At 39.0% G+C, this 144179-nt stretch overlaps 5 protein-coding genes across 6 annotated transcripts; 3 read left to right on the top strand and 2 right to left on the bottom strand.

Moving 5' to 3' along the window:
* The first annotated feature begins 37307 nt into the window (after window positions 1–37307).
* On the top strand, window positions 37308–41667 carry LOC127629171 (PR domain zinc finger protein 12-like). The gene is made up of 5 exons (XM_052106283.1): window positions 37308–37527; window positions 38614–38804; window positions 38910–39065; window positions 40965–41079; window positions 41252–41667. The coding sequence occupies exons 1-5, from the start codon at window positions 37308–37310 to the stop codon at window positions 41665–41667; spliced, it is 1098 nt and encodes a 365-aa protein (XP_051962243.1).
* A 1290-nt stretch (window positions 41668–42957) lies between these two features.
* LOC127629060 (complement C5-like) lies at window positions 42958–81813 on the top strand. Of its 2 annotated transcripts, none has more exons than XM_052106108.1 (41): window positions 42958–43227; window positions 43427–43622; window positions 43862–44015; window positions 44514–44584; window positions 44911–45005; window positions 45343–45425; window positions 45523–45613; window positions 45800–45905; window positions 48814–48949; window positions 49183–49298; window positions 50911–51096; window positions 51302–51496; window positions 53175–53381; window positions 55080–55244; window positions 56244–56370; window positions 56534–56599; window positions 56994–57179; window positions 57287–57374; window positions 57565–57647; window positions 58831–58970; window positions 60766–60987; window positions 62822–62882; window positions 62964–63053; window positions 63186–63398; window positions 63717–63801; window positions 63898–64057; window positions 73427–73525; window positions 73735–73906; window positions 74043–74248; window positions 74483–74635; window positions 74710–74772; window positions 74886–74979; window positions 75073–75112; window positions 75497–75599; window positions 75688–75762; window positions 76233–76338; window positions 76694–76777; window positions 76952–77041; window positions 77513–77596; window positions 77706–77844; window positions 81129–81813. In XM_052106108.1, exons 1-41 carry the CDS (start codon window positions 43163–43165, stop codon window positions 81271–81273), a joined length of 5040 nt encoding a protein of 1679 aa, XP_051962068.1. In that variant the 5' UTR covers window positions 42958–43162; the 3' UTR covers window positions 81274–81813. The 2 variants fall into 2 exon arrangements, with proteins under 2 accessions (XP_051962068.1, XP_051962060.1); XM_052106100.1 differs by having other exon boundaries at window positions 56531–56599.
* A 5305-nt stretch (window positions 81814–87118) lies between these two features.
* On the top strand, window positions 87119–128723 carry cntrl (centriolin). Its single transcript, XM_052106316.1, has 39 exons — window positions 87119–87253; window positions 87424–87610; window positions 87697–87890; window positions 89258–89296; window positions 89635–89754; window positions 90986–91169; window positions 92827–92936; window positions 93168–93362; window positions 98079–98232; window positions 98708–98928; window positions 99027–99203; window positions 99295–99429; window positions 101218–101363; window positions 101455–101647; window positions 101798–101956; window positions 102839–103018; window positions 103116–103223; window positions 103317–103458; window positions 106259–106401; window positions 106520–106691; window positions 107126–107424; window positions 108711–108856; window positions 108984–109146; window positions 109230–109360; window positions 110498–110638; window positions 110731–110857; window positions 110935–111099; window positions 111210–111369; window positions 115601–115719; window positions 115851–116068; window positions 120185–120342; window positions 120458–120522; window positions 120605–120793; window positions 122541–122754; window positions 123300–123454; window positions 124729–124857; window positions 125003–125206; window positions 125950–126012; window positions 126883–128723. Exons 1-39 carry the CDS (start codon window positions 87134–87136, stop codon window positions 127078–127080), a joined length of 6123 nt encoding a protein of 2040 aa, XP_051962276.1. The 5' UTR covers window positions 87119–87133; the 3' UTR covers window positions 127081–128723.
* Window positions 127695–136760, bottom strand: rab14 (RAB14, member RAS oncogene family). Its single transcript, XM_052106303.1, has 8 exons — window positions 136606–136760; window positions 135869–135929; window positions 135677–135730; window positions 131655–131832; window positions 131404–131470; window positions 130963–131050; window positions 130716–130746; window positions 127695–129555 (listed from the first exon to the last, which is right to left on the bottom strand). Exons 2-8 carry the CDS (start codon window positions 135918–135920, stop codon window positions 129378–129380), a joined length of 648 nt encoding a protein of 215 aa, XP_051962263.1. The 5' UTR covers window positions 135921–135929; window positions 136606–136760; the 3' UTR covers window positions 127695–129377.
* Window positions 136761–141441: 4681 nt separating this feature from the next.
* Window positions 141442–143580, bottom strand: LOC127624285 (uncharacterized). The gene is made up of 5 exons (XM_052099042.1): window positions 143337–143580; window positions 142923–143016; window positions 142733–142836; window positions 142227–142460; window positions 141442–141785 (listed from the first exon to the last, which is right to left on the bottom strand). Exons 1-5 carry the CDS (start codon window positions 143527–143529, stop codon window positions 141442–141444), a joined length of 969 nt encoding a protein of 322 aa, XP_051955002.1. The 5' UTR covers window positions 143530–143580.
* Window positions 143581–144179: the final 599 nt, after the last annotated feature.

Raw genomic sequence — 144179 nt, 5'->3', positions numbered from 1 at the left:
AGCTGTCACGATCCCTTGTTGTCTGCCCCGCGTTCCACGTGTCACCGTCATGAACTACAATTCCCATAATCCCCTCATCACTGCCAGCACTTTGTCATTGTCCTCACCTCTTTGTCGTTTAGTCCTCATTACCCCTGTGTACTGAAACCCTGTTTGTTCCCCAGTCATTGTCGATCGTTGAATGTGGATGTCTGGATGTAGATGTTTTGATGTGTTTGCCCAGTTTGTCTATGTTACCTTTGCCCACCGTGGATGTTTCTCCAGCCTGTGTACTCTTGGTTGTGTTTCGTGTTTTGGTTTTGTTTTTCCCATCGTGGACGTTTCCTTTGTTCCAGTATTGTTTTCAGCATTGTCAATAAAAACCCGCACTTAGATCCTCACCCCTCGTATGCCTCCTCCTGCTTTCGTAACAGCAGCGTTATACTATTTTATGCTAAGTTTGTAAGCTACTTGGTAGAAAGGCTCTGGCTTGGTGGCGTGTGCTTTATTGTAATGACTCCAGGCAGACACATTACAAAGGTTCTGCCCTTCGCACAAATGTTAATGCTGTATTAACAGTAAATGCGTTAATCAGGATTAAGACAAATTAACGTGTTAAAAAAAATTATAATTATCGCATGCATTAACACATGCTTTAACACTCTCTCTCTGTAGATATATATATATATATATATATATATATACAGTGTATATACAGTATGTTGGGGACTATATTTGTTTTCCTTAATTAGACCTCTGTATGGTTTATTCCTAAAGGAGGAACTAGAGCCTTTAAAAGGGTATCTGGTAGTTGAGAAGTTATTGTGTTGGTAATTAGGTCTGGCATAACCAAAAGTCAAATGTAGTGCATTTGATTTGTTATGTACAGTTTGTAAAAAAAATATTTTTGTCTGCTCATGTGAACTCCTATTAGCACCAAGAAAATAAATTAGCAAAACTCACTTTTTGCCTCTGACTACTGGTGCACCATAACAGTCACCTTCTGATAACTTCAACCTCACTCTTTATGTAGATTAGTCATCACCATGCAAGAGAGGGTAACACGATATTCCAATCATTCTCACATTCCACACACACACACACACACACACAGTAAGAATGCATCTCTTATCTATCTTATCACTCAAATCAGTGCAATCTGGACCTACAAGCCAGGTGTGTGACCAGTGTATGTCTTGGGTCAGCTCTGTCATTCTGTGGGGTCAGAGGAGGAGATGCATTGAGCTCATTCACTGCAGCACTAGGGTTGGATTTCGGACCGCTAGGGTTCTAGTCAGGCTTCCTCAGACACACCGAGTAGGGCAATTCACTTTCACGTGTAGGTGAAAGTGAATTCCCTCCCCCTAAAAATAGAAATAAAGAGTGATATCACAATTATTACTAAAGAGTGACCAATTGTTACTTGATGGCATTGTTAATTGTGTATTCCAGAAAGTTGTTTCTATAATATAGAAATGTGCATAGACTTTCAACATGTCACAATGATGTAGCACTAACTACCAACAGATATGAAATAGGGGAGACCGAGGCTAGTTGTCAAACGGGGAAGTTGTCACAAGGGCTATATATCAGTATTGATAAGATTTGGAGTCAGAAGTACAATTGTGCAAATGTATGTTTTCACTAGCATAGGTTTTGTTTGTTGGTTTCAAACACCTACTGTAGAATCCTTTTAATTAGGGGCCAAGCACCAAAGGAGCATAGGAACCGTATAGGCTACAGTATAAAGTTGTAGCTTCCCTGAATCCACCAGTGTCCCACAATTATATGGTCACATTTCTGCAAGAAACTTTTTTTACAATTTCGATCTATTCGAAAGACCTACTTTTTTAAACTTGTCCTAGGCCATTTGCCCAAACTCCTGAAACTTGGTATATATCATCTGTGGACAAAAATTAGTCAAAAGAATTTGAATGATTCAAATCGTTCCAGAGATATAAACAAATTTGTTTTGGGCGTGGCCTATAATGACTAATTAGCCTGTATCTTGTGTGCAATTTTCAAACTTAACAAAATTTGTACACATGGACAAGAGAACACTCCGAGGTAACATAAGTTTCATAAATGTTTTATGCTAGGGGGCGCTGTACCTTAAGAAAACCCTATTTTTGCTTAACTGTGCTCAAAGCAGGTGAAATCTCACACCAAAAATACTTCTGAACGGTTTGACCTAAAATCACAAAACTGGACTCTTTAGATACTGTGGGGTATATGATACCAATTTTCCCTATGTCTGCCATTTTGGGCATCAGCCATTTTTAATAATGTTGTAAAAATTCTGTATTTTACAAACGCATTGGCGTATCGTTTCAAAACTCGTTAAGTGTCATCGGCCATGAAGGTGTTCAACATGTTTCAGGACAGCACCACCTTGTGGTCAAAAAATATAATGAAATGTACAATACTGTGCAAAGGTTTTAGGCACTGGTGAAAAAGGTTGCATAGTAAGGTTAACTTCAATAATATTTCAAAAATATTATTCATTTATCAATTAATGCCATGCAAAGTCCAGTAAACATAAAAAAAGTTAATCAGTATTTAATGTGACCACCTTTGCCTTCAAAACAGCACCAATTCTCCTAGGTACTCATGGACATATTTTTTCTTGATTGTTGGCAGATAGGATGTTCAAGCTTCATTGAAAATTTGCCATAGATCTTCTATCTGTCTCAATTACTTCTACCTCTTAAATTAATCCCAGACTGACTCGATGTTCAGTAGAGGGGCTGTGGAGGCCATGCTATCTGTAGGGCTCCCTGTTCTTCTATTCTAATCTATTCTATTTACAAAAGTAATGTTTGGGAGTCTAAAATGTATGTTTCCTATTTTACACAGTAAAGCTGAAGATATACATAACTATCTTAAAATGTTTTTGTGAAACATCTTATATTCTGTCCTGGCAGATACGTCACTGTATTGTTAGACAGATAGCGAACATCAACAATAAGACTCAGTAGGCTTGACTCCAGGTTGAGTGTTTTCTTTACTGAAATCTTGGTTGTTTTTTTGCAAAACTGCAATACAGTATAAAATAAACACTATGTTACAGTCAAATATGTGCAACATCAACATAAATATAATAACCACAGCACATATTACAATATGATTCACTCAAAGAACATAAGTGGCTAAATAAAACACAGGCAAGTAAATAATCATAAATGAGGCTTAACAGCCTGCTAACTCTGTATATATAGCCCATCTAAATCCATGCTAGCGGTTAGCATCACGATTAGCATTAACCCAATTTTCACTGAAAATAAATTCTTTTAAACAACAGTAGAAGAATGTCTACACGTTTTAACTATATAAACAACTGAGCGACCATACTCACTGATGGATCTATTCCAAGGATAGACAAATAACGCTGGTGGTGGAGCATTCAGTCTGCATGTACCCCTGTTGATGATATCCTTACAAGCGCAATGACTCCAAATACCACCAGATGTCGCTAACATAACATTACTAACAAAGCGCTGACACTGATAGGAGTCAGAACACTCCCTGCTTGGTATAATCATGTTATACCACCATCTACTCTTTTTCCTTTGGTATCAGTAACACAACATCACTAATTGGCCTAAGCTACTCCTTAATTGTCCCTTGGCTAAAGGTCTTCACCATAACCTTGCGGATTCTGCTGTCAGAGCTGGGAATGGCCTCAACTATCAATCCGAGAGGCCACTGATTGCGTCTTGCTTGAATGTCCTTTATCAGTACAACGTCACCGTCCTGGAGATTATGCTTCTCCTTGGTCCACTTTCTCCGTGGCTGAAGAGTTGCTAAGTACTCCAGCCTCCACCTTTTCCAGAAGGAGTCTGCCAAGCTCTGGACCTGGCGCCACTGTCCCTTGCATAGGTGGTCCAATTTGAAATCCCCTGGGGGAGCATGAGTAACACTTGCCTTTTGGGTTAGTAACATGGCAGGCGAGAGTATTTCAGGTATCTCTGCATCATACGAGATTGGGACAAGTGGTCTGGAATTCATAATGGCCATAACCTCAGCCACCAAGGTTGTTAGGACTTCATGGGTAAGTCTGGTAGCTCCATCCTTTGCCAGCAGTGCATCTAGAATCCGTCTAACCACTCCTATCAATCTCTCCCAAGCTCCTCCCATGTGTGAAGAATGAGGTGCATTAAAGGTCCATGTACAGCCCTGGTCTTGCAAGTAGTTCTTGACCTCAGGGTCTCCAGTGTTAATCTGAAGCTCCCTGCATGCACCAATGAAATTGGTGCCTCTATCTGACCTGAGGTGTCTGACAGGTCCCCGTATGGACAGGAAGCACCTCAAGGTGTTGATGAAGCTTGAGGTCGACATAGACTCAATGACTTCCAAGTGGACGGCTCTCGTACTTAGGCAACTGAAAATGACAGCCCACCTTTTGCTTTCAGCAGCACCTCCTCATGTCCACTGGGTTTCAACATTCCACGGACCAAAAACATCAAGTCCTACATGGGTGAAAGGCGGGTCCATAGCCAACCTGTCAGTGGGCAGATTAGACATCTTTTGAACTTCTTACAGATGACACATTTGAATATGATGCTGGAGATGAGCCTCTTTCCTCCTACTATCCAGACTCCAGCAGCACGTAGTGCGCCCCCTGTAAAGTGGCGACCTTGGTGTGCCACTTTATCATGATAGTGCCGGACTAAGAGAGTGGTTACATGATGTCCAGCTGGAAGGATTAGTGGGTGTTTCTCTTGATCTTCCAGATCTGCTTTGTGTATCTGACCTCCCACTCTAAGCAGTTCATTCTCGTCAAGGAAAGGATCCAACTTTACAAGAGGGCCTTGGTGGTGAACCTTGATGCCCTGAGTTAGACATTTTAGCTCCTCCTGATACACATCCTCTTGCACTGCCTTGAGGATATTTGTCTTGGCTTGACAGCGCTCTGTGCTGTGTGGCTGCCAACACTGGTGCCATCCCTTACATTCATCATTCTTAATCTCACCGGAGAATGACTTTGCTACATGAATGAGACTTGCCATGCCTCTTACTAGACTCTTCCAGGTAGAGAAGTTTTCAAATCTTTGTGATCCAAGAGACTGCTCTGTGACTTTGGTTGCAAGAGAGGTGACTTCAGGCCGAATGTCTTTGTCTGTATCTGGCTGCACTAGCTCGAACGAATCTGCCTCATCCTCTTGACGTGTGTTTGACTGGCAGAGAAATTGAGGGCCAAGTAACCAACTGGATGAGGCCAGGTAAGCCGCTGGAATCGGCCTGGTTCCATGGTCTGCAGGGTTCTCATCGGTTTGCACGTACTGCCACTGTGATGGTTTGGTGGAGCTCTGAATGTGAGTTACTCGGTTAGCTACATAGGTATAGAACCTTCTTGATCTATTGTGAATGTAGCCCAGCACGACACGACTGTCTGTATAGAACCTGACTGCTTTCAACTCTACATCTATTTCAGATTGGATCAGTTCTACCAGTTCAACTGCCAAGACTGCGGCGCACAACTCCAGGCGTGGCACAGTGTGCATGGGGTAAGGACCCAGCTTTGTTTTTCCCATTACAAACCCTACATGCCATTTTCCATCAAAGTCCAAGACACGCAGATAGCCTACAGCCGCTATTGCCATAGTAGAAGCGTCTGAGAAAACACATAATTCTATTGTTTCACAACATGACATGGAGACTAGAATGTATGTTCGCTGGATGTGAATCTGTTCCAGCTCAGTTAAGGAGTCAGCCCATGCTTCCCACTGTGCCTCTTTCTGCTTTGGGAGAAGTGTGTCCCATTCATACAGCTTGGAGGAAAGGTCTCTTACAAGTGCTTTGCCTTTCACTGTAATGGGGGAAGCAAATCCAAGAGGATCATAAAGACTATTTAAAGTTGACAGAATGCCTCTCCGAGTGAATGGTTTCACATCTCTTCCCAGCTTACTCCCAGACTGCGTTGGGAGGGCAAGGGGTCTGCTCCTAAATCTAGATCCTCAAAGTCACTTGCTCGTTCTTCTGGAGGAAAAGCCTCCATGACCTTTGTACTATTTGAGGCTATTTTGTGAAGTCGTATGTTGGACTCAGCTAGTAGGGCCCTGGTTTGTTGCAACCACCTCTGACACTGAGATGAGACCATCATCAACGTAAAAGTTTCTGTAGACGAAATCCTTCACGTCCATGCCGTGTTCATTTTCTCCTCGTTCTGCAGCTTTCCTCAGCCCATACGTTGCTACAGCGGGTGACGGGCTATTGACAAACACGTGTACATTCATCCAGAAGTCAATGATCTCCTTATCAGGATCATTATCTCGGTGCCACAGAAATCGCAAGAAATTGCGAAGCTCCTCTCTGACCTTGAACCCATAGAACATTTGTTCAATATCGGCTGTGATGGCTATTTGTTCCCTCCTGAACCTTAATAGGACTCCAACTAGAGTGTTGTTGAGGTTAGGTCCGCTGAGGAGCATGTCATTCAATGATGTTCCCTTAAACACTGCGCTGGAATCAAAAACCACCCTGATTTTCCCAGGGTTCTGCGGGTGATAAACACAGAAGGTAGGTAAATACCAACATTCTTGCCCTGGTTGGAATGGAGGAGCCGGCTCTGCCTGCTGGTTGTCGAGGACTTTCTGCATGAAGTCACAGATGTGCTGTTTCATGTCAGGTCTCCTTCTGAATGAGCGTTGGAGAGTGGAGAGTCTCTGGATGGCCTGTCCTCTGTTATTTGGAAGGGGCTTACGAGGCGAATGAAAGGGTAGGGGTGCCACCCAGTGATTTTGGTCATCCATGTACACTTCGCTTTCCATTATTCTGAGAAAGTTGTTATCATCTACTGACATGGCTAGTTTCTCATCTTCGGGCGTTTTTTGAAACACACTTTCCCCAAACAATCTCGACAGGTCTCCTGAAAGATCTCCTGGGTGTAAGATGATGTTTGAAGACTAGGCTGCACTGGAACCTGTACTCTCTCCGTTATATGCATCTTGTTGGTACATGGCTCAAGGAAAGAGGAGCGTCCATTTTGAAGGACATGTGTCTTGTAGGCTTTAAATTCTTTGTTCTTGTGAGCACCACTCAAGCATAACTCTCCAACTATGACCCAGCCAAGGTCAAGGCGCTGGGCATACGGTGAGTTGTGAGGCCCGTTGTGCTGTTCACGCACCTTATGCATGCTCAAAATGACCCTACCTAGGAGGAGGAGAATAGGAGCACTGGTGTCAAGAGGAGGGATCTTATTGGCCACAGGAGTGAGATGAGGAAAATATTTAGTGCACTCAGGCCTTGGGATCTCTGATCTGTCGTCAGGTAGGTTGCTACATTCTAGCAGAGTAGGAAGTTTCACCTTGGTTTCACCATTGACTGACTCCACTATAATGTTACTTGCCTTCCGCCCTGCAGTCTCCACTATGCCGGAGCATGTTTTAAGAGTATAGGGGAATGCACTGCTGTTAATGTCTAGCAGATCGAAGAATTGTGATTTTACTAACGACCGGTTGCTTTGGTCATCTACTACTGCATACACCCTGTGAACCTTAATTGGATTGCTGGCGTGATAAACCTTGACCAAGCAGATTTTTGAGCAGGATTTGGCCTTGGTAGAGCCACCACATATTTCTGTACACTTGGACATGACTATAGGAGGTGTTCGTGGTCCTCAGCAGCATGCTGCAGCTGCTCACCAAGCGACCAAGGGGCAGTACCAGGATGCATCGCTGATATGTGTCTGTCGCTTTCACACTCATTACATTTAAGTGTCATCCTGCAATCTTTGGCCATATGCTTAGTGCTGGAACAACATCAAAAACAGATTGAATTCTCCTTCAAGTATGCTTTCCTCTCAGCAAGATGTTTTGATAGCGGGTGTGGTTTATTATGTATGGGACACTGCTTGTCCGGTTCATCCTTGGCAGCTGCATTTGCCTGTGGAGAGGTAGTAGTAGCAGTGATTGCCGTTTTTATGACTGTCACTGTAGTTCTGGGGAGGTATTTTGGTGACCTTTCGACTTTGGCTTGGCTTGGGGTAGAGGAGAGACTAAATGCGAAACTGGGATCGTTACGGGTCTTTGCCTGGGAACATACGAAGTTGACAAAAAAAAAACGAATGGTGGGAAGGGGACATGAAAATCCTCCTTGTATTTGGATCCCTGCCCTATCCAGCGGTCCCGGAGGGAGAAAGGAAGCTTCTCCACTATTGGATTAACACCCCTTGATGTGTCTCGATATGAGTCCAGGCAAGTATCTCTCAGCTTTAGTAGCTTCTAGCTCTCTTAGCAAGTCACCTAATTCCACAAGCTTGTGTATGTCTCTGTTAGAGATGACTGGGAAGGTCTCTAGTCTTCTCAGTAGGGCATTTTCAATAACTTCTGGGCTTCCATACATCTCTTCCAAGCGCTACCATATCATATCCACACCTGCTCTAGGATTGTTAACATGCACTGACCTTAACCGCTTGGCTTGTGCTGATGACTCCGGCCCAAGCCATTTTACGAAGAGGTTAAGCTCTTCCTGGTCAGATAGATTTAGCTCCCTTATGGCTGCTAGGAAAGACAATTTCCATGCCCAATAGTTTTCTGGACTGTCATCAAAGGCAAGGAGCCCAGAGCTAACCATTTCCTTTCTCACCAGCTACTGGGCTAGGTCAGCGGTCTGAGGAGTTGACGGTGAGTATGTCTTGTACTGGACCCGATTAGGTGTTGGAAAGGTAGCGGCTGGGTATTTGTTTGGGATATAAGGAGCCTTATGGGTAGGTGGAGGTGCGTAGCGCTCATCTGCAATGGGTTTGTAATTTTCTTCCTCCTTAAGTGGTCTATACACTGTATTATGTGCCCTGTTGATATTGCATGGGAGACTTAGCGTTTTGTGGTATTGGATTGGCTGCTGTGGCATATCATCATGAAGCTCCTGGTTAGCATGTTGTTCAAATGGTTGAGTTTCTATATAGTCTCTGGTGCGTTTTGTTGGATCTTCAAAGGTCAAATCCTGAAACTCACCAAGAGGGTCTATTTCCATATGTTCAGCTGCTGCTGCCTCTTCATATATTGCTGCCTCTTTTGATGCTGCTGCAGCTTCCTTCTCTTGCTGCAACACATGAAGATTGGCCTCTATGGTTACCTTTTCTTTCATGATGGCTGCCTCCTTCTCTGCGTAAGACACCTTTACTTTAGCTGCTTCTGCCTTGGCCCTTGCCCTCGTTGCAGCGGCGCTGACAGATGTCCAAGTCGAGGCTCTGGAGGACTTGAGAGAAGAGGAGACTCTAGACCTTGTCTGCATCTGAGACTGACGTGTTCGCCATCTTTGTCACTCATCTTTGCAATATCTTGAATGAGTCTGAAGGTATATGCTTCTGAGTGCTGTTCACAAAGTTATTTGTTGTCTATTCCTGCTGTGTGGGCATCATTTTACTATTCTGTCCTGGCAGATACGTCACTGTATTGTAAGACAGATAGCGAACATCAACAATAAGACTCAGTAGGCTTGACTCCAGGTTGAGTGTTTTCTTTACTGAAATCTTGGTTGTTTTCTTTTTTGTAAAACTGCAATACAGTATAAAATAAACACTATGTTACAGTCAAATATGTGCAACATCAACATAAATATAATAACCACAGCACATATTACAATATGATTCACTCAAAGAACATAAGTAAATGGCTAAATAAAACACAGGCAAGTAAATAATCATAAATGAGGCTTAACAGCCTGCTAACTCTGTATATATAGCCCAGCTAAATCCATGCCAGCGGTTAGCATCACGATTAGCATTAACCCGATTTTCACTGAAAATATAAGCTTTTAACCAACAGTAGAAGAACGTCTACACATACTCACTAATGGATCTATTCCAAGGATAGACAAATAACTCTGGTGGTGGAGCATTCAGTCTGCATGTACTAGTAGTGGGAAGTTCGGATCATTTTACTGACTCGGATCTTTGAGTCTCGTTCAGCAAAATGAACGAATCTTTTTTCGAGTCATTTCGTTCATTTCAGCAGAATATAATTAAATGTCATGTTAAATAGCCCAAAACATCAAGTAGTCTACTTACGAAAATGTTGATTCAATTTGAAATAAATAAATAAAAATAAACTATAGGGTAATGCAGCCAAAGCCAATTTATAAGAAACCGAAATGTTAATTTATTAATTGGGTCTTAAGTTTAAGCTATTGCAGTTAGTTCACCTCACCTCCTTTTTCTCCGCCTCTTGTGTCATCGGGTTCGAACTTCAAAACGTTAAAAATACTTAGTTGTCGATGTCGACTCGTCAGTGTCTGTGTGTGGGCCGTGTGGTGTGACACAGCAGCCAATGCACTCACTGACTGCATGCACATGCAGCATACCGGTCCGGATCCGGAAAGATAAATGATTAGTTCAAGTCTCGACTCTCGAGTCTTCGGGTTTGGGTTCGGCCGGGTCCGAGTCTTTCGTTCTTCCTGTCAGTCCCATAGAGACTATGCTGTCAGTACCGGAAAGAGAAATGATTAGTTCGTCTCTTCGGTTCGAGTCGTTCGTTCTTCAAGTCAGACTCACAAACCCATAGCACAGCATAGTGCTAGACCCGGCCGAACCCGAAGACTCGCGAAAGATGAACTAATCATTTATGACTTCATGTACCTTATGCGATGTTGCGCGCATGCGCGGTCAACACAAAATGAACGAATCACTCTCTGAGACAACTCGGTAGTCCCGAGTCATATTAAAGATTCGTTCAAAATGAACGAATCGTTCATGAACGACACATCACTAGCATGTACCCCTGTTGACAATCTCCTTACAAGCGCAATGACTCCAAATACCACCAGATGTCGCTAACATAACATTACTAACAAAGACTTTTGCACAGTATTGTATAAAAATGCTAATAACTTTTGATCATTTTAGTCAGTTGTTGTGAATGTTCTTGATAGATTCCTTGGGTCAAGCCTAGTTCAGTGACACCACATTTGTCATGCTCGGCCAAACTTCCTGTCGTTATTAATTTAATTGAAAATCTACTTTTATGAAACAAAATTTTGCTCAGATAATCTTCAGACCATGCTAATCAAGTTTTTGTGAGCTTGCAGCCTAACCTGAAAGTAAAAACATAAAAAAAAAAACATGTACCACAAAGTAATACCAAAAAACACTTCTTTCTTGTTGTCATTTTCACTCATTCCACTAAATTACTCAAATGAAAAAAATTACTTTTATGGCATCGCCTCTAAATAATTCACTCTTACTCACAAAAATGCCTGTTGATTCAGTCTGATAAATAGAATCATTCTGTGTCAACCAAAAGCATTGTTAGCTCAGGAAAACAGTTAATAAATGAACATCTGACTCACTGCACTGCATTTCTTTACTCTCAGTCATCTCTGACTTCAAAATAACAAATGTTCAGTTTACAATCCCCTTAATGGGCACTCCCCTTTTTTAGCATTTACCAGAAAATTACATTTTCAAATTTAAATGGTTGTTACTCTTGAATGCTTGGGACTAGAGACCTAATTTTTTATTTAGTAAAATAAAAAGAGACCATTCATTTACTGTCACGAACCCCTTTCCTCTGCCCCATCTCCGCTTCCTCGAGCACGCACACATACACTCGGCGAGCGTGCTCGCTTCCCGCTCATCAGCCTGAACATTATGACCACTTGCACTCACGCGCTTCCTATCTCCACACATTAGTTTCACCTGCACTCGTCTCATCACCTGTCATTGTTCACACCTGCACTCGCCCCTATATAACTCACTATCCTTTCGTTTGTTGGAGGTTGGTTATTGTATCTAGATTCCCGTGTTTTGCCCCTCGCTAGTCTCGCCTAGTTTTGACTCCTCTTTGATTCCCTCTTAGCTTGCCAGCCCCCTATTCCTCTTGTTCCCCTGTCTTTTGCTCCCTCTAGTCCCATCTTGTATACATCCTGTTTACCCCGGCTTTGACCCTCGCTCCCCTCGACTACTCTCCCGGATTTGCCCCCTTTACTCTCTTAGATTCCCCGGCTTTTGACCCTACAATTCCCCCTTGACCATTCTTCACTTGACTTGCCCCTTTTTGTACTGTTGCCTGCTTTTTGCAAATAAAGCAGTTTTCATCCGACATTGTGACTGTCTCATCTTGTGTGTGTGTGTGTCCGGGTTACATTTACACTGATCTTTAGCCCTATAGCTGCTATAAGTCTTAACACAGAATATATGATCCTGCCAGTTTAGATTGTAGTGTTTTTGCATAGATCCATTGAAAGAAGCAGTGAAAATGTTAGATTAGAGACAAAATTTTTTTCTCCTGAACTCATGCCAAGTTGAAAGCATACCCTGGTTTAAATTTCTGCCCGACTAGATTTTCCGGCATTTAGAATTTTCAGAAAAACGTAATCTTTTTAACTTGTCCTAGGCCATTTGTCATCATCTGGGGACACTCAGGACAAAAAAATAGATTTTTTTGCTTATAAATTTTGAACAGTATGGCCGAAAATCACGAAACGTTTCTCTTTACATTCAGTGCTACATACCGAGTCGAACAATACCCAATTTTCACATGTCGGCCATTTTGAATTTGTCATAAAATGCTGTATTATAGGAATGCATTGGCCTATTGTTTTGAAACTTTGCATGTGTCATCAGCACCATGCCCTGAAGGTGTCTGAAGAAGTTTGGGTCTGGCACACCTAGTAGCCAAAACATTTTATAATATAACTTTGTGAGATTTAACAGTGCTGGTCTATTTTCACGAGACTGGTCTCATTATTTTCTTCAGGCCTTGCCAAGCGCAACAATACCACATTTGCAATGGTTCGCCTTATGGAATATTGCCATTTTAAAATTAGATCTGAAAATACTTTAGCTAATTGCTTCTAGGCTGTTCGTCTGATCAGAATGAAACCACCACCAGTAGAATAGCTGTAAACATGTTCTTTGATATAGGGAGGAACATGGCAAAACTTCGATTTTAAGGGCAATAAACAGGCCTACGATTTTAAAAGTTGTCTCTACTTCTACGTAAATGGATGTAACTTAAACGGAATGAGATTTTTTCACCAAATTTGACACACTTATATAAGAGCTCTGAGAACACATAGAAAAAGTTGCAGGGTTTGGCCATTTGGTGGCGCTATAACGGGAAACAATGTGAAAGTGGCTGTAACTATGGGACCTTTGGTCCAATTGACTTCAAAATGTGCAGCCAGTGTCATTGTGGGAGTTGCCATCACTGACCATGAGGACAGTCACATATGTATATATGAACATGGGTGCCATTTGTCAATCATCAACTAATTTGATGTTGAGCATGCCAAACAAGGCTGTATCTTGGTTATGCTTTGGCCTCGTAGAACGAATCTTGGTGTATGTGATAGCTATAATACCCTGATGGTACCTGAGCAGTTTCAGAACAGCACCACCTATTGCTCAAGAAATTTGAAAAATAGCTCATAACTTCTTAATAGTTTGGCCTAATATCATGAATAATTGGGCCTATAATCGAATAATTTGGCCTATGTTTATGAGACTGGTCTCATCCAGTTTCTTTTTGTTATTAACAATTTTTATTGATTCCATTCAACAAATTATCATTAACATCACAGAAAATGCGGAATGAAATTATATACAATTAAACCCTTCCCCCCGAACACCACAACCCATCACAAATACTCACCCCAGTGGTCATAAATATAAAAAAAAAAAAAAAAAAAAACACACAAACAAAAAATAAACATTAAATAAACAATAAAAATCATACTTTCAAAAAACAATCAAATTGCACACACATTTAAAACTAGAGATCCCTCTCCACTGCCCCTCCCCTCAATGTAAATCTTAAATTGCAAAAGGCGAACCCTTGCATCTTTAGATGCAGACTTGAAGTTTTTTCTCATCCAGTTTCTTGAGTTATGGTTATGACAATGATGCCATATTTCCCATTGCCTGTCCTATTGCCTTTACACCATTTTGAATTTCATTTTCTATTACATTTTTCTTAACTCCTACAGCATTCATATGATCTTGACTTGAAACTTGTCATCATGCTTCTTTATTTGCTCAAGCTGCCAATGATGGGTTTGACCCTGTTATTGCTGCTTGCAGAACATGGCTGCCATTGCCCACCAGCATGGCCATTTCAGCTATTAAGTCAAGTCAAGTCATCTTTATTTGTAAGGATTTATTTGTACACACATCATTTCAATTAATATATATATATATATATATATATATATATATATATATATATATATATATATATATATATATATATATATATATATATATATATATATATATATATATATATATACTTGTATATATTTAAAAACAAATCCAAGTTTGACCTTAATACATGTTTTTCAAAATTATTTAGTGAGGGGTTTGTGTTTGGTAGTTCGGGGAACAGACACAGTCTCTATATGATATTTAGGTGATACAGTCTCTATGTGTTGTAGTTTATGTGACCTGTGTGACGTCTCAAGGCAGCTAGCAGACGTTCGGAGTAGCCAGTTTGTCTGCTTCCTGACCTGGGCCCCAGTTAGTCAGATTCAATCACTATTATGATGAGCCAAATTACTAGAGAGGAGAGTGGAACCTTCCCTGGTGGGATGGAGTCTGTCTCTCTTTAGCAGGTCAGGACTACCCTAAAAACTTTTCAAATTGTCCATAAATCCATTACTAATCTCCAGACACAAGAACATATTAGACAAGGTTAACATAGGCCAATCAGAATGATACGTGGTGGACATATTTAACTCTTTGGCTGAGAGGTTTTTTTACATTTGAAAATTAAAATGGCCACTGGTTGATGCTGTTACATTTTAAGTGCATGTTAATGGATTTTATAGTAATTCATATCTTATGATAGCTGTCCTCATTTTGAGCATATTTGCTTCAAGAACCATTGGTGTCAGTCAAATCATTCCTGAAATATTTGAGATTACATAACAAAGTCAAAATTTGAGAACTAGTCCTAGGCCATTCATCAAACCTTTACCAAATGTGGCCTACGTCATCATTACACAATGCTTGCAAAATATTATTAAAAGCTTTTTGATAGACCAAACCATTCTCCTATAATGCAACAACAAATTGTATGCCAATATGCAAAAAAGAATCTGAGGCTGTATCTTTTCAATGCTTTGGTTCATCGACATAAACCATTATATTGTGTCAATAAAACCATCACCTGACAATACCATAACAATTTGGTCGCAATACCACCTATTGGCCAAAAGTTAAATGAAATTCTATTACATTATAAGTCATTTGGTTCATGGATTTTAAACTGCTTTAAATATAGCATTCAAGCGTTGATTTTCGGCAGTCACATTTTCTGCCATTTGTCTGCTGCTTGGCCCCAGCATTGCTGCTTGCAGCTATATTTAAAAACAAATTGTGAATAATTTCCTCCAAAGTAAATTATTTTGTGTATGTCATGTGTAATTGAAGTACAGGCATATACAGTAGGCATTTCTGTGGAGAAATAAGTTTATTTAATAACTGACTTAAACTGTGTTATTGCATTACCCAAATTTGAGTCCATTCAACTTAAAATATTAAGTTGAAATAACAACATTTAAATAGCAAATCTGTGTTGTCATTCTATATAAACACCAAATTAGGTGAACTTAATTACACAAATTACTCAATCAGCTGAGTAAATTCAACATATTAGGGTTTTCAGTGTAGCTTTTTTTGTTGCCAAGACTTCAAGGTATGTGGCTGTAATGATGAGCAGGTGAAGGCAGACGAGGGGCGAGGATCTAAATGCAGTGGGTTTTCTTTTATTGAAAGATGAAAAACAACAAACAAGACAGGAACAAATTAAATATCCACAATGGGAAAAAACAAAACAAAAACACGGAAGACATCCAACGGGAAAACAGGCAAAACAAGCATCCACTAACATCAACGATCGACAAGGGAATGGAGAACAAACAGGGTTTATATACACAGGAGACATGATGATGACAAACAACAATCAGGTGAGCACAATGACACAGGGCTGGCAGTGATGAGGGCCGGGGATCATGGGAAGTGTAGTTTTAGACAAAGGCAAGTGAAACACAGGGCAGACAACAAGGGAATCGTGATAGTGGCTATGCAGAAATTGACCTGAGAATTATTCACTGGAGTGAAAAGTGTGACAACTAGCCCTAGCCTCCCCTATACAGCAGGTCTAAAAATTTTGTGACCCTATTGGAAATCTGGAAATCCTATTTCAACCCATAAATAAAAAGAAACTTTTAAAAATGTTGAAAGATTTTGGACACACTTTATATTAGGTGGCCTTAACTACTATGTATTATGTACATATGTGTTGTTGCATTGCAGTTACATTTAAAGTACTTATAAAACAAGGTAAGATTATAAATAGACATACAAATAATAGGACATATATCATAGAATGGCATATGTACATTTGCAAGTGGTAATAATATAAGTGCAAGGTGTGGTTATGTACAGTTATGGAATTAAATATGAGTGAATTTACATATGTACATGACATATTTATTGCACAGGGCAGTTTAACTGTTCATGTTGTAAAAGGCCTGAGAGTAAAAACTGTTCTTGTGTATGGTTGTCCTGGTGCTGAGTGCTCTGTAGCGCCGGCCAGAGGGCACCAGTTCAAAGAGGGAGTGGGCAGGGTGTGTGGGGTTCAGAGTGATTCTATCTGCACGTTTCCTCAATCTGGAGACGTACAGGTCTTGGAGAGTGCGCAGGGGGGTACCAAAAATCCTCTCAGCAGTCCTGACTCTCCTTTGTAATTTCCTTCTGTCTGATTTGGTGGCTGAACCAAACCAGACAGTTATAGATGTACATGGGACAGACTCAATGACAGCTGAGTAGAACTGAGTCAACAACTCCAGTGGCAGGTTGAACTTCTTCAGCTGGTGAAGGAAGTACAACTTCTGCTGAGCCTTCTTCAAAATGGAGTCTATGTGGGTGTCCCACTGCAGGTCCTGAGAGTTGGTAGAGCCCATCCAGTCTTACTACAGGTTTAGCTGATTTAAGTTTCTGCTTGTAGGTCGGGAGAAGATGAACCAGACGGTGATCAGAGAGTCCTAAATTTGTACGTGGGACAGAGTGATATGCATCCTTTACATGCATCCTTTTATTAGTAGATATTTTTAACCAGTGACTGTAATACTTCAAAAACACGGACGTAACATTCCATTGAATTTAGATAAGCTTTTTCCTTTTGTTTTCCAAGTCATGTCAAGCTAAATGTCAAGAGCCAAGTGCATTTGAAAAGGAAAGGACTGCCAAGTTAACTAGAGTAATGACTCACCTGGAAGGCTTGAATGCAAGCATTCTCTGGCTAATTATACTTTAAGACACTGATATGGACCAGTTCGTGTGCACAGGTGGAAAGCATTGTATTCAACTGTGCTGAGATGTCTCTGAATAACACTTTTTATGGCTGCATACAGTATGACTCATTAAACATTACAATATGCAACTACTCAACAATGGATGCAGGTATTTGTTGGTTTTGACAGGCAAAGTTTCAATGATGTAAAATAATCCACTTATTTATTAAATCCATTTAATTCCTGCATAGAAACCCCACTGGCCATGGCAGTTTAGACTTAAGCTTCTGTCCTGCCTCAATTGCTTTGCACACAAAAAAATAAAATGAGTAAAGCATGAAAGACCTGGCTGACTGGTGTTAAAAAGCACTCCACTGGTGTACTCATAAACCCCTGGTATGTTTGACTTAGAATTTTTTTTAATTTATTTAAATCCTCTCATAAAACATATCACACATTCTGTGCTTGGCATTCAAAGAGCAACAGGAAAAATTAAAAAGTGACAGTTGGTATTCAGAGATTTTTATTTGTCGGCCCATCCATTAAGTCTCAGCCACGCTGGAGTCCTTTCAGCATAAATGCGAAAGGACCTTGAAATGGCAAACAGTTGGAAAATGGAGAGTCTTGCTGTTGTGGGGAGCGTAGCGTGAGTTTGCCAGCCCTCTTGCAGCTCTTTTTCTCGACACTTGTCCTGTTGTGAGAAAGTGATCTTAACCATCCTAGGCGAAATGGAAAGTAAGCATTGAATGGCATACACTATTGTGCAATAAGATGGTACTGTCCAACTGTTGAGCTGAGACTGATCTTTTCATCTGTTAAGATCCACAGGCCTAGAATTATTTCCTATTGTAGGTAAATAGACTCTATGGGAGAGGGAGGGAGAATAGGAACCATGCCATAATGTGACTGATTGTTCAGTGTAGTATTCACTGGATTAACTTCAGACTGAGGACAAAAATGTTAAAATCGTGATGAGGGAATCACGTCATGTTTCAAAGGCAAGATTATACGCACTGCTGAAATCCTGCAATTCTGAAAGTCTGTAGACATTCCTGAACAGCAAGTGTCTTCATTCAAAGCCCTCACAAAGTCAAATTTACATATTTTTACAAGCCTTGTTAAAATAAATTCCAGACAAGGAGAAAACTCACATAGTCAAAATTGTAAAATGAGCAGTTTAAAGGAATATACCATTTACATTACATTTATGCATCAGTGCGCTTATTACAGGGACAATCCCCCCCAAGAGAAACCTGGAGTTAAGTGCCTTGCTCAAGGACACAATTATGGTGGCTGTGAGGATTGAACCAGCAACCTTCTGATTAACAGTTATGTTCTTTAGACCACTACACCACCACCACTCCACATTAATATATACCAGGTTAAATACAACTTACACTATATCGACAGCACACTCGAAAAATTATTATAAGTAATTATTTTTACTTAATTGAATTGTGGAAATTTTTCAGAAGTAAATTAATGTCTTTCATTCGGATTAAATCGGTTTCATTCAGCCAACATAATTTAGTTGGATTAAGTCCAATTAATGTACTATAGTAGTTTTAATTCAACTTCATTGGGTTATTTAAAACATTTATTTTGTTGGTCCAAATTTATTTATTTTATTAATAATTAGTATATGCCAGGTGAGCAACTATAAGGGCTGTGAAACTGTTACACTGTTAACTTAACAGCAACTGCTTATAGAGCTAAGCAGAACTCAAATTAAGTAATTCACTTGCACCAATCTGCACAACAGCAGTAACCCCGAAAACTACAGCATAACAGGCACTCTTTTTAAATACTATATTACTACAAATATCTTCATATTATTATCTTGCTCAAAAATGCAATAAATAACACTTAATTTTAACACTTATTCTCCCTACTGAGTCCATGTAAAGCATGCTGGAAAATAAAAAAATCCCCTGCCCAGTTTCATCAATACATTAACACCCCAAAACGTCTCGGGTTACATGTGTAACCCTTATTCCCTGAAAAAAGCGGAACGACATGCTGCGCTTTTGCTAAGCGCTACGGGGAACAACTCTAGCTGTGAACCGAGCTGAATAATGTGTGAAACACGTCAATGAACATTGACCGGAATTTATAGCCTCGGCTGATGTAATCATTAGATGCACCTGCGGCCAGGCTATAAATGGATACGTCACCAGGTGTCGTCAGATACTTCTTTTTGAAGAGCAGTCCTGGGACGTCCCAGTGCGGCAAAGAAGCGCAGCATCTCGTTCCGCTTTTTTCAGGGAACAAGGGTTACACATGTAACCCGAGACGTTCCCTTTACAAAAAGCTTCACTTTGATGCTGCACTTTTGCTAAGTGCTACGGGGAACGCAATACCCACACCGCCGCACTTGGGGCTGTCCGGACCCCTACGGTTGTGCAGTGTACTCACAAAAACACGAGAGGTCTCAGACATGAGCTTGAGATGTCGACTCAAGGGCATAAGAGCCCGGAGTAGCATAAACATCTAAACCATTCAATTTTGATGAATGTGTGCGGAGAGGACCAGCCTGCCACATCACAAACTTGTTCAGGCATGAGCTGAGATGTCGACTCTAGGGCATAAGAGCCCGGAGTAGCAAAGCATCTAACCCATAAAGTTCGATGAATGTGTGCGAAGAGAACCCTATCGCAACACAAACTTGTCATAAAAACTGATGAATGTGAGCGGAGAGGACCAGCCTGCCGCATCACAAACTTGTTCAGGCATGAGCTGAGATGTCGACTCAAGGGCATAAGAGCCCAGAGTAGCAAAGCATCTAAACCATAAAATTTGATTAATGTGTGCGGAGAGTACCAACCTGCCGCACCACAAACTTGTTCGGTGTCAACTCAAGGGCGTAAGAGCCCAGAGTGGCAAGAATATCCAAACTATAAAAGTTTAATGAATGTGCGCGGAGAGGACCAACCTGCCACACCACAAACTTGCTGCAGAGGGAGACCTCTAGCCAAGGCTTTAGAGGAGGAGAGCCCTCTGGTAGAGTGCGCCCTAAAACCTACTGGCGAAGCTTGACTGCGAACCTCGTAGGCCCGGGCAGTAAGGTCCCTCACCCAAAGTGACAACCAGGTCACGGCTTCAAAGTGAAGAACTGCTGCTCTGACTTTACGCCACTAGCAAATGCGGTGGACATAATTCTGAAGGGCACAGACTGGACAAAGTCTGAGTAGTCTTTAGCTGCTCCGGCATTACAAACAGCAGGGAGCAGAAGGCTTAGAGAATGACTGGCCAAGGGTCGAGAAAGGCACCTTGGGCAGGTAGTCAGGGTGAGGGTGCAAGGAATGCTTTTGGTCCTACCTGGGGCAACTCAAAACAGGCCGGCAAAAGAGACAGAGCCTGTAGGTAGCCAAGTCTCCTTAGAGACGTAATTGCCATATGAAAAACCATCTTGAGAGTCAGAAGTCTACCAAACGCTGACTCTAGAGGTTTTAAAAAGGGGGGTCTTACCCTATGAAGAGGTCCTAGCAAGGATGCCCACCCGCCCACCAAGGCGTGGCAAACCGAAGTGTAGGCCACATAGAACCTGGCAGTGGTGAGGCAAGTGCCCGCTGACAGTTCTTTCTACAGAGACTCCAAAACTGAAGCAAACTGGCAGTTAGCTGGTTCTGTAATATGAACTTATTAGAAGGAAATGCATGCAGGCACATTAGTGCCATGTATGCGTCACCACGATCAGCCCCCCCCCTCTCAGGGAGAAGTAGAGGAGACATTGTGCTATCAACATAGGCGAAGAGGTCCTCTTCTGCCCTGTAAAATCTACCCAGATCAGTTCCAAGTGGAGGGAGCCCTAGCACTTGAAATGGTCTCGATAACCTCAGGAGAAAGCCCTGCGAACCTCAGTTGGTACCCTACAGGGGCCAAGCATGAAAGGTTTCACAATTCGGGCCGGGGATGAATATGTCCCCTGAGCCTGAGAAAGAAGGTCCTCCCTGTTCGGAATCGACCAAGGCGAACCGTAGAGGAGAGATATTAACTCCGAGAACCATATCCTGTTCGGCCAGTGCAGCGCCATATGTAGGAGGCAAGACCCTTGCTGGTGAACATTGGCCAAGACTCCTGGGAGCAGAGAAACCGGGGAAAGAAACGCATACAGATGCGCTGTGGGTCATGTATGTGACTTAACTTCCAGACCCAAGGGGGGGCTGGGTGACTCAGGGAGAAGTAGAGGAGACATTGCGCTATTCATAGAGGCGAAGAGGTCCTCTTCTGCCCTAAGATCTCACCCAAACTTGTAGGAGAGATATTAGCTCCGAGAACCAAGCCCTGTTCGGCCAGCGAACTCAGGGCAGCTACTACCTTAGGGTGGAGTTCTTAACTCCCCCGTTGGTATTTTCTGTCTGGACTGTAAATCTGCTCCCATATACGGGCATCCAGGGATATAACTGACCTGAGTGACAGGAGCTTGCCCTGGGCCCTAAGGAGAACCCAACGTGTCAGAAATACAGCTGACAAGAACGTGGGTCTCCTTGATGATTTATGTAAGAGGCTACCGCTGTATTGTCCACCCGCACCAAGACATGGCAGCCTCAGGAGGAGGTATTTCAGAGCCAGAAATACAGCCATCAACCCGAGAAAGTGACTGTGACAACCGAGCTGACGACCCTCCTATCCCCTTAAGCTGAACGACCACTTAAGGCCGCTACCCCGCCCATCAGGGAGGCGTCTGTCGTTAGCAGCCTGCGACAACAAGACGCACCTAGAGTGGGACCCAAGGCAGAAAACCGGGGTCTGAACCACATAGAAAGGGAACGAAGCCTGAGGCGCGTAACCCTAATTAGCCTAGGGGTTTTGGCCCTTGGAAGAAATCCCCTGGCTTTTGGCCACAACAAAAACGGTCTCATGAGCAGAAGGTCCAGAGGGATCACCGTGGACGCGTTCGCCCTGAGACCTGGAAATCGCTGATACTGATAACAGTGCAACCTTGACCTAGCCTGACTTTGCTCAGGGTGATCTGAATAGACTCAATACTAGCGGGAGACAGTTGTGCCCGCATTGTGATTGAACTCCATACGATGCCCCGATTGACAGTGTTCTGAGTGGGAGAGAGGACGCTTTTCTTGGCGTTGAGCCTCAACCCCAGAGAAACAGATGAGCTAAGACGATGTCCCTGTGCTGAACTGCCAGTTCCTGGAACTGCGCTAGGATCAGCCAGTCGTCTACATAATTCAGAATGCAGATGCCCCGGAGTCGCAAGGAGCCAGCGCTACATCATGCATTGTGAATGTGCGGATAAAAAGGGCTAGGCTGGGTGAAAGAACCTGACCCTGGAAGGCTTCGCCCCTGGAAGTGAACCTCAGGAACTTTCCATGTTGTGGTAGAACTTCTAAATGAAGTATAGAAGTGCTTCATAAGATCGATGGTGACCAGCCAAACGAGTTGTAGGGCTTGAGACACGACCGTCTTGACAGGCATCATCTTGGACTTGAACACCCATGGGTAGTTCAAGCTTTAAGATCTAAGCCAGACGCCACCCCTCACCCTCCATGGGTAACGGGAAGTATTTAGTGTAATAACCTAACTCTCTCTCTGGAAGGGGAACACATACCATGGCCCCTTTAACCAGGAGATTGAGTCTTTTGTTTTTACAAAAAAGAAATCCGGTTTACGGTAGTGAGAACACGCCGTTGAAACACGGAAAAGCGGCGAGTGAATTAAATCCTGACGCCCTTATAAGACCCACAGAAAAGAATATATCCGGCAGGAGTTTCCACGCTGCCAGGATCTCTGAGATGGGTATTATATTTTAACACTTCCTGTTGAGGGTTGTCGGGTGTTCCGCGTCCTGAATAAAATGCAGGAACAGCCGAAAACACCCAATTTTGATGGAAGCCTCTGCAACCTGAAACACCAAGAGGTGGCGGGAATGGAGGGGCTTCGAGGGGGTACCGGGAGGGGTGAAGTGAAGCACGCGCCCCGTCCCGAGGGGAGCTAACCCCTAATCTAGGTGCAAGACCGTCAGGGTTTTCTCTTGGGTCTTGCTTCGGGGCTGGCGAGGGCGGCGAGACTGTCCCCAATCCCTGGGAGGAGGAGCACGACTCGCCACGCTTTGCTTTTGAGCCTCCCTTCAGTCAGGACCGAGGCGGGTCTGCGGCTTGCTCGTCAAGCGCAGAACCCACACTCAGGTCGTCCAGGGGGTCAGCCTGGTACGCCTGTAAAACAGCATAGTGTGCAGAGCAGCACCAGCCTGAACTGCTGCTTGATAAGCCCTTCCCACTAAAGTGGAGGTTGTCCTACAAGGCTTTGAGGGGAGAGAGGGCTTCTTAAGTGACGATGCCGAGCCCGGCGAGAGATAGCCCGCAAGTGTCTCTTCGACCGGCGGCATCACTGAATACCGCCGTGCCTCAGCACCCACGATAGTCGAATATAATGACGTCGAGGGTATGCGAACACGGGAAGAAAATATATACATATATATATATATATATATATATAATGTTTTTTTTTATTTTTTTTTTTAGGGGTTCTCCATGAGCGAAAAAGCTCTTCATGGAGGTTATCAAAGAAGGGAAGGGACCCATGAGGCGTTCCCTTTCTTAGACTGGAAGATAAAATATATCCCCAAATTTGGAGTATTTGGGGGGTCTCTTTTTCGCGTGGCCAGTCCAATCTGGCAACCGCACGAGTAACAACATCGAGCAATTCCTCCGTAGATTTTCTATCGTGGACGGAAAGCTCGGAGGCGGGAAGAGAATCGCAATCCGCCTCATGATCCGAAGAAGCGTCGAGATCATGTGTGAAGGACCAGCTGGGTTTGGGGAGAGAGTGAGAGAAAGGGATCAACCCGTCTCTTGCTCCTCAGCCAAATCCATACAAGAGCCCCACGAACTATTTTTTTTTCGTGAGTGCTGACTCCCGGAAGCAAGCGAGGCGAGCACGACGCACTCTGCTTGTTAAAGCAAATCGCAGTGCTCGCACCCGCCCTGCTGCAACGCGAGAGCAGCGTGCTCTAACCCCCAAACAAACAGAGCAAAAACTGATGTGTGTCGCTCTTCAGCTATAGAGCGAGAAGAGGGGAACACGCACCGTTTGCGGCTTTCAGTCATTCTCTCTTTTTCTAAACAGAAGAGAACAACGTTCACTGCACACTGCCTAAATGATTCTAACTTCTAACAGAGGAAAGAAAGTTTTGACAGGGTTTGTGAAACACACAGAAACAGAATCGCTCTGAAAAAAGAGTTTCTGACGACACCTGGTGACATATCCATTTATAGCCTGGCCGCAGATGCATCTAATGATTACATCAGCCGAGGCTATAAATTCCGGTCAATGTTCATTGACGTGTTTCACACATTATTCAGCTCGGTTCACAGCTAGAGCTGTTCCCCGTAGCGCTTAGCAAAAGCGCAGCATCAAAGTGAAGCTTTTTGTAAAGGGAACAAAAATGTATGTAGTTCCAACTCAAATGGATTAAGTTAACTTCCATATTATACATTTAAATCGACAGAACACAATGATATCAAGTTGTGACTAAATGTTCTAGAATTGTTTTGCTTTAGTAATTTTAATAAAGTAAAATTGAACATGTAGCAAAACTCATAAAAATACCAGAAATTATTTTGAATTGTTTCACATTTTGTAAAAACAAACAAATAACGGCACCTTGATATATGTGCCACTTATAATGGAAGTCTACTGGGCAACATACTGCATATTCTCCCATAGACTTCTATTATATGTGGATTTCAACTTAAACTCCACTAACATCATTGCAACACATTTTTGTTTGTTTTTTTCAGTAGGATGAGTCAAATTCATTTTGGTGGTAATTAACAGGATGTCACAGATGCTGTTGATAGAACCTATCTTGTAATTAAGGTGGAATGTTCCTGTAGTTTGATGCTTTATAATCTGATTAAATTTAATTAATTGCACCCCATGTTAAGAAACATTGAAAAGTGTGGATTTCTTTCATTGTGTGCTGATCAGTGGTCCTTTGCCAAGTCCTCCATGGGATAACTGTCATTGTTTTGCTAATGGCAGTTTAATTCATTTATAAGAATTCTATTAACATTTTCCTTCCACTATTTGGCACGCTGCATCTTTGGCACATTCAGTCGTGTATTGTTATTTTATTATGCAAAAGATTAATTTCCCACTGCTTACTCTGAAATACAGTGAGGGCTAATATATTATCAAGTCTACCTGTTAAATCAAGCTACTTTTCCACACAACATAGTCTCATGACAACTCTTAATTTGTTGGAGATGGCAAATTCATAAAATATTGTTCGACATGGCTCTTTTAGACCAACCAAACAGCAAACAGAATTTCAAGTTGATACAATGCAGGCATCAAATCTTTGCTAGCCAACAATCCAACACATTTATTTTAAGAAAGGAAATGTCTGTGAACAAATTTGGTTACTCATTTCATATTTATTTAGGCAATACAAGTGACTTATAATACGTACTGTATGTCAATAACCTGTCATACGCTTATGTTATAGACATTATGGTTATCATAATAACAACGAACGTTTCTGTACAAGCCAAAATGTCCAATTTCATATGATTTTGAAATCTTGTACTATTATTAAGACATGTCATGAGACCAGGCGGATCCATCTATGAGTGTTGAGGTATTGGAGCACCAACTTTTAAAATTTCAATGGTCTATCATGTATTCTGAACCCATTGCTGCACCAAGCTCTCAACCGAGTGTCTGGTATAGAAAATATTGACAAAGCCATTTCATTCTTTTCTCATCAAATCCTGGATCATTACACTTTCACTTAGGTACTTTGGTCCTACAGATGCTAAAATTGTTTTTGTATTAAGTTTTTTAAGAGAGATGAAAGTTACTTGCAATATTGTTCAATCATTTTCTTTGTCTTTCTCTCTACCCTTTTCTGTCTGTCATTCTGCCCTCACAGTAGGTAACCAGCTTGACTTGATGGTACAAACATAAGCGATACCTACTCAATTTACCCAATGTATTGGCAAACTGATACTGTCAGAGTCATCTCATGAATTCCTATGTCTCATCAAATTGAGCACACACACAAAGCACAGCATCTCACTGTTCAATCTATACACATGTTGCTCAAACTTTTTAGACCAAAGCAATTCAGAAACATTGCTTATAATTACTCTTGAACAGGGCCCCATGGTAGGCTACTAATACAGTGGAATTTTTTTTAATTATTCTTATAGAGCTTCAATATTTTCTCAGTTCACCTCTCATAAAGGAAGTCATTTGAAGTTTCATAATGAGCACTATACACCTGGGTGGTCACTGTGGGAGTGTGTGTGTGTGTGTGTGTGTGTGTGTGTGTGTGTGTGTGTGTGTGTGTGTGTGTGTGTGTGTGTGTGTGTGTGTGTGTGTGTGTGTGTGTGTGTGTGTCTTTGTCTCTCTCTATCTCTCTTTCTCCCACTCTCTCTGACTTTCATTCTCTTTCTCTCCACTCATGTATATATAGCTTTTAAAAGTGCCATTTGCTCTCTACATAAAGTGCTTAATGAAGGGGATAATGCATGTAAAGTAATGTGACATTAATTGTTTGAGGTTGATAATAACAGCCCTCAATCATCTGGAAGATTGCTTCAGCCTTTAAATGAAAGTCTTTTTCAAGGCGATGGACTCGAATGAGTGAATGACAGAGTCAAATTAGCTGATTTACCATTCACGTACACTCTATTGCCTGCTATTTAAAAGTCATTGACCATTTAGGGATAGGCTGTTGGTCGCAGTGAGTATGCAATGAGCAGTGGTGGCCGTGTTTGTGTTGGAGGGCAGGGATGGATGGATGGCCAGCAGCTCCAACTATGATAGTTAAGAGGAAAAAAAAGGCGAGCAATAGAAATGTCAAGTGCCTTCTGTGTGGAAGTGAATGGAACAAATAGACCTGGTTTTTAGAGGGCCTCATCCTTGCATTTACATAAGAAACAGTCCAATATGGCTGGAAGTCAGCCGGTCTGGGTGTTGTCAGCAGACCTTTTCGCCAAGGTGATTAATGTCTTTACAATACCGCACGCAGCGAGCACCGCGTTGGTCCCACCCTCATCAGACCGACATCTCTCTTGGACGTAGATACAGTGCATGACATTTGATTTTATTTATTAAAAACTTTTTCCCACACCTAGCAAGGCATTTATTAACTTCATATTCACTTTTACAATAAAACTTGATTACACTCAAGCTACTTTTTGTTCCTGTAGCAAACTGGTAAAGCATGATGATAACAATGTGAAGGTCATGGGTTAGAATCCCAGGGAACACATGATTATTTATACCTTGATTGCGCTAATAACGTTTGGATAAAAGTGTCTTTATAAATGCCTCTCGTGCATTGATAGATTTCTTGAAAAAAAAAAAATTTTGGATGTACGGGAATCTTCGAGAATCGACCGATTTTGCGGCTTAGCTGTTTGACATTCCTTGACACAGCTGTCCGCCCAGCCTTCCTTCTCTCTGGCACCCCTAACCTGCTTCATTGAGAGTCTCTTATTATGTCCTCTTGCCAAGGCCCACTCTATGAATTGAATAGTCGGTGTCTTTATTTCTCTCATTCTCTGACTGTAGACCTCATAATGGCTTCATTAATGCAGAAGTTGCATTTGGTTTACAATGGGTTAATGGCCCGAGGGTAGTCTATTGGCACTGGGAGAAGGCCAACAGGAGGAGGAGGCTTTTTTTACAGCCCTTTCAGTGTAAGTTCACCCTGGGTCAACTGTGTGTCACCCAAAAGTGAACAAACATGTTATTGATGTTCGGACATTTCTGACCGACTCTTTTTGAGCCTGGCCTGAAGAAGAGGGTGCTGTCTGGCCTTTGAGGGTCTTTTTGCAAAAAGGGGAAACTGATTCATGAATACGCACAATCTGCCTAGCCGAAAAAAGGAGTAAGGTAGGGGTACTCCTGGATTTTTCCCTTTATACCCCTGCTGAATCGGTTCTGTTTTGCTTGTTGTTCAAACGCAACCCCCGCAAATAGGTCATGACGGGGGTGGTATACACTGCTGGTGTTCCTCAAATGGTCTTTTTCCTCTACGCTGGGACCACTGTCTGTTTTTGTCTCTGATTTTCATGGATGTTAGCAGAAAATGTAGAGAGGAGTCACTGGCCCTTTATCAGGCCGTGTTGGAGCGGGAACACTCAACACTCTTTTTATATTGACCTTTGCATAACAACCAGCAGCAATTTGTAGAGTGAAGGAAAACATTGTAATGAATGGCAAGAGGATGCCCTAATGACTCTTTCAAAAAAGACCATTTCTAAATATATTTTTTGGTGTTGAGGTGGAAAGTTATTTTCCAAATTAATTTTTCGGTTTTTGCCATTTTGCTTTTGACTTTATAAAACCACTTAATAACAGCAAAATTTGCATTGGCATACAAAAAGTACATGTTGCATCCATAAGTTTATGTACCCTAGGCCGAATTACTGATGACAAGCGCCATCTCTCATCAGAGATTTTTGCATCAATTTAAGCATGAACTTATTTACCTGTAGAGCTACTAATAGTTTGATGTACAAGCAACCTCTTAGACACAGGTTCTGGTCTCATGTAAATAAGGAAGTAATTGTGTTCACAGTTTAATTTTCAGTCTAAAATTAAGGCTGTGTCTCATTTGGAAGGCTGCATGCTAGGTAGGACTGCAGTATATCGAGTGTCCTCCTTTAAACAAGCCTAATTTAAATTAGACGACCTTCGTAGGACAAACGGAAAAGGAGCGTAACATGGTTGCTATGACAGCACGCCACTCTTTAACTAGTGTGAGCACTCTGAGTGAGAAGGGAACAAAGTCCCTCTGGAAGGGATTACATGAGGTACATTTTAGGAGAGTTATAATGATGTAAAGAGAAAAGAAAATATATTTTACAGGTGTACTTTTAGTCTAATACTTTATTTTAATTATATATTAATATAATTATACATATTAAATTATCTGCACCCATCTACTGAAGTACTTCAACTTGGGAATTAACATTCCTTGAATTTGAACATCATATTTACAGGAAAATTGGTGTAATTTTTTTTAGACATTTCCATTGAAGCAAAGAATTGTGGGTTGTGAGTGCCCACGATACACCTCATGCATCCTCTGAATTCCTGTGAAAGAAGGTCGCATTCGAAGGCTGCATTCGAAGTGTCCTACTCGCTTTTCTGAATCGAGACAGCCTCGATGACGTATGCGGCTGACAAATGCGACCTCCGGAGGACGCAGCCTTCCAAACGAGACACAGCCTAAATATTTATTCCACTGTCGGCTAGATTTAGGGTTGGGGTTTGGGTTAGGGTTAGGGGTAGGGGTAGGGGTAGGCTTGTCATAAAATATTGATTATTGATTGACACGTTATTTTATCTATATAATTTTTAGGCATAGATATTAACATTTGCGATATTTAAATTAGAAGCCTAATGTACGTGCTTTCAAATTCACTATGTCGGGCTTCTGCTGAATGTCTGGTCTAATAGCGTTGGGAGACCACAAGCAGGTTACTGAAGCAGGTTGCAAGGTACAGGTGTCACAACATAGGACGGGTATTTTAGAGCTATTTTTAAAGAGGTTTCATTCCAGCAGTCAAACCACAAAAAGTCATATTGTACTTGTAACTGAAAAAACATTGTGTAGGCTCTATGAAAGATATGTATACACAATATATCATCCAGTTATACTAGAGTAAATAATATATTTGATAATGATTTGGGTCTAATTTAATAGAGAACTATGTGAGTTATGCTTTGTGCAGATTTTTGAGCAGCCTCAAGAGATGGCGAGACAGTGCTGTGTATCTACCTTCATAGAAAATATTTGTTTTGAATTCTAGAATGTGCCATGTCGTATGCCAGACACGTCCGGTGTGCGAACCCATTTAATTTATCCCGCCTCTCACGCTTTACCAAAATTTTGTTAAGAAATATGTTTGAAAAGACAAAGACTATTGTGCCCTATTAATATCTGAAAAAATCCTGATATATATCGATAATTATCTGGAAAGTCTTCAGATTATCAATGCATGAAAAAGGCATCAATCCCAAGCATAGCTAGGGAATAGAGTTAATGAAATATGAATTCCTGTTAACTCCACTACACACTTTTCACCTAAAAATACTACTCGCTTTTGGCGCCACTCTGTGGACGTTTCCCATGAAAACTGAACCTCACACACTGATTCTTGATGTTATTGATTCAACCTACGGTTGACTGTTGCTAAAACTGAGAAGGAAGATTTCAAAGTTTTTCATTGTCCAGTAAATTATGGATTATAAAATAGTCTGTTTTCTGTCTGATCATATTTGTTCCAAACCTGTTTGTCACAGGACCGACCTAATTTCAATAATAAGCCAAGTTTTTTACAAAATGTACAGGTGCTGCGTTTTGGCTTTGCATGGCAGTATTAATAAAAGATAGTTTGTGAAATCAAATTTTTTCATTAAATATATGCGTGTATGTATCCCATCAAACTCAGCTTAGTGCGTAGCTCATTGTGTAGCATGCACATCCTTCTCCCATTTCATACACTCTCTGGTATGCAATCGTGCTGAAGATGATGTCAGCCATCAAGTGTTTACCAGTAATTACACATACGATGACAACAACTTAAAATTGATGTCCTATGCGTGAGCGCTAAGTGGCCATTTGAAAAGTTTGAGACAGGAAGCCAAGCGAAAGGCCATGTTATGAGGGTGTCAGCATGGGAATTGCTGGGGCAGCTGTACATTACATGGTCTGCAGTAATAGAACACACAGCCTATTGCCAAAAGCACATTTGGCATCAGTAGCAAATGAGTAATTATTGGGTAATGAACCAGAAGGTGTCCCTTAATTGAATAGTGAAAGTAGAGAGAGTGGTGCCACACTGTAATAAAAGCAGATGGATTATTTCAGGAAATATCTTCTTAAGTGGAAGGGTAAATACTGATGAGCCTGCATTTATTTCTCTGACCTTTAGATATATAACCACTGATTAAAAATTTAGGCTCTAGTGGGAGAAGAGGTTTTTGCTTTTACTTTTTGCTTCTTTTTTTCTGACCATAATAGACCTCCCTCCATCACATTCAGTCTTAATTCTGAAATGCATTAGTCACAAAATTGACTTGTGCTGGGAGAAAAAAAAAAGTTTAGGAGAAGCTTTAAGTGGACTATTGTGTGGACTAAGAGGTTTTTTGTTTTCAGATCATTTGATGCAGCGACATTTTTCCCAGCAAAATGTCAAGATCACTCTAATGAATACAATGCCTGAGAGGCATATGCCTTTTCCTCCCTTTTGGCAAAATGATAGGTGAATTATGTAAATGCAGGCATCAGTTAAAGCCATATTTACTTTTTACAAGCATTTACCTTTTCTTTTAATGCACTTAGCTCTAAAAGCAAATTGCCTGCTGGTGCCATCTCTTATGTGCATGAATAATGTGGGTCTTGTTTTAGTGCCATCTTGTCTTCACGTTTTGGATGCGTTCGTTCTTTACTGCTGCTTATTCTACTCGCCTACTCTCACCTTGAGTTTTGTAACTGTAACAGGTTGCTGTTCAAATAGGTATGATTTTTTTTGGTGATAGGAGAAACAAGTGGACACAAAATATTACAGTGAGACACAGAATATAAAACAAGGTAAGAGTATAAATAGACATACAATAAAAGGACATATAACACAGAATGGCACATCTACATGTGCAAGTGTTAATATATGTGCAAGGTATGGGTATGTTCAGTTATTGAATTAAATATGAGCGAATTTACATATGTACATGACATATTTATAGCACTATGGGAGTCCTGAAGGCAGTTTAATTGTTCATGTGGTAAATGGCCTGAGAGTAAAAACTGTTCTTGAGTATGGTTGTCCTGGTGCTGTGTGCTCTGTAGCGCCGGCCAGAGGGCACCAGTTCAAAGAGGGAGTGGGCAGGGTGTGTGGGGTCCAGAGTGATTCTACCTACACGTTTCCTCAATCTGGAGACCTACAGGTCTTGGAGGGTGCGCAAGGGAGCACCAATAATCCTCTCAGCAGTCCTGACTCTCCTTTGTAATTTCCTTCTGTCTGATTTGGTGGCTGAACCAAACCAGACAGTTATAGATGTACACGGGACAGACTCAATGACAGCTGAGTAGAACTGAGTAAGCAGCTCCAATGGCAGGTTGAACTTTTTCAGCTGGTGAAGGAAGTACAACCTCTGCTGAACCTTCTTCATATAGAAGTACATATAGATAATTCATTCATATTTACATATTAACATGCATTATTTGAAAGGAAATTCTTCTTCATTCTTCGTAAATGCTTTAGAGGCACATCTGATCACAAATATAACATTGTGCTTGTTAGAAGGTCTAACTAACTCCAGGCTGATTAAATACTTATCTAAAGAAAAACAGATCTACTCTGGCATTTTCAACAGGTTTGTTGCTCTGACTTATGATAATGTCTGTGCCTGGTTGCTACTGGGATGCTTCTCACTACGAATTGTGTCACACTGATTTGCCAAATCCGCTTTCAGTGCACATTGTGGTCTCCACCCACCGGGAGACCAGTCTCTGTCTCCAACTGATTCTGTCAGCAGCTGTTTTCAAATTCTGGTCCTTTTCAGATCATTGCCAGCTTTATTCCCATTACCGAGAAGCTTTTAAAATCTACTCTAAAGAATCACTTGATTGACTGTTTACATTTTGTAATCTTCTTTACTTAAAAAAAGATAAAACCTGGGGAAAATACCCAGTCATGTCCCTGCACCATACCTACAACAGTTTACAGACATTTTATAGAATAAATCAATCTGTTTTGAACTCAGAGAGATTAATTAACAAATAATAACATGTTAAACCTGAAACAATGCAACTGCCACACTAATCATTATCCACTGTTAATTACTTTTTGCTTTTAGAACATGTCGATTGGCTGATCTGTAGCCTCATAGGTATGCAGTGTTGTGAACAACAAATAGAATGAAGGAAAGATTTTGGTTTTGATTGTGTCTAATTTGCTCTATGTTTACATATTAATTAGTGAAAAGTTCATTTGAAATATGCTGGTTCTATGGAGGAGAAAAATTAAGGATTTTTGTATGTATTCCTTGTTAATGGAGGAAAGCCCTCTGTGAGTGTTTACGTGTTAGTATGAATGTATGTACATATATGCTTGCAACTAAGGTAATCTTCATGTCAGGAAAACCCTGAGAGACATAATGCACAGATTTAGTTTACTTCTGCTCATCTGGCTTGTAAAAGTTTTAAATTTGTATAATATTTGTAGTTTCACTGTCTAATAGTAATAATTATAATAATAATAATAATAGAAAAGGCATTCCTGCCATCTGTCTGTCTGTCACCTGTGGGACCCTGTCATACAATGTAACTCAGCTCATCTCTCTCTCCAGCTTTTCCCTTGCATATTTAACGTTTTTGAAATATATTTCAGTTGTATCTGTAATTTAATGTAAAGATAACTTTGTTAATGCTTGGTGTTTTAGTTTTTATCAATGTAATGTTACATATTCAGCCTAATTTCCCTATATGTTTACAGTTTGCATTTGGCACATTAAGTCTGTTCACGAGAATGATGTAATTATTTTGGGCAGTGCATTTACATTTCTTTATATTAACCAAGTGATTTGCACACTGCATAGTCTACAACCAATGTCATCTCAAACTTAAAGGTGTAAATAATGTTGGCAGCGTTGCTTTCTTACTTTCTAAATGCATTAAAATGTGCATGCATTTTTTCCTTTTCAATATGTGTGCAAGCAGACAGAAAGTTGTCTATATATCTTCACCGGACCATGTAACATCTAATTGATAATTAACTTACTAATAAATTAATTGGTCATGGGTGCAAATTTAGTGACACTGAAATCATAATACTTTTAGCATGAAGTAGCTATTAAGCCATTTACGTGACCATCAGACCAGCGGCATAACATCACGGTTGTGCTCCAGCCTCAAAACAAATGCATGGGGTGTTCACAAGCATGTAATAATGTATTTGATTAAACACAAACATGATGCTCTTCGTCCAAGTGTCAATCCACATTAACGGCAGTAATTAAAGCGCGCGAGGCAGATGCTTTCATCTCTTAAATCTCTCCATGGAAATTGCGCACGTGCTCCTGCGATATCCATTGCTCAATAAGAGCTTAGGTTGCATTGAAGTCGGCTTTGTACTGTACTAACACAGACGATGAATATGCATAATACTCGCGTGATATTGGTTTCTGCTTTTGGCGACCATTTGGGCACATTCCCATAAGCATTTGTGTGATGTCGCGCCCCTCTCCGACTCGGCTTTTTAGCGTTTTCTGTTTGCTTTCGAGTCCCCCTCTGGTCTCTGTGCTCTATTCACGCCCTAGTCTCAGCTGGTCTAAGAGGGCCAAACCTGAAGAAACCTCTATTTTTGTTTTGTCTTCTCTGTCTTTCAAATAATTAGCCGTGCGCCAAAAGTGTCCCTCTTGTTTTTACGCGTGCCAGTCACCTGCCGTCTGCCTAGCTCCTTCCCATTCTCAAAGCTCGCTTTTCTCTCTCCAATTCTTTTGACTTTCTGCGGTCTGGAACCCCAATGAGATTCAGATTGGGTACATATTGAGTCCTCTATTGTCCTTCAAGGGCTGTACAACGCTAATTAAATTTTATCCAGCCATATAAAAACCATCTCTCTCCTCCACGCTCCCAATTCAGCTTTCCAACCCAACTCATCTACCCCTAAAAATCCAGTGTTCATTGAATCAAATCAATAGAAAAACATTTGCAAATCTCCATTATTCTGGGATTTTTGTCTCCTTTCTGTTCTGATAAAAGCACCGCGAAACAGCTTGCATCTTTGTGCAACCGAGACGCTCGTCCCAGACGAAGGCCATGAATGCAAAAGGCATTACGCATGGCAGCAAGTTTCTTTATCGTCCTGTTATTGAACTCACAATTCTTTCATGCCATCTTTTGCATGCGATTATTTCATTGAATATCAATTTAACGTCTGTTAATTGTCAATGCGTGTTTTAAATTAGGCTACAACGTCTGTCGCCTCTTGATATATAACTTTTACATTATAGTTTGTTACAAATCGTATACAAAGCCGTATGGTGTACGAAAGGGTACATTTTTGTTGTTCCCAGAGCAACAAGTACATAAACTAAGTATACATTTAAAGGTACACAACAGGTCCTTAGGGTATAATTATGTGCCCAAAACGAGTTATAAAAAATGTATAATAATAAAATAAAATAAAATACAATTTAATTACTTCCGTTTATCTAAAAATGTCACGAAATTAATCTATATAAACGAGTGCATCTCTAAATCTTCTAAATCAATGGAAAAGAAAGTAAAAAAAAAAGCCTTTACTTTCGTTATATCTGCCCTTTATAGCGTTTCTTGACACGATCTGATAATATTGTTTAATATTCGTTTGTATATGCTTGTAAAATTGCCGAAAATAATTTAGAAGTTTGTAAAAGTCCTCTTAAGATCAGGCTTGTTTAATTTTATTTTTCAATTCCATCACATTTTCAAGCCTCTTCATTTAATGGCGTTTAAAATGCTTAGTTGACTCTTCTTTTTCTTTCATCTCCGTTAGTAATTTAATACAGTTATTCTATAATGAAAACAATGTTCTGTTTGCACCTTTCACCGCAGGCAAAGTTTCCCCCATTTATTAAACCAATAATAGTGCAGTAAAAACAAATCAATCTCTAGTTGTGCAAATCCAATTCAGCAGGGAGGGTCAAATCCTGAAACAAAAAAAGAAAACCGATGAGGGGGGTTTAGCCCCCAAAAGCAGCTGTTGAGTCCTAATCTTTTTTCTTGCCCTATCACTCACCTATATTCTCCTCGCATCTCTCTTTGGAAGTTCTCGCTCGCGGCTTATAGGGTCTCTCCCCACTCGCCAGACCCCATCCGTGTCCAGATTTTTTTCGGGCCATCCCCTTGTACTTATCTCGAAGAAAAGAAGAGTGCATGGATGTCATATTGCCATCAAAAACTCCATGAAAGATTGATTTGCAGCACTTTTCATTCAGCCGGCATTATTTTAAAGAGAGCTGAATAGGAAACCCGCAAGCCGGGGAAGGAATAAAGATGTCCTCCCAGTTGGAAAGGGGGGAAACTGCCCATTTTGTCTCAGTCCACCAACCCTGGAGAAAGAGGGGGAAAGGCAAGGGGCTATTCAGGGGGGAAACCCCATATATACCGCACACAATACTAAAAGACTTTAAATTAACATCCATGAATATTAAATTACTTCGGCTTGAAAAAGATTGAATAAAAGATATACTTGACCCAGACGGCTTTGCATATCTGTGTACTCCAAACTACATCATTAAAACCTATTCAATTTGTTTATGCGATTTTAATTTTTATATGATTAGGCTACTGAAATGTGTGCCTTCTTAAAAACAGAAACGCAAAGTTTGTGCTGAAACTAATTAATTGTACAATAATGTTAATAAATTAAATTAATAATACCAACATTATTATAATTATTAAGGCTATTGCACAATATAGTGAAAAAAATTCGACTTTCTCTATATGCTTATATCAACTGCTTCACTCTGGGGGGGGGGACTATTATAGACCAAAACCACTTTATTAAAGCACATAAGATTTATTTTTTTCACGTAAGTGGCACTAAATCAAATATATCTGCATTTATTTGTTTATAAAATCCAATATGATCCGTTTTAGTTTTTTTTTTATTAGAGAAATCAACTCGTTTTTTACCCTGCTTCTTTACTCATCTTCATGCTGAGAGTTAGTGCTGTCTCAAGTTTGCTTATAGCATACCATGCCAGAAGCGCTCACACACACACACACACACACACACACACACAGGCACACACATATTGCCTGGGGTTTGTTCACCCACCCCCCTCAGGAGTAACCACTCAATAAAGAGTGTGGCGTTTTTTCCCCTCTGGTTGAACAAGTCTAAAGAACACAAGGGGAGGGTCATTAATAACTAATTACCGTAGGTCAGACATGACGCATATAAAGCCTACTGGGACCTTGGAAAGGCGCAACATTCGCTCAACACTTAGCGAGAAGAGAGCAGTTCGGCCTCAGACTGATTTTATACTCGACTAACATTCTGCATAGATATTTTGTTTAATTTATCAGCAGGGGAATATTTTCGCGTTTTGTATTTGTCATCATGGGTTCAGTGCTACCTGCAGATGCTTTGGTTCTGAAGGCTGGATTTAAGCAGCAGGCTCTGGCCCTGTCCGACATCATCACATCGGACATCCTGCACAGTTTCTTGTACGGCCGCTGGAGGAACGTGCTCGGGGAACACCTGTTCGAGGAGAAGACCCCCATTGTCAGCCCCAAAACAGCGTTCACCGCCGAGGTCCTGGCGCAGTCATTCTCAGGAGGTGAGTCCGTCACATTTCACTTTATTCGATGAGTAAAATGATGGATACCTTGTTTGAGAGTTTAACATGTTTGTAGATTTGCTATGGATTTGTAAAGCCGTTTCAAAAACTCAACTGTGGGACAGTTTATGCAGATGATCCCTTAAATTAACTATATTAAATTTGCCATGTGCGAAATTTAAATGTAGGCCTATTCTGAATTATATTATATTAGGCTATACAATCAGTATTTTAAAATTATTTAAAATATTATTTAACCTTTCTAAATCGGCCTGACTACATTACTCATTTTAAGGATTAGTTCGGGTTAAAATAGCTTTTACACTTTTTAAAAAGTATACTGACGCTTATTTAAACACGGCTAATATAATCGTGCGGGATGTGCTTGACCTGAGAAAGTTGCGAATGAATCCAGGACCTGAGATGGAGCAAAGCCCGTCATTCATCAGCTCGGGACAGTCTCCACACCCCCGCGTTCACACTTTTTCTTCTCGCATCCAGTCGCATTTCAAGTTTTCCGTCCCGCTGTTAATATGCCGTGAAAGCTAATTCTACCGCTATTCACACCATGTCAAGCAGCTAATCTCCCTTTCGGCGTTTTGTCACAAATTCCTGGGCCGTTTAAATGAGGTTCTCGTTTCTTTCAGCGCACATTTAGTGCTACAAAGTTTCTGAAAGGATCATGAATACGGAATAAGCTATGAATATATAGCCTCGTCACATTTCAAGCGTAGCAAATCGCTGAATTCATAGACTAACAGAAGCATTTGACATTTATTTGAGTCTCTCGCCTGAGAGTTGCATTTGAAGTCTAAATGCACTTCATTTTCCACGAACACATTCCTTTATATACAATAAGAGGTTGCAATTAGCCTAAGGGAAAATCACGCAAGTATTGTGTTCTTAATGTAGGCCTACCGTGTTGTTCTTTTTTTGCATATTCTGTCATTTACTATTACTTTTAATTTAGTTCCAAGTTTGCTTTTGAATTGCTTGTTGCTAGTTAGTTGTTTGCACTATAGGCTACATGCACATCAGACGTTCTCCAAACGGCCCGTTTACTTTATTTGCACTTTCTCTCCCCAGAGGTCCAGAAGCTCTCCAGTTTAGTGTTGCCAAGTGAAGTCATCATTGCGCAGAGCTCAATCCCGGGAGAAGGTCTTGGCATCTTCTCCAAAACCTGGATAAAAGCCGGCACCGAGATGGGTCCCTTCACTGGCAGGGTCATTTCTCCCGAACACGTCGATCTCTTCAAGAATAACAGTCTCATGTGGGAGGTAGGCCTACGTGCAACAGGTGTCGCATTGGCTCCATTTTTAGGAGTTTAGTCTCGCAACCTGGTGCCAAGTCAGAGATTGATGGAACGCATTTCTTGTTCTTAGGTTTTCAATGAAGATGGCACGGTGCGCTACTTCATCGATGCCAGTCAAGAGGATCATCGCAGCTGGATGACATACATCAAATGCGCGCGAAATGAGCAAGAACAGAATCTGGAGGTGGTGCAGATTGGAAGCAGCATATTTTACAAAGCAGTAGAGGTGCGTTTAATAACTATATTTTGTAGTTTTCAAAATGTCATAATTGTAGGGAAGATATGTGTATGTATGTATATATATATATATATATATATATATATATATATATATATATATATATATATATATATATATATATATATATATATATATAATTCGATTAAATAATTTAATCGAATTAATTAAATGATATGCTGATTAATTAATCAAATTAATCGCAATAGATGGCATATATAAATATTTCCATAGAAAGCAGCTCAAATAACAATAATTCAATAAATAATTATGAAATACTTATAAATAGTTCAATTTAAATCATAAATAAATATATATTATACAAAATAATAATAGATAATTAAAAATCATTACATCATTGTGGCACATGAGTAAAGCATTAATAAAGGTTCTATTTGTTAAAATCAGTTAATAACATTAGTTAACATGAACCAACAGTGAACAATCCTTTTACAGCTTTTATTAATCTTATTTAATGTTAATTTCAACAAATACTAGTACATTTCTCAATCAAAAGTTGTGTTTGTTAACATTAGTAAATGCATTATGAACTTACATAAACTTAACCTACAATCAACAATTGTATTTTTATTAACTTATATTAACAAAGTTTAATAAATGCTGTAAACTATATATAGTTACTTGTTTGTTCATGATACCTAATACATTTACTAATATTAACGAATACAACCTTATTGTAAAGTGTTACCAAAAAGTGGCTTTAGTGTGCAATATACAGTTGAAGCCAGAAGTTTACATACACTTAGTTTTAAGTCAATAACACAAATTTGTTATCATAAATCCACAGATTTAATTTTAGCAAACTATAGTTTTATCAAGTCATTTAGGACATCTACTTTGTGCATGACATGAGTTATTTTTCTAACAATTGTTTACAGACAGATTGTTTCACTTTAAATTGACTATCACAATTCCAGTGGGTCAGAAGTTTACATAACCAAGATAACTGTGCCTTTAAACAGCTCGGAAAATTCCAGAAAATGATGTCAAGCCTTTAGACAATTAGCCAATCAGCTTCTGATAGGAGATGTACTGAATTGGAGGTGTACCTGTGGATGTATTTTAAGGTCTACCTTCAAACTCAGTGCCTCTTTGCTTGACATCATGGGAAAAATCAAAAGAAATCAGCCAAGACCTCAGAAAAAAACACAAGTCAAACATCAGCCAGGAAGTTAAAGCTTGGTTGCAAATGGGTCTTACAAATGACAATGACCCCAAGTATACCTCCAAAGTTGTGGCAAAATGGCTTCAGGGCAACAAAGTCAAGGTATTGGAGTGGCCAACACAAAGCCCTGACCTCAATCCGATAGAAAATTTGTGGGCAGAACTGAAAAAGTGTGTTCAAGCAAGGAGCCCTACGAACCTGATTCAGTTACACCAGTTCTGTCTGGAGGAATGGGCCAAAATTCCAGTAAATTATTGTGAGAAGCTTTTAGAAGGATACCCAAAATGTTTGACCTAAGTTAAGGCAATGCTACCAAATACTAACAAATCTACAAAAAATTTATGTAAACTTCTGACCCACTGTAATAAATGCACTGTAAGTCACTTTGGATAAAAGCGTCTGCCAAATGCATAAATGTAAATATATATATATATATATATATATATATATATATATATATATATATATATATATATACATACATAGGCCTAATATCACATAAAATAAATAGACAGATGTATTCATTTAGTTATCCTAGCACAAAATTAAAAGAAAAAGGGGTTATTTTACACAGGGGCATCTTCTTAATTTTTAAAAATGTTCAGATGATGATGAAATTGATATATGTATATGTATCCATTTAAATACACAATTTATTTTGTTTTTATTAAATTAGCTAAGTTATGATATTCTTCCCTCAGACAATACCTCCAGATCAAGAGCTGCTTGTGTGGTATGGGAATTCCCACAACACTTTCCTTGGTATCCCAGGAGTCCCTGGCATAGAGGAAGAAACGCAGAAGAAGAGTAAAAATGGTGAGTAATTCAGTTGCTTTAGGGCTGGGTGGATTTCAGGTGCAAAGATAAGACTTTATCATAGCACCTATGATACCATCTTTATCATAGCATTACAATAGCTCTAGTTAGCGTCTCTTTAAACTATCTGACCCTTCAGCTTCTGTGTGGTGACCGAGCTCTCTCTTCACAGATGAATTCCACCTGTGTGAAACCTCCTCCAACCCCTCCCTCTCCACTGCCAGTCGCATGCGCTGCGTCATCTGCCACCGTGGGTTCAACTCCCGCAGTAACCTGCGCTCCCACATGCGTATCCACACACTGGACAAGCCCTTCGTCTGCCGTTTCTGCAACCGCCGCTTCAGTCAGTCCTCCACCCTTCGCAACCACGTACGCCTGCACACGGGTGAACGCCCCTACAAATGTCACGTCTGCCAGAGTGCATACTCACAGTTGGCAGGGCTGCGGGCGCACCAGAAGAGTGCCAGGCACCGGCCATCTAGTACGGGGTCTGCTGTAGGGCTGCAGGTCCATTCACCCCCTCCTCAGCTGGCACAGGTCCCTCACCCGGCCTCTCTGGTGCATCACATACCCACCATAGTGCTATGAGAGGGCATGATGCACTCGATGTTGTCTGAGATGTTCACAGTCTAACAGGCTGATCTTCAGTGCTGCTGGCTCATGTGTAGAAGTGTGTCTATGTGGAGCCGTTCCTGTTGAAAACTCTCACCGTTAGTAGATGCTTTGTGGTCTGCTGCCCTGGTTGTATACAGGAGAAGATGTGTTGAGATATGACGAGCAAGGCCTGCAAAACTCAGTTTTGGCAGCCCAAAAGTGAATATGGCCAAGGAAGGGCTGTTTTGTATGTTCATGTTGAATTCTTATAATTGCCAGAACTACACACTTTATTGATCTGGCTTAACTGATCAAGCATTTTAATATGTCATTTAAGATGGTCGGTAGTTAGTGTCTTATTTTTCATATTTGCATGTGACAGTATTGTTTTTGTCACATTTCACATTTCAAGCCACCTCAATCCCTTTATAAACTTTAGCCTCAATGATCATAAGAGTATTGAGAATTTAACAGAGAGACTGAGTGTTTTTACAATCTGACATTGATCTGTATTACAATCCCTTAAATGTGTTATTGGGTATCACTGAAGTAGTGGATACAGTGGGATCTAGCAACACTTAGTGACCAATTTGTGTCACTACAAACAAACCAGAAAAACAGAGCTCAAAGCATGTTTATTGTGAATGAAGTATATGAAGTATGCAAAGGAAGGTAAATATGATTTTAAAATGTACTTCCAAACACATGGAATAGCCACTTTATCTGTGTATGTATGTAAAGATTAAAGTATTACCACAAAACTTGGTTCTATTATATAATGTACTGTATACTATGTCTACATATATCAAATTATTTGGGTATTCACTTTGTATGCTCAATAAATAATAAAAAAAAAATATGATTTTTTTTGTCACTTTTTATACTGTTTAGTTATTCATATTGATTAGTTACAATGGCAACATCTCAAAAGAAGTTGTTGTTGACCTTTTTGGCAGAACTAAAAATTTAAATTTAAATAAATTTTATTTGTAAAAGTTTTTGTAAAGCATGATACAAAATAGCAACAAATGCACATCAAATCTATTCTACAGTACAGTATGATTATCTATCAAAACATAAACGGCAGTGGATATGTTTTGCTCAGATTTAGCTAATCAATGACAAAATAAACTCTCTTGCACAAAAGAAGGGAATGTTACACAATGTTACACAAGATCAAGTAAATTGATCTTGTGTAACATTACCGTAAAAGACTTGCATAATGATTGTGCAAACTTGCAAACTCTAGGTCAGCATTACCCAATCAAATGTTAAACTCTCACAGAAAATACTTTTTTTATCCTAGTCATCAGAGGACTATTGCTGTTCTTTCTGGCAATTTGTTGTGCGTGCTAATTTCTAATAGCCTATTTTAGACAGAAGTGCACTCTTCTAAACCTTTCAGAACAGTTGAGGTAATTATTAATGCAAAACAAGCACAGCAGATGTTCAGTTGTCTCACAAACACTGAGCAACTAAACAGTCTATTATGGCACGTGTATTTTGGATCTGCATTTTTCAATTCATCGTGTGCATAAATGCTCAGCAAAGATTGTAAGTTGCAAGTTTCCTTTCATTTTGAATTTGCTAGACTTGAAAACTGCAATGTGTTGTCGATTAGCAACATTTAAAACTTTATCAAGCTTTAAGCCTCCCTATGTGTGAATAATCCCTCATGTCTGTTTAAAATAAGGCATTTATGCTTTTAATGCCTCTGCTACTGAAACAGACCTAATTCGTTCTTGTTCTGTAGATATCTTATCACTGCACCCAAACTCCTGCGACTCGATGCTTCAGAGAAGGTGGTGGTACAGTTGTTTGGCTATGATCAGGAAACCAAAGTGGATCTTTATCTAAAGAGAACGCTGGCAATTAAAGATAAAGTGTATGCATTTCAGTCCCTGAAGCTCAATGCCCTGAATGACTATCAAGATGCAGCTACTTTACGGGTACATTTTAAACTTTTTTACTGGAAGACACAGTATTAATCTAATGTGACAGCTTATGTGGCTGATAATTTAGTTGTTGTTGCTTTTGACTTCTGCAATATCTTTATTATTATATTTATTATTTAAATATTATTATTTAGAGTTCAAGGATTCAATGTATATATTAATTTTTATGATACTGTAAGTGATATCTTAAAAATTCAGCCCTGAAAAAACATTCTTCTTTCTCTTGTGCTCAGATAATGTCTCGAGACTTCCCTAAGGAGGACAAATCTGTCTACCTTGAGGCAATTTCTAATGGCTTTAAAAAACATATAATAATTCCAGTCACTACTGTCAATGGTTTTCTCTTTATCCAAACGGACAAGCACATTTACACACCTGAACAGGAGGGTCAGCATGATAATAATGTATTACTGTCTTCATGTGTGTGTGTATGTGTGTGTGCGTGTGTGTGTGTGTGTGTGTGTGTGTGTGTGCGTTAACTTGTAAGCTCAATCTGTCAATTGAGCTTACAAGTTACGCTCAATCGACAGAATTTGTGGCATAATATTCATAATGACCTAAATTAGTTTTGACTTGTCCCTAATTTTCTTTAAAAAAAGAAAAAATCTGGGTTCCAGTGAGGCGCTTACAGTGGAAGTGAATGGGGCCAATCTGTATTAAGATACTCACCGTTTCAAAAGTATAACCGCAGAAAGTATATTTTGACAAGTCAAAATAATTTTTTGTGGTAATCAACTTTATTCCACTAATGATGTAGATTGAGCTTGACTTTTATTGAATATTCCTTTATAAACATTCTGCACATTGTTTCAATGAAAATAAGAGATTTAAAAAATATTAATACAGAAATTGAACGTATTTCTTTTGATCTTGATTTTTTTACAGTCAAAGTGCGTGTTTACTCCCTAAACGAGGAGCTGAAAAAATCTAACCGGTCTGTAATCGTTACATTCATAGTAAGCATCTCTTTTCACAACCTCATATTCACACGATGAACATAATGAAATAACATGGACATGTGCAATAACTTATGTCAATACATGGGAATGTCCAATAATTCTGCTATGTGTGCAGTAGAGAGTTGGAGGTAACAGTAATATGTGCATGGTTATTTATTTTCATTATTTTCTGATTATTATCATTATTGCTTTTATATTACTTACTTTTGTATATGATGTTGTATGTAATGTTTGTATTGTTGTTATATGTCATTGTGGCACTGAGTTGGGGTAAGAATTGCTATTTTATGGTCCCAGTCAACATTGTTTCAAATATCCTTTAGGACCCTAATGGCATCAAGGTGGAAATGATTGATTTGACAGACATCTATGGAGCAAAACCACTTCTTCCTCCTTTCAAAATACCCCTTAAGCCAACGTAAGAAATATGTATTATATAAAGCCGGCAATATATTTCGCTTGATGTGATGTTGATTTAGATAATTATTAAGGGGTAATAGTGATACCCTCCTGAAAAGCCCAGCTCACACCAGCATAAATTTCAATGCTAGTTCAGGCTGGTATATGCTGGTTAGTGGTGTTATGGTGCTGGTCTAGTTGCTGGGCCAACATAGCCATGCTTTCACATGTAAAAAATGCAAGTCAACCTGCATGATTTTTCTGCTGAAGATGGTTGAACAAGGAACACTTACTGGTTTAGTCAAGTTGTGTTTTCCTTATTAATGTTTTTGACTGCATAATGTAAATCTTAACAGTTTTGGAATCTGGAAAATTGTGGCCACCTATGCCGAGACATTTGACACATCTGCCACTACTGAATTTGAGGTCAAGGAATATGGTAAGACCTTTGTTTCTTGAGTTCCAAGTGTTATGTAGGTGATCAAATAACTAGCTTATTTCATTTTTGTTGTTTAAATTCTTGTTATGTTTCTCAGTGCTACCCAGCATTTCACTCCACATTGAACCTGGTGCAAACTACGTCAGTGCTGAGAACTTTGAGTCTTTCAAACTGAAAATTTCAGCCAAGTGGGTTTTCCTGTTCTGTCCCACATGTATATAAAGTCCCTGTAAATTCCTTTTTTATTATTATTATATAGCACAAACTTGCCATTGGTGTGAGGATCAACTAAAGCATAATTAAGTGAGGCTACTTATCTAGATGTGTTTCTGGTGGTGAAAATGACTCTTATTCATGTATATGTGCTGAGACAGCTATATCCATGGAACACCAGTAAGTGCAGCGGATGTGTTCTTGAGGTATGGATACAGTTCACCAGAATCAATTGTCATGATCCCCTCAACGCATTCAAAACATACGGTAAAGTCTGTGTTCCACTTTTAGAACATACAGTGGCAAGAAAATTTATGTGAACCCTTTGGAATGACCTGCATTTACTATATGTACTGTATATAAATTTGTCTAAAAATATCTAAGTTTAAGGAGACCATATTTCTGAAATTAAAAACAGGGACATTTCAAGTTCAGTGTTCAATAAGTCATTAAAATTTCTACTTATTTCTACTTATTTCTTCGTGTATTTTGACCATGGTGAATGTGGTAATGTGCTGAACAACTATGCACTGTAAAAATTATTTTCTTTTATTAAGTAGCCTGGTTGCCTTAAAATGTTGAGTTCATTTAAAATAAAATTTGATAGTAAAATAAAATAAATAATAATTTGAATAAAAAGGTCTAGTGTTACGATCCCTGGTTGTCTGCCCCGTGTTTTCCGTGTCACCGTCACCACGTTTCCCGGTCTTCATCACTATGTCATTGTTCGCACCTGTTTGTCATTTGTATAATCATGTGTCTGTGTATTTAAGCCCTGTTTGTTCCTCCATTACGCTGTCGTTCGTTGTTCCCACTGTTTTGATGATTCTGGAAGGTCTACTCTGTCTCCTGTCTCAGCTGTGTTCATCCTGCCGTGTTTTCCCAGTTCGTGTGCCCTTGAATGTTTTCATGTTTTAGTTTCTGTTTGCCCATCGTGGTAGTTTCATTTGTTCCTGTCTGTTTATTTTCACTCTGTTCAATAAACCCGCACATAGATCCAAACACCCTGTCTGCCTCCGCCTTCTTTCCATAACATCTAGTTAATTAACAATTAGTGAAATTAACTTTTTTTTTATACATTATATTACAAATTTGTATTTATTTTTCCATGTTATTAATATCATATTCTTATTTAAAATGTATTTCTGGTATATGTTAATACAACAAATTAGTAAATATGTGAGAAGGTGCTTCCTTCGTGTGTAAATATTACTAGTGCGGGAGGGAGGGAGAGGGGGTGGTGGGTCAATAGCGCTGATATCCTTCGGATGAGATGTTAAACCGAGGTCCTGATTCTCTGTGGAAAAGTGTAGGGGTGTATCTATGGTGTCCTGGCCAAATTCCCCCCATTGGCCCTTATCAATCATGGCTTCCTAATAATCCCCATCCATTAATTGGCTGTATCACTCCACTCTCTCCTCTCCACCAATAGCTGGTGTGTTGTGAGCGTACTGGCGCAGTATGGCAGCCGTCTCATCATCCAGGTGGATGCTGTTCACTGGTGGTGGTTGAGGAGAGTCCTCTGTTCACTGTGTAAAGCGCTTTGAGTGTAGTGTCAGAAAAGTGCTCTATAAATGTAGTGTTCATTCATTCATTCATATACACAACACGTACTGATTAAAAAACTAATTATTAATTTTATTTGTTCATCTGAGGGGATTCATTTGACTACTTTCACCATCATGTTATAGTTTGTGCAGGAATTATGAAGGACAAACTCAATCCAATGCAAATTCACCTGTTTAAAATACATAACAATATAAAATTATGATAATTCTTTTAACTTGCCTGGTCCAGTTCTTAATCAGTAAATGAAGACGAATTAACCGAAGCCGCTTTAGCGATCAGCCCCCTCTGTTGGTCAAAATAATCAGCACACGGTAGGCTTTGCTGTTTAGGCTTTCTTGCATTGTAATATTTCAATATGAACGCTGTCTTGAACGTTCAGGAAAAATGGGGACATTTATGGGGACAGTTCCAGTTGGGGACGGGCCACCAAAAACCGGGGACATCTGGTCACACTATCTAAATTACAAGAATGAACAAATGCAATCTGTTCAAAACTAATAACATTCAAAATATTGTATTATTCTTGTACATGTTGAATACATCATTCAAACATTCACAATGTAGTTTGGAAAATTATGTGAACCCCTAGGCTAATGATGTAAACAAAAGCTAATTAGAGTCCGGAGTTGGCAGGAGTTTGGAGGTGTGGATTAGAGATACTTTGACTTATAAAAAGCACTCATGCTATTTACAAGAAGCATCTGTTGTCGTGAACCATGCCTTGCAAAAAAGAGATTTTAGAAATAAAAAATTGCTGCTTTCCATGAAGCTGGAAATGGTTACAAAGTTATCTTGAACAGCTTTGATATTGGAAACTGTCCACAGTTATACAGATTGTCTATAAATAGAGATGATTAATACTGTGGCTACTCTCCATAGAAGTGGTCGTCCAACCAAAAGGACACACTGCAGAATGCCCAGTGACGTCAACCAGAACCCTAGAGTTACAGCTAAAGACTTAAAAGAATCATTGGAACTGGTTAACATCTCTGTTCGTAAGTTTACTAGACGAAAAACGTTGAACAGCCATAGTGTCCATGGCAGGACACCCCGAAGGAAGCCGCTACTTTCCAACAAAAACATTGCTGTGCCTGAAGTTTTCCAAAGACCACCTTGACAGTCCACAGTGCTACTGGGAAAATGTTTTATGAACTGATGAAACTAAGATTTATTTATTTTGAGCTGAAGCAGTTTTGTAAGGAATAATGTTCCACAATTCCTTCTGAACATTGTGGAGGTCTAATCCACAGCCACCGGAAACGTTTGGTTGAGGTTATAGCTGTTAAAATGAGGGTCAACTAGTTATTAAATCCTAGGGCTCACCTAACTTTTCCACAGCACTGTGAATGTTTAATGGGATGTGTTCTATAAAGACATGAAAGATTAAATAGTTTGTGTTGTTAGCTTAAGAACATTGTGCTTTGTCTATCTAGACTCTGATGAAGATGAGATAATATTTTATGACAAATGAATACAGAAAACCAGCTAATTCTACAGGGTTCACATACTTTTTCATGCCACTGTACTTTTGTGTGTGTGTGTGTGTGTGTGTGGGAGTTCAGAAAATGAAAAAGTTCAGCTGGACATTGTTTTACACTTTGTTTAGATGAAAGATGGAAAGTTGGAAGTAACTCTAAATATTAAGTCGGATCTGTCAACTATGCCTGATGGGCCTCAACAACTGAGTGACATGGGTGAAAACAGTTTCCTTCGTGTGTCAGTTTTACTGCAAGAGTCAACTGGTAGGTCTAGTTATCATTTGTCTCCAGTTCCTCAGATACAAGATAAGCGTTGTGCAGAAATTAATGTGATGACCATTTGTTCTTGTTTTTCATTCTGAATATGTTCATTCCTTCTCAATCTTTTCAGAAATGATTTCACCTGCCATTCTTTAAATACCTCTGAACAAGCATTTTCTTTACAAAACAATTTGTAACTTCATAACACAACTATGGAAACCTCTTCTCATTCTCAGGTGGTATCTCCCAGCAGGCAGTGCTCTCGAATGTGAAATTTGCACAATCTCCGTTTACCCTGAGTCTTTTTGCAACCCCTCCTTTCATAAAACCAGGCTTACCATACTCTATTAGAGTAAGATAACTGCTTATATACAGTGCATCCGTAAAGTATTCACAGCCCTTCACTTTTTCCACATTTTGTTACATTACAGCCTTATTTCAAAATGGATTAAATTCATCATTATCCTCAAAATTCTATAAACAATACCCCATAATGACAACGTGAAAGACGTTTGTTTGAAATCTTTGCAAATTTATAAAAAAAATTACATGTACATAAGTATTCACAGCCTTTGCTCAATACTTTGAAGCACCTATTACACCAATTACAGCCTTAAGTCTTTTTGCGTATGATGCTACAAGCTTGGGATACCTATTTTTGGGCAGTTTCTCCCATTCTTCTTTGCAGGACCTCTCAAGCTCCATCTGGATAGATGGGTAGCATCGGTGCACAGCCATTTTCAGATCTCTCCAGAGATGTTCAATCGGGTTCAAGTCTGGGCCACTCAAGGACATTCATAGAGTTGTCCCGTAGCCACTCCTTTGTTAGCTAGGCTGTGTGCTTAGGGTTGTTGTCCTGTTGGAAGCTGAACCTTCACGCCAGTCTGAGGTCCTGAGCGCTCTGGAGCAGGTTTTCATCAAGGATGTCTCTGTACATTGCTGCATTCATCTTTCTCTTGATCCTGACTAGTCTCCCAGTTCCTGCCGCTGAAAAACATCCTTACAGCATGATGCTGCCACCACCATGTCTCACTGTAGGTATTGGTATCTCATGGTCTCAGAGTCCTTCAAGTGCCTTTTGGCAAACTCCAGGCGGGCTGTCATGTGCCTTTTACTGAGGAGTGGCTTCCGTCTGGCCACTCTACCATACAGGCCTGATTGGTGGAGTGCTCCAGAGATGATTGTTCTTCTGGAATGGTCTCCTCTCTCCACAGAGAAATACTGGAGCTCTGTCAGAGTGACCATCGGGTTCTTGGTCACCTCCCTGACTAAGGCCATTCTCCCCGATCGCTCAGTTTGGCCGGGCGGCCAGCTCTAGGGAGAGTCCTGGTGGTTCCAAACTGCTTCCATTTACGGATGATGGAGGCCACTGTGCTCATTGGGACCTTCAATGCTGGAGAAATTTTTATGTACCCTTCCCCAGATCTGTGCCTTGATACAATCCTGTCTCAGAGGTCCACAGACAATTCCTTGGACTTCATGGCTTGGTTTGTGCTCTGACATGCACTGTTAACTGTGGGACCTTACATAGACAGGTGTGTGCCTTTCCAAATCATGTCCAATCAACTGAATTTACCACAGGTGGACTACAATCAAGTTGTAGAAACATCTCAAGGATGATCAGTGGAAACAGGATGCACATGAGCTCAATTTTGAATGTCATGGCATAGGTTGTGAATACTTATGTACATGTGATTTTTTTCAGTTTTTATATGTAATAAATTTGCAAAGATTTCAAACAAACTTCTTTCACGTTGTCATTATGGGATATTGTTTGTAGAATTTTTAGAAAATAATGAATTTAATCCATTTTGGAATAAGGCTGTAACATAACAAAATGTGGAAAAAGTGAAGCGCTGTGAATACTTTCCGGATGCATATTAGTAGTATATTAGTAGATGTACTATAAACGCTGTTTAAATGTCACATCCATCTGAATATTTTTTATTACTTTTTCCCCATAGATCATGGTTCAGGATCCTTTGGGTGAACCAGTAAAAGGTGTGCTAGTCAAGACAAGAGCAACTATAACTAGAGTTAACAATGAAAAAGAACAGTTTCTGGATACAATTACAGAGACAAGTCAGAGGGATGGAATTGCTCATTTCATCATTAATATACCTGATGAAGTGGAAAAAGCTGAATTCTCTGTGAGTACAATTGTGACCTCTTTTAACATTGAAAAGAAAGTTAATAACTGACTAGTTCAATGTGCAGAATCTGTAAATTATGTAGTGGTGAGGCCAGGTTGCTAAAGAGGAGCAATTTAATATTGGTGCATTTGGCAAAGTAGTATCTAAACATTAAGTTGTTACTGTATATGCTAAATATACATTCTTATTGTACTTATTTCAGTTTGAGGCAGCAGATGATTCTTGGAATCAGGCTCAACTTACACTAAAGGCTGAATCGTATGTTTCTATCAACCGTCGTTACCTGTACATCAATTTACTATCGGAATCATCACAATTTGAAGTTGGAGAGTATATTAACGTGCAAATTTACTTTCATTATCGTGGCTATCTTTCCCTGAAGACCTTCAGCTACCAGGTAAACAAATTTGTTGAGTCATCTGAACGACTGTAGGAACTACATCTGAATTTTGTTGATTGCAGTCACTGGTGGTTATATTTTTATCGGCAGTGGGGCAAAATAAAGCTTCTTTAATTTCTTTGTTTTAGAGCTTTTTACTTCACTTCTCAAATATCTTTCCTTTTGTTTCTGTTAAGTTTTGAGTCATGACAGTTCTCAACAACTGCTGTACAATTAGACATACATAAGACATGCTGGGCTATGCACATAGGACATGCTGCTGCTGCATGATTATATGCAATATATACTGTGTATATATATATATATATATATATATATATATATATATATATATATATATATATATATATATATATATATATGTGCAGTGTGTATATATATATATATATATATATATATATATATATATATATATATATAGACATGCATACAATCCTCTTGAAGCAGATCTAGACATGTGTTGCTGGGGAAGGAGATGGTTTCAGAGAAAAAACCTTTGCACCACGTTACAGTGAGACCGGCTATCTGCAAACAAGAGAGGCAGTTTAAGTTGTAGTTAAAGATAGACTACGCCAGTTGATTGACTAAAAGATTACATGTCAAAGGACCTATCAGCTTGGGCCACAGATTATGCAAGCCAATTGATTAATACATTACAAGTTCAAAGGACCAGCTTGCGCAATGTAGATTTTGTTGACTTTAAATGAATTACTGCTTCTTGCATTGCTGTTAAAATCAAAGTTTTATGCATTTCATTGGTCATTGCTAAATGATAAAAACAGCCTCGGCTCCAGAATCATTTTACCACGTGTTTCTTCTGCTATGGTCTGAGTAAACTTATATAGTACTAGGGCTGTGTGGTGATGCAATCAAGTATGTATGCACTTTAGATCCATGTATCAATATATATATTCAAATATTTGTGTATTCATATCCTGCAAACACACAGCAAATTTGGCACACTGTTAATTCCTAATACATTTTATGAGCTCACCAAGAGACAAAATAATTATTTTTTTAAACTACATGCTCTTCATCAGTCATCAGTATAAAACTGAAATTAACCAAATTAATTGGACTTAGAATAGTTTCATAATCAAATTATATCATGATGTATGCAATATACCGAATGGTGAAATATGTGTATTGTAATACGTATTGCATCGTGAGATGCCAGGTGATACCCAGCCCTATCTAGTACAGAGTCTTATGTTTGTGTTTAAAGGCCAGTTATTAAATCCTTTAAATGTTCCTATTTAGAGATCAATACTTTTGAATCTCATATATTTTTCTTCATAAGAATTTTTTTTTTTTTCATATAAGGCATTAATGTCACATGGTGTGTATTTCTTTTTCATGACAGCGCTAATGTTGCATTATTTTAGTACGTATTACACATACTAAATAAAAATTACACAACATAATGAACAACAAATATTACTTAATGTGTAATGATTTTATAGCCTGAGGAATAACTCACTGTTATTGCTGTTACTATTGTAATTAGTTCAATTTGAACATGTCTAACATATATCACAGTGTTACATCTTACATTTAATTTGATTGTAGTTTATATTTATTATCTTTAATGTGGTCAATTACTAAGGCTACAATGACTCTTGTTTACTATATGCAAAGAAAATCCTTACAAATTACACAATTATTTCTACCTCAGGTCATCTCAAGAGGCAAAGTTGTGCATTTTGACACAATTGAACGTGTCGGTGACAAGAGTCAGAGCCTTAACATTCATGTGACCCCTGAAATGGTGCCATCTGCTCGCCTACTAGTATACTACATCCTGTCTGGGGAGGAAAAAGCTGATCTTGTGGCAGACTCTGTGTGGATTGATGTTAAGGCCAACTGTGTGAATAATTTAAATGTAATGTCACTTTCTCTCCCATTATAAGTTCTTCTGTTTAAAATCATTTAAACTCTATTCACTCAGTGTGTGTAATATTTAACTAAATAATATGGTAACACTTTACAATAAAGTTCCATTCCTTAACATCATTAAATGCATTAGGTAACATGAACGAACAATGTACAATATATTTTTTACATCATTTATTAATAATAAAAATACAATTGTTCATTGTTAGTTTATAGCGCATTGACTAATGTTGACAAATACAACTTTTGATTTGAATCCATCTTCCAAACCATGTCTTCACCCAAATACACTTTGATAAACCTATGACAATGATTTATATTTTAGAGCTGTTGAGACAGATTTCACAGGAGATCGTATTCATACGTCATTCGCCCGTGCGTGTTGATGTCATATCCGTACACAGAGAAAATAAGCTCAGGTTACTGTAGCGCATATGTGGGAGTAGCTGAAGCTGAAAGTCTGTCACAACGAATGAGAAAAATTTACCATAGATCATTCAGAACAGCAAACATCTGGGGAATCACCAATTGTAAAACAAAGAAACCCCGAACAGAGCAGAGTCTACAAGCAGAAAGTGAAAGTGACAGAGTCCATAATAAAACCCGAATCAGCATCAACTTTTTTCTTACTCAACAGCAGGGCTGGACTGGTAATCTAGCATACTGGGCATTTTCCCGGTGGGCCGAAAATGTTATATACTGTATCTTTGCAAATGGGAGGATCTCAGCTATTCAGATATTCTATGAAAAATGCTGGTGGTGCAAGGACTGAAAAATAGACTGAATGTCTATTGACGAATACATCTGCGATGGCAAAAATGTATTATAGCGCCACCTACATTTCAGAGAGGCATTTTGTGATGGAAGATGATAGAGGAAATTTTATTTTTTCTAGTATGTCCTGTAATCTAGTGGAATAAAATTGGAGGGAGAAGGGGTGAACAGAAAAAAATTACATGCTTACACATTTTCTTTTTATTTATCATAAAGATTATAAACATAAAAACTGACACATACAAAATTATATATGAATAATTGGAGTCTTTTTTATTATTATTTGGTTTGTTCTCTGAAAAATTAGACCACATTTTATGCAATTATTCCACAGTATGTGTAAATGGTGAGCTTTTAAATTTGAGTTTGAATAATTGCTGGCGACAGCCCAAAAGTGCTTCAGAGATTATTAGGTTAACTAATGTTGTTAATTAATGTCAACAAATGGAACCTTATTATAAAGTGTTACTGAATTTTGTTATAAAATTGGAAAGTGTAAATCTTACAATTATTGTTTGAGTAATTGGCCACAAAACACAAGTAGAATTTTTTTTAAAATCCAAATGCCAGTGTCCAGTAAGAGTGCTAGTCTACTTATTGTGACAAATTCAGTTTCAAATAATGCAAAATAGAAGTATCATATACAAAGTTCTGGAAAAAAAAATCAGTTCTTAAAAGAGTGAAGTAACAGCAAACCACAAGTTTCTTTTTTTCTTTTTTTTTCCTTTGTAATGATGAATTCAAAATGTAACAAAAGCAGACAGAAGTTACAAAACACCACATTCTTCCCTCGTTCATCTTGCTAAAGAGTTTTACATTGTCACGTTTCAGCATTTTAATTCATTGGCAGTTAAAATACTGTGAATTTATATGATGACCAATATAAAGTATATTTTCCATGTAAATATTTCAGATGGACCTCTCAACTCTCAACACACACCGCAGCTATAAACCCAAAGATAATCTTGAATTAAGAGTGTCAACTAAGAGCACCAGAGAAGAGTTCCTAGTGGCTTTGTCTGCTGTAGACACAGCCTTGTACATACTAAAGCCTAATGATAAGGACCCAATGAATAAGGTGAAATAGCAGATTTGTTCCAGATAGATATGACATACGGCCAGCTGTTGTATTCTTTACCATCACTGAATTAACCAAAATACAGGTTACTGATTTTAAGGATTAGAAAAGGAAGCTCCTTAAAGGAATATTCTGGGTAAAATATAAATTAAGCTCAGTCTACAGCATTTGTGGCATAATGTTAATTACCACAAAAATCTATTTTGGTTCATCCTTCCTTTTCTTTATAAAAAGGAAAAATCAAAGTTACAGTGAGGCCCTTTCAATGGAAGTGAATGGGGACAATAATTTGAGGGATTAAATGGCAGGAATATGAAGCTTATCATTTTATGGAAGCATTTGTCATTATTCTGTTAAAATTCATGTATTATTTGAACTCTAAAGTTGTTTACATAGTTATTTTTTACAGTCATTTTAGTGTTTTAGGGGTTGTTGATGTTACATCGTCATGGCAACAAAGCTGCAAAATTGGCTATTCAGTGGCTATAACTTAACACAGAAGATGATAGTAAGTGATTTGATCGCACTAAAATCTTATTAACATGTATATGTAACAGGAGCCAGCCGATAGATATCTGTGCAGTGAGTAAACCTTACTCTCCTGATGTCAAGATATGCACTAGCGACTGATACTATAAATTGGACCATTTAGTCTTCTTGTTAGCGCACCCGCCTCCCACGTCTGAGATGTCATATCGAGTCCCGTTCGGAGCAGGGCGACCAGGATCAGGTACACATATTGTTTATGTCTTGTGGCTACACGTTTGAAACAGTGAGTATTTTAACATATACTGATTGGCCCCATTCACTTCCATTGTAAGTGTCTCAATGTAACCACGATTTTTTATTTTTTTATTTTTACTTTTTTTTTTTTTTTGGTCATTTATATTATGCCACAAATGCTGTTAATTTTGTAAAACTTGTATTGAACCCAGCATATTATTTTACTGTAAACAATTGCAGAGTACCACTTTAATGTAAAATGCCTCATTGTTGCAGGTACTGCGACATGTTGAGCAAAGTGACTTGGGATGTGGAAGAGGAGGGGGCAAAAATAATGCTGATGTGTTTGACCGTGCCGGACTAACATTCATGACCAATGCAAATGCCCAGACCTCTAGCGCAGGTATGCTAACTTACATAGCTTATGGAGAGTATGTATATGTGTCTAAGTGGCAAGTTGAGCTATTGTTTGTTCTGTCAGGTGAAGGAATAATAATTAATAATATTAAATTTGCTGAACATGTGCTGAAATGCTGACAAATGTATTTTCCTTCTTTTTTTAGCAGGGGTTTGCACAGCTAAGGTTAGGCCAAAGCGTTCATTTGGCCCGAGTGATGAGTATCAGAAAATAGGTACGTTTACAAGAATTTCTTTATTCAAAATAGTCAAAGTAGCACACAAGCAAGATCACCTACACCCTCATGCCTAAGACTTCATTACAGCCATGCTGACATTCTGTACGACATCGTAGCGAGTTCAAAAGTTCAAACAAGAAGTTAAAACAAAGTAACATTTTGGACAGAATATGCCAGTCATTTTGTCTATTTTTGCTAGAGTAAAAAATAGTTCCACATGTAGCTAAAGTATGATCAGTGTTGCAGGCAAAGCAACAAGTGTTGTGATACAAACAGCGAAGCGTCCTAGTGCTGTTATACTAAATAACGGAGTGTATCTTGTTCAGACAGATTAGAGGACCAGAAATGTTGTGCATCAGCAATAAACAAGGCCCAATTTTTTGTTCTACAGCAAGTAAATATAAGCAGTACTTTCACTACTGCATGAGAGGGCTACTAAATGACCCGACCCTCACAACCTGTGCAAATCGTGCTAGGGACATGGTTGGTAAGTGTAAGAGTGTCTTCATCAAATGCTGTGAAGAAGGTATAGCACTTCGTAAAAAGAACGAGCCTACGATTTTCCTAAATCGTGCAGGTACAGTTGTTTCTTCCATGCCGTCATCAACTAATTGAACTTTGACATTAGCTTGATCCACCATTTGAAATACAAAATTAAAACAATTTCTCCATTACTTAATACAGCAATGAAGTTTTTGACGGATATGGCACCATGTCAAATTCGGAGCTTCTTCCCTGAGAGTTGGCTATGGGAGGAACAGACAATCAGCAAGTACAAAGAAACATTTCTAAACAAAATCCATTCAGTTTAATTTATCATAATCTTAGAAGTACAAAAGTTTTCGTTGTTAATTGGCCAAAAAAAAATAAAAATGCAGATTAGAAATCTGAGTGAGATGACTCTCTCTCTCTCTCTCTCTCTCTCTGTCTCTCACTTTTTTCTTCTTTTTTTGCTGTTTAAGGTCTGGATCAGTCAGCATCACCAAAAGTCTCCCAGATTCACTGACTACATGGGAGCTGAAAGCAATAGGGGTTTTCAGTGAGGGTGAGTCTACAGGCCAGATTGTATTTAGTTGTTTCATCATCACCAAGCTGCTGCTCAAAGCAAACTTGCAATGTACCTGGATCAGGTTGATATAGCATATTAAAGGGATAATTCTCTCATAATTTACTCACCTTCTTGCCATCCCAGATGTGTATGACTTTCTTTCTTATGCAGAACAAAAACAAGGATCTTTAGAAAAAAATCTAGGCTCTATTGGTCCATGTAATGCAAGTGAATGGTGACCAGACTTTTGAAGCTCCAAAAAACACATAAAGGCAGCATGAAAGTAATCCACAAGACTGCAGTGGCATAACCCATGTCTTCAGAAGTTATATGATAGGTGTGGGTGAGAAACAGATACATTTTAAGTCCTTTTTTACCATCAATCTTCACTTTCACAGTCTTTCATATTTTGAAAGTGAAAAATGGAGATTTATGGTTAAGAAGGTTTTAAATATTGATCTGTTTCTCACTCACACTTATCAGATCACTTCTGGAGACATGTATTTAACCTCTGGAGTCTAATGGATTATGTTTAGGCTGACTTTATCTCCTCTTTAGAACTTCAAAGGCCTGATCACCATTCACTTGCATTGTATGGATCTACAGAGCTGAGATGTTCTTCTTAAAATCTTTGTTTGTGTTCTGCAGAAGAAAGAAAGACCTACACATCTGGCATGGCATGAGGGTTAGTATATGATGGCAAAATTTTCATTTTTGGGGCGAACTATCCCTTTCACACACTACTCATGCAATTTCTGCACAATGTAGTATGCAAATGTTCTGTATGCATGGAATACCCCAATCTAATGCAGACTGTGAAATGTACAGTATTCAAAAAAATCACACCGCATGGAATACTGTATCGCACAATGCCATGCACTCAATTTGACCTTCCATTCCCAGTGTAAAAACTGATTTTGGAATTAATCACTGCCTTTATTTTAAACATCTTTATTTTCTTGGTGCATATAAGCAGTACACAAGCAAAAGTAGTAAACAGTATATAGTGTGTACTGCACTGTATTCTGTTGAAAGCTAATATTCTATTCTGAGTATAGTCATAGCCACCAAAAATTCTGCATAATTCCCTTACAGGAAAAAATGCCATATACATGCAAACATTTTTGGGGGGAGGTGTATTTCGTTTGAATTCATACTCACTCTCATGTTTCTTGGTCAGGGATATGTGTGTCAGATCCTGAAAAGGTTCAGATGTCACAGGATATTAGTGTGAATATCCCTTTGCCTTATTCCATGGTGCGAGGAGAGCAGATTGAGCTCAAGGGGTCCGTCTACAATCAGCGTTCTTCAATAACTGAGGTAAATGTTTCAGTTCTAATCATTCTGGGTGATGTGCTTGAAGATTAGAACAGAAATCATATTTCTAAACAAGAAGGAACCAGGGGACTATGAGAATGTGTTATTGTTAGTGCAATGTACAGAATTAGCATACTACCATATTACTCTTAATATTTCCACAGTATATGGATAAGGCAGACGTAGTCAGAGTAGAATGGTGTTATGCTATTCCTAATTTAGCCATACTTTAGTCAGGGTAGACACTAAATTGAATTTAACGTGAATGAAAAAAAGGCTGTGAGGGACTGATGTATAGTTTCTTCAATGATTTGTATTGTTGTGTAGCTTGATATCAATATTTAACCAAAAAAATATTTTAAAATACTCATGGGTTGTGAAAAATAGATGTGACAAAAGTTATTAAAGGTATGTTAGTTGTTTGATACAAGTTAGCTTTTAACAGCATTGTGGCATAATGTTGATAACCACAAACATAATTTTGAGTTGTCCGTTTATTTAAAAAAAGCAAAAACAGTGGTTACAGTAAGGCACTAACAATGGAAGTGTATGAGGCCAGTCCATAAATGTTAAAAATACACACTGTTTTATAAGTATAGCCACAAAACGTAAACATCATATGTGTTAATATAATGCCACATTTATCCGGATACATTTAAAAATGGCATTTTCATTTTTCAAATGTGTTTTTCAACAGTTTCTCGTCCACACTGAAACATATGAAAACGCTTAAATTCCATGTACGGTCTGAAACGCAACTGCCAATTCAGAAAAAATGCAATATAAAGGTTGTACAAAGTAACATTTATCTTTAATAATGCTATCAAAGTGAAAAGCAGGTACAACAACACCTCTACAACATTGCCTGCCAACTTGATTGTTTTGGGTTGAATGGATAACATGACTGCATCACATGACAACAAATACGTCATCGTTTTAGTTCAGATAGCTCAGTTTTCCCTGTCCAAACTAGAATGCGAAGTCTGCTTTTTCAAATGTATCCACTTTGGAGAGCATTTTGAAAATTCTGTTTTCACTGGACAAAAACGCTGTCTCTGTGTGGACTAAAGGCCAAAACGTAGAGAAAAAGATGTGGTTTCAAAAGAAAACATATTTGTGTGGACGTGGCCTTAACATCAGGAATTTACATCATGATAACGAAGTAAGTAAAAAAAAATTTAATAAATGAGTGAAAGAGTCAAAATTAAGTAATAAACATTATACCACAAATGCTGTCAATTGCGCTTAACCTGTATGAAATCCTGAAACATTCCTCTATTGAACAGACTATGCCTTTAACCAACAACCTAGTGTTTACTTTAGTCCAAATAAATATGGCGACTGCTCTGACTAAGGCCCATATTATGGATATGGTCACAACTAATACACATTGACAATATAGCATGGCCTTGAGTGCCTTATTGCTTTTAGAAATCAATTACAACCAAATAAAAATATTAAGGAAACAATTTTCATAAAAAATATTATTAACCAAATTTAGAAAGTGCCATCAATTTCACAAGAAGATTTAGTCCCTGACATAACAGGACAATGCTATGCAAATAATAATAATAATGCAGCCATCATGGCTGCTGCACACTGATATAGTCAACAGTTGTTTCGTGTCATCTTACTTTATAATGGGTTATAACACGGCTGGAATACCGTAATGACCAAACAGCATGCAGGACTTTTTGTTTTATAATATAGATTTTTGTGATTGCCACATCATTGTGATAAATGGATTAAAGTTCTCCTTCTCTCTATATTTCTCTCTTTCTCTCACGCACACATATAGTACTCTGTGACCCTGACTGCACCAGAGGGAGTGTGTGTGTTGCATGGTATTCAACAGGGGAGATATGGAGGACTACATAAAAACAGTCAGATTTTAGAGGCTCATTCTGTGGCCTTGGTCAAATTCTACATCATGGCATTGGAAGTGGGAACTCATACACTCACTTTCACTTTGAAAACCAAATCTTGGACTGAGAGTGTGGTCAAGAAGTTGAGAGTCGTGGTAAGAGCCAAGACATCTTCAGTCAGTGCCATAAGAGAATAGGTTTATTGACAAATCCTTTCAATCTAATTCGTTTGATCTGATTGACTGTACTTTATGTGCTTTAAAGGGGGTCATATCATCTTTTCAATTAATATTTCTTTATTTCTTTATTATTGGGTGAACTTTCCCTTTAACGTTTATGACCACAAAAATAATTTCAACTCATCCCTCGTTTAATTATCCATTCTGTTATGTACCGGTCAAAACTGATTGTTTCCTTTTTTTTATTTTTTTTTAAAACTAGTTTATTTTTTTTAAATCATAAAATGTATTGGTTTTATTTCACTTTAAACATACACCTTTGGTGTTCTCGGTCTAAAGTGACTCTCCATTGGAAATGAATGGATTAGACTACAAAATACAGAAATATTAAGTGTTCAGGAGCATCCCAATCTTTTAGATGAGCACATATGTGTAAGTGTGTTTGCACACACAAAGTCCTTGGACATGTGAACGCACACACACAACATGTGTTGAGCGCCCTGTTGTGCATTGTCTTTCCATGTACACACTTTGAGGAATATTTCAAGATCTACTTATCATATTATGTTCTATGATAGTCTGCTGTAAGTTATGATATGTTACATGTATTTGTTTCAGGAAGTAATAAGGGAAAAAGTGACAAAAGAGGTACTCCTGTTTATTATATTTAAATGTCCATCCATCTTCTTAAGTCGCTTGTCCTATGTAGAGTCACAGGAAGTGCTGGAGCCTATCCCAGTTGTCTTGGGCCAAAGGCAGAGAAACTTCCTGGACAGTTGGCCAGTCCAGCACAGGGCTAACACACACAGGCATACACATTCACAATCTCATTCTCACCTATGGGCAATTTAGAGTTTCCAATTCACTTAAACTGCATGTTTTTGGACTGTGGGAGAAATCAAAGCACCTGGCGGAAACCCACACAAACACAGGGAGAACATGCAAACTCCACACTCAAGGTTCTTGCTGTGAGGCGACAGTGCTACCCACTGAGCCATCGTGCCGCCTTACACAATACTACTCACTGCACTTTGGCCTCTAAGTGAAACAAATTTGCTCATTGAATTTAACTAAATGAGACTTTTCCAAAGATATATAACATGTGGCTATCTCATCTTTTTTAACTCTGAATATAACTGTTTTGATAACAAATTAGCAAATTATTGAGAACAAAACAGTTCTTATTTGTCAGACAATTAAAAAGCATTATTCAAGAATTGGTAGGATCAGCAATATGCAGTGTAAAGTTCAGATTGTAACCTTAAAAATGACAACTATTTTGTTCGGATCAAGCAATATGTTATTCATTTACTATATAATTTTTTTTGCAGGGAGTGCCCCCCACTAGCCCCCTATGAGCTCAGTTCAATTAATCCTTCTATAAATAAAAATATATTATTTTAAATGTGTTATATAAAGAAGTACAAAACCTATTATAATTACTAAAAAAAGAAATTGGCAAAAAGATCGAATGCAATATCTTAGGATATTATATGCAATATGAGAGATTTATGAACAATCTTAGTCAGCTGGTCATTTTTGACCGGGAACACAAAAGGTGTTAGCACAATCGAGCACAACACAAGGGTTAAAAAAAACTTGCCCATCATTTTCCCAACCGTCAATAAAATTGTATTCCTCATTATGTGACTCTTTTCATTATGTGAAATTTGAACAACAAATACTGTATGCTTCTTCCATAACCTTCATCCATATAGTTCCAATACAATGACCATCAGAACAAAACCTCTCATAATTCTGTTTAGTATGCCTGTGTTTACGGTCTACTAATGGTTTTGTTTTTTCACAGCCTGAGGGAATCAGAAAGGAAATACTTACTGGTGGAAGGATTGATCCAAGGGGTGTCTATGGTTAGGACTTTTGAACAGTAGTAGCATGCTCTCCGCTCATGTCATAATGCTGTTTCACACTTATCTCTTTTTTTTAATCAGGCACTCCAATACATAAACTTGAGTTAAAAACCACTGTTCCTCCAAAAATTGTGCCAAAGTCAACTGTGGATCGTGTTCTCATTATTGATGGTATGATACATGAGCACATGACAAACTTGCAGATGTTACTGTATGTGCCAGTGTGTGGAACATCATAGAACTACAGAAGTCCCACTCTGTAACTCCACATATAGTTGATATAAATACTTTTCCCAACTTTAGGTGAAGTACTGGGGAAGCTTCTGTCAATAATAAATAACCCAGAGGGTTTAAAGCAGTTGACCAACTTGCCAAGAGGCTCAGTTGAGATGGAGCTCATGGCTCTTCTGCCAGTCTACTACGTCTACCACTACCTGGAGAGCACAGAGAGATGGGGCATTCTGGGGCAAGAGGCATCTGCAAGTCACAAGGAATTAAAGAGAAAGATGCAAGCTGGTGGGATGATTGTTTCAAGAGAATAGAAATGAATAGAATAGAATTAGGACATATACTGTAGCAAATTACTGTGTTTTAGCATTCTTTGTTCAATTATTATTATTATTATTTAATAATTGTATTACTTTTTGACCTGCTTGACTTGTATGAAAGGTGCTGTATCATTCATTATAAGTTATTACCAGTAATATTAGAATTTCATTGTAACATAACATACAGCAGGTGCCTCATAGCATTTACGTAATACACAAACTGCACATAGAGTTGCATACATGGATTTACCATAAAGCAATCTAAAGATTTACTGTTCCTCTCCAGGTATCACAAGCATCATGTCTTTTAAGTTGACGCAAGAATTTGCCTATAGCATGTGGTCAAATGAGGACAAATCAGCCAGCACGTGGTAAACAACTGTTCTACAAGTTTTTAGCCCTTAATTTTCTCCCATTGGCTGCTGAATTGAGGTAATCTTTTGCATGTGTGTACAATACCTCCTTAGGGTGACAGCTCTCGTTGTCAAGACGTTAACTGACGTGAATGAATATGTCCCTGTGGAAAACGGTCTGCTAGTCAACACAATAAATTGGCTGATTACACAATGTCAAAATAATGATGGTTCCTTCACTGAGAAATCAACATCCAAACCTCTCAAACTTATGGTAAGAGAAGAAACCTCTTGAGTATACAGTATATTGTGTATTATATGTTTTATTATAATATTATTATATGGCTTTCTGGAATTCTTTATTTCAATATTGACAAATATTTTGTTTACAACAAACAAGTGCTACTTTCATGTTTCTCCTATCACTAAATCTTGTGATTTATAATGGTTAGCTATGACTATGAATTTTAGAGACTGTACTGTATATGCTAGCTATGAGGAGAGGTAAGTGGGGTACTAAGGGTGCTGAAGCACCCCCTACTGAGCAACACTGGAAAACAGTATCAACAAAATATCATATATTTCATTGTATTTATGCAGTATATATAATGCAATTTTCGCTTTCATTATATGTTTTATGTTAATAAAAATGGCATCCCGTTTTGAAGAGATTTTTTCATGCTTTTGGGCAGGGCTCTGCCGAACTGAAGAGAGTCCTTATGATGGTGATGGATACTATTAAATCGTCGTTTTAGGGTTTTGGGGGTTATGGCTTTATGTTGCCATGGCAACGAAGATGTAAAATTGGATACAACTTTACACATAAAAGGTTAGAAAGCGATTTAATCATATTAAAATCAAATGAACATGCAGATTGTTTGTCTTGTGGCTAAACCTTTAAAACAGAGGGCCCTATTTTAAGACTGCAAGCTTTATGCACAATGCAATGTGTAAGGCGGGTGCCAGTGAGTCTGGGCTACTCCTCGAGAAAACAAAAGGCTCTCATGAGAATTAACATCTGAACTCTCTCTCGCGGATGTAACAGCAACATCCGAGATGCAACAAACTGTGCAGCTAACACCTCCCTTCTAAAGACCCTTCATCTCACTCCTCCTCCTCACTTAAAGCTCACTAAAAACCTATGCAATGTGAAGTGTGTACAAAAAAGTAACTATAACATGTTTGGTATAATTTAAAGTCTCTCAGTGCGCCTGGTAAACTGGTCTCATCCTCCCAGCCATAATGAAAATCAAAAAGAAGTTATAAAATATGAGAACTGTGGTGTTCCCCTTAAAGGTGTGCCCTCCCCCAGATCCTCCATACCTCCTGTATGTAAATATACAGGAAGCCCCTCAACAGGGGACCAAAATCTAATTATAATGACAGACTATCTGGGTATTTAAGGAGAGGCGACACATTGCTCAGGGAGTCTGTAGGTAGACTTCCCACACGATCGCTGTGTGTAGTTCTTGTTGCCAGGTAAAAGTGTCTGTGAATTCCTCAATTTCTGAATTGCTGTTATTATACTTGATTGATGATTTCACTCTATGAATTGGATTTTGAATTATTGTTCTGTTTACCTGGTCAATAAATTGTCAACATTTGATTTTATTCTGACTGACTCTGACATTATGTTTCCCAAACAGATTAAACGATTTGTATGTTACCGCAAGTCTGCATCAGATTAGTGACGACTAATATTTGGCATCGATTCAAGTGTACTTGGTTTGCAAAGACAAAAAGGGAATTTCCGTTTAGAACAGCAAAAGCTGCTTGACCAATCTAAATCTGGGTGTCTTACCTCTGTTTTAATTTGATGTTTCTCCAGATAAGTGTACGTGGGAAACCACGCTTGGCCAATCCAAAGCTATTATAAGAGAAGTTATGTTGGTCAACTTACATCTGTAATAGTGGCCGTGACCTCTACTGTAGAAAACGTTAAGTTACATTCAAGTGTATGCAATTCCATGGGGCTATACTGAAGTATCTTTGATTGTGTATACGTGAACGTAACCGATCTCAGGTATATAGCAATTACCTCTGTTTGATGATCCAATACTGGCCGCTTGTGATCGTGAGACAAGCGGTGTAGAGAAAACACGCGAGGACCTCAAAGCGACATAGTTTCTTAATCTAAACGTGTAAAGTATAATTAAAGAGTTAAAGGAATAATCAAACATTCGCTCAATTTTATTGATACTCAGATATCAATAAAAACCTTTTTCATTTATGGAGTCAGATGAATAAACGAGATAATACATAAGAGAAAATGTATTTCATTTAATATTGTTGTGTTGCGTAACAAGAAAGACAGTAACGCGCAGAGACCTTCACCCGTATTATTGGAGACTGCTACTGGACCGATATACGGGCTTACAAAGTCGTGACCCCGACGTGGTTAATGCCTTAAGTCATAAGCACCAAGTCAATGGGCATGGCCATGAAGTTTTGGTATTTTCGTGCAAGAATCCGCTAAGACTAGGCGCAAGGAGGTTTGGCGAAATCATCCGTGCAACACGCAAAATGTGTGACCAAGTTCCATTTAATTCTGAGGTTCTTCTCCGGTTATTCCACCATCTGCGTCCTATTATATAGTCCATTCCATCAAGCAGCAATGATTTAAACAAAAACAGCACATTCATAAGAAGTTGGTAGTGTAAATGGACTGTATGCAATGAATTAAAAGAATATAAATATGGACTTACGTTCTTTCATGCATTAAATGCTTCCTTGATAAATGATAAATGCATATTTCTATGACAGTGACACACGCTACTTTTTTCCATCCATCCATCTTCAACCACTTATCCGAAGTCGGGTCGCGGGGGCAGCTGCTCCAGCAGGGGGCCCCAAACTTCCCTATCCCGAGCCACATTAACCAGCTTTGACTGGGGGACCCCGAGGCGTTCCCAGGCCAGTGTGATGTAATCTCTCCACCTAATTCTGGGTCTTCCCCGAGGCCTCCTCCCAGCTGGACGTGCCTGAAACACCTCCCTAGGGAGGCGGCCAAGAGGTATCCTTACCAGATGCCCAAACCACCTCAACTGACTCCTTTTGATGCAAAGGAGCAGCGGCTCTACTCCGAGCTCCTCACGGATGACTGAGCTCCTCACCCTATCTCTAAGGGAGAAGCCCGCCACCCTTCTGAGGAAGCCCATTTCGGCCGCTTGTACTCGCAACCTAGTTCTTTCGGTCATGACCCAGCCTTCATGACCATAGGTGAGGGTAGGAACAAAAATTGACCGGTAGATCGAGAGCTTTGCCTTACGGCTCTCTTTTCGTGACAACGGTGCGATAGAGCGAGTGCAATACCGCCCCCGCTGCCCCAATTCTCCGGCCAACCTCCCGCTCCATTGTCCCCTCACTCATGAACAAGACCCCGAGGTACTTGAACTCCTTCACTTGGGGCAATACCTCCTTCCCTACCTGGAGTACGCACTCCATCGGTTTCCTGCTGAGAACCATGGCCTCAGATTTAGAGGTGCTAATCCTCATCCCAGCTGCTTCACACTCGACTGCCAAGCGATCCAGTGAGAGCTGAAGGTCACAGACCGATGATGACATGAAGACAACATCATCTGCAAAAAGCAGCGATGAGATCCCCAGCCCACCGAACCGCACACCTTCCCCACCCCGACTACGCCTCAATATCCTGTCCATGAATATCACAAACAGGATTGGTGACAAAGCGCAGCCTTGGCGGAGACCAACCCCACATGGAATGAACTCGACTTTGTGCCGAGGACCGGACACAGCTCTCGCTTTGGACGTACAGGGATTGGATCGTCCTAAGAAGGGACCCCCCACCCCGTACTCCAGCAGCACCTCCCACAGTCTCTCCCGGGGGACCCGGTCATATGCCTTCTCCAGATCCACAAAACACATGTAGACCGGATGGGCATACTCCCAGGCCCCCTCCAGGATCCTTGCGAGAGTAAAGATCTGGTCTGTCGTTCCACGGCCAGGACGAAAACCGCATTGTTCCTCTTCAATCCGAGGTTCGACAATCGGCCGAACCCTCCTCTCCAGCACCTTGGAGTAAACTTTACCAGGGAGGCTGAGAAGTGTGATACCCCTGTAGTTGGCACAAACTCTCTGATCCCCCTCTGACAACAAATCCCGGAAGGCCTCTTTCTTCAGTCGGACGGCTTCCCTGACCACCAGTGTCCACCACGGTGTTCGAGGGTTACCACCCCTTGAGGCACCTAAAACCTTGAGGCCGCAGCTCTCCACCGCGGCTTCAGCAATGGAAGCTTTGAACATTGCCCACTCCGGTTCAATGTCCCCAACCTCCACAGGGATGCCTGAAAAGCTCCGCCGGAGGTGTGAGTTGAAGATCTCGCGGACAGGGACCTCCTCCAAACGTTCCCAGTTCACCCGCACTACTCGCTTGGGCTTCCCAGGTCTGTCCAGAGTCTTTCCAAACCCCCTGACCCAACTCACCACCAGATGGTGATCGGTTGACAGCTCTGCCCCTCTCTTCACCCGAGTGTCCAAAACATATGGCCTCAGATCCGACGACACGATTACAAAATCGATCATCGACCTTCGGCCTAGGGTGCTCTGGTACCACGTACACTTATGAGCATCCTTATGTTCGAACATGGTGTTTGTTATAGATAATCCATGACTAGCACCGAAATCTAATAACAAACATCCACTTGAGTTCAGATCGGGGAGGCCGTTCCTCCCAATCACGCCTTTCCAGGTGTCCCTGTCATTTCCCACGTGTGCGTTGAAGTCACCCAGCATCACTATGGAGTCCCCTACTGGGGCCCTATTCTGGACTCCATTCAGGGTCTCCAAGAAGGCTGAATACTCTGAACTGCTGTTCAGTGCATAAGCACAGACAACAGTCAGAGTTCCCCCCCACAACCCGTAGGCGTTGGGAGGCGACCCTCTCGTCCACCGGGGTAAACTCCAACGTAGTGGCGCTCAGCCGGGGGCTCATGAGTATCCCCACACCCGCCCATTGCCTCACACCCTGGGAAACTCCAGAGAAGAATAGAGTCCATCCCCTATCCAGGAGTACGGATCCAGAGCCAAAACTGTGCATTGATGTAAGCCCCACCAGATCCAACTGGTAACGCTCCACCTCCCTCACCAGTTCCGGCTCCTCCCCCCCCCAGTGAGGTGACATTCCACGTCCCCAGAGCTAGCCTTTCTGCCCGGGTCTGGTCCGTCAAGGCCCACGGCCTTCACTGCCACCCATATGGCAGCGCCCCCGACTCTTGGGGTTTCCTATTTTTTTTTTAAATGCGATTCTCATAGAATTTGGATGCTTCCAGTTCTGTCACTCACTCGATGTTGTGTCGATTGTAGTGACACAAGGGGCTTCTTTCGGGATCCTTGCATACCTCTGAATATGAAAAAGGCCAATGCAAAATTGGCAAACAGAATTTGCATGTCCTGCCCCCGGACATACAGGTATAAAAGACAGGCACCGTGCATCTGTTCAATCAGATTCTTTCTTTGGAGCCGAGCAGTTGTGTGTTCAGTGAGTTGAAAAACTCACTACTGTTCCACTCATCTTTAAGAGAGCTTTGCTATTGGATCTACGGCGCATTGCTAGTGGCTTTCGCCCTCCTCTGCATGCCAGAGCAGTCCAAGCCCCTGGGTGCTTTGACAGCTTCCTAAAAGAGCAAACAACTCCTCTAAAAGAACATTATTTTCTCTAAAAGAGTTAATGCATTGGTGTCGAATGTCTTTTTAAAGATGCGTCTTTGTCAGGATGCCCACAGGTGCACCTGTGCCCGCAAAGCGCAACCACTTGGTGGGATCACCCCACACTCCCCTCCAAGGCCTGTAGGACAACGTCGCCGCTGACAGCAAAAGCCTAGAGAGCCACCGGAGGCCGCCTCCGCCCTGCATGCCATGGCCCTCCTACAAATTCACCAGGTCAAGGCACTAAAAGATCTGCACGTGGGTAGTCCTGATCCTGATGTGCTGCAGGAACTGCACTCAGCTACCAACCTCACCCTCCGGGCCACGAAGGTCACAGCGTGGGCACTCGGACAGGCGATTGCCACCCTAGTTGTCCAGGAATGTCATCCATGGCTGAACTTGGTCGAGATGCGGGAAACAGACAAAGGCTGCTTTCTCAACACCCCCATCTCCCAGCTCGGTCTATTCGGCGACACCGTTGAAGACTTCGCCCAGCAGTTTTCAGCAGTGAAAAAGCAGACGAAGGCCATCCAACACATCCTACCTCGGCGCCAGTCTACTTCCAGCCGAAACCCCGTCTGCTCACCAAGGGCGTCCCACTGCGGCAGCAAGAAACCAGCAGATAGCTCCACCTCAACCAGTACCCAGCTCTCAGCCCCAGCATAGAGATACCCGTAGGAAGCGGGTGCCCTCTGTCTCAAAAACCTCTTCAAGGATCCGAAGGCTCACAAGTGTTCCTGAGATGGACCACCCAGGGGACAAGATGTTCGCACAGGAGCTGGTAGCCAGACCACTCCTTCCCCCGGTGGAGGGCTGGGAGGAGAATCCTTGATTTCTGTATTTTCTTTTTTCGCACCCGTACCCACTTTTCAATAAAAGAGCGATTTCTTCATCCCCTGGGTCACCAAGCCGGTGCCCGTAAACGCCGTTCTCACGGCGCCCCGGCATCAAACCCTTACAGGCAAAGTGGCACTCTGGATATAGAAACTTCACCTCCACATCCACGTCTGTACAGCGTTCACAACCCCGGCCGGCAGGTTCTGACAAGTCCACCAGACATACCAGTACAAGGTCCTCCCCTTCGGTCTGTCCCTGTCCCCTTACATCTTCACAAAGGTCGCAAAGGCCGCCCTTGCCCCGCTAAGGGAAGTGGGCATCCACATACTCAACTACCTCAAAGACTGGCTGATCATAGGTCACTCTCGAGAGGCACTATGCGCTCACAGGGTCCAGGTGCTCAGGCACCTCAGCCGTCTAGGGCTTCAGGTCAACTGGGAAAAGAGCAAGCTCTCCCCGGTTCAGAGCATCTCTTTTCTTGGCATGGAGTTAGACTCAGTGTCAATGTTAGAGCGCCTCACAAACGAGCACTGGCACACAGTTGGCCCCGGGGCTGCACAAGTATGCATTTCCCCGCGTGAGCCTTCTTGCACAGGTGCTGTACAAGGTCAGGGAGGATGAGGAACAAGTCACTCTAGTGGCCCCTTACTGGCCTTCTCAGACTTGGTTCTCAGATCTTACGCTCCTCACGACAGCACCTCCCTGTCAAATTCCCCTGAGGAAAGACATTCCCGGAGGTTGAATCCTCCCAAGCCATGCCTGTTCCCCTCGCGGGATCCCTCTGTGAGAGAGACCTTCAGAGAACCCCCTTTGAGCTGCTAGAATCAGTCAAGCTAAGTGCCCTCTCCCAGATGACGGTCCTCCTGATTGCGCTCGCTTCCATCAAGAGGGTTGGAGACCTACAAGCGTTGGAGTTCGGTCCAGAAGATGTCTCCTAAGACCTCGACCAGGATATGTGCACAAGATTCCTACAACCCCTTTCACCAGGTAGTGAACCCGTAGGAGGCAGACCCAGCCTTATTGTTGCTGTGTATAGGTACGTGCTTTGCGTACCTATTTGGACCGCACACAGAGCTTTAGGCTATCTGAGTAGCTCTTTGTTTGCTTTGGCGGACAGCGGAAAGGAAACGCTGTCTCCAAACAGAGGCTCGCCCACTGGGTAGTCAACACCATCGCATTGGCCTATCGGACCCAGGCCATGCCCGCCCCCTTGCGTGTTCGAGCACACTCTACAAGAAGTGTGGCATCCTCGTGGGCACTGGCCAACAGCACCTCTCTAGCAGACATCTGTAGAGCAGTGGGCTGGGCAACACCCAATACCTTTGCGAGATTCTACAATCTCCGGGTTGAGTCGGTTTCGTCCACCGGGTATACCACTTGCACTAGCGCCCTTCCCCTCACTGAAGGCGAACACATTCGCTTTTACTCCCAGGTGAGTCCTTAAACTCGCACTCCCTGGATGTTTTTCCTCCCCAGCACTCTAGCTTGCAAATTCAGCAGAGGAATTCCCGAACAGACCCACTACGGGTACTAGTTACTCTGTACTGGAATAGGTGCTCCATAGGTGCCAGTTATCACGGTTAACCCCCGTGATGTATTTTCCGCGGTACGATCCCCCTGTCTGGCGGACCCGCTTCTCCCTTGGGCAGTCCCCTCTGCCCCGGTCACCGTGTTTGTAGTGCTTATCCCTCATTAGGCAGGACCTACCACCGAGCTATTTCCATGTGAAATAACAGACCCATAACAGACCCATGTGAAGTATTTGCCATATTTTCACCTCCCCAGCCTGGGCAGGATATGGGCTCTGCGGGGTCTTTTCTCCCTGAAAGAATTGGAGTCCGAAAAGAACTCCTTCCCCAATGCGTGTTATTGCTAGATGGCCTCAGCCGCATCTAACACTCTATGAGAAGAAACATAGAGAGCGAAAAGGCTGTGGCTGGCGTGGCCTGCTGCCATGCTTGCCACATCGCTTGTTCCCACCCTTCAAGAGAAATCCTTGGTTGGATGCCGGGAACCTAATAAAAACAATATGACATCTTAGTGAGGCATTGGGGAAGGTTGCGTGCAGTGTGATGCCCATGCTCCTTTGGCACGCTACAGCTTGCTGCACCAGCATCAGCAGATCATGTAACACGGTTCAGTGTAGGTGGCGCTATTGAATAGGGACCCCTTTTGTCACTTCAATTGACACAATGTCAAGTGAGTGACAGAAGGGGAATGTCTGGGTTACTGGTGTAACCCTCGTTCCCTGATGGAGAGAACGATACGGTGTGTCGCCTTTTCCACAACACTGTACCAAGCCACTGTAATGGCCGAACCTTATTCTCGGCTCCTCAGTGCAGAACATGAACAGATGCACAATCCCCGCCTTTTATACCCGTATGTCCGGGGGCGGTACATGCCAATTCTGTTCGCCAATGTGGCATTGGCCTTTTTCATATTCAGAGGTATCCGAGGCTCCCGAAAGAAGCCCCTTGTTTCACTACAATTGACATAACATCTCAATCCCTCAATCAGAAATGGGGGTTACACCGGTAACCCAGACGTTAAGTGGTCAAATAAATCATACCAAATCCAAACATACTACTCTGTCTAACCTCTTCCACCGGCCCCTTTTATAGTGATTTAAACATCACTCTATGACAATATAAAGTTATAAATATAAACATAATGATAATAATTGAAAAATAAGCCATGACCTTTAGATAGTTTAACACAATCTCATAATTGTTTTATTTTCTTAAAACGGCAACAACCTTGAATGTCAGGGACTTTTAAAGTTCCACTATATTTTAAGAGCTTGGACATTAAATTTATGAATACCTTCTGGTGGAATCACCAAACTGCAAATGCAGAAACTGAATTTTGACTTTTTTTTTTTTAAAGCTTATCTACAAGAACAATAATACAAAAATATCAACTCAAATCAATAGTCCATGTATTTATTTACTTGGTAAAGAGCTGTGTCAGTTGGTCATTATCTCAAAATAAACCCCTTCATGTTCAAAGTTTGGTTTATTTTATGAAAAAGACGGCCTGGCCATCCATTATTCCTAACATATTAGATTATGTAAATTACGAAAAGTGTTGGTATTATGTACAGTATTACAGCGTTTTGATCCACATTGTCTTTTTCTTTAAGGGTGCCAGAGCAGATGTCACTGAAGAGACAGTTTATCTCACATCTTTTGTCATGATTGGAATCAATAACGCTCTGAACGTCCAAAACGTTAACTTACAGGTATGACTTGCAGTAAAATTTTAACAAATTTCACAAATAAAGATAAAGGAAACCTGGGTTTGGAATTCCAAACAACATACTTTAACAAAAAAATATAGATTTGAAACTATTTGAAATGCAGACTGAGATGCAATACTGTAATTATTATAGAGATCTGATGACAATACTTGAGGAAGCCTTGTGAGTTGTAAACACATTTGTCTATCTAGGCCTTTAAAATTGCAAAAGATCGAGCAGCAAGATACATCTCCTCTCAGATGGCGAAGATTGAAAACCTATTTGTTAGAGCCATTGCATCCTACGCCCTGACACAAGCAGACATACATAGTATGCCTGCAGTCAAACTTTACGAGGATCTCAAAAAAGAGGCACAAGTTGAAGGTAAAATCTCCTATATGCTATTCTAAATATTTAAAAACAATAATAATAATAATAATCTAAATCAGCTTTTGTTGTAAACATTTTAGACCACTCGTATTTATAAGACAACTTGTAAGATTTGATTTTACATTTGCAGGTGACCCGGTCATGGTTCGTTTTTGGGATGACAGAAAAGTAAATAAGGATCAATTAAAACCCAGTAAAGCAACAGCAAAGAGGGTGGAAACAACAGTTTATGTCCTGCTTAATGCTTTACTTAGAGGGGATTCGATCTATGCTAAACCCATCCTGAACTGGTTAACGCAAGACCACAGATATGGAGGGGGCCTCCATTCAACTCAGGTACTTACACATGAGAGAAGGAGTTATAGTATACTCAAAGGTGCACTCAGTAATTTATTTTATCTATCTGTCTATCTATCTCTCTGTCTATCTATCTGTCTGTCTATCTCTCTGTCTGTCTATCTATCTATCTGTCTATCTGTCTGTCTGTCTGTCTGTCTGTCTATGATCTATTTTTTTAGCTTTTAATTTTGATATTTCTCAAGTATGATCTGTCTTTCCTAATATTTTCAGGATACTATTCTCACTTTGGAAGCTCTAACCAAGCACAGCATCCTAAACAAAGACACCGCTTTAGACATGGTGATCAACATTGAATACAGGACTGAAGGTGACATCAGACGCATCAAACTAACTGAGCAGAAGCCAGTGGCAAAACCAATAGAGGTAAGATCTCAAGTTTTTTTAAGGGAGCAGAGTGTTAGTAATATAAAATGCACTTTTATTTCTTTTTTGAAAAGGTGACTCAAAATGACGATATCATCATCAAAACAGCAATGCGCTCTGGTGTGTCGTTTGCCACAGTAAGTGAGCATTTATTCAAATAGGGTTATTTTCACTGTATTTTATAAAGTCTTGTCTTGTTTTAAATGATTTTATACACAAATTGTTTTATGTACATTTATTTTTTTGACAGTTGAGAACAGTGTACTATGAAATGACTGAAAATAATGAAGACTGCCAATTTGATACTTCAATTGACATTCATGACCGTGTGTCAAATTCAGATGGTAGGTTTTATACTTTATCTACATTAGTAATACCCAGTATTATTTTAGAAACAACTTTTGGTTCAAATAAAATCTGATTTTCTTTTTGTCCAGATCCTATGCTTTTGTCTCAACGGATTGTAGCTTGTGCAAAGTAAGTTGTAGAATGTCTTCACTGCAAAAAAAAAATCTGTAAAAGTAAACATACTTACTCAAGAAGTGAAACTGCACAGGATATTAAGAATATCTCTTGAAGTGTATTTTTCTTATCCTATTCATTGATTTTTTTCTTGTTTTAAGGGGTAAGAAAGTAAACTTAATGTATATTCTCTGAAAACAAGTCTTATTATTTTAATTATTATTACATTTGTAAAAAAATATATATATTTTTACTGAGGGAAAAAAAGACAAACAATTGTTTAAGAATACTATTTTTTGTTGTCAGTAATCAGAACAGGTTTAAAGTGTCTGTTCTTGAAATATTATGTTTTTTAAAATGCTTGAAAATGAAAATGCCCATCTTCCATTTTGTGTGAAGGTATAAGCCACCAAAAAATGCAGTTGATGGGAGGACAGGACTCACTGTAATGGAAATTAATTTGCCGACTGGAGTGAGCCCAGTTCTGGAAGATCTAGATATGGTGAGAGACTGAATGTTCTCTTGCAGTACTGTGTTCATCCAATGTTTCAGAAAACTGTTCTGAGATATTATATTTCTACATTTTGCAGTACCAGGGTGGAATTGAGTCTCGATTTTCCAACTATGAAGTCATGGGTGACCAAGTTATCCTTCAAATTGATTCAGTGAGCTACATCAATCATAAGAATTTTTTTTTTTGGCATTACTGTGTGTGTGTGTGTGTGTGTGTGTGTATGTGTGAGCGTGTATTTATCACTTTGTGGGTACCAAATGTCCCCATAAGGATAGTAAAACCCGAAATGTTTGACCTTGTGGGGACATTTTGTCGGTCCCCATGAGGAAAGCAGCTTATAAATCATACTAAATTATGTTTTTTGAAAATGTAAAAATGCAGAATGTTTTCTGTGAGGGTTAGGTTTAGGGGTAGGGTTAGGTTTAGGGGATAGAATATAAAGTTTGTACAGTATAAAAACCATTATGTCTATGGAAAGTCCCCATAAAACATGGAAACACAACATGTGTGTGTGTGTGTGTGTGTGTGTGTGTGTGTGTGTGTGTGTGTGTGTGCGCGCGTGTGTGTGTGTGCATGTTTAATCCTGTACAATATTTAACACATGCATTGCTTATTATGCAGATACCGTCAGACATGTTCTACTGTGTGGGTTTCCGCATTCAAGAGGAGTTTGAAACTGGCATGGCCAGTGCCTCTGTATTCAAAGTTTATGAATTTCATGATCGAGGTATTATGTTTCCACAAATGCTTGAAGTTGAACCTGAAGTGTGTCATTTTTGGCCAACTAGCATCGCCAAATTGAATTGCTTGTTTTAAAAGAGGTTTCGGGAAAACAGAAAGTCCCACCCAAAACTCACATCATTGGTTAAACAAAGGTTGCAGAGACAGGCTGATCGGAATGCTCAAACAAACAGAGCAATGTGTTTATAGAATCACATAGACACAGTGTGTACACATTTCAGGGCAGATAAAGATTTTTAAAAAATGACACACTTCAGCTTTTAACTGATTTTTGTCTGTGCCTAAATTCTGTAATTGAGTCTAATTTAATGTGAAATAAACACATTTGATTTTTTTGGTAGCAAATGAATGTATCAAGTACTACTATCCAAAAAGCCGTAGGCTGTTACGACTTCGGGAGGGAGACCAATGCCGGAGCATTACAGGTAGGCAACACATGCACAAGACTACAAATAACACATTTTACACATTTCATTTTAAATTTATGTGAGGATAATCAAAAAGGATGAAGTTATTATTTACTCTGACCATATGTGTTCACTGAGTGTAATATGTCTGTGTTAGTTTCATTGGTATTTCTATGTCCTTTCTGAAATTAGCGGAATGCTGCAACTTTAAATCCACCATTGATTCCAGGATCACCGTTAACCAGCGCTTAAAAGATGTGTGCAAAGAAAGTGTAAAATATGGTACATATTTATCTTTTAACCTTCATGTCACAAATTTAGAGAGAGAAAAAGAAATCAGCAAATGTTCATTAAAGTTCACATAAGTAGAAGTCTGCAAAAGACTATGAAAATAATGGTGTAAGTGTGCACATAGCCTATGTTTCATGTCAGTGGTACAATTTTAATAAATGGTATAAATTAGATTTATTTAAATACTTTGCAACATACAAATGTTAAATGTAGAGACAAATGAAGATGTTTTGCAATTTACCAAACTCTTTTGTTTAAAACTAACACATTTTGTTTTTTTATGTTCATAATCCTCATTAAGTATAATTAAATGTAGAACATTAATTTTAAATGTTAAATATGTACATTATTTAAAGATTACTCAATGATGGTTGATGGAAAGTTGTAAAAATACAAATGTGTAAGAATAGACTGAAATATTTTTAGTGTGATTGACTTGACTCGTGTTTTGTTTTTCTCCAGCTTTTCGAGTGTTAATTCAATCCTCTGAGGCAGCTGGGGATTTTGTAATTTACAAAGCAAATGTTAAAGCAGTCCTACAAAAAGGTAAGAGTGTATTAAATATTATTTCAGTCTTAAATAATAAATGTTTAAGTAAGAAAAGTTTTTTTAAACAAGCTTCCTGACACAATGCAACATCTTTTCTGTTCTACAGAACAAGCAGACAACATAAAAAAAGATTCAGAGATAGAACTGGTTAGAAAGGCAACTTGCGGTTCAAATTTTGAAGTTGGCAAGCAGTATCTATTAATGACTGCTGAGAGCATACAGATGCGAGTGGGTAATGCTTACAAGTGAGTTTTTATCTGCTCTTTTGTTTATTTATTAAAGATTGGTTCACCCAAAATGTTATAACAAAATCTTTTTAACAAAAATGTTGTGCTCAATGATGTCTTACAATGGCAGTTTATAGTTACCACCTCTTCAAGCTTCAAAAGGACACAAAAGTATAATTCAGAAGTCTAATAAATTGTATTTGACTTATGTGTTGTTCTGAAGGAATACAATAAGGTTTGGTGAGAAACAAACTAAATCTAATGTGTTATTAAGCAAAACTCTTGACCAACGGTTGATCTCCTGTGCTTGTTCATGAGTCTGCACGAGCTGTAGAGTTACTTGCACAAGAGCAACAGTAGTTACGCTTCCACTCGCTAGGTGGGGCTTCGTTTTGTTTAGCTCCAACAGTAACACCAGTGATATTACAACAGAAAACACAACATAGCTGCACATAAACCAGAGTGCAGAACTTACAAACATGTCAGAAGAGTTTGTAGTAAAAAAAAAAGATGCATTTCTATGCCCAGCCCTATTTGTTTGAACCAAAGTCCTCATTCAAACAGTGTGATGGAGCAGGCTGAAGGTAGCTACACACACACACACACACACACACACTCAAGTGCTACAGTCTGTGTGTGTGTGTCCCTGTGGGTGGCTGGCTGAGGTGCCATCTTTGGAGGAAGTACTGAAGGCGATCCAGAGCCTGAGACCAGGAAAGGCACAGGGCAGAGATGATCTCCCCAGTGAAATGCTGAGAGAGGGTGGTGTTTGTGCACAGACTGCCCTACATGACATCATAACAACAGTCTGGACCACTGGGCGGGTTCCGCAGGATTGGAAGGATGCCCTGGTGGTCCCTCTCTTTAAAAAGGGGGACCGCTCAGATTGTAATAACTATAGGGGCATCTCACTCCTCAGTGTGCCGGGAAAGGTCCTGGCAAGGATTATTCAACATCGCCTTGCCAGGCACGCTGAGGAGAGACTTGCGGAGCCCCAGTGTGGTTTCAGGAAGGGGCGGTCTTGCACAGATGCCATATTCTCTGTCCGTCTGCTACAGCAGAGGTGTAGGGAATTCCGGCAAAACCTAAATCTCTGCTTTATTGACCTGGTCAAGGCCTATGATACCATCAGTAGGCCTGGGCTCTGGGTTGTTCTTCATGCTTTTGGAGTCCCAGACCCACTGCTTGCGATCATTAAGGACCTTCATGATGGCGAGCGGGCCTAGGGTAAACTATGTGGTCGGGAGTCGGAGCCATTCCCTGTTACCTTGGAGTGCGACAGGGATGTCCTCTGGCTCCCACATTATATCTATTTCTACCATGTGGTTCGTGAAGCCTTCGATGGCTGTACTGGAGGATTTTCCATCTGGTACAGATATAATGGGAGGTTGATCAATGCCCGGGTGCGGTCAAGGGATGGCTCCCTATTGGTCAACCACATTATTCATGCTGATGATCTGGTAATTGCTGCTCACTCAGAGGAGGAATTGGGGGTGCTGCTGATAAACCTGGAGCTTGCCACCAAGAGATGGGGCCTTACCATCAGCCCAACCAAAACTAAGCACCTTCCTGGGTATTATGTACCATCAGACACTCCACCCCCACAGCTCCCAATTGGTGATGGGGCAGCTGTGGAGAGAGTGGAGTGTTTTCCATAACTGGAAAGTGTGCTTATGACAGCTCCGGTTTGACAGCAGAGGTCTCACTCCGAATCAGTCGACCGGCATTATCTTTTCATCGGTTGCGTAACGCTGTGTGGAAGCTACCCGGTTTGTCGCTCCGCACAAAGCTTCAGGTATTTTCGGCCACGGTCATTCCCTCCCTTCTCTATGCTTGCGAAACGTGGACCCCCCTAATGGAACACCATCGCCGGTTAGAAACATTTAGGCTGGCCTGCCTAAGATCCATCCTGGGTTTAACCAGGCTGGATTGTGTGAGGAACTCACAAAGCTTTGAAAGATGTGGACAAAGTCCCATCGGTGAGCTCCTATGGCAGGCAAGGTTGCGTTGGCTGGGTCATGTAGCCCGCATGCCTGGCCACCACCAGGATGCTGCTTGCCAGTTGGAGGCAGTCGCCCTCCAACAACAACGGAGCACAGAGGAGCGACGCTCACAACAACGAGCAGAGCGCAGGGTGGCTAAAGCACAGCAAGTTGGCACAGTAGGGGGCACAGGTGGTGCAGCAGCCAGTCATCTCAGTCATTCGATCCGTGTCACCTGTTGGATCTGTCCAGTGACCTCCTGCAAGCGGGCGTTCGACACTTCACGTGGCCTTAACATGCACATAGCCTGGCACAAGCGTCGTGGTGACAGGCTATGGCAGCGAATGGTGGTTGTTGTTGTTGTTGTTGTTGTTGTTGTGTGTGTGTGTGTGTGTGTGTGTGTGTGTGTGTGTGTGTGTGTGTGTGTGTGTGTGTGTGTGTCAATCAAGTCGTTTTAACTGGCAAGTGAGATGGTGGCTTCAATATATGTTATCAGAATGATTTTGGACCAGTGTCAGTTCATAGCGTACAGGGTTACCCGGAGTGACGGCAAATATAGAAACCAAGCGATCGACAGAATGTCCCATCACAGTTGCTTAGGACAAAATCTCTTACTAACATAGAAAAGATATCTTTCATCGTGTGCCGTTTGGCGCCTGAGTAGGACACGGTGTGACTGTAGCTACCTTCAGCCCTCTCTCCAACAGTTTTTTTGATTAAGAACTCAAACAAATAAGTCTGGCCATAGAAATGCTCTTCAGGCATGTTTTGTAAGTTATGTTCTCTGGTTTGTGTGCAGCTATGTTGTGTTTTATTCTGTTAATATCAATGGTGCTCCCGTTGAAGCGAAACAAACGAGTTTTCGCTTGAGCGCCCCACCTCACAGATAGCAGCGTTACTACTGTTCCTCTCGTGCAAGGAGCCCTAAAGCTCGCATGCAGACTAATGAACGCACACAAGAGATCAACTTTCATTCAAGAATTTCTCACAAAAGTGTATCGTATTACATCTGAATTATAATTTTGCATTCTTTTGAAGCTTGTAGATGTGGTCACCATAACCTGCCATTGTATGGCATCACTGAGCACAACATTTTTTCACAATTTATCTCTTTGTGTTAAGAAAAAGAAAGAAAGTCATATGGGGTTATAACAACACAGGGGTAAACAATTACTGAATTTTTATTTTTGGGTGAACTAATCCTTTAACAGTCACACATTACTAAAGGCTCAAGGTGGTCCTTATGCATCATGAGTGGTAAAAATCTTTCTCAGATTTAACAACATCTCAGATGCAAAACTGATGTTCTCCATTTTTCAGGTATAAGTTTCCTATGGACTCTCAAGCTTGGGTGGACTGGTGGCCACAAATCTCTGACTGCAAAGATGATGCCTGCAGACAATATGTCAATGTTTTGAATGATTTTGAATTTGATTACATATTATCTGGCTGTGGGAATAAGTGATCAAATATAATGTCAATCGAAGGTATTATTCTTTTGCCTGTTGTTATTGTATGACTTTGTTGGGTTTCACATGATAACATAACACAAAGGACTGAACATATGGTACAACTGGCCTAAAAGCACCCTTAAATAAAATGTAGGCTACTATTTCTGATCCTAAAGTGTATGATAATATGCTTTTGTTTGAATATATTGATAAAGAATTTATGTGAAAAGAAATTTTAAATGTTTTGATTAAAATATATATGGGTGGCAAGGGTGGCATTTTCACTACAATACACTAATGTGTGTGCAATAGTGGCAGGGCACAATTTGTTATTGTATGAAATACTTTTGATATACGGTAGAAAGATTACATTTAAACAAATACTTATTCAAACTAACCACTTCAAAGGGTGGTTTTCTGTATTTTTCAATCAGTTTTGGCATCTCATAATCTTGAAATGATTGTTTGTTTGTATTTTTGTTTTACCTCTGTTACCCAGCCTGTAGCTTTAATCACTTTGAACAAAGTAAAAAAATAAACATGAATAATAATTTACTATGTGCACTTAGTAACTTTTGTCTTTGTATTATCTTGTACTTACACTGACACTGAGCAGCTTGGATGCAGCATCATTTAAAATCAAGTTTTCAGTTTCAGATGTCATTGTAGAAATGTAGTATTCACAGTCAGCTATGATTACTTTAATCAATGAGTGAAAGCGTCAAATAACAGGACGGTTACTGAGATTAAGCGAGTAGTATTCAGCTGTGATTCTAACCTGGCAGCCCCCAAATTTTTTAATGAGGAAAACAATACTGAGTGCACCTATAAGTAAAATCTATGCTGTGCCAAAAGCTAGGCTACAATTGCAGCATATCGTCTGACACCATTCGAGTAGAAATGACTGAAATGTATGACAAGTTACAGTTTATGGATTGTTACAACATATAATGTTACAACATAATGATGAAACACTTTTACAGTAGGCTGTGCACATTAACATTAAAACATTATCCTAGCTGTTTCTCGATCAACCAGTTTGACAAAACAATCTGCGAAAATCCAACAGTAAGCATATGGAATCCGTTCTGCCTCGAGCCAAAGTCTCTCTTAGCATATCAGTCCACTGTCAGCCATCTTTGGAATGCTCTCGGGAGACTTTTTCCAGTCATGCCGGTGCAGCTCCTATCTATTGGAATGGGGAAAGACCCAAATCTCAAATCGAGTTGGTCATGTATTCGATCAAAGAACATATTTCAAATCAGCAGTAAAATCTGACAAAACTGGTATCATAAATTGTAATTATACCTAATAACCTCCTATTGTGCTTTAAAAAAAATTTATAATAATAATAATAATAATAATAATATATATATACGTGTGTGTGTGTGTGTGTGTGTGTGTGTGTGTGTGTGTGTGTGTGTGTGTGTGTGTATGTGTGTGTGTGTGTGAGCGTGTATTTATCACTTTGTGGGGACCAAATGTCCCCATAAGGATAGTAAAACCCGAAATTTTTGACCTTGTGGGGACATTTTGTCAGTCCCCATGAGGAAAACAGCTTATAAATCATACTAAATTATGTTTTTTGAAAATGTAAAAATACAGAAAGTTTTCTGTGAGGGTTAGGTTTAGGGGTAGGGTTAGGTTTAGGGGATAGAATATAAAGTTTGTACAGTATAAAAACCATTATGTCTATGGAAAGTCCCCATAAAACATGGAAACACAACATGTGTGTGTGTGTGTGTGTGTGTGTGTGTGTGTGTGTGTGTGTGTGTGTGTGTGTGTGTGTGTGTGTGTGTGTGTGTGGCTAATGCGCGTGCGCGTTCTTGGTAGGTGATGTCTGTATCTAAAAGGTGATTGGCTCTTTTAACTGTAAGGCGGGACCACTGATAGATCAGTGGGCGGTACTTCCTTTCTACATCCGTTGACCGTTGGGCGCTCCAATTTCTCCCATTCAATTTAATAGAAGTGACCCGTCTCTGCTAAATAGTTTCTCCTCGAGCGCACAGGACTCTTAACTTGAAGCGCTTGTAGCTGGGTCACGTGATCCAAACATCACCGCGAATCATTTGAGTTCATGTCAAGCTAGAGACGGCTACCTCATTGTAAATATCCAGAAACGCCACATTAAGAGCCAGGGACGACAAATAAAGAAACCGACTTTTATAATTACTTTTCAAATTTGCCAAGAATGACTCGAAGATTTATAAGGACATGTTCTATTTGACGACCACTGGCTGATCGCTCGTCGTACTGTTCGGTCGCCATGGAAACACATCTAACAGAAGTTGACCAGTCGAGACAAACCAGTGACATACCATGCAGTTAGATGACGAACTGTTTTAAATTGATCGAGGTCTCTAGTTCGCATTAGCTATTGGTCTTCATCATCGTATATTATAGCATAAAGTCTAGTTGAAGAAAATATTTCTACTGAACTTCCGTCAGCTATGTTTTAATAGTTGAGGTATTTCTGGAGGAACATCCTATTCGCCGACCTCCTTAAATAACCTCTGAAAATCAAGATCTCGTTTACTTGAGATTAAAATGAAAAGAGGGGATCAGACGCGTAAACGATCACCAACAGGTGGATCCAAATGTCCGAAGAGCCTCCAGAGCAAAGCTGTGACGCCCAACGCCATCTCATGGTCGGACACTGAGGATGGAGATTTTAGAGATGATCCCAGTGATGATGGTAAACCTATCTTATATCCTACTACAGTAAAGGAAACTCAGCAGTGACAGTTTAGTCATGAAAGAACATGCACTCTTATCAATTCTTTCATTCAAGCCAATTCATTTTCATTCAGAGTTGTTTTTTGTGCATAGGCCTAGCCCTTATTATGAGTGTATGTTTCTTTCTGACAGATTATCTTGCTAAAAAAGGTTGTCATTATTTATGGTGGGGTTTATAGTGAAAATATGGCAGGGACTGTCTCAAGCATTGCTTTTCTCAGATTTGCTCACATGCACTTACACAAATATCTACTCTCAGACAAAAGAAAATACAAGGGAACTCGTTACATCACTGAAGATCTGATCAGGCGATTGACTAAATGTGACAATTTTGCTCTGGTGCACACTCTGGATCTGTCTACATCTACGAGTAGTGACAAACAATTTAGGGTAAGATTTTGAAAATATGTAATAAATGTGATTAGTTTGAATAGTTCAGAGCAGGGGTTTTCAAACTTTCTGATGCCAAGGACCCTCACATTTGATGATGCCCTTGTGAGAAAATTAGAGCATAATGTTAGAAAGACTTCTTGTCTCAAAAATGAAATACATTGCTTTTTATATTGTCTGCACTAAAGCCAAAATAAATTCTAAAAATATTATCTGGGAAATATTTGGTTTTTATTAAATTGACAGAGTATATTTCTTGCGCTGAATTTATTTCAGATGTAAAAAACCCTGAAGTGAAACATTTTCAATTCTATTCCATTTTTAAAATAATATAATAAAAAATATATTTATTTGAATATTTATTGTGAAAAGTTATATATATATATATATATATATATATATATATATATATATATATATATATATATACTTCTTACAAATAAGATTTGTTTTTCATAATATGTTAAATGAAATGTTTTTATTTCTTACTAAGGCTGCCAATACAATAAAATAATCATGTTTTATCTAATTATTTTAGAATGAAATGGTAATCATTTCAAAAATGTGACAAATTCTCTCTGTAAATAATTTTGCGGACCCCTTAGCTCCCCCTTGCGGCCCCCTGGGGGTCACCAGTTTGAAAACCTCTGCCTTAGAGGACATATTTTGGTATAGTAACATGCATGGTTACTACAATATTACTATAGTAAAACATAATTTCCACCAAAAACTATGTTTACAGTCTACAATATTGCTATAGTTAAACTATGGTACTTGTATAGTAAATCCATGATAACAACAAAATTATGATTTTTATTACCATACTTTTTGTTTTCCTGTATTATCACTATGGTTACACTACAAATATCATGGATAAAATATGGTTAATGTAGTAAAACCTTGGTAAATTTACTGCAAGGGAACGCAAAAAAAAAATTCCCACCCTGTCCTCTAAGGTGCTCCATAGTCAAACCATATGTAGGTGTATTATGCTTTTCATTTCCATTGACATTTGTGCTTTCTTATTTTTTCAGTATATTGAAAACTTGGACAAGTGTGATCACCTGCAGGTTCTTAATCTCAGTAACAACAGGATCGAGAAAATTGAGAAACTCAAGAAGCTTTGCAAATTACGGGAACTTCACCTTTCCAATAATAGGATACTGTAAGATGCTGTTATTTTTTTCAACTTAAAGAATACAATTTCCTTAAAAATCAAAACATAGTTCCATGGTAGATTGATGTGTCAGATGGTAATGCATGTTGGCACTTTGATATATACACTGGTACTGAATGATTACCATATTCCTGTAATATGGTATTTACATAACTCTCCAAGGTACTTCAAAGAACACCATGGTACAAATCCAAAAATGGTATTACCATGGTACATGTCCAAAAAACCATGAGAGTCATTTTTATTTGTGTTATAGAACATTCTATCTTTACAGGTTTATTACAGAAAACATATAATGTTTAAAAGGCCAATGAAATCTGTAATAATTATATATATATATATATAGCAGCAATTCAACTAGGTACATCTGAACATAGTTTTTATTGGTTGTTGGCAGATAGGATGTTCCAAGTTTCTTGGAGATTTCACCACAGTTCTATCTGTTTAGGCTGTCTCGATTACTTCTATCTCTTTATATAATCTCAGTAAGACACAATGTTCAGTGGGGGGCTTTGTGGGGGCCCATGCCATCTGTTGCAGGGCTCCCTGTTCTTCTATTCTATTCTATTAGCAAGCCTAAAATGTATATTTCTGCTGCCATATCACCCTGCAGCTATTGCCCACTAAAGCTAAGCAGGGTTGAGCCTGGCCAGTACCTGGATGGGAGACCTCCTGGGGAAAACCAAGGTTGCTGCTGGAAGTGGTATTAGGGAGGCCAGCAGGGGGTGCTCACCCTATGGTCTGTGTGGGTCCTAATGCCCCAGTATAGTGATGGGGACACTATACTGTAAAAAAAGCACCGTCTTTCGGATGGGACGTTAAACCGAGGTCCTGACTCTCTGTGGTCATTAAAAATCCCTAGGGCACTTTCTTGTAAAGAGTAGGGGTTTAACCCCGGTGTCCTGGCCAAATTCCCCCATTGGCCCCTATCTATCATGGCCTCCTAATAATCTCCATCCCTGAATTGGCTACATCACTCTACCATCTCCTCTCCACCAATAGCTGGTGTGTGGTTGGCGTTCTGGCGCACTATGGCTGCCGTCACATCATCCAGGTGGATGCTGCACACTGGTGGTGGTTGAGGAGATTCCCCCCTATACTATGTAAAGCGCTTTGAGTTTGAGAAAAGCGCTATGTAAATGTAAGTTGTTGTTATATTTCCTATTGACACACTAAAGCTGAATATATAAATAACCATCTTAAGACAAATGTTTTTGTGAAACATCTTATGTGCCTAAGACTTTTGCACAGTACTATATATATATGTATATGTATATGTATATATATATATATATATATATATATATATATATATATATATATATATATACTGTATATGGTTTAAAAAAGAGGATTCATGACATATATGTATGTATGTATACATACTGGATAATGTATGTATATATATATATATATATATATATATATATATATATATATATATATATATATATATAGCGCCTTTCTAAAACCCAAAGTCACTTAAAAAGTAAAAAAAAAAAAGGTAGAAATGTCATTTTTATTTATCAATTATATTTCATTTAACTAGAAAAATTGAAGGTCTAGAGCACATGACAAGTCTTCAGGTTCTGAATCTGGCCTTTAACAACATTGAACATCTACCGGTGTGGCTGGCAAAGAAGCTCAGATCACTTCAGACCATAAACCTCAAGAACAACAAGATATCTTCGGTGGGTCCAATTTCTGTTCTTTTCGTAGAAAAGTAAATGTAGACATTCGCCTACTGTATATTTGTTTATCCTCTTACATTTTCATTAGCAATTCTTAACCAAGCTACTACATGCCCTTTTATATCACATCTTGATCATCTTGATCAACATTATCCATCTTTTTAATCTAGCTTCATGAGGTGACTAAACTGAAGCCACTGAAGAACCTGACAAGTCTGACATTAGTAGAGAACCCGGTTTCCAGCCTGCCCCACTACCACCTCTTTCTTATCTTCCATCTGAGGTCACTAGAGATATTGGATGGACAGCCAATTAGTCCTCAGGAAAGAGAGGATGCACATCAACGCTTTCACTTGGGTACAACTGTTCATCTTCCATGCTTATTGGCCAAACATTTGCCTCCATTGTCCTTTAATCTGAGCCCATCTCTGCTGTCTTTACAGAGGAGGTGGAACGTTTGGAGCAAGAGCTTGATGTGAGAGCTGAAGAGTTTTCAAGACTGCAGAGAGAGCAGGCTGCAGCACTGGAAGAACTGGAGCGGCAGGAAACAGTCAACCAAAGCCTGAGGCAGCAGAATCAGAAGCAACAGCACTCCCATGAGCAGCTTAGAAGAGAACTGGACACTAAATCTGAACTAGTAGGGTGATCGATTTCACTTTTATCAACCCCAGTGTGAATAGGAACGATAGGGACTCTAATGTTACATGGATTTAAAGGAATAGTTCACCCAAAAAGGAAAATTCTATCGTAATTTACTCACCTTCATATCGTTACAAACCCACATCAATTTATTTTTTTATATTTTTGAATAAATACACCTGTCCATCTTTTCAATAAAACTCACTTCAATCTTTACAAAGGAGAAAAAGTATCATAAAACACAGGGCTACCATTTAGATGCATTGTGGGGTACTTATTCTGACAGTACTATATTAGTTAATAAGTTGTCAGGTGTCACTCGCAACGGTGCGCCCAACTAATTTTCCATATTCGTACGCAGTAATTTTCACTTGCAAATGCTTGGCAGCGGCTGTGGCACAGGTGGTAGAGCGGGTTGTCCACTAATCGCAGGGTTGGCTGTTCGATTCCCGGCCCACACGAACCCACATGCCGAAGTATCATTGGGCAAGACACTGAACCCCAAGTTGGTCCCAATGGCTGGCTAGCACTTTGCATGGCAGCTCTGCCATCATTGGTGTGTGAATGTGTGTGTGAATGGGTGAATGAGACGCAGTGTAAAGCACTTTGAATACCGGATGAGTAAATGGCAGAATTTTCTTTAGTATTATATAACTATTTCTATGTTATAAAAAGCTTATTTTGAAGGGAGATTTTGACATCTGTGCTTACTGACTCTAAGGAAAGGCAATTGTGATATCTTCTTTAAATATATATATATATATATATATTTCCTTCTAATTCATTAGGAAGTACCACCTTTTTAATCTGAAACTTACTTATATTTGCTTTCAGTCTCATTTCCGATCCAAGTTTCCAATTCCAATCCAAGTCTAGAGATTAATTTCCCCAACTTTCCTTTTCCTGTCTATTTCTAGCCAATTCCCTATTCAGCTCTCTCTTCTTACTACACACTGTTCTCAGCTGCTCTAAAGGTACTTCGTTAATGGTGTTGAAATGTCTTTGTTTGTGTTTCCTCATTCATCAAATTCATTCATATTTCATACTGCACAACATATTTTTTTCTCGGATAATTGGCAGCATGCCACAGATGCTGTCGATTGAGATAACTTGTGTTGAACCCGAAATATTGCTCTAGGAGAAACTATGTAACACATAGACTATATAGTCCCAAATAATCCCTATTATTTGGTATACATAGGCATACGTCCATAAATTCAAGAGTAACATCTAGAGTATTTTCTCCAGCTTTCCTCACAGAAACCATCCACCCTTGGAGCTTTTCTGTATCTTTCACTGTGCACTTGTGTAAACTGTCTGCATGTCCTTTACTGTCTCTGTTCTTCATTCCTGCCTTAATCTCAGCTTCCACTTCATGTTCCTCTGCTGGATTCTGTCTGTCAGGTATTCATCTGTCCAATCTGTTAATAAGCAACACTTATCACTGTATGATGTCGACACTGTGCTTTCATGTGATTCCAGGTGCTCACTTAGAGAGATGTTGATGGTATGACATTGCTATGTTCTTGAGCACGTTTCTGAGGTTGTTGCTGCATGTATGCATTCTGTAGTAATGGAAATCTTCAGTGTGTTCAAGTGTTTTTTGGCACATATAACCTTAAGATAATGGCATAATAACAAATCTCATTCTGAGTTGATAGGTTTGTAGTGAAGTGCTTCTGATGTGTTTTCTTGTACTATCTAAAATGTTGTTTCTTAATTACTTCTTCCTTACTTCACAGCTGAAGCAGAAAACAGTGGAGTTGACCCGGGCCTGTCAGAAGCACTATGAGTTGGAACAGGAGTTGGCCTTTCACAAAATAGATGCCAAGTTTGATCCTCTTCCATTCTGTCCAGACCCTGTAAGTTTTATCAATGCCTGTTTATTGAGTGGAATAATTTGTAGAACAATTAATCTCAATTACTCTATTTAATTCTAAAAAATGTTGCTGAAATTAGAGCCTGTATATATACACCGATCAGCCACATAATTAAAACCACCTACCTAATATTATGTAGGTCCCCCTTGTGCCGCCAAAACAGCACCAAACAAAGCATCTCAGAATAGCATTCTGAGTTATTCTTCTCACCACAATTGTATAGAGTGGTTATCTTAGTTACCGTAGACTTTGTCAATTTGAACCAGTCTGGCCATTCTCTGTTGACCTCTCTCATCAACAAGGCATTTCTGTCCACATAACTGCCGCTCACTGGATGTTTTTTTGTTTTTGGCACCATTCTGAGTAAACTCAAGAGACTGTTGTGTGTAAAAATCCCAGAAGATCAGCAGTTACAGAAATACTCAAACCAGCCCATCTAGCACCTAAAATCATGTCATGGTCGAAATAACTGGATCACATTTTTCCCCATTCTGATGGTTGATGGGAACATTAACTGAAGCTCCTGACCAGTATCTGCTTGGTGTTATGCAATGCACTGCTTCCACATGATTGGCTGATAAAATAATCTCATGAATAAGTAGGTGTTCAGGTGTTCCTAATAAAGTGATCAGAAAGTGTAAATGTGGGTACTAAATGCATTGCGTAAAGTTATTGTTGGTAAAAATTATATAATTTTTATAGTCACCTTCTCTCTAAAATAGTTAATTTTAAATGGTCCTGCAGTGTGACCATTTTTTTTTTTGAAAGTACAAATATTCTGTCTGGCCTCTCAATTAATTTGGTCTTAAAAACAGCATGCGTGATAATTATCAGAAAATTAGCTAAATGTTTAAAATATGAAATATATCATGTTACACTGCAGGACATGTAACAATCATTGCCACACTACCAGCAGCATTAGTTGATTTTCCCCATCTGAAGTCATCAAGTCCCATCTGAATTTATAAAATAAGTTTTGCTGAGTAAGTTTCTCTATCCTTTACAGATAAACAACATATGATGCATCTCTGATATGATTAGCTTTGGCAGCCTCACTAGCAACAATATATTTGGCATTAGTGGACTTATTTATAGACATTTATCAGAGAATGACTGGCTTAGAGCTGTCATTCAATGCTGATTTGTATATGACACAAATCAGGCTATGGTAAGTGTATATTCATGATTTTCCCTCATTCTCTATGTTCTTCAGGAGGTGAAAATAGAGAACCTTTCTAGTGAGAGTCCCTACATTGGAAAGTCTCGTCAGAAAAGGAACATCACCTTCACATCAGAGACCATGGATGCACAAGTCCAACAGCAGACACGCTTAGTGGATCTGACAGAGGTAGACGACCCAACAAAAGATGGCATGTCCAGACATGCTCATCTCAGAGGTACAAAAGGACAAGGGCACTATGACCTTTGAATTATAGTAAAGGATCTGGTCCCACTTAATATTAGGTGTCTATAACTACTATGTACTAGCATTAAAATACTTACAATACATTGTATTTACTGTGTAACTACATGTTGTTCTGACAAATTCTCACAAGATTCACATTTGCTGCTACTGAGCTAAAGGTAAGGGTAGGTTAAAGAAGTAAAGATAGGTTTAGGTTAGGTTAAGGCAGAGCTTCCCAACCTTTTTTCTGCCACGGTAAACTTTTTATGACTAAAACATTCTACGGCACACCACTATCCCACATAGGCTAACCATCGTCAATATGTTTTTTCCTGCACAGCGGAGAAAACAGCGGAGGCCATTAAAACAAGACATATGAACAATGCAATATTACAAAAAAATTAACAAATAAAATATGAACAAAACACATATAAAATGAACTAAACAGAACTCAGTCGACAACTCAAATCAAAACCTTCCACCTGTTCCACATCGACTAAAACTGGGTGCTCGCCTGTGCTTAATCAAACGCATCAAGGGAGACTGATGCTGAGGCAATTGTCATTAGATTTTGTGTCTTTGCCTCGGACAGACAACTTCTCGTGGCAGTTTTAATTTGGTTCTGTAGGCTGAACCCAGCATCAAGCGCTGCATTGCACTCCACGTGACAAGAGTTGCAGAAAGCATCACATGGGGGCGATTTTACAAGTTTGCCACGTAAAAAAGCGGGAGTTGTGCACAATAAACATTGAAAACATTTATTTGGAAGAGAGAAAAAAGCTTGCAGTTGCTTTGATAGCAGAAAGCAATGACAGCATCAAATAAATTTGGTCTGAAATGACTGTTATTTAGTTATTTGTTGGTCATCTACATTGGTCCCAAAATAGATTTTGACACTTAATTCTCATTTAATATTTATGAATTTGATTGAATTAAAGAGCAAAATAATGTTTGGGGGCCTAGGTAGCTCAGTGAGTAAAGACGCTTACTACCATCCCTGGAGTTCAAATCCCAGGGTGTGCTGAGTGACTCCAGCCAGGTCTCCTAAGCAACCAAATTGGCCCGGTTGCTAGGGAGGGTAGAGTCACATGGGGTAACCTCTTCGTGGTTGCTATAATGTGGTTCTCTCTTGGTGGGGCGCTTGGTGAGTTGTGTGCCACGGTGGATGGCGTGAAGCCTTCTCTCGCGCTATGTCTCCACGGTAAGTGCTCAACAAGCCATGTGATAAGATGAGCGGGTTGACAGTCTCAGACGTGGAGACAACTAAGATTCGTCCCCCTCCACCCAGATTGAAGTGAGTCACTACGCCACCATGAGGACTTGGAGTGCATTGGGAATTGGGCATTCCAAATTGTGGAGAAAAAGAAAGAAAATAAAGAGCAATATAATGTTCAAATGCTTTTTGCCACAATTTTGAGCAATATATCTATTGTTTATAATTTAATAAACTTGTTTTTGTTCAATATTTGGCATGAAAAGTGTTCTTGTGCTATCTTTCTTTAAAATAAATACTAATCGGGTTGATATTCTTGTTATCTAATGCAACAAATTTTGTACATTTTTTAGCATGGCCTAAGTGTCCAAATAGTTTCTAGCACCACTAAATTCATATGTCTGCCCTTTGTATAATGTTTATTAATGCTTTTTAGCTGAGCAGCGATTGCAGCAATTACATAAAGAAATCGAGGACAAAGAACAGCAAATTCTCAGAGCCAGTGAAGAACTCCGACAACTAGAGGAGGCGGTTTCTCAAAGACGGGTGAGACATTTCCCTTTTAAACATCTAATGAACTGCTTTTGCTTTTGAAATGCCTCCAGCCATTCTTCTTGGAAAGCTAAAAGATTGCCTTCGTTCTGAGTAGAGCTTATGATGGGAGAGTCCTCATTCGATTCGTTTTTTTTTTAATTTCGTTCATCTTTAATTAAATCTGATCAGTCAGTAAAGACAGACGTGAATGTTTAAGGTGGGGTTTGTTGCTTTTGCATGCAGATCTGTGAAGCGGAGAAGGATCAGCTAAGGCAGGAGCTTCAGAGGAGGATACAGAAGCTGGGAGAGCAGAGAGGAGAGATGGAGGCCCTGGAGAGACAGCTGGACAGGCAGAGTGCAGAGAGAAATCAAGCCCAGGATGAAATGGACCAGCTGCAGAGTCTGCTGCACAGCCTGGATCCCAGTGACCCCAGACATGTCAGTATTAACAATGTCTAAAAAACCTCATGCTATTAAAGCAATAGACCAAAATAGGCTGTCTGTTAAAGTGTACTTATTTACCTAGGCTAAGTTTGAATTTGTGTGAAGCAGTGCCTAAAACCCCCCCCAACTGTCAGACTGATCTAACAGTGAAATCGGAAACAGTAGGTTTACTTTTCTGTATCTTCAATAAGGTCTGTTCTTGCCGAAATGCGAAACACTGCCCCCAGTGGCCAAAGCCATAAGTGTTGTTGGGTGTATGCGCACATGTGAGCTTCACTTTCCGATTTCCGATCTTAGTGTACTGGAACTCTTGGGAGCAACATGCTGACTTCCCATGTGATCAAATGGAAACCGTTGTAAAATCACAGTAACACACAGCCTCTCATGGTTTATTGCTTTTATAAAATTATTTAATTGATAAAAGACACCAGTGTTCAATAAATAATTGGATTTATTCATAATAATATACATAAACAAACGATTCTTCCGCCAAGTAAAAGTTGATTAGCCTAACTGCAGGCTGCCAGGCAACTTGCCGCATTAAAGGAATATTCTAGGTTCAATACAAGTTATGCTCAATCGACAGCATTTGTGGCATAAAGCTGATTACCAAAAAAATGTAATTTACAGCAAGGCACTGTTTCAAAAGTATAATCACAACCTGTGTAAACGTGACTCTGGAGTGTTATTACCGTAAAATAAAACTAAATGTAAAAAAAATCGATTGCAGGGAAGGGAAGATGTTTAATTGCATTGCATGATGATTTGACGATACTTTCATTCTAGTTTTGCAGCAATCCACTCAGAATCTGTCTGGTTACCATGACAATGACTCACAGGCTTGGCGCTCTCTGCTGCTCTATCATCATCCAATGAAAATTAGAAATGCCGTAATGAAAATGCATATTCATAAAGCACTTAAATGTGGAATTGTATTTTAACTTTTAAGTTCCAATGTTGCAAAGTTTGTGTAAAAATGTGTAGCTGACATGAAATTTCAAGCTCTGACAAGTCATCATTATTACACATGCAATATGACATCATATGGAATTACTGTTCATTGTGTTGCCAGTGCATGATGTTAAAACAAAGAGAACCGAAACGATATAATATATAATAATGAGTGTTTTCACTCATTCTGTCTTAGACTGTCAGTCAGTGATTTTACATTTCGAGTTTTGTTTGATGTTCAGTTTTCAGAGTTGCGACAAGACTTACTTTCTCATGTCAAATGCACTAAAGATGACTTTGTGGTTAAATAATGGATGTTAAAAAAGGTCTTTTTAAAATGAAGATTTTAAGTATTTTTTACAAACTGTACATTTGAGTGTCCAGCTATATAACCCACGTTGCACAAATGCCTGTTTTCCCCATTCTATATGTATCACTTTATATAAAAACTAAATGTAATTAAAAACTAAAACTAAACAATAAAATATGTAAAAACTAAAACTAACAAAGAACTTACAAACAAAATGAAAACTAGACTAAATTGGATAGAAAAATTTAACGAAATAGAAATAAAAACTAAATGCAAAATTTAAAACTATTATAATCATGCACTAGCATGATACAGTCTCTGATTTACATGATTTTAGTGTCACAATATTGCTTATAGTATTTGCAACGAAGATGTAATTGTGGATCTAGCTGCACACAGTTAAGGTTAGTAAGCGATTTTATCGCACTAAAATCATGTAAAGATGTTTAAGGATTAACTTGTTACTATACAATATATGTCTTCATCAACATCTGCAAATGCCACATCATCATTTTCATGGCTGTTAATTGTTTATTTGTTTCCTTTGTTGTGAGTATTTTCTAATCCAATCTTCTATTCAGATGTGATATCCTCTGTTGGTTATATAACATAACAAAATGCATTTCTTTCTGATTTCTGTTAATTGTTTAGCATGCAAACAGTGTGGTGAAAATTTAGTCTCTATCACTTATTTGTTGTTGCACCTCCATAACAACAAGAAGGATGATACTAAGATAAAGTTCCCTGTGGAATTAATCCTTGCTAATCCATATTGTGCAGGTCTACAGAGGCCACTAGTTGCACTCATGTGAAATGATGTTACTGTCTCTTTAAAAAAAAAGAGCACTTCTGCCCAAGGAGAAATCTGTTGTGGGTGGAGCCAATAAGGATCCTCACTCCCACCCCGCCTCAGACACAGATGCTGATTGGCTGAGGGGAAATGTTCCTGTGTTGATTCAAAGAGAGTAGTTGAGAGGATCGGAAAGTGTGCAGGGATAGAGGAGGAAGGGGCAAAAATGAAGTCTAGAGGAGGGGGTTTCTTCTGGAGATAGTTGGATTCTGTGGACAAAAGCTCTACAGTTTAGAGTAGAAGGAGCAGAGCTAAAAGACTCAGGATATGCTTTCTTTCTGTACAAAGATTCCTTGGTACCTCTCATGGGGCAGCAACAGGAGAAACCTGGCTATGTAGAGATAGAAAGCGAAGAGATGGCAGCCACACTGCTGTAGTAAGTACCCCACTGGGGCAAAGGAGGGGCTCATGGGAGGGTGCTGTCATATTATTACAAGTCTAAAAGTTATTTGTAGAAATAATTATCGGTAAGAACATTTCATTATTGAAGTTTATTTGTTTAAGCTGAAAAATGTGTTTCAGGATTTTTTGTTCATGTTTTATGTTCAATGTTTTTAACAGGAAATTGCAGAGGAGTGATGTCATCACTGTTATGCTCTCTGACAATTTTACATGGCTTATATTATATTTGGGAGCTGTTTGCATATTATAATCCATTATCAGCATATTAGTTATAAACCACTAGATAAAATTAAGTATTTATATTTATATCTTTTTTCAAATTAGTGTCAGAGTAAGTTTATACTTGAACAAGGCATTACATAATGCAAAAGTAATGCATCTAATTAAAGAATGCATTATGTGTAAAATTACCATGTGTTAATAAAAGTGTAATAAATGTTCTCAGTCTGTAGGAAACAAGTCTTAAGATGGAAGGGGAAGTGGATGGGTGTAGAAAGTAAAAAACTAAAAACAGAAGTCCAAGACTGTTTATTGTTATTTTGTAGATTAGAGTTCTGCATCACTTTGACTTAAAGCAGAAGTATAGATCGGCTTTAAATGTGTGTACAAATCATGAAACAGCTTGTAGTAAAATTTTATGTTGCCTTGATGTCGTGGGCCACTTTTCTTGATGTTGTGTTATCAACACTTATTGTTGTTTCACTACTCTTGTTAAATAATCGTTACAGTCATGTTATATCCAATTAAGCAAATTTCAGAAACATCCTTGTCTGAAAAGTTTTTTTTGTTGATGAAAGATAAACATAAATGATGATGAACACCAAAATATTAAATGCCATGGATTAATATTTACTGAGTAATCCATTATTTTGTAGTGAAGAGTCAAAAACGACAATTTTCACCTATCATTTTGGAGCAAAACTACAGGCCAAAAAAATAACAGTTGAAATTATTATTATTATTATTTTTATTATTTTGCACCAGGATAGGTTCGTCTATTCTTAAAATCAGTTGATTGCAATAGATTTTTGGGGGTTCTTCTTCCAAAGTTGGAGTGCCTGTAACTTCAGGAGTATTAAATATACTTTTATTACTATATCCTTTTAGATTCTGGTTCAGAACAAACTTCCTTTTTGCATCTTCATTTTAAATCCCAGAAAAATGGACTCTCAATGTGGCTCCATCTGAAAACTGCAAACTTATACCCATTTTCAATGGTCGAAAACCAAAACTAACCCTAATTTTTCTTGTCCAGCAAAACAAAGGTCTGAAAAACAATGTCGAACTTGATTTTTAAAATGTACAATCTCGATTTTCATGAGTTCAAAAATACACTTTTAAGTAAAGGCAACATGTGCCTTTTCAGTTCAATACTTAATAGTTCACCCAAAAATTTAAATTCTCTCATTTACCCTCATACCATCCCAGATGCGGATGACTTTATTTGTTCTGCAGAACACAAACAAAGTGTTACAGGGTTCATGGAATGCATGGGAAGGAGGAAGCTGGGACCGGCTTGACAAAACACGTAGACATTTATTCTCACTTAAACATAACATAAAACAACTCTCACTAGAACGCGAGACCAGTGTGGCACACAGGTGGAACTTGTTCACCACTTATCTTCCCGGCCTCGCTCTGTCAAGACGCCGCTTGGCCCCACCCTGCTTGCCATATACCCCACTGCCAAACTCAGGCCTGGGAATTTTTGGGTGAACTATCCCTTTAAATACATTTTTTAGAAATTTTAGAAATCAAAATGTACACTATTTACTTTCTCATTACAAACTCTTGGTCTGATTGTGCACGAATTATGGTCAAAAATGTTTGCCCATTGACGGCTTATGTCTCAAAGGCTGCTAAAGTTTCAACCAACAGATGCTGGTTGTGTTTTCATGCTGGTATCCATTGTGGTATGGAACAACCAGTTTAACAATCCACTGAATTCCTGATGGATAAAATCAAGTCCTGGCCTTAGTTTTTCCTTGAATATTCTATTTTACCTGGAAATACTGTACATCAAATTATGAAAGTAAAATGGGTTGCGAATGCCGTTTCTTGTTGACTTCACTGTAATCATACTCTAATAATGACAAATGTAGTAATTGTAATTGTTAGTTTACTGGATTTGCACAGCAGTAGGATTGATTTATATGGTAAAACGCTCACCCAGCTCTCTCTGACATCACTTCTCCAGGCTCATGTGAAGGCCCAGTTGTCCAGGAAGACGCAGATGCTGGCCATCATGAGCAGAAAGCACCAAGAGCTGGAGAGTAGGCTGGATGATATGATTAAACGCATCTACAAGGAGACGCAAGAGATCAAAGAACTGGAGCAACAACTTACTGATGGTGAGGAACTGTTCGAAAGTGTTGTTGGATAATGGACCCTTTTAACAGACCTCGTATGACACGTTTTCGCCTTCTTTAACAACATAAATGTTGCAAACTTTTTTTATATTTCCAGTTTTAAAAATATAAAGTGTAAATGTATAACATGGTACTTTGTATTATATTACCTTGGAATACTTAAAAAAAAAAATCAGTTATCAGCTGAGATGAGGCTTCTAAGGAAATTTAGCCTGTTTCTCTCTTCTTACTGATGTTATCCAGCGCTGTATATTTTTATCTTCTTTTGCAAAGCTGTAAAAGTATAATTGGTGATTTTTTTTTCTTTTGCTGATGGAGCAAAAATGGTATTTGCTGTGGTCCTCTATTCACCGCCATTCATGTTTAGCCAACTATAAACTCACAAACAGCAAGAAGAAACCACCAAATGGAAAAGGCTTAAAAGAAGCAGTTATTTAAAACATCTTCAATCCCTCAGGTCAGATAGCTGCTAATGAAGAGCTCAAGCATGATCTGGAGGGCATCATCTCAGGTCTCCAGGAGTATCTACGGGGGGTAAAGGACCAAGCAAGAAGAGCCCAGTCAGACTGCAGTCGTCTACAGAAGGAGAATGATGCTCTGCAGCGAATTCTACGTGAGAAAGAGCTGCAATGCATGCAGCTGGAGAAAGAAGCTCTGAGTGCTGAAAGGGGTCAGGAGGTCAGAGTCTGTTTCATTCTGACACAACATTCAACTGCACAGTAGTTTTATTACACCGTTATGTAATAATTAATATCACCTTGTTTGTTGTGTTGTAGGAGCTGCACCATCAGCAGCGGGAGTTGGAGGATCTGAGGAGGGAGAATGAGGAGCTGAGGCAGGCTCGTGGGCAGGTCAGCGAATATGAAGCAGAGCTGGAGACCCAGCTGCAGGAGAGAGACACTGAAGCCACACAGCTGAAGGAGGAGCTGGGAAGACTGCATCGACTCAGTCAGGTGGGAAATCGCTTCTTATCTCAATACATATTCGTGGATATCGGATGATTGTCATTGTTTTATTTTTTCAACTGGTCCTGTGCGTTTACAGATGGAGCACTCTGCTCTGCAGGCAGAGCTGCAGAAGGAAAGGAAAGCTAAAGAAAACGCTTTGGCACAGATGCACATGGCTGCTGACAGAGAGCTAGAGAACACAGAGCTGCTGCAACAGGTCAACATCCTCCAGGTGTGTTACTGCTGATTTTCTTTTTTTCTCTAATAATAAAATAAATAATAGGAAACATTGTAGGAATTTCTATGTTAAACTCACTATTAGTCATTGTTAAATTAAAGGAATAGTTTACCCACAATCTGTCATCAGTTACTCTCCACCTTATGTTGTTTCTATAACATTTGGCTTTGTTTCTTCCATGGAACATAAAAGGAGATTTTATGCAGAATGTTATCCTCAGTGACTATTCCATTTCATTGCATCTTTTTTCTATACAACACAAGTAAATGGTGACTAAGGCTAAAGTTCTGTCTAAAATCTACTTTTGTGTTCCACAGAAGAAAGAAAGTTTGTTCATGACATTTCTGCTGCTTTGTCATACACAGGTGCTGGCACACACCATGCAAGATAAAAAGATTTTAGTTTTTGTCATTGACCAATCTACAATTCAAACTGCATTTAGCTTTATTTTGTCAAATTACAACATGGGGACATGAAGTTCTTTTCGGCTTGTTTGTGCACTGAGAAAATTAGTTCCCTTCTAGAACGTCTTCTCACCAGCACATTTATGTAGGCTGAGTACCATTCATGGTAAACCTATTCACTTACATTTCTGAAATACATTTCTCAAAGGGAAAACTTACAAATTTTATGGAGAAATTACTGGCATTTCATTACATTAATTTTGTTAGTTTTATTAACTTTCACTTACATACAACATGGAATGCAATATTTATGCTCATCGTGTACCAAATTTTCTTTGGTCACTTCAACCCTAAACATGTACCACTGTACATTCAAACTAGAGGTAGACTGATATATTGCTTTTACCAATTAATCAGTGCAGATAGTTGTGATACAACTATCGGTTATCTGCAAAGAATCTACACCGATAGTTGCAGATAACTTTTTTATTGTGTTCACTGCTATGTTGATGAAATAATCAAGTAATCTAAATTGAAGTGAGGGCATGCAAAGTAAAATGAGAGAATGTGAAAATGTACCCTGTCAGCACATACATTGTGTCTGCAACTTCATATCTTGTGAATAATAATAAAACTTATTCCTAATTTAATGTCATCTGGTGAAAAATACAAAACTCATCTTGTGGTGAATATATAGGCTATACAAATTTTAATTTGGTTAATACTTTTATATAAAGCAGTGTAACAGAGCCAAGTCTCCATATTTTTTAAATAAGAGCCCTTTGTGTTTTCAGGCTTGTTTACATTTAAAAATCCCACATTATGCAGCAAATCTTCATTTTTTTTTCTGGTTATTCTTTGGTTTTTGGTTGCACAACAAACCGCATCTGAGATTTTAGTCATTTTTGGACTCTTGTTGCCTCAATGTCTCTGCCCGACATAAGAAGACTACGATTATAATTTTTTTTACATTCTTTAAATATAATTTAAAAACTATCGGCCGATTAATCGGTTATCTGCCTTTTCCACCACCTTAGTAATGGCATCATCAAATTAGCATTTTAGAGCATTGTAATGGAGCCAAGTCTCCGTCATTTCAAAATAAGTGACCCTGGTGTGCACCAAATCTTAATTTTTGCTGGTTATTATTGGGATTTTGATTGAACAATAAACTGCCTCTTTTATTTTATTCATTTTGGACTCTTGTATCCTCTGTTTCAGTGCCAGTCGTAGTAAGGAAGGAGTATGATTTAAAAACTAAAATAAAAACTATCGACCGATTAATCGATTATTGCCCTTTTCCACCACCTTAGTTATCTGTGTCTGCAAAATCCACTATCGGTCAACCTCTAGCTTTAATAATTGATATCCTTTACAGGAGGAAAGAGACTCCCTTAAAGAGAAGGTAGATGCTCTCCAGAGCTATATGGAGCAGCACAGAAACAAGTTTCTGTGCCCAGAGCGTGTGGCTAAACATTTAGAAGAGCTGAGAAAAGGCATAGCTACAGGACAAGATGGACTAAGGTATGATAGATCCTTACTTCAGATTAACATTTAAGTGAATTGTCTGACTACGGATCAATCAGAGATTTTGTCTTCCATCCTGTTGCACCAGCTTTGAAGACCTTGGCGAAGCTGTGAATAAGAGTGTCATGGAGCTGCAAAAGGAGCTTCATCGTGTAGTATCTGCTGCTAGGATAGAAAGAGACGAGGCCCAGCGCAGTCAGGGCAGCCTCACTGGAGAGATGAGGTCCCTCAGAGAGAGACTCAGCAAGTACCAAGAGAGATTCCAGGTGGAACAGACTAGGGTGGGTAATTATTATTTAAAATGATCATCAGAGGTCACAATCGACTTTTTGCATTTGCATTGCATTGTTGTTTCTGATGCTTAAATGTTAACTATGGCAATAGCAGACCTTATTATGATGTCAGGCTTATTTCCTTGTATTTTATTTTAGCAGTCAGCAGAGAGGCAAGATGAGGAGGCAGAGCTCCACAGATTGAGGGCGGAGCTAGAGGACGCTCATGAGCAGCAGTACTTGATGCTTCAGCGTCTGCAGGAGACCGAAATCGAAAGGGATCGCCTGCTTGCTGAATTAGAGGAACAGGATAAACAGGTGCCATTAAGAGAGGAATTAACCTATTAAATATCAAGATTTAAGGTCTTTGCACACTTTAATTGTTTTTTTATCCCCTTTCCTCCCAATTTGGAATGTTCGATTCCCACTACTTAGTAGGTCCTTGTGATGGCGCGGTTACTCACCTCAATCCGGGTGGCCGAGGACAAGTCTCAGTTGCCTTTGCTTCTGAGACAGTTAATCCGTTCATCTTATCATGCGGCTCATTGTGCATGACACCGCGGAGACTCACAGCATGTGGAGGCTCATGCTACTCTCCACGATTCACGCACAACTTACCACGTGCCCCACTGAGAGCGAGAACCACTAATCGAGACCATGAGGAAGTTACCAAATGCGACTGTACCCTCCCTAGCAAACGAGCCAATTTGGTTGCTTAGGAGACCTGGCTGGAGTCACTCAGCACACTCTGGATTCGAATTCGTGACTCCAGGGATGGTAGTCAGCATCAATTGCTGAGCTACCCAGACCCGGTCTTTGCACACTTTAAGTTAGTGCATATACAGTGGAATGAAAATATATTTGGTTCCTTCCTGATTTCCTCTTTTACTGCTGAATTATGACACTTAAAACCAAAATGAAATTAAAATTTACCCTATTTACTTTTTTATTTTCAGGTGGTATTGTGCACATTACTCCAAACAAAACCGAATTATAATTTTTTTTATAATTTTTCACAAAGGATCCTAAATAACATGCAAAAACCTGCATGCCTCCACACTCTAAAAAAAATTGTTAAATGTGCTGAATAATCCTCAAACTGAACTTTTTGAAAGGATTATTTTTGCACAATTGTACATTCATTCACTTTGTACAGATGGCATAAACCAGTTCTGTATTGATGGTTTGTTGTTTCTCTAGATGAAGGCTGAGGAGACCCAGACTCAGGAACAGATAGAGTCTCTCAATCTGGAGTTGCAGGTGCTCAGGAAATCCTTTTCCACTGCTGACAGAATGGCTGCTGAACAACTGAATGCTGCAAAAGAAAAACTTCACTCTCTTCACAGTACTGTAGAGAAAATACATCTGGAGAGAGCAGTGGTAAGACATGGAGTGGACTACGGTACTTCAGACCTTTTGGTTGTAATATAAAAGTGAGAGAAGTTCACTGGTGGAGATGTTGTGTGGGTTTATGCAGAATGCAGAGGAGTTGGAGAGCACCAGGAACCAGGCAGATCAAGCCATTCAGGATCTGGCTCTTGCCGAAGCGGAGATTCAAATTCTTCAGAAGCTTTTGAGTGATAAAGTAATGTATATACTCAAAACATTTAGAATATCTTGTTTTAGCAAAGAACTATTTGTTTGGTAATGTCGTCTTGCTGGTTTTTTGTGTTGGTAGGTGCATGAGACTGATGGGCATTCCCACATTGTCCCAAACTCTAGCATTCAACAGCAAGAACTGGACAGATTAAACCAAACCCTGAAAAAACAACAGGCTCAGACCAAACATCTTAGAGATCAACTAGCTCAATTCAAAAAAGGTTTGTTGGCCATTATAATAGCTTTACAAAAGACCAATTTAGCAAGACATTTCTAACTGTAAGTGCTGATCATCAGATTTATTTTTAGTGGTGCTTGCTAAGGTATTGCTCACACTTAAAGTGTTAAATCCAGGGATGATACTCCACCTGCTTCAGACATCAGAATCAGAATTAGCTTTATTGCCAAGTATGCTTGCACATACAAGGAATTTGTCTTGGTGACAGGAGCTTCCAGTGTACAACAATACAAAAACAGCAGCAAGACATAGATAATAAGAAAGAAAAAAAAAGAATAATAAAAATAAATAATTATACGTATACGTACATACACTCACCTTCATACATATCCGCATACACACGTAGTGCAAATCTAATAAAAATATGTTATATAAAGAACAAAAATACAGTATATTATGTACAGTGCAATGTATGTAATGGCAGAAGTGGGTATGTTAGATAATATAAATAGACTTAAACTGTGTATTGCACATAATTATTGCTCAATGGGGCGGCTTTAACTGTTTATGAGATGGATCCCCTGAGGGAAAAAAACTGTTCCTGTGCCTGACGGTTCCAGTGCTCAGAGCTCTGAAGTGTCTGCCAGAAGGCAACAGTTCAAAAAGGTAATGGGCTGGGTGAGTGGGGTCCAGAGTGATTTTTACAGCCTTTTTCCTCACTCTGGAAATGTATAGTTCTTGAAGGGGGGGCAGGGGGCAACCAATAATCCACTCAGCAGTCTGAACTGTCCTCTGTAGTCTTCTGATGTCCAATTTCGTAGCTGCACTAAACCAGACAGTTACTGAAGTGCAGAGGACAGACTCAATGACTGCTGAGTAGAACCGTTTCAGCAGCACTGGTGGCAGGTTGAAATTCCTCAGCTGGCAAAGAAAGTACAACCTCTGCTGGGCCTTTTTCACAATGGAGTCAATGTGTATCTCCCACTTCAGGTCCTGTGAAATGGTAGTGCCCATGAGTGATACATCAAATCATGAGGCATTTTGAAAAGAGATGAGCTTTTTCTTTTATAAGTGATCAGATTTTTACCTGGCAGACTATAAAACAGGCAAAAATGTCCCAGAGACTTCCATTGAAGGAGGGACTGAAACCATATCTAGGAATCTAAATAACATAGAGACTTGGAGGTGGGCTCTTTTGCCTTGGGCTATTAACCCTTTAAACTCAGAAGGGAATGGGCGGGCCGGCCAGAAATAAAAATTATGATAAAAATATTAATATCATATATTATTAGTATATTAGTATATTATTATATTGATATTAATATTATATTAATAATATACTTTACAATGCATGTAAACATTATGACCAAAACTTAACAAGTGCTTTAAAATTTGCAGACCAATCAGAAGTGTTCCGTTTTGATAATTGATTGCAAATTTTGCACTGTACATATTGTAATCTGTAAAAATATCAAACTCATCATATACCCATGAGTCATATGTTGTTGGAAAGCTCTCAAAGAGTAGAATACAACCAGCCAATTTATTTTTTTACTCACAAATAAAATATAATGAGTCATAGCTAAGTATATGTCTTTGACATACATGTTATGTAAACAGGTGTTGCTCATATACTGCGTTTTTGCTTATAACTTCACAAAAAATAATTAGAACATACTGTAAAATATCACATACCATTACTTCTAGATGGTGATTATATTTAAAATGAGCTCACACACAAAGTAATTGGATGCATAGGCCATTAGATAACCTACACTAAGCAATGTGCACACAGCATCTGGCTATCTGGCATCTTGCTATCTGGCTACAAAGATATTTGCTTTCCTGGATCAGATAAAATCATCAGCAATGCTCTAGAATGCTTCTGTCATAGAAGCCTAAACCAATCGGATTGGGTTCAGATGGCTCCAACTAGTGGTGATAGTCCTAGGTGCATATTTGCACAGAGAGTCATGTCAGTCACTCTAGTTACATATGGACACCAGGTGATGGCGCCAAGTACGTGACACACTCAACGATGACTCAAATGGCACATAATGAAACTCATTCTGTGAAATCTTATTACTAAAACCATGTCTTTGTGCAACAATGCCTCTAGTCATTGTTGTGTTTGCATGTGTTATTAGATCTTTTGTACAATTATTATATTTTATTTGTTTGGAGAGGCTTTTGGAAACTTGGATACGTTTTTGGACAATAGGTTATTTTTGTAATGCTTTAACTTTTGATTGCTTTGTCGTATCAACACAAAAGTTTACTCAGTTACAGGTGAAATGTGACATGATTGGGAACAAAACAAAAGCAGTTTTTAGAGTCAGCTTATTAACACCCTGAGATAAATAATGTCAAATCAGAAAAATAAGAATAAATGTACATTTTTGGCTCTTGTGTCTTTGTGATTTTTCAGCAGTTTCTTAGGCTGAGAGTCTAAGAATTTATCATAATCTATATCATTAAAAAAAAATTGTTTTCTTTAAAAATATACCAAACACTTGAGCCGCCTTGTTTGTTTTTTGTTTCTTAGTTTTTTGCATTATAAGTCTTTAATTTTGTGTATGCCACTGAAACAGGACATCTTTAAAAACAGCCTTCAGCGATTAAAGGGTTAAGCTTCCAATGAGAACGCCATAGCAATGCACTAAAACCACTCAGAACACCTTAGTATAAAAACGCCTTGGCAACCAACCACAATACCCTAGCATTATGGCAGCTAGTTTTGCAAAGGCAAGCACCACTCACATTCTCTTTAAAAAAAAGGCAAACTGTAGTTGCTCACTGGAAATGCTCCTTATATTTATTGGTATATATTTTGGTTTGTTCAGTTAACAATGGCAATCTGGAAGAGCTGTTGGAAGAGATTGGAGCTCTGAGGGAGACTCTGATGGAACAGAATAACTACCTGTCCAGTTTAGGAGATCCCATGCCAAACACAGGATATTGGTACTATGTACCACCTACTCAAAATGTAAGCAATCATATTTCTAGTGTTATTTTAGAAGTAGTAAATAAACACATTTGCAAATTACTTTATTTCTTTTCCAGTACCAGTTTTATATTGTAATCATTATGTTGTTTGTCCTCAGGCCCCTAGTCTGGGATCTCTTGGCACACAAGACTCAGGATTGGGCTCTGTGTATCCTCATTCCCCTGAGAGAGGCAGGCGGTCCAGCCATAGAGCACACAGGGAGAGAAGACCTCCTCTTAATGGAGGATACTGGGTCTTCTCTCCCCATTCACACACTCATGGAAGAAGAGGCAAGTGCCTCAATCTCAGATTCTTTCTATCCAATGTTGCAGGCATACTGGTGAATGTCAAAGTGCATTTAAGTGAATCTCACAAAGAAACATAACCCCAAAAACAAAGAAATTGTATTTTGCATAAGGAAAATTAAGCTTATTTTAGAATCATTGAGATCATTAGCGATGTGACATTATTTTCATGACAATTGAGAATATCAATTGCATCCTCATCAACCAAATTCTTCATAATGTGGACAATCAGTAATGAAAATAATCCTGTCCAGACACATTTCTTAAAAAAAATTGTGATTTAAGCACATTATTTTAGTAGTAGTATTATTTTGGAGTGAAATATGTCCTGGATATTTCTTGGGAATTTATTGTGAGATTCATTCATTGATTTAGTTCTAAAGCTGCATTCTCCATCCTCATGCACATGTTCTGTACAGATGCTCAGATGTGCCGAGACAGTGGAAGAGAGAGTGATGTGGAGGGTGTGTCTGGACCACGCTTCACTCCTCTCTCAGGCTCTGCAGCATTTACTCTACCTGATGGGACTGCTCTTCCTCCAGGCTCAATTATCTACAGTCACCATGTGCCTGGCCTTCCCATTGGCTCAAGTACAGTCCTCTGTGGGCCGCCCCCTGAAAGAGCCGGGTTGATATATGTCCCTCCTCCCAGCAATCTTACTATACCCCTGGTGCCCAATGGGACACTGCATTGTAATGTGCCTGGACATCAGGACTTGGTAAGTAACTTGAAGACATTTCAGTCATCAACACATTACATTACTCTATTTTGCCATATTAAGTTAAATTAAAGGAATATTGTAAGTTAATAGAGCTTTAATGTGACTGAACTCCACAGAAAATAATTTTGAATTAAAAAAAAAAAACATTAAAAAAAACCACAATGGAAGTCTATGAAAAATGTGATGCTTGTATATTTGTTAAAGAATGTTTATTGTTTGGTGTGTAAACTTTTGTAAACTTGAGATGGGACAACTGTTTCTTGGTGGATGAACTAAGGGTTATGAGTTATGGTGTTATTTTCTGTGGGTAGATTTTTTCTCCATGTAAACAATGTTTAACGGATAGTGATGTAACATCTCTTTCTGGTATTCTTGCCCATATCATGTGAACGTTACTGGGTATACATGCTCTTGAAATAAGTTGAACAATTGGATATAAGTTTACACAGACGAAATATTATGTACCGGTACATATAATATCTGTAATTTCTAAACTGTGTGCTGAATTTTTTACATTCATAGACTTCCATTATAAATACATTACTGTAAACATGCTTTTTGTTTTCTCCTTTTTAGTCATGTTGGGATGATATAATTTTAAGTGCATTCTGGAACTTTTTAGGGATCTTACCTTACTCTTACATTGATTTTGCAAATAATGTTCCATTACTTTATGTGGATAGTTCACCTAAAAATGAAAATTCACTCAACATATACTCACCCTCATGCCATCCCAGATGTGTATGACTTTCTTCTGCAGAACACAAACACAGATTTTTAGAAGAATAACTCCGCTCTGTAGGTCATTACAAAGAAAGTGAATGGTGGGCAGACATTTGAAGCTTTAAAAAACACATAAATGCAGCATAAAAGTAATCCATACGACTCCAGTTGTTTTATAATACAGTATGTCTTCTGAAGTTATGCAATCACTTTGGGTGAGAAACCTATCAATATTTAAATTATTTTTTACTATAAATCTCAGCTTTCAAAATGTGATAGAGAAAGTGGAAGTTTATAGTAAAAAGGATTCTTATGGATTACTTTTATGCTGCCTTTATGTGTTTTTGGACCTTCAAAATTCACTTGCATTGTATGGCCCTACAGAGATATTCTTCTAAAAATCTTAATTTGTGTTCTCAAGAAAGAAAGTCATACACATCTGAGATGGCATGAGGGTGAGTAAATTATATTTTCTTTTTTGCGTGAACTATCCCTTCTCCAAATTTCCATGAAGCGTTTTAATTACGATCTTACAATCAGTTGTTTTATTTGTGCTGTAGGAGCAAAATCTAAAGCAAGCTGAGCGCAAGCTGAAAGAGAAAGCCCACAGTGAGAGAGAGCAGCTCACACTGCAGGAAAAGACTGCAGAGCTACAGCAGGAAATCAAACACCTGCGCAGGACAGTCCACACGCTAAAGCGCCACATGTCAGTCAGGATTACAGTACTTAATATAAATACACTGCCCCTCTGAAGATTAGACTTCAAGTTAGGGTCTATATAAAAATGATCTCAAAGTGTTTATTTTGTGCCTATCAAATATTTGGTTCATTAGGAGTTTGCCAAAAAGCTCCATCTCTCATGCAAATGATGAGCAGTGCATCTTGGGAGAGGTGGAGTGTGTGGAGAAGACACTTTTGAAGCGCAGAGCAGAGCTCAGAGAGGCTGACAGCCTGCTGTTAGAAGTCGAGACGGAGCTTAAAGACACTAGAGCCAAGGTCTGACATTAGTCTCTGCACATTGTCCTGTATACATCAACTTCCTGTTGAAAAATGGTAATGATGTAATATGTGTCTTGCAGACTAAAGAGAGCGTGAAGGGCTACAATGAGGCCAGGATGCGAGTTGGAGAAACGGAGCGAGAGCTGATGGAGATGGAACAGAGAGCTCAAGACAGTGCCAAACAGCTGGTGCACACCAAACAAGAGCTCAGGTAACACAACTACCACACACATGAAAGAGAATTCCATCGATTTATGTTCAGAACCCTTAAAGATGCAGGGTCTCATTTCTTCACCAATTAATTGCAAAAATAATGACTGTTTTCCAAGTCTTCATACACACTCCCCTTTCTAGCAAACTTTTAATAAACCGGTAGTCCTGCCCCAAACTCATGTCTTTGGTTGAACCAATATTGCTCCAACAAACAGAGTAATGTTAAAAACACCACACTTTTAATGGATATCAACCTAGACATTACTTATAGTTGTCTCTGCATATAAACTTGCATAAAAGAAAGCATCAAAGGGATAGTTCACGCAAAAATGAAAATTCTCTCATCATTTACTCACCCTCATGCCATCCCAGATGTGTATGACTTTCTTTATTCTGCAAAACACAAACAAAGATTTTAGATGAATATCTCAGCTCTGTAGGTCTGTACAATGCAGGTCAAAAGGTTCCAAAATTTTGAAGCTCAAAAAGGAAATAAAGGCAACATAAAAGTAATCCATACGACTCCAGTGATTTAATCCATGTCTTCTGAAGTGATGTGATATTTGTGGATGAGAAACAAATCAATATGTATGTCCTTTTTTACGAGAAATCTCCACTTTTGCTTTTAGATTCTTTTGTTTTTGGCAAGTCACATTTTTTGTGCATTTCACCACCTACTGTGCAGGGAGGAGGATTGATAGTAAGAAAGGACTTAATTATTGATCTGTTTCTCACTCACACCTATCTGAAACTGAAAACATGGATATAATTACTGGAGTTGTATGGATTACATTTATGCTGCCTTTATGTGCTTTTTTTTTAAGTTCAAAGTTTGCATTGCATTGTATAGATCTACAGAGCTGAGATATTCTTATAATAATCTTCATTTGTGTTCAGCAGAAGAAAGTCATACACATCTGGAATGGCATAAGGGTGAGTAAATAATGAGAGAATTATCAAGTTTTCATTTAATCTTAAAAAAATGAAAATACAATTAAACAGCAGCTTTTAACAAGTATAAGTTTATATCTTAGCCAGGTTTTAGGCTGTTCTGTCCATCAGCAACAAGTTGTTTTGTTTGAGCTGGAGATCTTGCTAGTTGCAAATATAGAAGCATGTAAATATTCCACTCCAGGAATCTTCAAGAGGAAGTTATGGAGCTGCAGAAAACAAAACAGGACCAAGAACAAACTCTACAAGAAGTAAAAGAGGTACTAGCATGTCAAGATGCAAGGTTTCAAGATGTCAACAGAAAGCTAGAAAGAGCGACTGACAGGTGCAAACTCAACTCCTCATTTAAGTAAAACAATGAAGACAACGTGTAAATTCTGCATGGAGATAAAATCAATCTCTGTTTACTTTTTATAGACTGGAGGTCGTTCAGAGGGACCTCAAAGAGACCAAGAGCCTTGAGGCAAAACTCTTGCAAAGCTGCAGAGAGACGGAGAACAGCCTAACACAACGGCAAACAGAATTGGACAAAATCAGCACTCTGGTAACACACCTGCATGTACAAGCAGCATATTATATTGACATTTGAGAAAGACAGATGTTTAATATTAAGGATTGCAGGTTGTGATGCAGCAGGAGGAACTGTCTTTGCTGGACAGAAAGCTGGGTCAGTGGAAACAGGAGGAGGAGGTGCTAAGGGTTAGTGTGGAGCAGCACAGGCAGGGCCTGCTAGATGTACTACGACAGGGAGAGGAGGACGTGCACAGCTTGCACCAGCGCATTCAGGTCTGTATTACTGCTCTTGCCATCAAAAAATAACAATTAGGAAGTAATATTATGTAAAGTTGATGTAAATATTACTTAAGAAGAACTTCTTATATGAACTGTATGTGTAGGAGCTCCGTGTGGATGTGCAGTCCCTGGCTGTGCAGAAGGGAGAGCTTGACTCTGAGTTGTCTGAGAGGAGGAGCAGACTGGCTCAGTATAAGAAAGATCAACAACAAGAAGAGGAAACTCTACAGAACATCCATTCAGCCATCAACAAACACAAATCAGGTCTGTTCCTTTAAAATAAAGATAACATGAAACTCTAAAATCTGATTGAACAAGCCAACTAATGTTAAATATAAGATATACACAAACCTGTGACCACACAACAGTTGAATTCTGTATTAATATACCAAGAGACCGTTGTGACAAAACCCTTTGGAGAAGAACAGCCTTAGTAATAATAACCTGACAAGTATACACCGATCAGCCACAACATTAAAACCACCTGCCTAATATTGTGTAGGTCCCCCTCGTGCCAAAACAGCACCAACACACATCTCAGAATAGCATTCTGAGATATTCTTCTCACCACAATTGTACAGAGTGGTTATCTGAGTTACTGTTTACTTTGTCAGTTCGAACCAGTCTGGCCATTCTCTGTTGACCTCTCACATCAACAAGGCATTTCCGTCCGCAGAACTGCCACTCACTGGATATTTTTTGTTTTTGGCACCATTCTGAGTAAATTCAAGTATCTGTTGTGTGTGAAAATTCCAAAATCCCAGGAGATCAGCAGTTACAGGAATACTCAAACCAGCCCACCTGGCATTAATCAGCCAATCATGTGGCTTTTGGGATTTTATGCACAACACAATACATGCAAAAATAAATTTCATAGCACAAATAATTGCTGCAATAAAGAAGGTTAGTAACATTGGCATCAAAAACTTGTATCGACCCAAGTGCATTACCAAACATCATGAAAGAATTTTGTCAACCAATCCCATGATGCATTGGGATTCTTGGCCTATACATCCTGCCACAGTTCATTTCGTACCCTTACCATATCCAAAAACCTTATATATGTTACTCTGCTACTAATACTCCATCCGAAACCACTCTATTTTCTGGGGTCATTTGCCAAAGATAGTCTACTTTTGATCTGAAATTGTCGAGGCCAGTTAGGTATCATTTGCAAATCGGAAACAAAACGTAGTGGATTCTATTAATCAAATTCATTGAATCAGTTACTGCGTTATGGATTAGAACGGCTTTCCAGAATCTTGATGACTTCTCAATTACTTGATGTGTGACATGGAGAAGAACATTTGTGCAAATACATACATTTTTTTGTTAGGCTCATATTATGTTAGTAGAGTGGTCGTAATGAACAGGCACTTCTCCTGTACTCTGAATGAGAACAACAGTTGGATCTAATAAAGGCAACACAAATTAACACAACAATTCCAATGGTGAATTTGAACCATCTGCTGGCCCACATCCATTGTCATGTATGCTGATAATTTTGACGGCCCCACAGACTGCTCCAGTGCTCCATATTCACCAAGTACTTATCCTGTACTGACAGGCTTACAGTCTTTCTTGAATTTCTGGGCCTTATGAGGTTTGCAATATGATGCATGAATCTAGGTTTCATGTTCAGCAAACTTTACAGCTGTGTTTGTAGTAAACATGGCTAAGATTATTCAGCCTAAACAATTATCCAGTGTCTGTAGTACCCTGTACTTAGGAAAATTATAATTTTAAGTTCTCACTATTGTTTTGGTAGCTGTAGAATAACTTTTATTCATTTACTGCCAGCTGATTCAAATCATCTCCTGGGGTAGGCACATATTAGAGGTATGAAAGAAACTGTTGAACAAAGCTGCTTATATATTTTTGACACTTTGTGTCCATTTCCTTTTTAAAAGAGAACAAAGGCTTAACATCTGTTTCACAGGCAGTCTGGCTTAGTACACACAAAAACAATTCTGTGCGCATGAAACCGTATGTGAGCCCTACCTCATTGCGGTACGAAACCTAAATGACTCAAAAGTTCCACAAAACATGGTAGGCTCAGAATTTAGTCCTTCCATGTGGTATCTTATCCACATTTTACCTAAAAATTTCATTCAAATTTGTTATCTTGTGTGGATAGGGATGGAAAAAAAACATAAATATTCAGGAAATTTATCACAGGAAATAATTTCAAAGATGGCTATACGTTCGACAGATTTTGGGCGACCCCAATTCTCAGGGGATGCAATCTAGCATTTTTATTTGATCCTCACGTGCCGTTATTATGCTGTTCCCAACTCTGTTTAATTTTTGATCAACAACCTCATCAAACTGCCTGCACACTCCTTTACTCGAAAAGAAAGATAGGTTTTTATCATATTTTCCATAAATTATTAAATATTATTGTAGAGCTATTCTGATTACCACACCCATTCTCCTATATCCAGCTAATTCCTTTTGGTTCTACCTATTAATACATCTGAGTATTTACCTTCTTATAAATATAGTTTAGCTTGAGAGAATGTTAGTGCAACAGACAAATCAGATAGCTCTGCAAGACCAGTAAATAACTTAAAAACAACCTCTTGTTTTTTCATTATTCATGTTATCTTGTCTGACAGCTTACTTTGCATTGTTTATGTTCTTTTGAAAAGTAAGTGTGTCCTGTGTGGTTGAGGGATTAGCAATGGGGAGTTTAAGGTAGGGTCGTTGGATGGCCACCAGGTGGCGAGAAGTTGAGGTGGGAGAAGGGAGAGTTCATGAAATCTTGGTCGCTTAAAGTCCCTTACCAAGTGGCTGGGTGTTCTGGACAGGGCCTGTTTCTTGTCAGCTTGTCACACCCTCCATATCTCTGCTTCCCCATCTGATCTCAGGTTTGGACCTTCTGTGGGAGGAACAAAAATTGTGCCTCACCTGTGTAGGATTTGGCATTAGCATTCTTTTATCCAGCAAGAATTTCACCCCAGTCTGTTTCTAGGTGGCAGTGGAAGATTCACTTCCTCTTCTTTGTCAGCTACCCCTCCCTTCGCTCCCTTCAACTCTTCTCTCTTTAGTGAAGCAACAAAAATCTTCATCCCTCTTTGTCTTTTTTCATTTTGAGGGGCCATAAAAGCTTAATTTTGACCAAGGGCAAAGTTTATCTTGCCTACTGTGACAATTCTCCTATTTCAAGTTCACCTGAGAAGCTTTTCATTGCATCTACGTAAATACAGGAAATGTTCTTTCATTCTATTTCTTTTCAAAATGATTTATTATATATCTCTCTATATTCAATATTATTTTTATTTTAAAATGATATATTCTTGGTTACTTGTCAACATCAGAATGTTTTCATGGAAAACCCAAACTCTTACTCTTTTACTTGTTCAACAGCTTCCCAAATTCCTCAACCTTTTTAATTCTTACCTCTTTCATCTCTTTGACCAGTCTTATTTTAATTGTCATTTACATTAATTAGCATTTTTTTATAGGTATGATTATTGCACAAAATCCAATTTTCTTTACACAGTTAAAAATGAAATATATTTTCATACCTTATCTTTTCTTCTCTCAATATATCTCTGTGGAACAATAATGGGTGTTTTCAAATCTGTGGCCTTTTTCAAACCAGGGTGGGCATTTCTACACTATCCGATGAAAATAGGGAATCTCGATGGTTTGAAAATACCCACTGATTTGGAAAAGCCCATTTTTGTTCTGCAGTGACATACGTCTGTGACAAATACAAATTAATCTGAATTTACTCTTTCATGAATGAGGCCCAATATATTTATAGCATCTTGCCTAAATTATAGCACATCCAGTTTAATGTCACAGACATTTGAAGGCTACTCTATTGCCCCCTTGATTACTGAGGTTTATTCCCTACACGGTAATGCAAGGACGGAGGTTAAGCCTGTTCAATTGGGCCTTAGCGTTGGCAATGTAGTGGCCAATCGATCGCATCTGCATTTATGTACTTGCATAGAGTGTGTTTTGGCCTTAAAGAAATGATTTAAAGAACTTTGCAGCTCAAATAATGCATGAGTCTTTAAACCCTCCAAAAAATGACCTCATTCACTTCTATTTTAAGTGCCTCACTCTAACCTTGGATTTCGCATTTGTTTGTTTTTTTTAAGTAAAGAAGGGACGAGACAAAATTACTTTTTGTGGTCAACATTATGCCACAAATTCTGTCGACTGAGCTTAACTTGTAACTTACTTTACTTATTGATCCCGAGCTATTCCTTTAAGGGGTTTGTTGCAACTGGCCGCAAGTTGCTATGTTGGTAGGCAGTTGTAAATACTAGCATACAGTTAGGCATGTGAACTTTATTGCTTGGCAGAAACAAAATCACACAGTGCCTAACAACACCCCTTAACCAGCATAAAATCATTGTGAAGTATGGCCTCTTGTGGCTTTTTCCATCATGATCACTTGTCTAGACAGAAAAAAGTTTAATCTTCACCTCAAAAATGTATGTTAAGATGTGTGTAATGTGTTTGTATATGTGACTAGAGCTGAAGCACGTGTTAGAAATGGTCCAGTTGGAGACTGGCGAACTAGAGGGATTGAAGATTCAGCATAACCAGAAACTGAAACAACTGGAGAAGAGCCGGAAACTCTACAACAAGTCAGTACAACAAACTGTGTTAAGCTGATCATGAACATTCTAACTCCACATTAGAAGTCTGAGGATATATTTTTAATGTAAGAGTGTGGAGTATGATGTATATGTGAAGGTAACATGCAAGTGTGTACTGCTTAGGTGCATGTTGAACTTCATCGTGACCAGCAGGAGTTGCAGGAGCAGTGTGGAGAGGCTGAAAGACATTTGAACCTGCTGGAGGAAGAGAGAGCAGAGCTGCAATCACTACAACAGAAGAGCCTCAATGTGCAACAGCAAACAGATGCAGCAGTTAGAGAGAGGAGCAGCTTGCAGGAACAGTGCAGAAACCTGGAGGCCAGACGTATACATGCTCAGAGGTAACTTCTCTGTCATATTATAGCTTTAAAGATGAAGTATGTAACTTTTTCGGTATTAAAATACTTTCTCTTATCCCCTGCTCAATATGCAGAGACAACTAATAGTAAGCCATTCATAGGTTACATTTCTTTTCTTTTTCTTCCCAATTTGGAATGCCCAATTCCCAATGCGGTCTAAGTCCTCGTGGTGGCGTAGCGACTCGCCTCAATCTCACAAATCTCATCTGCGCATCTTATCACGTGGCTTGTTGAGCGCGTTACCACCGAGACCTAGCGCTTTTGGAGGTTCACGCTATTCTCTGCGGCATCCACAGACAACTCACCACGTGCCCCACCGAGACCGAGAACCACATTATAGCCACCACGAGGAGGTTAACCCAACGTGACTCTACCCACAGCACTCAGTGCTCACTCAGTCACTAACTTGCGACTCCAGGTGTGGTAGTCAGCGTCTTTACTTGCTGAGCTACCCAGGCTCCCATTTCTTGAAAACTGTAAACATTGTGTCTCGCTATGGATGGGCCGCTCAAAACAAACAGGATTTTTAAAGCACCTCAGACACAACATTGACATAACCAATGGCATGAATTGGTGGCGGGAGCATCTTTTTGTTCTATGAACCGTAGACTGGTGTTTATTCTCAAAGCTGTTTAAAAACAATGTTTATTTTTGCAATTCTGTTCGGTGATCCAAGTAGCACAGAAATTATACACTTAAGCTTTCACATTGTTCCAGATAATGGCTAAGGTTGATGTTAGCATAGTCTCAGACTCACAGACTGTTCACTGACTGTCTGTTGTATATTGCAAAAATGCAGTATGTAAGCGACAATCCAGTCTTATCAGATGGCTACTACACAATTTTAAAAGTTGTTTCCAATCAGTTTTTTTAAATGTACCTGGCTGCTGCAATAAGCACTTCCAAAGAAGGACTAGTTGATGTCGATATACATAACATTAAGTTAAGTTAAGTTTGCGAAGTTCGTGGCATTGAATCTTTGAAAAATATTCAAGAGACAAATAGTAACATGTAAACGAGAACTGTGCAATATATTCTGAATGTATTCTGGATATGGTTCAATGACATGATGCTTTTTTGTCCGGTTATTCAAAAATACATTTAAAAAAAGAAATTTACACGAAACAATTTCCTGAAAACACCCAGAGACTATTTAGCAGAGACGGGACAATTCTATTAATATGAATGGGAGAATTTGGAATGCCCAATGGTCAATGGATGGAGAAAGGAATTCTTGCCTTACAGGTAAAAGAGCCAATGACCTTGTAGATACAGACATCGCCTGTCAATCAACTCGAGAATGCACATGCGCATTAGCTATACAATCCGGGAGTTATTTTGTATTTTTTGTAATCTGTGGTATAGAAGCGCAATTTATGATGCCAGTATTGTCAGATTTGCCTACTGATTTGAAATGTTCTGTTATTGTAATCTTGACCAACTGTTCTGGATATTTCGGTCTTTCCCCCCATTCAAGAAGATACTGTAGTATGCTGTTGTATGCTGCTTGTTTACAGAAAAATAGTTGCCCGAGAGCATTCCTAATTTGGCCGCCAGTGGAACGAATTGCTAGAAAGACTTTGATGCACCTCTAGTCTTATGATGTTTTTAATCTCTGAGTTTAAAATCATTTTGATGTTTCTTTCAGTGGCTTAAAGTCAAAAACTGTCCTAAGACAAAAGCTGAAATTATTGATAAAAGAAATGTTGGCATGAGTAGTTAAGAATAATCTTTTATTGTATTTATTTTTTTAAAGCAGTGAAACAATTTTTATATAAAATATTATATATATATGAAAAACATTTGTCCGCCAAATTAAATTAATGTGACTAGCATGCAGGAAGACATTCTTTTGTCATCCATCCATCCATCCATCTTCAACCGCTTATCCGAAGTCGGGTCGCGGGGGCAGCTGCTCCAGCAGAGGGCCCCAAACTTCCCTATCCCGAGCCACATTAACCAGCTCTGACTGGGGGACCCCGAGGCATTCCCAGGCCAGTGTGGAGATGTAATCTCTCCACCTAATCCTGGGTCTTCCCCAAGGCCTCCTCCCAGCTGGACGTGCCTGAAACACCTCCCTAGGGAGGCGGCCAGGGGGCATCCTTACCAGATGCCCAAACCACCTCAACTGACTCCTTTCGACGCAAAGGAGCAGCGGCTCTACTCCGAGCTCCACACGGATGACTGAGCTCCTCACCCTATCTCTAAGGGAGAAGCCCGCCACCCTTCTGAGGAAGCCCATTTCGGCCGCTAGTACTCATGACCTAGTTCTTTCGGTCATGACCCAGCCTTCATGACCATAGGTGAGGGTAGGAACAAAAATTGACCGGTAGATCGAGAACTTTGCCTTTCGGCTCAGCTCTCTTTTCGTGACAACGGAAAGAGCTGAATGTCACGGACCGATGATGACATGAAGACAACATCATCTGCAAAAAGCAGCGATGAGATCCCCAGCCAACCGATCCGCACACCTTCCCCACCCCGACTACGCCTCTATATCCTGTCCATGAATATCACAAACAGGATTGGTGACAAAGCGCAGCCTTGGCGGAGACCAACCCCCACATGGAATGAACTCGACTTTGTGCAGAGGACCCGGACACAGCTCTCGCTTTGGACGTACAGGGATTGGATCGCCCTAAGAAGGGACCCCCCCACCCCGTACTCCCGCAGCACCTCCCACAGTCTCTCCCGGGGGACCCGGTTATACGCCTTCTCCAGATCCACAAAACAAATGTAGACCGGATGGGCATACTCCCAGGCCCCCTCCAGGATCCTTGCGAGAGTAAAGATCTGGTCCGTCGTTCCACGGCCAGGAGGAAAACTGCATTGTTCCTCTTCAATCCGAGGTTCTTTTGTCATGTGGAGGGAAAAAATAAATAAATAAATAATATAGAGAAGACCCCTTTGGAGAGTTTATAAAAAAAATATCAGATATTTTGACATTTTTAATTAAAGTCACATTTTGTTTAGGTCAAATGGAGTAACTCTAAGAAAACATACTTGATATTCATGACTTATAAACCTTGAAAATATGTTGGGAAACCATTTTTTTTTAAGTTGTGGAATTCAGGGTGCAAGGAAAGTATTTTAATACCTTTTACTAGATGGTTTTTAAAAAAATTGTTTTGTTTAAAATAAAATAAATGTTTATCATAAATTCATGAAACCAACATAGAAATACATACAAAGAAAACATTTCTCAAACATCGCATGTGCTTTCTCACTTTTATGATCTCTGATAACCTTATTTGACAATGACCCATATATTTTTATGAACGAAAGGATTATTATTACTTGTGGACATAGAGAAATTCAGATCACAAAGTCTACTCACATTTTCTTGTAATTTAATTTATATTGTCTGTTTATTGAGTCTCAAGTCTGCCAGTCGCTGCAGGTCGCCAGTGGCTGGCGGTGAAGTCGCTAACGGGCGTTCCCACTACTGGTTGCCTAGTAACGTTTATAAATGACATTCACGGATGTCGTTCCATTGCTGTTGACAGCGAATCGCTTTTCTTGCCGCTAAAAACAAACATTTTGGAGGGAAAAGACTAAATATAAATGGAATCAGTACATAAAATGCTTTATATCAAAGATGAATGAGAAGGCGTGCTCTTTGCCATAGCCTCTGTTTATCTGCGACGATAAACATCAGGTCCCCTGATTACAGCAGGAGCTGAGAGAGAGAGGATCACGTGAGCTCTCCCGTCTTCTCTCCTATTGGCTGTCGCTTCCGTAAGTCGCTCTTCATTTGAATAAAGTTGAACTTGTCTCAACTTTGTCGCGTCGCTGGACACGCCCACATCTAGTCGCCAACGGTCGTGGCAGCTCGTGTCGCCAGAAGTCGCTGTGCTCTCATTGAAAACGAATGGTATGGAGTCGCTGTCGCGCGCGATGTCGCTGGCAGTGTGTACGCACCTTCAAGTGGGCACTTCTTGGCCAGAATAAGCAACCATTTGGACCACGCTTCAAACAAATAGCTGGACTGATGTTATGCTTTTCATTTAAAGTGTTTAAATCTTCTCAAATTATTTAAAAAATGACTTAGTTGACTTCTGATTTTTGGTGGAGCTGAAATTGATTTTGTGGTTACAGATGTTTGGAGGCATCAGAGAAGGCAGCGAGGGCAGCAGAAACAGAGCTGCTCAGACTACAGGAAGAGCTTGACAAACTCAAACAGGACCAGAAAAATGCACAAAACCTTCGACAGGAGATCAGCAGAGATGCTGCAGTCACACGACAGCAGCTAGAGGGTATGCTTTCATGTTGTCTTTTTAACAGCTTTACCTTACCAAGACGTCTGCTTTTATGTGTTTATTAAGACTGTTATGTGGACACTAGCACTTAAATCCTTGCATATACTTACAGAAGAGTTAAACAGACTCAAGAAGCAGCTGACAGAATCTCAGACTCAGTTAGATGAGATCAGAGAGGTGAGTTTACGGAAAAGTGCTGCAGTTTTAGTGGAGATTTCTGTCCCTTAGCATGAAAAGTCTATCTCTTTTAATTGTTTAGGAGGTGAAGGTTGCGAGGTGCCAGCGAGATGAGCTCGTCAAGCAGCAGAAGGAACAAAAGGCTGAACTGCAGGAGAGAGAGGAGAAGATCAGGAGGAGACAACAGAAGCTGGACAAACTGGGGCAACAGCTGCAGGATTTAAAGGCAGATGTTGCTCAGAAACAGACTCAGCTAGAAGAACATGAAATGGTGACGTAGCCCACTGTGTCAGCCTTTTGCTATTTTCATATATTTTTATGGAGGAAATACTTTGTGAACTCTTTAGATTTACTTATATTTCTGGATAAAATGGTCATACCATTTCATCTGATTTTCTACTAAGTCACAACAATGGAACAATGAAACGTAGTCTGCTTAAACAAGTAGCACACAACAATACATTTTGATTGTCACCTGTAACTACACATCAGTTGGATTCTATATTAATGCAGGTCTAATGTACTGTGTGAATACAATACAGTATATCCAACATTTAGTCCAATTAACTATATTATTAGTATATTTGTTGTGATTATTATAATTATTAATAAATGTAATTATTGAACACTAGTGTATTGTATCATGTTTTTATTGCGGCCATTTTATAAAAGCAATTAACCGGGGGCCTGGGTAGCTCAGTGAGTAAAGATGCTGACTACCACCCCTGGAGTCATGAATTCGAATCCAGGACGTGCTGAGTGACTCCAGCCAGATCTCCTAAGCAGTTAGCATATACCAGTTGCTAGGGAGAGTAGAGTCACCTTGGGTAACGTCTTCATGGTCACTATAATGTGATTCTCGCTCTCGGTGGGGCGTGTGGTGAGTTGTGCATGGATGACTTGGAGAATAGTGCAAAGCTTCCACACTCGCTATGTCTCCGTGGTAACACGCTCAACAAGCCACTTGATAAGATACGCAGATTGACTGTCTCGGATGCAGAGGCAACTGAGATTTGTCCTCCGCCACCCGGATTTATGCGAGTCACTATGCCACCATGAGGACTTAGAGCGCATTGGGAATTGGACATTCCAAATTGTGGAGAAAGGGGGAGAGAAAAAAAAAGCAATTACCACTATTCCTTTAAGAGACTATGCTTTACAATGATTTTACCACAGTTATGGGGGTTTCAGGCACCCTAATAACACTCCTCATCTGTGGTAAATCACTGTAATCCATGGTCTCTTAAAGTGATAGTTCACCCAAAAATGAAAATTCTCTCATCATTGACTCATGCCATCCCAGATGTGTATGACATTCTTTCCTCTGCTGAACACAAAGAATATAGAAGAATATTTTGGCTCTGTAGGTCCATACAATGCAAGTCAACAGAGTCCAACACATTGAAGCTCAAAAAAGCACATAAAGGCAGCATAAAAGTAATCCATATGACACCATTGGTTAAATCCATTTCTTCAGAAGTGATATTATAGTTATGGGTGAGAAACAGATCAATATTTAAATTATTTTTTACTATAAATTCTCCTCTGTACCCAGTAGGTAGCGATATGTATGAAGAATACGAATCGCCAAAAACAAAAGAACAATGCGGCTTTGGGAGAGCTGTCATCATACAGCTATCATATAGCTTCTGAAGATATAGGGTTGACCACTGGAGTCATATGGATTGCTTTTATGCTGCATTTACATGCATTTTTAAGCTTCAAAATGTTAGTCACCATTCATTTGCATTGTATGCACTTACAGAGCTGAGATATTCTTTTAAAAACCTTCATTTGTGTTCAGCAGAACAAAGAAAATCATTCACACCTGGGATGACATGAGGGAGAGTATATTATGAGAGAATTTCCATATTTGGGTGAACTATCCCTTTAAAGATTATTGCTTTAATCATATAAAAATGTATATACTTCTACTTTATTAACTGAAATCGAAGCTTGTGATTACTGAGTGTAGTAGATTAGTGAATTCAAGAAATTGTAATGTGTCCTGTATCTAGCTGGTCAGAGTTCAGCAGCAGCAGAATATTGATCTGGAGCAGCAGCAGAGGCTGAAGCAGCAGAAGCTGCAGGCAGCAGATAGAGCTCTGGCCCTGAGTCTGGACAGGATGGAGCAACTCACAGCTGCAGCAGCAGAAATGGACCTGAAGAGTGACACTCTGCAGAGGGAGCATAATCAGTGCACTGTGCTTCAAGAGCAGCTGGCTAAGCTGGGTGAGCTGGATGTGTGACCTTATAACATGTTCCTTCAGGTTTTAGTGGATGATTATGTACTGTATTTGCAATGCTTCTTAGCTTTCATGATAGACTCTGCTTTTGTGTATTAGACTAGCTAATTAGACAAAGCTCGTCTTTACAGAGAAAGGATTATTTGCCTCTGATTTGAGCTTCTCTTCCATGCTTTGCAATTCCTTGAAGTTTCCTTTTCATTAATTGATCTTTTCTCAATCATAGAGTTTTGAATTAGTCTTGGTAATCATCTCATTAAACATACAGCTTAACTGCAACTCATGGATGTAGACAACATAGCAAAAACTGGACAGAGACTATCATTTCGATCCATGTTGGATGATTTGATGCTTGCATTTTTATATACCTATCAAAGTAGCAAGATATTACCATCTGATGCCATCATTGTACCACAACACTGCCACCATACTTTTTTGTAAGGGTGACCACTATATATTTATAATTTAGGACCCTTGTTTAACCTTAGCCAGTCTCACAGCAGTTTTGAGTACTGAATTTTGTGTGTTCAGAGCAGGAGGTGTGTGAGCAAGACATCAGGCTCCAGGCTGCTGTAGAGGAGACCCATCACCTGCAGAAGGCTCTGCTGTCAAAGAGCACCAGAGCTGAGGGACATCTGGAGGCCCTGAGGAGCCAAACCCTCACAGACAGAGAGGAAGTTGAGAAGGTGGCTGCCATCTGTCATACTGTGCTAATCCGTCAGTAGTAGACTGCGCAATCCGAGGAAATCAGATACAAATAAAAAATTATTATTCACCTATTTGAGTCCCTGAATGTAATTTTTTTAATACAAGATACTGTATATATTTATTTAAATTTTTTAAATAATAAAAATTAGATTTTTTTTTATTGTTGTTGTTGTTGTAGTTTGTATAATTGAATTATGTATTTGAATTATGAATTAATTTAGTTTTTCTTTTTGTTTTGTTTTTTTAAGCTAAAGTATTTTACTTTTTCAGTATTAAAATACTTTTTTCTATCCCAGCTTAATATGCAAAGACAACTACAATCTAGCCATTCATAGGTTAATTTTCTCAAAAACTGAAAACACTGTGTCTCTGTGGCACTATAAAATTCCTGTATTTTTTTGAGTCACCTATTTAGACCCACCTCAACAACATTACTCAACCAATGGCGTGAGTTGGGGCGGGGCTATTTGTTATTTCAATCAAGGGCAGATGAAGGGCGTATTCAGAAAGCTGTTTTGAAAACATTGTTTATTTTTGCAATTCCATTTGGTGGCGCTAGTGTCACAGTTTTAAATAAACAAGGATCGAGTGGAAATAATTTTGTATGTTAATCAGCATTATACAACAACTGCTGTGGATGGATAATAACTTGTATTGAACCTGAAATATTCCTTTAATACACTTAAAATTAGATTTTCATCAAAAGATGCCATTTGTAATCCAAAAGTAATCAGATTCCCTAAAGTTTACCTAAAATATTATGTTACTGATTACAATTTTAGTTGTGTATTTTGTAATGAGTAGCAGATTACATTTCATAAGTAATCTACCCAACAATTCTTATAAGTCAACCTTGATCATTTTCGAGGTAACAACCTTAGAAAAATGTACTGTGGCGGTACCATGGTACAGTGATTTCATATGGTAATACAATGGTACTTGCTACTGGATGATTGCCATATTCATGTATAATGGCATTTACACGATACTGCAAGGTACTTCAAATGATACAATGGTACTACATTGGTACATGTCCAAAACAACATTATCATGTACTGTATTTTAGTCTTTTATGTTACTTTTTTGTTTTTGCAGATTTTAAGTTGCAGTACTCTCATGCTGCATTAATGGAATAGTAATAGCCTAGAAGTATGACACATTACTATAATAATATCTTGTTTTGGCTCTTAAGCTTTCTTTTAGTGTATTCGGTGAAGCTGTAAACCTACTGACTAACTTGAGTTTGTTTCAGGAGTGTGTACGTCTCCAAAGGGAACTGCTAACTGTGGAAAAAGCAGCTAGAGAAAACCATAAACAAGCCAGAAGGCTGCAGGAGCAGCTCAGCACCATTTCCAAAGAGCTGCTCTGCCTCAAAGACACGGTACAAACAGCTATAATACATGTGTTGTAGATAAACACTTTTGTGTACTGGCTATGCTTGTTTTACTTGTTTTGTTTGCACATGGAGTCATGTTATATGGATATCAGTGTAGGAAAGATTAATAAATATCATGTGCCTCTCTCAGATGCAGATCCAAGAGAACAGCAGGGCTCAGCTATGTGAGATTAAGGACACCATGCACTCTTTGAGGTCACAGGTGAGAGCAGAGCTGGACAGTGGGGTGAGGGAGCTCGAGGCGCCCTCTAGCAGCGCCTCTGACACAGACAGCCTGAAAGAAAATCGTCTCTGTGTTACACTCACCTTGGGGAAACCAGTCTTCAACACTAAGGTTTCGTCTGCTTTATTTATTTGGTTAAAGTTTGAGCCTATTAAGCAAGTGAGTTTGCAGGACAGATAACGGAGGAAAAGTGCAGGGGTTGCTCTAAAGATTAATATTCTGATGTCATCTACTCACCCTCACGTCTTTTCAAACCTGTATGACTTCTTTTCCATGGAATAATAAATTAGATGTTTAGCAGAATGTCATGGCTGTTCTTCTCCATCAAAATGACAAAAAGAAGCACCATAAAACATGTCGCATTGATGATTCACGCAAGATCCAAAGAGGTCTGTGAACAGTTTCCTCTAATTCTATGGTGTCGAGTGTGCTGTACTTCAGGCTGTATCCGTTGAAAGACAATAGCGCATGTACCACGAACGGGGCGGGAGTGAAAGTATTAAAATGCATGTTCGTAAACATGAATCACTGTGAATAAGCTTCTCTCATAGCACTCATTAACGTGCAAAGAACGTCAGGATTTTTGCTAAAACAATTACTTAAATTTCGAGCCGTGGCTCAACATAAAACGTAGCGTATGTCTTCGGAAGACTTAGAATATGACAAACGAGTCACATTTTTATGATAGTTTTGGGTCCTTTAAGCTTTAAAGGGAGGCACTAACATCAGCCGTTCTATTGAGGTAGGCTGTAAAATTTATTAAAACTTCTCCTTTTGTGTTCCACAAAAGAACACAAGAACTATTCCTTTAGAATACAGTAAACAGCTAATGTCAATCACTTTTCTTCAAACAGGATGAGCAGTGGAGAGGAGAAGCGCTTAGAGAGAGACTGAGGCAGCATGAGGACCTGTTGAAGGTACAGTTAAATTCATTAGTATCATAAAAATCCACTTTTTATTAATCTACTTATCTACTTCAAATACTATTATTTATTAATCTACTGTATATTAATCATTTGATTAGGCAACAGAGTGTCTATTATGATGAAGACTTCAATTTGGAGTATTTCTAGGAAAGTTTTAATTATTTATTGCATTACACTTTGTAGCTGATGTTTTTAAAGGGATAGTTCACCAAAAAAAGAAAATTCTCTCATCATTTATTCACACTCTTGCCATAGTAGATGTGTATGAATTTTTTTCTTCTGTTGAACACAAAGATTTTTAAAAGAATATTCCAGCTCTGAAGGTCCATACAATGCAAATTAATGGTGGCCAGAACTTTTAAGCTCCAAAAAGGAAATAAAGACAGTAATCCATAAGACTCCAGTGGTTAAATCCACGTCTTCAGAATCACTGGTAGGTGTGGGTGAGAAACAGATCAATATTTAAGTCCTTTTTTACAATAAATTCTCCTCTATGCACAGTAAGTGGTGATATGCATGAAGAATACAAATTGCGAAAAAATAAAAATCTAAACGTGAAAGTACAGATGTATAGTAAAAAAGGACTAAAACATTATTAGTTTCTCACCCACACCTATCATATCACAAACCATGATGGCTTTTAAGCTGCATTTATATGCTTTTTGCACCTTCAAAGTTCTGGCCACCGTTCACTTGCATTGTATGGACCTACAGAGCTGAAATATTCTTCTAAAAATATTTGTTTGAGTTCAGCAGAAGAAAGAAAGTCATTCACATCTGGGATTATATGATGGTGAGTAAATAATGCATTTACATTTTTGGGTGATCTTACCCTTTAAGTGTCTATGCAATGTTATCCAGGTTCAGCTGCGCAGGCGCATGTTCTCCCAACAGGAAGCTCTAAGTCAGCGCAGACTGCAGACTGAAGGCAGCATTCAGGGTCTGCGCAGACATGTCGACAAGTTGGACCAGCTCCTTGGCAACTCTACCAAAGACGACTCGTATTTGATTGACAAGGAATCCTCAAGATTGACTTCCTACTCCCTTCAAAGCCACTGAACAGACTCTCTGGGTTATATTGGAGGCTAGATAATCTGAGCGTTCTTTGAGCCAATAAAGTTGGTTGGACCAATCTGCACTTTCCATATACAAATGAAGAAACAGAAACTTGAGGTTAAGAAAGTGAAGATTATCTATCTGCCTTAGTTTAGTTCTGTTGCTGTAGAGATAAAGCCATTTACACAAATTGTTTTATTTAAATTATTTCTAACACTAACACTGTGATGTGCCTTTTCAACATATACGTGTGCTACAGAAGACTGTTGCCTTGAAAATGTAAAACAACTGCACTAGTGAAGGTTTCAGGTTTCATCATGTGAGGTCACTCCTTTGCAGTTTCACTCATTTAATACTCATGTTGACAAAAAAACAGGTAGTGCTCTGACATGGATAATTGCATATTTATATTTTTACATGACTATAAAAAATGACCTTGTATTCAAAGCCAAGATATGCAGAGTATTTATTACAGCACTTATCTTTATGTACAATTTGTCTTAAATCAAATACAACTTAAATTGAAAGTGCAACACCATGAAAATGTTCCAAGATTAGCTCATCATTATTGCTGATATACAGTGCAATCAGTCATGTATGTGGACAAAAACACAATCTACAGTATTGTCTTTATTAACATAATTACAAACAAATGCCACTTACAGAAGACATACTTGAGTTCAAGAGCAGGTTAAAGATGTGAAAAAAGCAAGAAAGTAGGAGCAAATTAAAACATGGATTTTCAGTTTACAAAACAACCACTTTTAAAATCTACCATAATACACAAATTCAATAGAAAAAAAATATTTTGTAGTGCTTCTTTTTTTGCCTTTTATTTATTTATTTTTTTTATCTGTTCATTGCACATCTGAAAAAGATACCACTGCTGGTTGTTACGTCAGCCCATCTCACCCACCACCACCAAATTGATGACTACTAAACGGATCTGGACAGAGTTTCCCCACAATGATGTTTGTCATGCTTTGGAGGCCTTTGCATTACATATTCTTAAATTATAGTGGGTTAATAACTCTCATCGGATTAGGGAAAACCATGATGCCTATTAAACGTAGTCTTACCATGCTTCATGCTTAATAAACCTATAAAGAAACCCAGCACAGGGCATGTTATGATCAGTGTTTGGAAATGGATTTAATGGAATGCTTTCAAGGTGTTCAAAAAGGCAAAATCTCTATTGCAATTTCTGGACTTCCTTTGTTTTGATAAAAGCTACTAGGAGCATAAATAAAAGGGGCAACACATCAGAGCAAATCATAAGGCAACTGAAATTATTAATGTAGAAAAATGAATATCTTGATATAATGAAGGTTTGCAGGGCCTGCATGTTTGGTACATGGTCCCCAAACAGGTCTGTTTTTCATACTACTGCTTCCCTTTTTTAGACCAAAGGGGATCTGAAACTTAGTAGGACAAACTTAAGACCGCAGTAATACAAAACAAGCTCCAGGCCCTCGGGAAAAACAAATCAAATCTGCAAAGTGCGGAAAACATTCTTCAGGACTTCAAATGCATCCTTTTCTTTTCAATATATTACTATAACAGTTACAATTACTAAGTTAAAATAACTGTCTGAATCAACCAATGGAATAGCCGATTTTTACAATGGCCCTTCCATTGAAATGGTTTCGAAACAATACTAATCTTGTATAGTACATGTATATTATTTCCTGAATAGGTACAAACAGGGATAAATATTTGGTGATTGTATGTGAAACTGCAAAAAGTCTACTTTAAAACAAAATACAATATTTTAGTTTTAGATTTTTTTTGTTTGTTGAACAAAACAATGTTACATACGCACAATGATGCATGTCCTCCTGATCACTTCTGACATCACGTCAACACAAAGAACGTTTGCCAATATTTCCATTTCATTTACATTACACTAGTATTCAGACAGCTCCTGTACATGAGATGTTTAGTTAATAGTTATGCACATCACGTCTGTAAAGGATAAACCCAGCATTTCTTCAGTTTATCAACAATCATCTCTCTTCAGGATTAGTGTTCAGTGGAGGAGCTGTGCTCCCTCGAGTGCTTGATGGGAGCACTGGGATGTGAGCATATGAGAAATAAGCAAAACAGGTGAGGAGGAGGGAATGAAGAGAGCAGGATATGGGGAGTAATTAATTATGTTACACCTCCTTCGCTCAAAACCATCTGGCCCCAAACTCAATGACAAATCAAATTGGAAGGGGAGACGCTTTTAGATAGAGAGAGAGGCAGAGGTGGGAACTGGGGGCAAGGTACAGAGAAAGAGAATGAAGACTCTATGGTCATTAACAGCTGCAGCCCTCTTTCTGGGGCTGTGTATCACTGCTGAGGCGCCCACCCTGAGGGGCAGTAGGCTTGTGCTGGACCCCCGACTCGGCTGCGTTCAGATCCAGACTGCCATCCTGAATGTTCTGGTAGATCTTCTTTGCTGCTTCAAGGAACGCATCCTCCACATTCTCACCTCTGTTGGATGGACATAGGCAAAGATGCTAAAGAAAACTACAATGTTGCACTGGGTATATTACAGAAAAGTGTGTATGCACTGCCAGCAGACGGTCTAAAAAACTTCTCATGACAACTTGTAATCAATCATAAGAGATGGGGAAATTGTAAGATATCCTCCGAAAAGATACGACCAGTGTTCCCAGACAGATTGATATGGCAAGCCCTTTTGACTTTAATCATTCGCATGATATGAACTGTTGATTTATACAATAACATTTTCACTTGTGGAAATGGCAATTCTTGATATCAGGAATTACATTTGAGCTAGTTAATATGTTAATTATTCATATAAAAATGAAATCACTCACAGGAATACACAAAATGTTATATAAAAAAATTACATTTCAACTAGTAAAAACGAACTGTAGAATTTCAGAATGATCTCCCATCCACTCCCATTCAAAATGCAATTACAGATATCAAACATTAATTACTAACTAGTACATTCGCATTTTTTATATTTGCACTAGTGCAATGTAATACTGATTTAAAAAGCTATTTTTTCAAAAAGGAAGTGCATTGTGAAATGCATTGATATGTGAAATTGGAATTTCAACTAGTAACAAATTAATTTCAGATATCTGCAATTACGTTTTGAATGGGAGTGAATAAGAGATTGTTGTGAAATTCTTCTAGTTAAAATTGCAGTTACAGATATCGAGAATTACAGTTTTTACTAGCGTAAATTCCATTTTTGATAAAGAATGTGCTTTTCTACAAGTGCAAACATAATTACTGGTATCAAAAATTGCCATTTTCACTAGTAGAAATTACATTCCTGATATCAAGAATTGGCATTTTAACTATTGAAAATGTAATAGTTGATATCAACAGTTCATATCATGCCAATGATCAAACGTCAAGGGCTTGCCATAGACTGATCAATCAACAAACAGAAGTTCAAATCGATATAATACAGACATCAAATTTTAGCAAACCTCCCATCCAACACTAAGTTAGGTTTTGCTTTATGGTTAGGGTTTAAACTTCAGAAAAATCTTTTAACATCCTTTGTTGGTTAATTTATTTTTCTCTATGAAAGTGTGATTTCTTGAGATTTTTCCATCTCATAGTATTATGACTCGTCACGAGAACAGGTTGGAAAAAAAACCACTTACGTTTTTGCACTTGCCTCAAGGAATAACAACCCTGTTTCAAAAGATTGAAAATGTGAAAGTGAGTGTGGAATTTTCTACAGTTCATCCTTCACATATTTCCATTTACCTTCTGTTGACTGCTCCATAATTTTGGTCTTTCCAATAATAATCAAAGAGTGGTTCAGATAATGACTACAAAAGGCCCAAGTAAATGGTTTGAATGTTCTAACATCGATTTTCCCTTTAACCAATGACCAAAACATCTTACCGTTTTCTTCAGCAAACTGCTTGGCCTCTTCATATGTGACATCCCGCTGGGCTTCTAGGTCTGCTTTGTTACCAATTAGAATGATCACCTGAGGAAAGATTGTGATTTTCTTATTTAGACTCAACCACCTCTGCAAATAAACTGTAAGAAGCTTTGACACCATTGACTTTCTGAATATTCTGGGTTCAATACAAGTTTAAACCCCAAAAATGTACCCCATTCACTTCCATTGTAAGTGCCTCACTGTGCAATTTTTGCATTAAAAAAATACAATAAAAAGGTAGAAATATTTTTTTTGTGTTCATCAATATTATGCCACAAACGCTGTCGGCTGAGTTGAACTTGTATTGAACCTGTAATATTCCTTTAAATGTAAAAATGTATTTTATGCCAGTATTATTCAAAATGTCTACTTTCTGTTGCTGAAGCTAACAATCTTACAGTATTGGGGTTGGTGAGATTCCTGGCATCAGTCAACCAGCTGCTGAGGTGGTTGTATGTGCTTCGCCTGTAAACAAGAACGATATGAACCACAATGATACCACATTACAAAAAAAAATAAAAAAATCAAGCAAAACACCACACTTAGTAGAGTATTTTAATACATAAAAATAACATTATTACAGATCGACAGCAATAAACAAGTAACCTTGGCATCAAAGCAGAATGACAAGAACGGAGGATTGGTCTACCTGGTGATGTCATACACCATGAGCGCCCCAGCAGCTCCTCTGTAGTAGCTGCGTGTGACAGCACGGAATCTCTCCTGCCCTGCTGTATCCCAAATCTGTAGCTTCACCTTCTGCCCACTCACTTCAATGATCCTTGTGCCAAACTCAACGCCAATTGTATGAGGACAGTCAGCCATAACTAAAATGAGACAAGATTAATAGCAGTTACATTAGAGGTCGACCAATGGTGGATTTTGACAATAGGAGTGAAAAAGGACCATAACCAATAAATCAGCCGATAATTTTGATTTAAAATTCATTTCGAAAAAAATGAATAGTGCTGCATTCAGACGACGTTGGAGAGGGGAATATCCAAGTTTAAATTTCACACTTCTGACGTCATGGACACATGAACACATGCCAATTGCATAAATACATGCACAGTCTTCCAGATGCTAGCTAGCTTGCTAACTAGCTATTTCACGAAGAAAATAGGGGAAAACATATGCATTGTTTAATACACAAACAATTCCTCTAATTATCCTCTTGTAAATGTATTGTATATTGCATATATAGACATTTCCTGCAGTGAAAATCCTTAAAAGTTTGTCATTATGCTTCACAAAACTCAGCTACGGTTTAGCTCAGAGGTCACGCCATCTTGGTAATCAAGTAAAATGGCGTTACTCGCTGAAGTCGGGGTTCATCAATCTACCCTGAGTTCACAAGTCGGATTTCCAACTTCAAGTGGCATTCTAGTCATTCTTTTCAAGTCGGAAGTGGGAAAATCCAGAGTTCCGTGTTGTCTGGATCGCAGCATAAGTCTTCCTAATTCTAACGGGCACAGATATAGAGGCTGCAACAGTCCAAAATAAATAAAATCCCAGATGTAGTTTATCATTCAACAAAAATCCCAATAATAACCAGAAAAGGGCTAGGGCTGGGCGAAATGTAAAAATTATTTAGAAAATAATTGCCTTAAAAAATTTTGCGATATCCGATTACATCATCAACCCAACTACTGAGGGTCGGTGAAATGTTTTGCCTTATTGATTTTGCTTTAAAAAATATAATTCATTAATTGAAAACTGAAGACATTTCTAAATTCAAATTGCACTTTAAATGAAAAAAAAAGTGATCAAAAAATCTTATTTATACACCTCCCCAAATCCAAAATTTACTGTCTCCAATGGCACCATTTGCAATCACGTAAGCATCCGTCAAACGACACCAGATGGAAATTTACTAGTAGCCTGCAGGTTAAGAACTAAAGACAATTATAAATGTAGAGATAATGATAATCAAAATAAATAAGCCTAATAAATTCCCTTGTGTACACAAAATAATGCTGCCAAATGTGTTCTTATCTACTTTGTTTGTATTGTGTTTTGGTAATACAGTTAAGAAACAAGGAAAAAAAAAAAGAGTGAAAACTCTTGACATGCGCTTATTCCACAAGACTCGAGACCTGTTCCAGCTCGCGCTGCACGTCTCAGAAGAAACAGTGATTCAGACACAAGCAGTAGCTATGTTTCCACCCAAGTTGTGAATTTAATTATGTGAAAAATTAGAATATCACAAAAACAATGTGCTAATAAAGCCGTTTTAATAACTCGTTTCATGACTGGAAATGACAGAGCGTCACACAGTTATGGGAGCGCTGTGTGTGTGTGTGTGTGTGTGTGTGTGTGTGTGTGTGTGTGTGTTCCTCCATCATGACTTTGCAGTGTGGATCTAGAAGATATTCTTTGAAAGTATCAATAAACCTGCTCTTCGGGAAAAAGTGCAAGTTTGTGTTTAACTAATCAAAACTCAAACTCTATGCAGGCTTTGGATTTTTAAGACAAATGTATATCAGAATGACCAGGGCAACAATTCAGTTGCAATGATTGGTCCGCTGGTTCATCCAGTTATTCATTAATTATTCAGTCACATAACAAAATGTATTGCGCATCTTGTATTCCTGTTAAATTCAATAGGAGTTTATTTGGTAAATGTGTTTCCGTCATAGTTTATGCACATTTCTACTTATCGAATAAACAATTTATCAACCTCAAACAAGCGTATAAGTTTTCCATGCGTATTTTAGAGATTTTATTCACATTTTTGGTGTTTCCATCCAGCAGATTTTATGTGATATCCAAAAATGCACATAAAAAAAGCATTGAGATGGAAACAGCTATTGACGGCTTTTCTTTTGCCTGTTCTTAAAAAAAAAATAGTGTTTCTTCAAGCGCATGTCTTTGTGACTAACAGCATTTCTTGTCATGTGTCACTCCGAGACATCGCGCAGCAGGTCGCCCGCCTTTTGTGGATAGATGAGCAAAATTAACTACACATGAAATACATTTGGACGAGGAGCTTGCGAACTGAATTCAGCCTCTTCACAATTGACGGGTGCTAGTTTTACACCCTGGTAACTGTTTAATATATTTGGCGACTTCCCAGATCCATGGTTTTGCCATTTCCCGATACTGTCAATCATGTCCATTCGGAACTCGTCATTGGGCATCACCGATATCCAAAAACATCCTATCGCCCAGCCCTATTTGGTGCATAACCCTGGACTTTTAAATATAAACAAGCCTGAAACTAACCAGGGTCTCTTATTTTGAAATGACAGAGCCATTACAATACTCTAAAATGCTCTAAAGTAACACAGTGGAAAAAAATATCAGCAACTATCTGCATATTTTGTCGACAACCAATAGTTCCAAAAAGCAACTATCAGCACAGATTAATCGGTAAAAACCAATATACCTCTTATTTTTTACCTTAAAATTATATTATGAAAGAAATACATGTGAAATGAGTGTGTATGTAAAAAATTACTTTTGCTGTAAAAAAAGAAGGGAAAAAAAAAGGTAAAATGCTGTTGTTAAAAATAATGCTTATGGAAATAATGGAGATTATTTAATACTCATTGCAATGAGTTGGAATTCACAAATGCAAAACATATATGGTGTATTAGCCTGTGCCACTAAAAGCACAGACCTTAACCCTTTAAGATCTGAGGGTGTTTTTAATGATTTCCTGTTTCAGTGGCATAACCAAAATGAAAGGCTTATAACTCAACAAAAAGGGAGGGTCAAGTGTTTGATATCATTATAAAGCAATTATCTCTAAACAAATAAAATATAATAACTGTACATAAGAACTAATTACACATGCAAATACAACAATGACTAAAGGTATGCTCTCTCTCTAAAGCATGCAGACATGAGTAATAAGATCTCATTCAGTCCATTCTGTGTCATTTGAGCCATCATTGAGTCTGTGTCATGTACTTGGTGCCCATATATAATTACAGTGAACGATCCTCTCTGCCCATATTTGGATGACTTCCACCTCTGGTTGCAGCGATCTGAATCCTAATAAGATTGGTTTAGCATTCCATGAAGCTGGGCAACATACCACATAATTTCCAATTAAGTAATCTGATCCAGGAAAGCGGAAAGTGTTTTTAGCCAGATTGCACATTATGTACTGTGTACACATTGTGCTTTGGGTGAATCATCTAATGATCTGTGCATCTGATTATGTTGTGTGTGGGTTTGTTTATCAGGAATCCACTCCTCTAAGTAATGATATGAGATATTTTATGTTCTGTATATTTTATGTGAAGTTAAAGTCAAAAGCATGAATGTCAAATAAATGTACTTATCTATTACTCACTATATTTTTGTCTGAGAGTAAAAAAATAGGCTGGTTGTAATCTACTCTTTGAGAGCTTTCCAATGACATATGATACATGGCTATTTGATTTTACCAATTATAATAATACTTATTATTATAACATAGTGCAAATGTATGAATAACTTATCAAAACAGAACAATTCTGATTGGTCTGCAAATGTTTAAGTACTTGTTCAGTTTTTGTCATTATGCTTACATGCATTGTAAAGTATAGCTTTTAAGCTTTAAAACGATACCTATTTTGTGTTGGTAAAAACTGTATTTATTAATATTTTGATAATTATTTTTCTAAAAGGGTTAAATGGTTAATGGATCATTGCTTGTTTCAATGCACATTTGGTACTTACATTTCTTTTCTGTGAACTGATGAAGTAAACACGACTTTCCGACTCCCATGTCACCTATAAAGACACCAAACAATCATACAAGAATAAAATATGACAAACATTTGAGCAAAACAAATCAAAACCAACGGGATATAGTAACATATTGTTTCATAGATAACTGCACACACAGTGGACAGCAGGATGATCACTTACCAATAATGATATATTTGAAAATATAGGAATAGTTATAAGGTGCAGTCGTCATCTTGTTGCTCTGAAATGCATAAAAAGGAATATTAACTCAAAACAATGGCAATAATTCTTCTAAATTAACAACAAAATCAAAATATCAGACAATAACTCAAGAATACGAAACCACAATGACAGCACCTCTCAGCTGACTGTCCACTATTGTCTAGAAAGACACATTTTATTTTTCCTCAACGGTAGCATGCAGACTCAAGAGATCGACAAAAGGATCGATTAAGAATTATAATGTACAAATGGCTCGTAGACACGACAGCTATGTAAACTAAAAGGTATAAACAGAGAGTAACATGACACTGAGCTAAAGCTGCATAAACACAAACTGCAGCACAACAATCAGCCAGCGCCATGACTAACTAATCAGCTAATCACATACTAATGTCAAGGGTTATACCACGATATTAAACACCACACCTTATTTACATCACACGAAATAAATGTTTTAACGCGTAGCTCAGCAGCCCTGGCGTTTCCGTGTCGCTTTTCGGCGGATGAATGTGTAAATGTTCGGCATCGATAAGGCTAGTTAGCGTTAGCTGACCTCGCGCTGAACCAAACCCAGAGATGCTAAAGCTAACAACTACTCCCAAAATGAAAGCGCTAAAACCCGTGTCATTCGTTAGTATCAAACGCTTTTGAGAGTAATATGATAAATACAATTTTGTGATGTGTGTAGCCTTTACCTAAATGTAAAATTTAAGTGGTTTTTGGAGGTTTGGGTTGGTTCTCGGTGTCTGTGTGAGTCGTCCGGCCGTTTGCTTCCTCTAAAGATCGTTGTAATGATGAAAGCAGAGACCTCCACAGGAGCAATAGCACATTACACATACAGCAGCAATAGCACACTACACATACAGGACCAATAGCACACTACACATACAGGAGCGATAGCACACTACACATACAGCAGCAATAGCACACTACACATACAGGACCAATAGCACACTACACATACAGCAGCGATAGCACACTACACATACAGCAGCGATAGCACACTACACATACAGGAGCGATAGCACACTACACATACAGGAGCGATAGCACACTACACATACAGCAGCAATAGCACACTACACATACAGGACCAATAGCACACTACACATACAGCAGCGATAGCACACTACACATACAGCAGCGATAGCACACTACACATACAGGAGCGATAGCACACTACACATACAGCAGCAATAGCACACTACACATACAGGACCAATAGCACACTACACATACAGCAGCGATAGCACACTACACATACAGGAGCGATAGCACACTACACATACAGCAGCGATAGCACACTACACATACAGGAGCGATAGCACACTACACATACAGCAGCAATAGCACACTACACATACAGCAGCAATAGCACACTACACATACAGCAGCGATAGCACACTACACATACAGCAGCGATAGCACACTACACATACAGCAGCGATAGCACACTACACATACAGCAGCAATAGCACACTACACATACAGCAGCAATAGCACACTACACATACAGCAGCAATAGCACACTACACATACAGCAGCAATAGCACACCTCACATACAGGACCAATAGCACACTACACATACAGCAGCAAAAGCACACTACACATACAGCAGCGATAGCACACTACACATACAGCAGCAATAGCACACTACACATACAGCAGCAATAGCACACTACACATACAGCAGCAAAAGCACACTACACATACAGCAGCAATAGCACACTACACATACAGCAGCAATAGCACACTACACATACAGCAGCAATAGCACACTACACATACAGCAGCAATAGCACACTACACATACAGGAGCGATAGCACACTACACATACAGCAGCAATAGCACACTACACATACAGGAGCGATAGCACACTACACATACAGCAGCAATAGCACACTACACATACAGGAGCGATAGCACACTACACATACAGCAGCAATAGCACACTACACATACAGCAGCGATAGCACACTACACATACAGCAGCAATAGCACACCACACATACAGCAGCAATAGCACACTACACATACAGGAGCGATAGCACACTACACATACAGCAGCAATAGCACACTACACATACAGGACCAATAGCACACCACACATACAGCAGCAATAGCACACTACACATACAGCGCTGTATGTCCATACAATACAAATTAATGGTGACCAGAATTTTGACAGCATAAGGCTGCATCATGAATGTAATCCATAAGTCTCCAGTTGTTAAACCCATGTCTTCTGAAGTGATTTGATAAGTGTGTGTGAGAAACAGATACATATTAAATTATTTTTACTATAAATTCTGCTACCTGCCCAGTAGATGGCAATATGCACAAATAATGTGAATCGCTAAAAACAAAAGAAGAAAAATCTGAAAGTTAATGTGGAGATTTATAGTAAAAAAGATTTTAATATTGATTTGTTTACCTCACACAACTATCATATTTCTTCTGATGATTTAGAGTAAACCTCTGGAGTCATATGGATTACATTTTTGTTGCCTTTATTTGCTTTTTGGAGCTTGAAGTGTCCGGTCACCATTCACTTGCATTGTAAGGAGCTGAAATATTCTTCTAAAAATCTTCGTCACGTTTAATGTGTTTTTGTTCATGTTTAGTGTTCATGTCTTTTATTTTGGAAGTCTAGTTCCCATTCTATAGTCATGTGTTTCATGCCATGTGATTTTCTGTTTTATAGTCATGTGTTTCCTGGTCATGTGATATCCTGTTACCCTCCATGTTCATGTGTCTTTTTTTAATTGGTTTATTGTCTTGTTAACTCGTTATCACTTTTAGTTTGTCATTGGTTTAAGTTTATTAGTCTTGTAATCATGTTTATGGTTGGGAGGATTACTTTTGAAATGTATTCCACTACAGATTACCGAATACATGCTGTAAAATGTAATTTGTAATGTATTACGTTAGATTACTCAAGGTCAGTAACATAATCTAAATACGTTGGATTACTTCTTCTGCACTGGTAGATTTTTTCACTTGTTTTGACTATAAAAACTCTGTCAGTGCAGTAAGACAAAATACACATGTTAAAAATACAATATCTGAAAAACCTAAATATCATATGCAGTATTGACTCTAAAACAGCATTAATCAAATTCATCTTGTTTTAAGGATTTTTAGATATTTTAACAGGAAAACAATACAAATATTATTATCAAGAATACAATTTTTGCCCTACTATCAAAGATCTTACTAGAAACAAATGATCCAACTTGAATTTTCCTACTAAAAAAATATGATCGTGCCTGGTAACATGCGCATGTAAAATGGCTAGAAATAGCATTTTAGCTTAGTGCAAAAATGACAATTTACACAAGGTATATTTCTATTTCTTCTGCTCCAAACTTACTTCAACCTTACTTCTCTGTCTGCTCGAAAGAAAAATTGTAACTGTAGTGGAATACAGTTACTTATATTTTATATTTTAAATATGTAATCCTGTTACATGCATTCCGTTACTCCCCAACCCTGAACATAATTGTACAAAAATGTTATTGTACTTAAGTGCTTGAACTTTTTTTTCTTAAATTCTTTATAGATTATGGCTTGATCTTTATGATAACATATTTGAGGGAGAGACATCAGCAATGTCTTTTGACACATTTTTTAAACGGAAGTAAGTTTCTCTTACAGTTTCACAATATTGTTATGTTTATATTTATATTGAACTTATCAAGCTTAGTATTTCAAGTCTATTATGATAAATTACAGTGATCAGTTTTTACAGATTTCTTAATTGGTACAAACAATTTGACTGTAAATAATGCATAATATTTGCAATTATATTTTCTAATTAAGATGCAGCACAGTTTCAAATATTAGCGATAATAAAATGCAAACATATGCCGAAGACTGTACTACTATCCTGCTTTATTATGATGCGATACTATCAAAGTAACGAACGACTCTTTGGCAACAGTTATAGCGAAACACGACCATTTAGCGCTCCACACTCCAATTCAGTAGGTGGCGGGAATGCACCATTAAAGAACAGAAGAAGAACGTCCGGTTGAGCTCGAGGAGGGGTTTCGTAGGCAAATGTAACACACCTGTGGAAAGGGCGTTGCTACTGCAGTACCTGCGGGAGCTCAGTGCTGCTTAAACATAAATTGAAAGCTATCGTGCCTGACTACTGCTGCTGATATTTTAAAACGAGGATTTTCCCAACAGGTAATTAGTATTTTTTAAATACAGAACCATTAAATAGTTTCCCACTGCATGGGCGTCATTCCATATGGAGGCCCAAACCTGCAAAAATAATAAATGTAATAATAAATAAATAAAGGAATAAATGTCTTGATATATCAAATATAATATTTTTTTAATAAAATGTATTATTGTATGGCTTTATTCCTTTTATTATTTTCTATATTTATTTTTAACTTTATTTTTATTTATTTTGCATTGTTTTTTTTATTTGTGTGTTCATTTATTTTATATTTATTTATTCCCACATATATGTATTTCCATATTTATGTATTCCCATATATATTTATTTATACATGTATTTATTTTTACTTTTCTGTGTGCAACATGGAAATGAGGGAGGCGGTCCTTGTGGAGCTCCCTTTTACTGTTTGTACACAATGATGACGTGGCAACGTATGCGCGCGCATATTGGCAACCGAAGTGCGAGAATCAGCAGCGTGTCAAGCTACGCGAGCGGATTAAGCAACACAGACAGAGAAAGTTATTTCAAAAAGTTGACTTTATCAAATGGTATCCGGCTACCAGATCCGTGTACTATAGTGGAGTGGATAGAAGACGTTAGCAGATGGCCAAATAAACAGTGGCCAGATATATATACGTATTTAGTTGAGAAACCGAGCGTGTACACCCGAGAGAAATTACGAGCATATAAATCACTGGATGCTTATGAATACGTTGTCTGTGGTCATGTACAGAACGTCAAATACCATGACATAGACTCAAGAGTTTTGTGTGTTGAAATCAGAAATTCTTCTTAGTCAAAGACAAGCCAGCAACATGGTTATGTAGGGAATGTCTGAGAGTTGATGTTTGAATGATTAAATTTAGGACTGGGAAATGTTCTGTATTGTGTTATGAATCTGGTCCATATTACCCAGACCTACATTTATTGTTTTCCTTAATTTTTTCCCTACATTCATTATTTTCCATCATTCTTTCCTACATTTATTCTTATTCTTCACCCAGACCTAAATTTATCCTTTTCCTTACATTTTATGTTGTTGTTATTGATTGCTGTGTGTTGACGCACTTCTGTTTAAAGTTTTATTTTGTAATGCTATAGAACTTCAATAGTAACTATGTTGCTTGCATACATTGCAATTAAACTACTAATAACAATTACAAATGAAATTGAAAAGCACTGAGAATTGTTGAGATAATCTTGGGGGAAGTACATTATACACACCAGTGACAGCCAATGTTGGGAGGTTTATTATAATGCATTATGTTTCATGTACAGTAAATAGGTTTTACAAATGTAAATCACGTTAAAACTAATACATGGTAATGTGTTACTCATTTGGAAACAACACTCTTACAGAGGTTTGTGAGGGCACCACATACAGTCACAACATCGTCTAGCATGTTAACCTGCGACACTGGAATAACTGTTTGCAAAATCTTAAAGTTTTTCCACCGACCAATAACTCGCTCCACATGGATTCTCACACGAGAAAGTTGTCTAGATGTGTCCACTTCCTGTGCAGAAAGCTGCTTTTTTCCTTTTGTGAAATGAGGGATACGAAGGGTTGCACCATAAGCTGCAAGCTCGTCTCTGATGAGAAATCCCCTGTCGGCTAAAACCTCATCCCTAGGCTCCAAAAGTTCTAAGAAACCTGACTCTTTTGTGATCTGCTTGTCTGAAACCCGTCCACCCCACCCAGAAGATAGAAATGAAATTGCACCAGCTGGAGTGATGCCGATTAAATATTTAATTGTGTTGTTGTGTTTATAATTTGACCATGTCTGGGCCCTAGCAGTCAGATTACTGGGTCTAGCTATGAAAATTTCTGTGCAGTCTATTATGCACCGGCAGTTTTTTAAGTTCCGCTTGAATGTTTTTGGCATATTTTTAAGTATTGCGCCCTTACTTGGCCATTTAATGAGTGGCTTAAGGACCAAGGCCATACCAAGGACCCAGATCCGCAAAATATTTGAAATCATGGTTTTTGATACTTTAAATCTATATGCCAAGTCAGTATTACATAGACCCAACCTTAATTTCATCAATATAACCAACAGGTGGTCTTCTAGTGTAAGTTTTTGGATAATTCTTTCTAAGCTGCCTGTTATTTTTGTACCTAGCCACTCAAAGAGCACGGAGGTCAGTCCGGTGAGAAAAAACAATTGTCCAATGTTGCACTTAACAGTTGTGTAGGAAAATGTAGATTTCTGCAGCTCCTCTTTCAGCTTTACATTTTCTGCTTGTAGTGCCTCAAACTTCTGACACAGGTGTACATAGTCCTCCTGAAGCTGACAGTGTCTCTGGTTCAGGTCATCATATTCCCTCTTTGTAACTGGGATGTTGTCTTCAGCTTTAATAAAGAAAAGTGAAAAATTAGCATGTGCTGCAACCAATGCAGACAATTTTACAACTGGGGGTTCTCACACATTTTAGCAATGATTTTTCAAAACTTTTCCATGATAGAAGAGAAGATACTTTATTGATCACAGGGCGAGATTTTTCGTCTGCATTTGACGCAGGGGCCTGTGTACTCATATACAGATATGCAATTAGAGCAGTATGCCTGGCAGGAGCACACACACACCCTGACAATCAATCAGTTAAGATGAAATATATTCATACCTGGACAATGATCCATGCTGCATTCTTGTTTTAGAGTTTTAGAAGAAACACATAGATTTGCTGCCGTTATTGGTCTATCATCTCTCCTCCTTTTCCTATGGTACCTACAATAAAAACAGCAGAAATGTACAGTTATGCAAGAGAGAAAAACAAACTAAATAGAACAGAGGGGGAAATTAAATATTCGTACCTCTCCAATTTTGCTTCGGGGTTCTGGCTCGGTTTTGTGTACACAAACACAGAAGGCACAAAATCAGGACTACTACAGTCCAATGACGCCTCACCTTCAAATAAAACACACACACGTTTGTTTACTAGCCAAATCTACCGCCAGTTTATCAAACTTTACCTACATTTGAATATTATTCTACATCGTACAGACAATCACTAATGTAAACGAGGATTACTAGAGTCCAATAATGCTTCATCTGCAAATAACACACACACAGTTTGTTTACTAGCCAAATCCAACACCAGCTTATGAAACTAGCTGCATGTGGTCATCAAACTTCAGCTGCATTGATAAACTACACCGTAGGCTACAGACAATCAATAATGTAAACCATGCTTTCCATTAAACTCAAGAGTACATAGATAAACTTACCTGATATAAAGTGGGCGCTGCAGACGCGAGCATTTTTTATTATGTCCTCGCTCCAATCAACACGTTTAATCGCCTGCAGCCACAGGCGCCGCCGGTTCTTCTGAAACGACCGTGATCCTGTCGGAATCCTATAAAACTTAAGCCCCTTGGTGGAATATCGATTAGTGCAACCGTAAACACAACAACCAGACATTTTGATGCTGGGAAACCGTTTTGATACACTTTCGGAGTTGCTAACACGTTAGCGCCAGTGGGGAAACAACGCCACTTCCGTTGCCAAAATGCGCGCGCAACTATTTGATCACGTGGGCTGTAAAAGGGTCTATTGTACTTATTGGAAGCAGATGGACGGATGGACGTCCCACCTTAGCACCCTCTGACTCGCACAGATTTAGAATATGAAGGGAAACGTTTTGCAGAGAGTCTAACAATCCAGGATGTGCTTCGACATTCATACCGGCCTAAAGCTCTCCTAAAACATCAATAAGCACCACTACTCTAAATGAAACAGTCATTTGATGTGTGGTTATCGACTTCATTCACAAGTTGCGCAACTCTCTAGATATATGTGAAGCGTCAACTATAGATTTTTTTTTATTGCAGATGTATACATTCATACATACATAAACGATCAGGGAAATGAAGCATGGTTGTATCTTTTACAATGAACAATCATAACAACAGAAAACAATATTATGGATTTGCGGACATCAAAATATGAAGTTATATACATAGAAAAAAAAGAAAAGCATAAGGTTAAATCATAACATTTAGAAACTTGCTCATTTTGTGGTTTTGTTGAAGAAACAGCTTTTTTTCATTTATTTTGTGATTGTAGTATAA

The sequence above is a fragment of the Xyrauchen texanus genome, chromosome 3 (genome assembly GCF_025860055.1).
Source record: "Xyrauchen texanus isolate HMW12.3.18 chromosome 3, RBS_HiC_50CHRs, whole genome shotgun sequence".
Lineage (NCBI taxonomy): Eukaryota > Metazoa > Chordata > Actinopteri > Cypriniformes > Catostomidae > Xyrauchen > Xyrauchen texanus.
Note: the sequence above shows the minus strand (reverse complement) of the source record. Positions and strands in the feature narration are given on the sequence as shown.

Bases quoted from the DNA above. Each gene is read 5' to 3' on its own strand.
- cntrl (XM_052106316.1), top strand. From the start codon at position 87,134: ATGACAAGTCTTCAGGTTCTGAATCTGGCCTTTAACAACATTGAACAT. The intron at 93,363-98,078 runs GTCAGTATTAAC...TCACTTCTCCAG, and splicing joins ATCCCAGTGACCCCAGACAT to GCTCATGTGAAGGCCCAGTT. The intron at 106,692-107,125 runs GCAAGTGCCTCA...TGTTCTGTACAG, and splicing joins ACACACTCATGGAAGAAGAG to ATGCTCAGATGTGCCGAGAC.
- LOC127629171 (XM_052106283.1), top strand. From the start codon at position 37,308: ATGGGTTCAGTGCTACCTGCAGATGCTTTGGTTCTGAAGGCTGGATTT. The intron at 37,528-38,613 runs GTGAGTCCGTCA...TTCTCTCCCCAG, and splicing joins GGCGCAGTCATTCTCAGGAG to AGGTCCAGAAGCTCTCCAGT. The intron at 39,066-40,964 runs GTGCGTTTAATA...TTCTTCCCTCAG, and splicing joins TATTTTACAAAGCAGTAGAG to ACAATACCTCCAGATCAAGA.
- LOC127624285 (XM_052099042.1), bottom strand. From the start codon at position 143,529: ATGTCTGGTTGTTGTGTTTACGGTTGCACTAATCGATATTCCACCAAG. The intron at 143,017-143,336 runs GTAAGTTTATCT...TTTTATTTGAAG, and splicing joins CAGCGCCCACTTTATATCAG to GTGAGGCGTCATTGGACTGT. The intron at 142,837-142,922 runs GTACGAATATTT...TTTTTATTGTAG, and splicing joins CCCGAAGCAAAATTGGAGAG to GTACCATAGGAAAAGGAGGA.
- LOC127629060 (XM_052106100.1), top strand. From the start codon at position 43,163: ATGGCACGTGTATTTTGGATCTGCATTTTTCAATTCATCGTGTGCATA. The intron at 48,950-49,182 runs GTAGGTCTAGTT...TCTCATTCTCAG, and splicing joins TTTACTGCAAGAGTCAACTG to GTGGTATCTCCCAGCAGGCA. The intron at 77,042-77,512 runs GTACATATTTAT...GTTTTTCTCCAG, and splicing joins CAAAGAAAGTGTAAAATATG to CTTTTCGAGTGTTAATTCAA.
- rab14 (XM_052106303.1), bottom strand. From the start codon at position 135,920: ATGACGACTGCACCTTATAACTATTCCTATATTTTCAAATATATCATT. The intron at 131,471-131,654 runs GTAGACCAATCC...TCTTGTTTACAG, and splicing joins ATGGTGTATGACATCACCAG to GCGAAGCACATACAACCACC. The intron at 131,051-131,403 runs GTAAGATTGTTA...ATCTTTCCTCAG, and splicing joins ATCTCACCAACCCCAATACT to GTGATCATTCTAATTGGTAA.